Genomic DNA, 144,179 nt, shown 5'->3' with positions numbered 1-144,179 from the left:
TTGTAAAGCTGCTTACTGACTGATAAACTGCTACCGTCAAACCACATTTATTACAGTCTTAAAGGGCCGATCATAAATCTGACTTGGCTAAAACTGACTTTAGCCATATGTGAAAGTGGAGTGAGCTGTCAGAGTCGTGATAAATCTGGCCCATAGACTCCAGACATTGCAATCGGGATTGCCATTGATAGGCATATTCTCTCAGAATTGTTAAAGCACTAAAAGCACACTTTTATGGAAATTCCATGTAAAGAACTATCTCCTCCAGAAAGAGAAGCATCCGCAGACAGCTGCTTTACAGTACTGCCAATAGGTCTCCATACACAGCTGGTCTTCTTAAAGGGGTTTTCTTCTGGATGGGTCATCTGAATAGCAGGGGTCCGACACCCGGGACCCCTGCCGATCAGCTGTTTGAGATGGCACCAGTGCTCCTGTAAGTGCCACAGTCTTCTCACCGTTTTCCCTGGTGACATCACATTCAAGTGAATGGGACTGAGCTGCGATACCAAGCACAGCCGCTGTACAGTGTATGGCGCTATGCTTGGTAAGCTGCTGATCGTTGGGGGTCCCGGATGTCGGACCCCTACCGATCACATACTGATGACCTAACCAGAGGATAGGTCATAGGTTAAAAAGTCTCGGAAAACCTTTTTAAGGAGAGCCAGTGCCTCCCCTAAGCTATGGAAATTCCAGAAATGAAATAGACTATGTAGTCAGAGACCGAAAAGAAGCACAATTCTTCTCAGACAATAGCGAGGAGCTCTCCTTGGGTTTTCAGTAGTATAAAAAATATAGGGATTGAGTGAAAGATAAAATGAGTACAAAACTTGGAGCTGAGGTGTTTCATATCGCTCTACTGCATTAGGCTACAATACATATAACTTGATTGATATACTTTCTTTCTATTTCCCTGTTGGTTCCTCTGCTCGGCTCATACTATACATATTATATATTAAAACAGCTGAAACAAATGGAAAAAACTATTTCGCACTTTACAGAACTGTATGCTGGGCAGGTTTTGTGAAATTAAAATGTTAAAAAAAAGTTTGAAAATAAGAAAAAGAACAGAAAATATGCTTGTGCTTTCTGCACATGTTGCTCCTTCTAGTTCTGCATATAGGATCAATTCACAGGTCTGCGACTAAAAAGCTGTTTGATTATTTTATCTAATTTCCATGTATTTTGGTGTGATGAAAACAATTAAAATATTGAAAAAACTAGACATCCTGATTTGCCACAAAATGCAAAATTGTCTTCAAATTAATAATAATAAAAAAAGTTGGTATTTTTTTATATTATGTTTTTTTAACCAAATTTAAAGTCCAAATTACTACTAATTAATTCACATAAGTGCATTTAAGATATAAAATGCCCAAAAAATAGCCCTGTAAATCTAATGGTCAGCAATATATACAGGTGAAACTCGAAAATTAGAATATTGTGCAAAAATCCATTTATTTCACTAATGCAAATGTGAAGGGATTGCATTAATGCAGCTTAAAATCCGAATTTTGTGAAAAGGTTCAATATTTAAGGCTCAAAGTGTCACACTCTAGTCAGCTAATTAATCCATACCCCTGAGTAAAGGGTACCTCAAAATGGTGACTTTGGGGTTTCATAAGCTGTAAACCATAATCATCCAAATTATAACAAATAAAGGCTTGAAATATCTCGCTTTGCCTGTAATGAGTCTCTCATATGTTAGTTTCACCTACACGATATTCTAATTTTTCGAGTTTCACCTGTACATAAGCTAAGCAAGTTTTAGGGAAAAAAATAAATATTACTCATTTCCCTAGTTCTCTTCTTGGACCTTGTTGTTATTTGCAGGTAAACAATCTCTGCCCCCCCCCCCCACAAAGGGGGTGAATACAAGTGCTGCTCTGAGTGACATGTCTGACTACTGGGATACTCAGCAGCATGCTGTATGTGTAAGCCTCAACCCTGAGTCTGTGCTTCTAATGGTAGAAGGGGTAATCTTTCCTGAAGAATCCAGTGGGAGGAGACACAGGGCAGATAGTAGCAGCTCCGGTCAGTGCAGGGGGCGTGGCAGCACTGTGACGTCTCGTGTACAGACACAGAGCTGCTCTCTCCTGTAGTCCACACTTGTGCACGGATCATCATCAGGTTTCTGGTTCTAGGCTGTTCACACTTTTTCATCTCAGTTCGTGTTAGCTCATCATTCTTCAACTGTTATGTTATGGCTCCGCGAAAGTGTATTAATTCGCCAGACAGTTTGTGTTTCCTTTGTGGTGAATATACAGTGTTGAAGCAACAGCAGAATATTACAGACTTTGTTACAAAAGTATACTTCGCATACTTTGGACTAAAAATTGGAGATCAAGATAAAGTTTATGCGCCTCATAAAGTGTGCAAATGGTGTGTTGAGGGCCTCCGAAACTGGTTCAAGGGCAAGAAAAAATCTTTCCGTTATGGAACCATAGCATATAGGTATATTGTAAATGATTTCCAGACATGTTTCAGGGCACTAGCTCCTTCTTCAGTCGTTTACAATATACATATATGCATTTATATATGGTCCGGACCAAAGGTATATACAGTAGTGCTCATCTTAGAGCGAACTCGTCACTGCTGGAGGAGGTAGCGCGCTACAATCCAATACGAGCTAACTACCTGGGGATCCGCAACATACAAGCCTGCTGCTACGGAGATCTCCATAAGGATTATATCACAACCAGCGCTGATATAAGAGGAGGAGAAGGGTAAGTGCTTGAACCCCGTATACCCTCAGGAGTGACGAGCTGCGCTCCAAGTAAGTGACTGACGTTGCAAACAATAATAGTGATATGAATTAACAATGTTGGCGATATAACTTTACGGCGACTGAAGCAGGACATTTATAATCAGTGTGCTGGCAGTGATGAACTTACCTCTCGCTTCTTATTGAATATTGTGGAGCAGCATAAACCACGTGTGCCTGGCTTGTCTACTCTGCTTGGTCAGCGCTTTTATGGAATAATGTGGAGTGATAAGTTCAAACATTAGGACCATGAAATGAAGATCATGAATTAGGTGTCAGCAAACACTGTTTGGATCATGGACTAAGATTTTTTGTGGTTTATAATACAAGCGGTATTTATCTATAATACAAACCGGATTACAAAAAATTTGGGACACTATACAAATCGCGAATAAAAACTGAATGCAATGATGTGGAGGTGCCAACTTCTAATATTTTATTCAGAATAGAACATAAATCACGGAACAAAAGTTTAAACTGAGAAAATGTACCATTTTAAGGGAAAAATATGTTGAATCAGAATTTCATGGTGTCAACAAATCCCCCAAAAGTTGGAACAAGGCCATTTTCACCGCTGTGTGGCATCTCACCTTCTTCTTACAACACTCAACAGACGTCTGGGGACCGAGGAGACCAGTTTCTCAAGTTTAGAAATAGGAATGCTCTCCCATTCTTGTCTAATACAGGCCTCTAACTGTTCAATCGTCTTGGGCCTTCTTTGTTGCACCTTCCTCTTTATGATGCGCCAAATGTTCTCTATAGGTGAAAGATCTGGACTGCAGACTGGCCATTTCAGTACCCGGATCCTTCTCCTACGCAGCCATGATGTTGTGATTGATGCAGAATGTGGTCTGGCATTATCTTGTTGAAAAATGCAGGGTCTTCCCTGAAAGAGATGACGTCTGGATGGGAGCATATGTTGTTCTAGAACCTGAATATATTTTTCTGCATTGATGGTGCCTTTCCATACATGCAAGCTGCCCATGCCACACGCACTCATGCAACCCCATACCATCAGAGATGCAGGCTTCTGAACTGAGCGTTGATAACAACTTGGGTTGTCCTTGTCCTATTTGGTCCGGATGACATGGCATCCCAAATTTCCAAAAAGAACTTCGAATCGTGACTCGTCTGACCACAGAACAGTCTTCCATTTTGCTACACTCCATTTTAAATGATCCCTGGCCCAGTGAAAACGCCTGAGCTTGTGGATCTTGCTTAGAAATGGCTTGTTCTTTGCACTGTAGAGTTTGAGCTGGCAACGGCGGATGGCACGGTGGATTGTGTTCACTGACAATGGTTTCTGGAAGTATTCCTGAGCCCATTCTGTGATTTCCTTTTCAGTAGCATTCCTGTTTGTGGTGCAGTGTCGTTTAAGGGCCCGGAGATCACGGGCATCCAGTATGGTTTTACGGCCTTGACCCTTACGCACAGAGATTGTTCCAGATTCTCTGAATCTTCGGATGATGTTATGCACAGTTGATGATGATAGATGCAAAGTCTTTGCAATTTTTCGCTGGGTAACACCTTTCTGATATTGCTCCACTATCTTTCTGCGCAACATTGTGGGAATTGGTGATCCTCTACCCATCTTGGCTTCTGAGAGACACTGCCACTCTGAGAAGCTCTTTTTATACCCAATCATGTTGCCAATTGACCTAATTAGTGTTAATTGGTCTTCCAGCTCTTCGTTATGCTCAAATTTACTTTTTCCAGCCTCTTATTGCTACTTGTCCTAACTTTTTGGGGATTTGTTGACACCGTGAAAATTTGAATCAACGTATTTTTCCTTTAAAATGATACATTTACTCGGATTAAACGTTTGATCTGTCATCTATGTTCTATTACAAATAAAATATTGACATTTGCCATCTCCACATCATTGCATTCAGTTTTTATTCACAATTTGTTTAGTGTCCCAACTTTTTTGGAATCCGGTTTGTATATATGCTCCTCACAGCTGTGTATTGGCCATCTATATGGTATACTGTTGTTGCTATGAACATATGTCAAATACTGTGAGTTATTAAGGGGTAATATGTACTAAAGCTCCATACACTATCTATCGCAGCTTTTTGTGGGAATTGAGTGTGAACATAGGCCCTCATTCACATATACAACTATATTTGATCTTTCCTTATGTTCATATAATCATGTATTGAAATTAGCATATATTCATCCATATACTCAAATAATCATGTACTGTGATTGGGAGTGAATTGTTTATTTGCATGGTTTCTTATTTTTTTATTCTTATTTTATTGGCGAATGTATTATTCTGTTTTTAATATACATATTTATATTAAATAATTGATCCTATATGCAAAACTAGAAGGAGTGCACACCTTGTTTTTTCTATTTGTATCCACTATTTTCTACTGGGACTGGGTGGCCCAGTAAGGTGGTGAACCCTCAATATCCATTACGTCTGGGGGCCCCTTTCTTATTCCTTATTTTTGTTTTAAAAAAAAACAAAAATATTAGTATAAAATGGTACAGAAAGAGCCCTAAGTGTTAGAAAAAATGGTTAAAGGGGTTGGCCATTTTCTGGCCACTTGTCACCAATATGCATGTAACATGACTATATAGCATTTACTAATTTAGTGTTTGTTTATATTCTATGCAATTTGCTATATTTCATTGGCCAGCCCCCCTTTTTGTGCTGTCCACATAGAGATCCTGACCATAAGATGGCTGCTGATGGAGGGTCATGTGACCAGGCAAATCACCTCCATGTGATGTCGCCATTATTCAAACACACTGCACCTTCACTAAACTCCCAACAGTAGTAGTGCAGAGTATTTGAATGGAGGAGACATCACATGGAGGTGATTTGCCTGGTTACGTGACCCTCCATCAGCAGCCATTTTATAGACAGGACCTGTGTGTGGACCGCACAAAAGACTTGGCACACAAGGGGGCATACCTTATGAAATATAGAAAATGGGGCAGAAGAAGTTACATACAATCATCTAACGTACATATTAGTGAATGGTAACCAGAAAATGGGTAACCTAACAGTGAAAATAAATGTTTTTGCTTTTTAACCCCTTGGATGCACAAATACCACAAAACATTTAGGGGATCATTTATCAAACTGGTGTAACATAAAACTGGCTTAGTTGCCCATAGCTACCAATCAGATACCTCCTTTCATTTTGGACAGCTCCTTTGAAAAATGAAAGGAGGAATGTTATTGGTTGCCAAGGGCAACTTAGCCGGTTCTACTTTACACCAGTTTGATAAATGTGCCCCTTTCTGAGTGATGCTCTGGTAGTTTGGGTACATCAGTGTATCATTTATTTTGCTGACTCCAGGTAATACTGCATGTAGTGACTTGTGCAGAGAAAGTAAGCAGCCAAAAATAACTTTGAAAATCAACAGTTTCCTTGGAGTCTGAGGAACCAGACCTATATCATTTAACATCACTTTACGCATTAGATGAAACTCACCCAACCCTGACAATTTTGTAGGAATTGGCCAGTGGTCTAATGTGTATGGGGGCACCCAACTCTTCCTCAAGGCAGATGTTGTGAAAATAGGGAATCATTTGTATTTTTATGTTGAATACCATGGTACCTTTAGGTTTGAAGTTGAACCTTTGCATACACAACACCCACCACTACTGGTACCTCTACTAAAAAAACACTATGGATACAGATTGCTAAAATCAAAGGTTCTTTACCTTGTTGCAGACTTCAAATCCACAGCGTTTTTCTTTCCTTGTATGCAGCTATCAACTCCAGTATATAATGGGTCAGTATCTGTACTTAGGAGTGTGCCCCGGCTGGTGGCTTAACTTAATTCCCTATCCAAAGCTTGCACTCCTCTTGAGCACCTAGTGACGTCACAGTGAGCTACGGGTGGCTGGATGTGCCAAACTTCCCAACGCATTTCGGATAAAGTGCTATCCTTCATCAGGGATTCTGTTTGGCACTACTAGATACCTTCTATATATACTATTATTGTCTGCATTGATTTAACTCTTCCTTTCCTTTCACTGAACGCCTGATCGCCTCCCCCGTTCCCTTCTTCCTCCCCCACCTGAATTCCTATTCAAAACCAAATAACCTATTACACTATAGGTTCCAGGTAATAGACATAATTTTGACATTGTGAAAAAATGTGGCGCACAGGAATGACACACAATCGAGGTAGAGGTGCTCACAGTAAAGAGGAATCACCCTTCCTCTGAACAAATAATGGGATTGAATAAAAAATACTGGGCACTCTTGATATATTCGGACCATACAATTTATTAATAACTAATAAACACTTGTGAGTAAGAATAGATAAAAAGCTTAATTACCAAATAAAAGGTTTGATTAAAAAGTTAATAGCCTAAAAGTCAAAATGCATACATTATCCTAAACCTCAAATAAAATCCACCTCGGTCCAGATTAGTAATGTAATGTGGGATGGTACAGTATTCTAACTCCACTGTAGATTAATAGATTGCACAGCAGTAGTCTTTAGAAATAAAACTTCGTCTCTATTAGTGTCTTATAGAGGCTCTCTGTTCAGTTACGATATTTACATATCCTCCAAATGCGATAGTGACACAAACGCGATAGTGAACCAAACGCGTTTGGGGGTTTTAAATCACCCCTTCCTCCACTGAGGAAGGGGTGATTTAAAACCCCGGGAATTGACTCACATTCCCGACATCAGTCACTCTTACTGCTGTACCACCAGACATCAGTCACTCTCTTACTGCTGTGCCACCAGAAAGCAGTTACTTTTTTTTACCATTTTACTACTAAAATCAGATTCTGTCTAGTCCCCTGTATCACCAGAAATCCGTCCCTCTTTTACCACTGTACCACCACAAATCAGTGTTTTCCTTTTTGTCGCAACGTAACAGTCACTCTTTTAGCACTTTATCACAAGAATCAGACACTGTTTTCCACTATTCCCAGTCATAGGTAACTGTTCAACAATACGTGGATGTCACTGCCGTCCCTGTGAGAGATCAGATAGACTTACTGCACGTAAGTCTATCTGACAGGTTCTAGGTGTTTCCTTTCAGTTTGTTGTTGTTGTGGGTGGGATCCCACCTTTCCACAGGTTCGGCTCGTTTGCTGATTAGAGGCTCTATTTTAGTCTGCCTCTGACTTCTCACCATGTGGTTGATATTTCCTTCTGAAATTCCTGCTGGTTGTTTGTGGATCCCTTGTTCCTCACTCTTCCCAAGCTAAGATCTGCTTTTGCTCTGTGTTGTTTGTGTCAGTCTGGGTCTCAGGGAGACGCTGGCCGCTTCACTGTAGAAGGTACCGGCAGTATAATTCCCCGTTCCCTAATCTAGGGTTTGCTACGGTATTAGAAGGGTCTAGGTACGAGTGTATGTGTTCATCCACCATCAGGGCTTGCACATACTGTCAGGAGTCAGGGAGAGACTCAGGGATTGCTAGGAGGTAACCATCTCTCCTTCACTAGCTTCTAGGCCTAGACTGTTATCCTATGCTGTTTATCTGGTAAACCTATTATCCATATTACCCAGTGACAGTGGATCACTTGCCACTGCACCACCAGAAATCAATCACCTACTCTTTTACCACTCTACTCAAAGACATCAGTCACTCTTTTCTCACTGTATCACCAGATATCAGTCACTCTTTTGCCACCGAACCACCAGAAATCAGATGCTTTCTTTTTGCTGGACTACCAGACATCAGTCCCTCTTTTGCCGCTGTACCACCAGATATCAACTATTTTAGCACTGTACCACCAAGAATCAGGCACTGTTCTGCTACTGAACCTCTAGCCTCAGGCAAAGTTTTACCACCATATCAGAAAGGCTTTTGTCTTACTGAATCCCGGCATATTTGCTGTGTAGCAGCTGGATCTCCACCAGATCCCAATATAGTCAATGGGGCCGGTGGACATTGTGGTAACATGTGGCTTTGCCAGAGCCAGAGAGTTCCGGCAGGCTGTTCCAACAGAGAATCGGTAATGCAAATGTGAAAGAAACCTAAAATAGGGTTTTAATGAAGTCCAATTCTTATACAGGCTCACATCTGACTCCACAGATGTTCACATAAATTTAAGTAGATTTGGAACCTGTGGCTGAAATTGTCTACATCACAATCATAATTCACTGCATTGTCCAGTGTGTCATAGGATGACTAATTAATTGTGATTACACAGTCTGCTCACATTTCTGAGATTTTTTCCTTTTCATCTTTTTTTCTTACTGTTAAAATTGGTAGCCTCTTTGATTTTCTGTCATATAGTATTTAATTAAAATACTTTTTAGTGGTGTATATATTTTAGTTCCTGTGACATACATAAATTATGTCATTGTCCCACTTGTCACAAACCATCTCTCTTATTGACACGTATATGATTTTACATGCCATTCTGAGCTGAGACACAGGTTCCTGACAGCACCTTATTCATAATACACTTAGGAGAATACAAATTATGTCTGACTTTGATTACAAACCTATATAGCGTCCTATCAAGAGAATGCACACAAAAAGGGCTTCATCAAGGAAAGCATTGATTACTCAAATAAGAGGTCGACTGTGATGAATAATTCTTAGAGGCTTTTCACATCACATTTTCACTCTACGCTGAGCTATTTTTTAATACCTGTAAATGGTATTCAAACATATTCCTCTGCGGATCCATTAACTTAGTAAGTGGAGTCCAAGCGATTAAACTTTGGGCTCGTTTCACCCTTTTTCCAACTGTTCACATTTTTTGGAGGACACAATAATGTAATAATCTACCACTGCTCAAGGTTTTTAAAATGTCTGTATATTATTTAAAGATCACCTGTTAGCAGGATTAGCTATATTAAACCAGACATACTGCCTAGTAGGTTTGATCCTGTAAGTATCCTGGCCCTGTGGCACATCCATAGACTGCCACTCATAATGTACTCAAAGAGGATACCCTATAAAGGCTCTTTCACATAAGCAAGTTACACACATTGGACTCGCAGCATGTGTCAGCGAGAGCACCCGTCCTGACCTCTCAGCACTGGCGGGGGTCGCATAATATTGTATTGATTTATGATGCTATGTAACCCTTAGAGGTCTCGAATGTATTGTATAACACTGACATGAATGAGTCCAATGCATGGAACTCATTCATGTGAAAGGGGATTGTCTAATTTAAAAAAAATAAGCACATTGGGGGGAAAAAAGATACTTTGGATCCACCTGACCCTGGTCTAAGGACAGGTAGTATAATTATACATTTACTGTATCACTGCCACCTAGGCAAATAATATCCTACTTGCCACATACAAAGGAGTGTTTTAATACGTAACTTTTATTTTTAGGAGTCTAAAAAAAATCAATGTGCTGTATTAAAAACTGCTACTTGTCGTTGTACACCATATATATATATATATATATATATATATATGCAACGTTTCAGCTCTCTCATTGGAGCCAGCTAGACAAAGGCTCCAATGAGAGAGCTGAAACGTTGCTGCTAGATGGGTGAATAAACCATCCACTTTTTTTCACTAATTTGGAGTGCTGCCTTTTTTCTTCTATACAGGGAGTGCAGAATTATTAGGCAAGTTGTATTTTTGAGGATTAATTTTATTATTGAACAACAACCATGTTCTCAATGAACCCAAAAAACTCATTATTATCAAAGCTGAATATTTTTGGAAGTAGTTTTTAGTTTGTTTTTAGTTTTAGCTATTTTAGGGGGATATCTGTGTGTGCAGGTGACTATTACTGTACATAATTATTAGGCAACTTAATAAAAAACAAATATATACCCATTTCAATTATTTATTTTTACCAGTGAAACCAATATAACATCTCAACATTCACAAATATACATTTCTGACATTCAAAAACAAAACAAAAACAAATCAGTGACCAATATAGCCACCTTTCTTTGCAAGGACACTCAAAAGCCTGCCATCCATGGATTCTGTCAGTGTTTTGATCTGTTCACCATCAACATTGCGTGCAGCAGCAACCACAGCCTCCCAGACACTGTTCAGAGAGGTGTACTGTTTTCCCTCCTTGTAAATCTCACATTTGATGATGGACCACAGGTTCTCAATGGGGTTCAGATCAGGTGAACAAGGAGGCCATGTCATTAGATTTTCTTCTTTTATACCCTTTCTTGCCAGCCACGTTGTGGAGTACTTGGACGCGTGTGATGGAGCATTGTCCTGCATGAAAATCATGTTTTTCTTACCTTGCAGACTTCTTCCTGTACCACTGCTTGAAGAAGGTGTCTTCCAGAAACTGGCAGTAGGACTGGGAGTTGAGCTTGACTCCATCCTCAACCCAAAAAGGCCCCACAAGCTCATCTTTGATGATACCAGCCCAAACCAGTACTCCACCTCCACCTTGCTGGCGTCTGAGTCGGACTGGAGCTCTCTGCCCTTTACCAATCCAGCCATCTGGCCCATCAAGACTCACTCTCATTTCATCAGTCCATAAAACCTTAGAAAAATCAGTCTTGAGATATTTCTTGGCCCAGTATTGACTTTTTAGCTTGTGTGTCTTGTTCAGTGGTGGTCGTCTTTCAGCCTTTCTTACCTTGGCCATGTCTCTGAGTATTGCACACCTTGTGCTTTTGGGCACTCCAGTGATGTTGCAGCTCTGAAATATAGCCAAACTGGTGGCAAGTGGCATCTTGGCAGCTGCACGCTTGACTTTTCTCAGTTCATGGGCAGTTATTTTGCGCCTTGGTTTTTCCACACGCTTCTTGCGACCCTGTTGACTATTTTGAATGAAACGCTTGATTGTTCGATGATCACGCTTCAGAAGCTTTGCAATTTTAAGAGTGCTGCATCCCTCTGCAAGATATCTCACTATTTTTGACTTTTCTGAGCCTGTCAAGTCCTTCTTTTGACCCATTTTGCCAAAGGAAAGGAAGTTGCCTAATAATTATGCACACCTGATATAGGGTGTTGATGTCATTAGACCACACCCCTTCTCATTACAGAGATGCACATCACCTAATATGCTTAATTGGTAGTAGGCTTTCGAGCCTATACAGCTTGGAGTAAGACAACATGCATAAAGAGGATGATGTGGTCAAAATACTCATTTGCCTAATAATTCTGCACGTAGTGTATGTACTTGGGACCTTGGTCACATGCCCCCATAAGGACTTGCACCTGCGTTTAATGTGTGCTGCTTTTTTTCTTTTCTTCTCTCTCTCTCTCTCTCTCTCTCTCTATATATCTATATCTATATCTATATATATACACAGTACAGACCAAAAGTTTGGACACACCTTCTCATTCAAAGAGTTTTCTTTATTTTCATGACTATGAAAATTGTAGATTCACACTGAAGGCATCAAAACTATGAATTAACACATGTGGAATTATATACATAACAAAAAAGTGTGAAACAACTGAAAATATGTCATATTCTAGGTTCTTTAAAGTAGCCACCTTTTGCTTTGATTACTGCTTTGCACACTCTTGGCATTCTCTTGATGAGCTTCAAGAGGTAGTCACCTGAAATGGTTTTACAACAGTCTTGAAGGAGTTCCCAGAGATGCTTAGCACTTGTTGGCCCTTTTGCCTTCACTCTGCGGTCCGGCTCACCACAAACCATCTCGATTGGGTTCGGGTCCGGTGACTGTGGATGCCAAGTCATCTGGCGCAGCACCCCATCACTCTCCTTCATGGTCAAATAGCCCTTACACAGCCTGGAGGTGTGTTTGGGGTAATTGTCCTGTTGAAAAATAAATGATGGTCCAACTAAACGCAAACCGGATGGAATAGCATGCCGCTCCAAGATGCTGTGGTAGCCATGCTGGTTCAGTATGCCTTCAATTTAGAAAAATCCCCAACAGTGTCACCAGCAAAGCACCCCCACACCATCACACCTCCTCCTCCATGCTTCACAGGTGGGAACCAGGCATGTAGAGTCCATCCGTTCACCTTTTCTGCGTCGCACAAAGACAAGGTGGTTGGAACCAAAGATCTCAAATTTGAACTCATCAGACCAAAGCACAGATTTTCACTGGTCTAATGTCCATTCCTTGTGTTCTTTAGCCCAAACAAGTCTCTTCTGCTTGTTGCCTGTCCTTAGCAGTGGTTTCCTAGCAGATATTCTACCATGAAGGCCTGATTCACACAGTCTCCTCTTAACAGTTGTTCTAGAGATGTGTCTGCTGCTAGAACTCTGTGTGGCATTGACCTGGTCTCTAATCTGAGCTGCTGTTAACCTGCGATTTCTGAGGCTGGTGACTCGGATGAACTTATCCTCCGCAGCAGAGGTGACTCTTGGTCTTCCTTTCCTGGGGCGCTCCGCATGTGAGCCAGTTTCTTTGTAGCGCTTGATGGTTTTTGTGACTGCACTTGGGGACACTTTCAAAGTTTTCCCAATTTTTCGGACTGACTGACCTTCATTTCTTAAAGTAATGATGGCCACTCGTTTTTCTTTACTTTACTAATGATGGCCACTCGTTTTTTCTTGCCATAATACAAATTCTAACAGTCTATTCAGTAGGACTATCAGCTGTGTATCCACCTGACTTCTCCACAACACAACTGATGGTCCCAACCCCATTTATAAGGCAAGAAATCCCACTTATTAAACCTGACAGGGCACACCTGTGGAGTGAAAACTATTTCAGGTGACTACCTCTTGAAGCTCATCAAGAGAATGCTAAGAGTGTGCAAAGCAGTAATCAAAGCAAAAGGTGGCTACTTTGAAGAACCTAGAATATGACATATTTTCAGTTGTTTCACACTTTTTTGTTATGTATATAATTCCACATGTGTTAATTCATAGTTTTGATGCCTTCAGTGTGAATCTACAATTTTCATAGTCATGAAAATAAAGAAAACTCTTTGAATGAGAAGGTGTGTCCAAACTTTTGGTCTGTACTGTGTATATATATATAATGAAGAAGATCCGCAGCACTCCTTAAAGAATAAAATGTGCTCTTTATTCACACATATCAAATATTGACAACGTTTCGGTTCTCTCGCAGAACCTTTCTCAAGTCAGGTGAGCACCTGACGTGAGAAAGGTTCTGCAAGAGAACCGAAACGTTGTCAATATTTGATATGTGTGAATAAAGAGCACATTTTATTCTTTAAGGAGTGCTGCGGATCTTCTTCGTTGTTTTCTGTCCTGAATTGAGGGACCACCGCGGGCACCCAGAGCCATTGTTGAAGGGAGTGCTGCCAGATTTTTCTCATGTATATGTGTGTATAGATATACATATATATATATATATATATATATACACACTCACCTAAAGAATTATTAGGAACACCATACTAATACGGTGTTGGACCCCCTTTTGCTTTTAGAACTGCCTTAATTCTATGTGGCATTGATTCAACAAGGTGCTGATAGCATTCTTTAGAAATGTTGGCCCATATTGATAGGATAGCATCTTGCAGTTGATGGAGATTTGAGGGCACGATTTGAGAGACTTGAGGGCACGAAGCTCTCGTTCCACCACATCCCAAAGATGCTCTATTGGGTTGAGATCTGGTGACTGTGGGGGCCATTTTAGTACAGTGAACTCATTGCCATGTTCAAGAAACCAATTTGAAATGATTCGAGCTACATGGTGGTCATGAAGGGATGGACATGGTCAGAAACAATGCTCAGGTAGCCCATGGCATTTAAACCATGGCCAATTGGCACTAAGGGGCCTAAAGTGTGCCCAGAAAACATCCCCCACACCATTACACCACCACCACCAGCCTGCACAGTGGTAACAAGGCTTGATGGATACATGTTCTCAATCTGTTTACGCCAAATTCGAACTCTATCATTTGAATGTCTCAACAGAAATCGAGACTCATCAGACCAGGCAACATTTTTCCATTCTTCAACAGTCCAATTTTGGTGAGCTCGTGCAAATTGTAGCCTCTTTTTTCCTATTTGTTGTGGAGATGAGTGGTGCCCGGTGGGGTCTTCTGCTGTTGTAGCCCATCCGCCTCAAGGTTGTGCTTGTTGTGGCTTCACAAATGCTTTGCTGCATACCTCGGTTGTAACGAGTGGTTATTTCAGTCAACGTTGCTCTTCTATCAGCTTGAATCAGTCGGCCCATTCTCCTCTGACATCTAGCATCAACAAGGCATTTTCACCCACAGGACTGCTGCATACTGGATGTTTTTCCCTTTTCACACCATTCTTTGTAAAAATGGTTGTGTGTGAAAATCCCAGTAACTGAGCAGATTGTGAAATACTCAGACCGGCCCGTCTGGCACCAACAACCATGCCACGCTCAAAATTGCTTAAATCACCTTTCTTTCCCATTCTGACATTCAGTTTGGAGTACAGGAGATTGTCTTGACCAGGACCACAACCCTACATGCATTGAAGCAACTGCCATGTGATTGGTTGACTAGATAATCGCATTAATGAGAAATAGAACAGGTGTTCCTAATAATTCTTTAAGTGAGTGTAAATACATACAATATCCCCGAGATTTGGGTATCACTCAGATCCCCATGATTCCCTTTCTCTCTGGCTATTGTGTACTGTCAGTTTGATCCACACTGATTCAGGTGGTTTTAGTTACAGCAGCAGTAGCGATTTAAAAACGCAAATCACTTCCCCTCAAAACAGCTACTTGGTGCACACTGATCCAAAGTCACAAAATGTAAAGCCAAAGAAGGAGGTGGAAGCATCACTTATTTTTAATGGTTTATTTATTCACCTCTTGAAATGTTGTAATCGGGGTGCACCTAGCCTTTCTGCTGCCTGAGGCAAAAGTTGAAATGGTACCCCTCCTTGCCAAATTCACAACCTAACCCCTTCCTTCCAGCCATGCTGTTGAAGACATACTTGGAAAACATTATACACAGCGCTACAAAACATACAAGATAATACAGAGTCACATACGGTACCTCTTACATCCAGTGATGTCTCCTCTGATGTAGATGTTCTCTTTCCTCATCTTTTCCATTCAGACTAGACCGCCATGATTAGGGATGAGCGAATCGACTTCGGATGAAACATCCTAATACAATTCGCATAAAACTTCGTTAGAATACTGTATTAGAATGTATTCTAATATTACTATTATATTACTATAATATTATGTTATTACTTTGCAGTCTCGCAAGACTTTGGGTAATAACTTCAGAAATTAATTTCTACTGTAAAAAAACATTTTACCGAACTCGGTTTTGGTTCGAAGTTGTACCTTGGAATTGACCCCGAGTCTGAGAAATGTTTTTTTTTTGTTCAGTAGAAATCAATTTCTAAAATAAAATATATATATATAGGCACACCACCTTCTGGAAGAATATGTTGACACACCTTAAGTGTAAAACAACTTGACAAATTTATTTACATAAAATTAAAATACAGAAAGTGAAATATATTATAAAACTAGAAAAGCTACAATTTCTGGGTAAATTGTGTGAAGTGTTCTTGCTTCCACCAGTAGTTCTACAACTGGAGTGGGCGGAGTAACTGGGTGGAGTGGCTTGAGTAACTGTTGTGTGGTTAGAGTGGCTGGAGTAACTGTGGAAAGGTTGGACTGGGCAGAGTAACTTTATGGGGTGGGCAGAGTAACTTTATGGGGTGGGCAGAGTAACTGTGTGGAGGGTTTGGAGTGAGTAAAGATAGTAAACATTAGACTAACCAATTGATTGATCAAATTTAAAATGTGCACATGGCAAGCTTGATAGAGTGAGAAATGCATTTCAACTTTTATTTATTTATATTGCACATTTAATTGCAATGTTGTTGCCCAAAGTGCTTTACAGTTACATTAAAACATACATTTATAAAAACATTAGCAGCCGATTTGTGTAGGTGGGCTTGCAAATGAGGGAGTGGTGGCAGTTTAGAAATCATGTCCTGATTTTTCAGCTCACACTCTAGCTTTAATCACTCTGCTGGCTGCTTGCACACCTGGGTTCCTATGGCAACTCACTCCACAGCAAGGGCAGAGAAGAGCGGTTAAAAACAAACTGCTCCAACTTGCTCACTTCACAGGCGGTTGCCATCTTCAAACGGTTATAGTTTAAAAAGTATAAATCCTACAGTGAGAATCACAAGGCCCAGACCTACATTTTGATGCATACTATGTCTCTGAAATATTAAAAATGAAGGCACAGTCGCAGTTTAGAAATTGCCCTTCAAATTTGAGGTGGCTAGAGTGGAGTTCAATAAATGTCAATGGGCGGCGTGAGTTGCAAACAAATGGACAAAACTATCAGGACTATGGCTTAGCCATGGACATTTTTAGTGGCAGCATGGATAGCTGAACGTTTTGATATGAGATTTGTGTAGGTGAGCTTTAAAATAAGCGAGTGGTGGCAGTTTAGAAATGATGTCCTGATTTTTCAGCTCCCACTCTAGCTTTTGTCAGCTCCCACTTTAGTTTTGAACATTCTTCCATTCATTCATATGGGACCAATTTCGCTAAAAAAACGCCAATATTTTGTGAACCATTCCGTGAAACGTTCCACAAAGTAATAGCACACCAATCGGGAACTATCTGCATGTTTCAGTATATTATTGTCTATGTAGTGTAAAGACTGTGGGAGGAGTTAGGGTGGTAAATTTGGCTATAATAATAATAATATATATGTGAAATAACAGTAAGTGATCTTGCCATGCAAGAACACTTAATAAAATTAAAATAATAATAATACACTACTGATGATTAAATGAACAATAATTGGCTCACATAACGTATTGATTATTCATTCTTATCATGCCCGGTATACTTTGCTCAATAATTAATAATCCTGATATACAATAAATGAATGAATCTTGGCAGGTCCGCAATTCATGTATCTACTGATGTCAATCGCAGTTCATGATTGAAGTGCATCTGCAAGAATAGAGTATATGATCATAAAGTGTTATCATCAAAAAATGTGACGATCAGAGTCCATGATTAGGGTGCATACAGCACAGTTGTAGAGGTTATATCCAATCCATACACTTCTATTATCAATACTTTGTAGATTATATCCCACATGTGAATATTCCACTTTTTGTGCTAAATGTGGTGGTAAGTCTCTACAAATAGCGCATTATGCTGGTATTTATATGCCAGTAGCATTAGTATTAATAGGCGTCTGTAGGTACCACTCTTAGTGCTGAGTGTCTCATATGTAGCACTCACCCTAAAAAAGCGCTTAGGTAATGAGTGTTGTTCGTGTGTTAGTAAGTAGTTGCAGGTAGCGTTGCTATTGAAAGTCTGTATACATCAGCGCTTACCTGTTAGTTGGTAGCTGAAGCGCTGGTGACTCTGAGGCTTAGTGGTGGAGCGCAAGCAAGGATTTACAGTAAGTTGGAGCCGGATGGGCTGTGGGGCTGTGCACTTACCCCTGCCTTATCAGTATATCGCTACCGCTCTTGCAGCCCCCCACTATTACTGATAATGCTGTTCAAACTTCCAGCGTGCCTCCCAGCATACACATGTTCGTTTGTCCTGCTGCGCACCAAACGCACTCTATTGTCCAATATACTGCTTACATTGTTGATAATTGCACCGGCTGTTGGCTTGGCATACAATTCTTTAAATAGATGTCGACATCAAACATACAGTGACATATGTACCACTAGACGCGTTTCAGAGCCACTGCTCCTTCCTCAATAGCCATATGTCACATAACATTGTGTGGTTCTTTTATACCGATCGGTCTTCATTACAGACTGGATCTATTGTATCAGGAACACTACCACAAAAATACTACAAAAACCCGTACATGGATTATAGTCTCCATTTCCATTTATTCTGATTGTTCCTCCTTCCCTTCTTACATTATTTTTTTCATCTTATCCCTATACATCGATCTATATATCATTAATCTGTATATAGTGAGTTGAGAGCTCATTTCAGTAACTGCGATAATCATGCGTTTTTATTGCGTTTTCATTGCCAACCAGTGCGCTATTTGTAGAGAATTACCACCACATTTAGAACAAAAAGTGGAATATTCACGTGTGGGATATAATCTACAAAGTATTGTCACGGATGGTGTTGCAGATAGCTGGAACTTATAAATAAACATCCGACTGGCTTGATCCCAAACTAAGGAGCATATGGGTGAGCCCTATAAAACCACTAGATCTCTCCCTGACTGCTATGCCCATGCAAAGGTCTTTATGGTAGACGATTGCATGTCCACGTACTTCATACTATGTGACACCTGAAAACCCTATAATAGTGAGGGGACATGACCACCGTCTCCCTGCACTTAATGCGGACGGAGTCAGGGTCACCTAGAATCAAGCCAGCAAAGAAACACAAATAAAGGAAACAGACTTATCCGAGGAATCAGCAGAAGCAGCATCCAGCAGTGAACACAATCCAAGAAGAAGTATAAACCGCAAAGTGAGGCAGTATGGGAGGGAATATAAATAGTGTAAATAGGTGACAGCTGGGAGAAGGAAAGGAGATGACAAAGTGAAACCAAAACAAAGAACTTCATGCAGGTAGAGAAGAACATCTAACAGACCTTCTCACAGAAGTGGCGGTGACAAGTATTGATAATAGAAGTGTATGGATTGGATAGAACCTCTACAACTGTGCTCTATGCACCCTAATTATGGACTCCATGGATCATATACTCTATTCTTGTAGATGCACGTTAATCACGAACTGTGATTGACATCAGTAGATTCATGAATTGAGGACCTGCCAAGATGTATTCATTTATTGTATATCAGGATTATAAATTATTGAGCAAAGTATCCCGGGCATGATGAGAATGAATAATCAATACGTTATGTGAGCATGTGAGCCAATTATTGTTAATTTATTCATCAGTAGTGTATTATTATTATTTTTATTTTATTTTATCATATATTTCACTTTCTATATTTTTATTGTATGTAAATAAATTTGTCAAGTTGTTTTCCACTTAAGATGTGCCGACATATTCTTCCAGAAGGTGGTGTGCCTATATATATTTTCTTTTATTATTGTTATTAATTACGGTTTGGGTTTTGGATTCCCAACCTAATAGTGCACCCATCGACTACTATTGTGTGCAGTGTGAGCCCTGCCTCTTTGTATACGTCTTGTATACTTCTGCTCATCGAAGCCAATACATTCTAATACTGAACGGAAAACACTCCGTACAGTATTCTAACAAGGTTTTATGCAAATCGACTTTGGATGTTTTATCCAAAGTCGATTTGCTCATCCCTAGCCATGATGATTTCTTTCAGTCATGTCTCATCTCTGCAGAGTTTTACATACAGACATGTTAGTTTCCTACTTTTCCATCATTCTCTAACCTTCTAAACGCCCCTTTCTGCCACCCCCAATAATATGCCCACTGTGCTCCCCAGTACTATTCTACAGAAATAGATAATCCCTCTGAAAATATTGCATAACACGCAGATTGTGCCCCCTTCAATAATTATTGGCACACAGTGCACTAAAAATATCTGCGCCCAGGAAATAGTTCCCCTAATACTAGTAGTTCTGTAAATATAGTGCTCCACAAAAATAATTGTGCTAAGTGTTCCAATACAAAAAATACCCCCTTACAATGTTTGCCAGTACATAAAATACCTTTGTATAATGTGCGCCAGTACAAAAATTACCCCATATAATCTGCACCAGTAAAAATATACCCCTATATAATGAGTGCCACTACAAAAATACCCATTATAATGTGTACCAGTACAAAAATGACCCGCTTATAAAGTGTGCCAGTACAGAAAATACCTTTGTGTAATGTGCGCCAGTCAAAAAATTACCCCCTAATGTGCCCCTAGTAGAGCTAATGTCCCTATAAAGCTAATATACCCCCTTATGTGTTTCAGAACAAAATGCACCTATTAAGTGCCCCATTAGAAACAATGCCCTCCATGAAGCTGTCAGCGATGTGCTGCAGGCCTTTTCCGGCCTGTGTCCCGAGTTCTATACTGCCCGGCTCAGGAGGCACGATGACATCATCATGCCGCCTGCATCGGCCTCTGATACTCTAAGGGCACTAGGCTGCAGCATTCAACTCGCAAGTGCCCAGGGGGGACGTTCACTGTGTTGGAGCCCAGGCTGCTCTGCCTTTTTTCATTGTTTCCCCGCCCCATCCTCTGCCTCTGCCCGCCCTCCTATTCCCTTGCGTCATCCTTCAATCCGGCCGAGATCCCGCGCCTGCGCACTGCCTCGCCAGGCTGGGACATGCGCACTGCGATGCCCATTGTGGGCACAGCATGGCTTTAACTACTGCGCATGCGCAGTAGTTAAAGCGATGCAGACAAAGACAAAGGTACTATTACATTCATGTATAGGTGTGCTATAGGACAATGTGAGGACTGTTTATGGCCATATGGAGGTGACAGACTCCCTTTAATATAGAGAGATGAGTGCATCCACAATAGAAGCGCTCACTGCCCACAGCCCTACCGCCACCCCCACTTGTCTCCAGATGTCCCAACATTTATCTATTGAATAAAGTGATATTTTTATGGTAAAGGGTGTCATCAGTGGGATATCCAAGGGTGGGTCAGCAGTCATGGAAGAAAAGATTCACAGCAAATATGCTAGGTCATCAGTTGTCACATTTCTATAGTTTTGTGTATACAGCTCTTATACAGGCATACATGACTACAGACAAATCCTATGTAGTCTAATCCTGTAGTAACCATTACTTCCATCTCCCCCTTATTCATACAAACTTATATGTACTGTAGTAGATTGAAAAGAAGTACAGGTCAGATGGAATTATGCAGAACTATAGGATCAGACTACTCAATGTTTGAGTCTGTCATGGAAACATGCATTGGCACTGGAGGAATATAGGGGCTCACCCTCTTGTTACTATGCATATGGTGCTCTTGTCAATTTCACTCACCCCATTAAAGCAATTGGTTATTTGTATATGTATATGAGACAGGCCCTCTTGGTGACGTTACCTTTGCTCGTGGCTGAGTTTGCCGCGATTTCTGCGGTTGCTGCTTGGCGTCCCATGTGCCGGTCTCAAACCGCCTCGGTCTTTTGGTGAGGTAGGGGGATTGCAAGAGGAGAGTTATATTATCCGTGAATCGCTCCACATTACTTGTAGTGAAGAGATTATTTTCTCATATTTCCATTGATTTTTAGCAAGTGAGTCTCGGAGCTTGCAAGTGTATCTGTAGGCACCAATAGTGTGAGAACATCACCCGCACCACTCACAGGGAGGAGGCCAATGTGCTGATTACCACGTGGGACGCCACTGTTGGTAAATACCATTGGCTAAACAGTGAGTACTCAACACTGATCACTGTAGGGATATTATCTCTCCTAAAGACTAATGGTAATACAGCTGAATGACACAATAACCAAATGAAGATATAATTTTACAGTGGACACAGAGAAAAGAAGAGACTTTCAAATGTATCACTTTTGTATTTCATCACAGTAAACAAACTGATAGACTTATAAGTCCTATTAATGGTGGATTACCCGTAGACAGAACTCTTTGTGCGCCCAACTAGATACTGATTGTGTTATTATTTATAACCTGAAATTAGCATATGCAAATGTATTACTAATAATAACTTAATACTAACAGATGCAGATGTGTTGCCATTTATAACCCACCATCATCACGTGCAAATGTGCCATCTATCGTGGCAATCCTCTGTAGCTGTATGAATGTTAGGTACTAATATTATAACCATCCAAGAGCTACTATAATGATATTTGTAGGCCTATCATACATACAGCAATATTGCCACTATACGTCACATATTTTTATTTTTTACTTTTATTCAGTTTTAATGTACATTATTTTCTTTTTGTTTAGTATAAGGCTGACTTTGTTTTTAATTAGGTTCTAGGACAGGTTTTTCTTTATTGCGAATGTAGATGTGCAATATTAAATACTCATTTAAGGCAATACTCTCTCCGGGTTGTTTCAAGTGTAGAGTGCCTGTCTCATATATATATACAAATGCATTGGCACTGGAAACACACAAAAAACACTCCAAATTTATTTTTATTTAAGATGGAGACTATAAAAAGAAAGACTAGTTGCAAAAGTGGACATAGGTCTTCAGTGTCTTCTTTGCCAAGTATTTACAGAGGTTATACACCTAAGACAACAGGATAAATCTCCCCATTGCATAGTTAACTGTATAACATTGGGTAAGGATGACAAAGGATGTTGAGGAACCATGTATGAGAAAAAATAGTAAACCTAGAGCTGGGCCAGAGATGGCAGCTAAACTAATGATGGGAACGTAAGGCTTGGAGTAACAAGGAAAACCCCAAAAGTTTACCATGAACATTATTTTGCAGCAATATACTTAGAATTAATCTATGTTGAGTCACTTGGTGAATAAAGTTTATAACTTACACATCGTGTACTGAACCTGAATTACAGTCTACTGTATATTATAATCCAGGACTCCATTCACAAATCTGTTGGCTTTAGAGGTAAAATCCCCCATATTTTTAGATTTACATTCTAGGAAGTGAATGTTATGTAGGAAGGGAAGAGTGCAGCCCTAATTTCCACCCGAACCTCTGTCCTGTGTGACTCGCGTTACATAGTCCAATACAGCTGAGCGCCGACTCACCATTATCGGCGCTCAGCTCCCCTGCAGCTCGTTGTCTAAGGGATGGAGGACTCCTCAGCGCGGCCGGATCCTCCCTGCCCCCTGGTTACTGTGGAGACGAGGCCGCGTCCCCGCTCCCCTACATGCACGGGATGCCGACGGCGCTGCGAAGGGGAAGCGCGTCGCCAGATCCCTGTTACTGTTACAGTGAAGTCTTTATTTCAGATACTAGAGTAATTTGATGAAGGAAAAACTAATTATCCCACTGAATTATAGGAGTTACACTGGTTGTTGTTTCCAATAACAACCAAAAGGACTGTGAATACAGCTGTGGACTACAACTGAGACTAAAATTCAGGAACAGTTAAAGAAAATGCAGTGGAGCAGATTTACTAATCCTGTCTAATATATAGACAATGTAACTTTGGTACATCTTTATACCAGACAGTCTAAAGATGTACCAAAGTTATCACAGTGCTGTATGAGGCTTGTTACATCTTGCTAGACATGTTGCACAATTTGTGAGTATGGACCCACTGTGCCAGCCAACTGGTCTGACTTTGGGCTAACCCTAAGGGAGTTATTCTGGCGGTCCCCTGGTATTCACCCTTTAACACCTGTACAGGTATCTGTACTTTGCTGCTGGGGAGCAATCAGACTGCACCTACTGGGATAGTCCCGGTATGGTTGCATCTGACCAACTGGGGTCAGGGACTCTGGGGCAAGCACCATGAGCTCTGGATACCAAAAACGTATCAAAACAGCAGAAAAACTGCAGGAGCAGTCAGAGATCTGAACTTCGCGCAGATAGTGTCAATAGATTGAGACACGATAAACCAGCAGGCAGGGTGTTGGTGAAGACAGTCAAGACAGGCAAGCTGAGTACTTGACAGGAACTTGGACAAGGCAGACAAACTGGGTTAACTTAAAGACGAACAGAATTGAAACTGGAAGTGCAGGAGCACACAGGCAGGTTGGTTACAGGCAAGAGCATAGACAGAAATATAAGCAGGAATAATGCAGGATGAACAGAAGCACTAGACGTCAAACACCTTTGCTGGTCACCAGGGAACCTAAAAGCTCAGGCACCCTTTGCCTCGAGAGAGTGCCTAAAATTCCCAGGGAACTCCAGCCATTTTTGGGGGGAAGGATTGACAAGAACGTGCACTGGCCTTTTAAGAGGCTAGAGGTGAGCACACGCGCCCTAAGTTGACAGGGACTGTGGCACTAGGCAGCAGCTTGCAAAGGAATCTGGCAACCAGAATGCCGGCTGTTATGGCAAGTGGCGTGGAGTTTGCGTCTGCAAGGGACAGCAGTGGGCTTACTTTGTGCCAAACATTTTGTGCAGTTTTGGCACATGCATCTTAAGCCAGACCCCTACCAGTAAGCCATACTCTTTCCTATAAGCCACACTCATTGACTAGTGATCCACAAAAAATGTTTAAAACACAGATATTTATAAACGGTAAAATTTTGCTGCAAAGTAAACTTACCCTTTAATTGTTATGTCAGAGAAATATTCAAAATTCTTTAACCCAGCAGCTGGATCTGAATACTTTTGTAATTGCATGTAATAAAAAAAAGGTAGTCTAGCTCCTGAGTTATTCAATAAAATGTATCTGTATAGCGCCACCTGCTGTTGGTTCTTTTCTTAATTTCAACATCCAACACACTACTCAGTTTAAATGTTCAACTGCCACCAGCTCTATCTTCTGTTAGAAGCTGTGTCAGTTACAGGGAGAGAGCTACAGCAGAAAAGACACACCCTCCGAGAAAGGACACACCCCCTGAAAAGGGACACACTTACTGAGAAAGGACATGCTCCTTGAGCTGCCAGTTGGATATAAACCTTTCAGAACAATTGGAGCAATGTATAGGGAGATCTCTGGATCCATGTGAGGTACAGGTCTGGTTCTAGCTTTGTTAGAAAGAGATTGTCATGTACTGTGTGATTTGTATTTTTTTACATCATTATTGGCATAACCCCTTTAAAGTCTTTCTCTTTCTAATTCTACACAGGTGAATCCAGAACTTATTCCACAGTTTGAAGAAAAAGGTCTAAAGTTTGTTGGACATGACACTGAGGGACAGAGGATGGAGATCATTGAGCTTGAAGGTTATGAGCTAGTTTTTTTCATTTAAAGTGAAGTTGTTTGAAATAACAGAATATGACTTCTATATATGCCATTTGTCACTTAGGTGCTTGGCTTGTTAAAGGATAACTGTCATATTTCTTTGTTTTTTTTGCTAAAGTGTAGGGCAAGTGATAGGTAACAATTTTGCAATAGACCTTATTTAGCCAAAACATTTATTTTTGGTGGAAAACTGGGGCTGAAATGGCCCTTAGCAGCACTCTTCAAATGAGCGTTGCTAAGGGCCATCCGTCTATTAGAAAAGGGAAGATGAGCTGTGCAGACGCTGTGCTTCTGCCTCCCGTGCTTCCGTGGGCACAGGAGTCTTAGGAGTTAAAATTACCTTTATATTCCCCCTTTCTATGCAGTCTAATGCTCCGTTACATTCAGGGACCTGCGATCGCTGTGATAATAATTCATGAACCAGCCGCTGGAAGTAGAAGCACTGTGCGCAGTGAGCCGGCGGCTGCTTCATGAATTATTATCACAGCGATCGCAGGTCAGTGAATGTAACGGAGCATTAGATTGCATAGAAAGGGGGAATATAAATGTAATTTTAACTCCTAAGACTCCTGTGCCCAGCCTTCTGGCTCCCAGGGAAGCATGGGAGGCAGAAGCACAGCGTCTGCACAGCCCGTCTCCCCTTTTCTAATAGGAGACGGATGGCCCTTAGCAATGCTCTTTTGAAGAGTGCTGCTAAGGGCCATTTCAGCCCCAGTTTTCTACCAAAAATAAACGTTTTGGCTAAAGAAAGTCTATTGCAAAATTGTTACCTATCACTTGCCCTACACTTTAGCAAAAAAAAAAATTATAATAATATGACAGTTATCCTTTAAATAGACCCTATTGAAACATATGAATGTCATGGATTAGGGGCTCTGCCATGGCGGATTGTGCTACTTCTACAGTTACTTCGGTGCAAGCAGTGTAATTCTGGCTTTACTCTTCAAAATACATTAGGGTTTACCCACAATTGGCATTCATCACATATCCACTAGATCTCCAGAATGAACTATTCCTCATCACTGCACGACCAAAGTGAGGACGAGTTTTAAAGGAGCAGTGTTCGAGTATGGACACAGCCTCTTCTGTATGTTCAATGTCTGTAGGGCTAATGTCTGTAGAGCGCTGTTATCATTCGTCATTCACAATCTTGTGCTATACAGTGTATTCTATTTCTTCTGTTTGCAGATCATCCATACTTTGTTGGCGTGCAGTTTCATCCAGAATTCTCATCCAGACCTATGAAACCTTCTCCTCCTTATCTTGGGCTAATGTTGGCTGCCTCTGGAAAGCTATCTACATACATACAGAATGGCGGCAAGCTATCTCCCAGGTAAGCTATACATATGTGTATTGACCATATTAGACATTGACTCCAGATAGCCAACTTGTAGAATAACCCATTACTATATATATCTGCTGCATAATCCATGTATCTTCTCTTACTTTTCTTGTGTTCACCCTATTCTTTATTCCGCATTAAACAGTATCTCCCCCTAAATCCTAACAGAGTTGGCCCATCTCAGTGATTGGTGGCATATCTCTAGCCTATGCCACCAATGTGGTTACCACCTCTGGGACCCTGCAAGTATCTCTAGAACAAAGCCCTCAAAGTGAAGGAGAGAGCACTGCATATACACAGCGTGCTCTCCATTCACTTCCGAACAGAGCTGAGCGAGCATGGTTTGAATTATGGTGCAGATTTCGTTGCAGATTTCCTGTATATGAATCTCTCCATTCATTTTAATAGAAAATTGATTCTGCAGTGGAAAACGCTGCAGAATTTTTTTTTTTTGCGGACCGCACATGGCCGGCACTATGATAGAAATGCCTATTCTTGTCCATGGCTGTGGACGATAGGACATGCTCTATTTTATTGTGCGGAACGGAAGTACGGATCCGGACACTGAAATGAATGGGTCCGCACCCGTTCTGCAAAATTGCGGAACGGCTGCGGACCCGTTATGCGGACGCGTGAATGGACTCTCTAAAGGGGTTTTCCAGGAATTATGAAGTGTTTACTTTTGGCCCCTAGTGTTTTTCATCTCGCATTGGACCGCAATAAGCCATATACTCCAGACAGTGGGGCCTTACGGAAGACCACCTAATGAAAGATTTGTACTTTGTACTTACCTGCTTTTCGCTGCTCCAGACCTCCTCCAGCTTCTGGTCCCTGGTTAGTTTACTTTCAGCCAGTGACGTGTGTCTTGGGGAAATGTCAGTGCTGATGCCAGTCATTGGCTTCTGTTGCATATGTGACCATGTCCATGGTAAACAAGTTGGGGTCCAGAAGATGGCGAAACTATATATCACATGTGATTAATGCCCTCCTTGCCCGATGCACTTTCTGGATACTGTTGACCAATGTGTATATAAGATGACTATATGGCACTTACTGATATAGCCTTTGTTCATATTCTGTGTGATATGTTATATTTCATAAACCATGCCTCTCTTGTTAGACAAATCTTCTGTGCTGTCCGCATAGAGGTCATGTCGATAAGATGCTGCTGATGGAGGGTCCTTTGACCAGATACATCACTCAGCTTCCTCCATTCAAACACGCTGAACCTGCACTAAACTCCCAACAGTGCAAGTACAGTTGACAGGTGCAGTGTATTTCAAAGGAGTAGGCATCACATGGAGGTGATTTGCCTGGTCATATGACCCTTCATTTTATGGACAGGATCTTTGTGTGGACAGCACAAATGATTTTGCAAACAAGTGGCATACCTTATGAAATATAGAAAATGGTGCAGAATTTCAACAAACGCTATGGTATATTAGTAAATGTCATATAGTCAGTGGACAACAGTAACCAGAAAGTGGCCAAACTCTTAAACTCAGGGCCTTGTAGCAAAGGAGGTGAATACATATACACCAACGGTGGGCAGACATGGAGCCCACTTGTGGCAGCAGGCGCCATGGCCGGCGGGTCTCCGCTGTTTTAAACAGAGACCTGCCGCTAATGACCGCAACCAGCAATAATGCCGATTGCGATCATTAAAGCCTTTAGATGCCGTGATCAAGTGTAATCACGGCATCTAAAGGGTGAAAAACCTGGAAGCGCTTCTTGCAGGCATCGTCTGCGGCCAATTTATTTCAATACGCTGGGTCTCTCTGAAGAGAACCAGGGTATTGAAGCTGCAATTCTTATTTTGTCCAGCATGTGGCAGGCCAACATATGAAATGAGCAATTCTGTACCAATATGGATATACAATAAACCTAATGATACAGAATTTTCAAAAAAATACAGAGTTTTGTAGCCTCAAACACGATCTAAACCCCCCCCCAAAAAGTAAAAAAAAACAGTTAAAAAATGTATAATTTTTTAAAAAAAATATAAAAGTTAAAATCACCCCCTTTCCGTAGAATAAAAAAAATAAATACCTAAAAAACAAAAGATATAAACATCATGTGCATCACCACGTCTGAAAACAACTGTACATTTTAAAATATAAAAATAATTTTCCAATACAGCTAATGGTGTAACGGAAAAAAGGGTCAAAATGGCCAATTCGCCATTTTTTCATTACTTCTTACCCCAAAAAGTAATAAAATGTGATCAAAAAGTCACACACACTCCAAAATGGTATCAATAAAAACTATGGATCGTCCTGCAAAAAATGAGCCCCCACACTTCTCAGTAGATATAACTAAAAAAAGTTATGGGTGTCAGAATATGGTGATGTAAAAAAAGTTTTTATTTATTTGTACACTTGTTTAGACATAAAACCCCTACACATATCTGGTTTCTTTGTAATCTTACTGACCCAGAGAATGAAGGGCATAGGTCCGTTTTTTCAGAAAGGGAATGCCATAAGAACAAAACCCGTAAAATGGTGGAGGAATTGCATTTTTTTTCCCAATTACCACTACATTGTATGCCATATTAAATGGTGGCATTGGAAAGTACAACTAGTCCCACAAAAATTAAGCCCATATATGGATATGTGAATGGAAAAATAAAAAAGTTATGGCTCAAGGAAGATAGGGAAGAAAAATTAAAACGGAAAAACCTCTGGTATCCTAAGGGTTAAACAAGGTATTATTTCATTCCACTGTAACAATTTGGACTACCGTATTTTGTTAGGTCTATTACATAAAAACAAAATTAAAAACCATTGTAAATCCAGGTTGTAATGTAACAGATTTTGCAAAAAAAGGGGGTGAATACTTTCACTTTCATCCAGGCCAATATTGTTGTGAGAAGATTCAAGTAGGATCCAAGGAAGGAAGCTGTCTAGTTTCTTTGCTGTCTATTTAAACACTGATATTTAATGTCAGGAATAGATGGAAGCATTTTCTTTTGGTCTGAAACTTGGGTAACATCAAACTTTATAGTTTCCCCAAAACTATGATATAATCTCTTTACTTATAAATGAGGGCTCTCCCTGAGTTTTTATTTTTATTTTAACACAAAATAGAAAAAAACATCCACTGCTCTTGATAGATCTCACATACTAATCTATGTTCCAGTACAAAAGTAAGATTTTTGCAAGCTTTGTATTATTAGCAGCTGAATACTGTTTGTTTCATGAGATAATCAGAAATGTGTAATATCAATTCTTTTAGACTTACGGAAAGTCAGAGTGCCCAGGGCTCAAAATTAATAGCATTGCTGGGATGCTTTCCTATGCAGTTTTCTGCAGTCTGTACTCTAGTGTGCAGAATCTGAGTAGCTTATACTAAAAGATCTTCAATGCACATTATTTTTTAAGAAAGATATCTCAATGTATCATGGAAACATAATGTTAGGTATGATCCCTTTATTGGTTATATGGCTGTCAGATACATTAGAATATCATGGAGAAGAAGGCAGAAATGACAAAATAAGTACTACTCACTTCTTAAGTGGTTATCCCACAAATTTAAAAATGGTATCAGTCATCTGGAGGACTTTCTTCTAACATGAGACAATCAAGCACCTGCATCTCCAGGAAGTATTGCAATTAACTCTTCTTAACCCTTTCTTCCCCTGCATAGAAAATAGTCCTTCTCTGCTGTTCCACAAACTTCCCCATGATTGATACTGCAAATATCTTGCCTGGCACTGTCAATCTTGCACCTGCACCATTTTTCCGTTATACTTCTGTGATTTTAGAAGTAAAGATGAATGAATGAAAGGTGTCTGGACCGTTTCACCTGCTTCTCTATGAGATCTTTACACCAGCACTGACGGTAGGGGAAGGGAGCAGGAAAGTTTGTGAGTGTGTTAGACCAACTCTGAATGCAGGAGAACGTGGACCAGAAGAATAAACAGAAGATTCCCTACTAAAGAAGAAAATGTACATAAAAATAAAAAAATTTAATACATGTATATTGCAATAATAGTTCAATTGAAATGTCCTATTCATTACATAATAATAGTTTTCATGGGATAACCCTTTAAAATGCCCAGCCACTCCAGCACCGCAATTTTAGTCGTCCGGCCGGTCTGTGTTACCCTCTCCTGCCGTGATACTGCATGTAAACTATTGTACACAAAGGGGCACATTTATTAAGACCGGCATTTTAGATGCCCTAAACTGGCGGTGTATCAGCCGAAGTTATGAAGAGACGCAATAACTTTGGCGCATCCAGTGCCAGTTCTATGTGTAAGACAGCTTCCTAGCTGTCTTACATTTAGACCTTTTTCGACGCCTAAAACAGGCATATACAGTGGTGAATGAGACAGGCCTCCTGGCCCATTTCACGCCACACCCATAATTTTAGACCTGGCGTCAGTGGGGCAAAGTCGCAGATAGCAGCGCAGATAACCGTTGTGCTGCTATCTGCAGCATAGTAAATGACCCCCAGCATAGTAAATGACCCCCAATGTTTACAGTTTTAAAGTGAGTATTGATCTTTTTTTGGAACCATGGCATTTTTCATTCCCACACTGTGTGCGCATACGTTTTTTAATATACTTTATGGTATTTGGGGCTCCATGTTTGTTATACAGAGCTCAAAATCCCCTCCTTAGAGATTTATTTCATAAAATGTTGGCTGCCTGCAAACACCACTAAAGGTAGCTTAGGTGCTGATGGCATACTGTATTATGCCACAGGCAGACAAAAGTTTGCCTATACAGGGGATTTGCAGCTCTGTATCACAAAAATTAGACTTAAATCAATATAACGATATATAATAGGAATTATATATCTTACAGTGGTGCTTGAAAGTTTGCAAACTCTTTAAAATGTATTATATTTCTGCCTACATGTGATCTAAAACTGCATCAGATTTTCACACAAGGCAAACAAATCAAACAAATGAATCAAAAATATTAGACTTGGTCATTAATTTTTGAGGAAAATTATCCAGTGTCACATGTCAGTAGGTGGCAAATGTGTGTGAACCTTTAGGATCAGCAGATAATTTGACAGTGAAATTACAGTCAGGTGTTTTCAATCAGTAGGATGACAATCAGGTGTGAGTGGGTGACCTGTTTTATTAAAATAACAGAGAACAATCAAAGCCGATCTTAACAACATAGATTTGTGGAAGTGTATCATGAAATGAACAAAGAAGATTTCTGAGGACCTCAGAAGAAGAGTTACTGATGCTCATCCTGCTGGAAAAGCTTATGAAACCATATCTGACAAGTTTGGACTCAGCCAGGTCTGTCACAGTCAGACAGATTGTGTACAAATGGAGGAAATTCAAGACCATTATTACCCTCACTGGGAGTGGTCAACCAACAAGGATCACGCCAAGAACAAGGCGTGTAATCATCCGTTAGGTCACAAAGGAACCCAAAGTAACCTTTAAGCAACTAAACGCCTTTTTTACATTAGCTAATGTAAATGTTCATGAGTCCAATGTGTATGGCAGGATTTCAAAAAGAAAGCCACTTCTCTCCAAAAAGAACATTGCTGCCCATCTGCAGTTTGCTAAAGATCTCCTGGAGAAGCCAGAAGACTATTGGGACAATGTTTTATGGATGGATGAGACCAAAATATAACTTTTTGGTTTAAATGAGAAGCATTATGTTTGGAGAAAGGAAAACACTGCATTCCAGCATAAAAACAGCATCCCATCTGTGAAACACAGTGGTGGTAGTATCATGGTTGGTGCCCATTTTGCTGCATCTGGGCCAGGCTGGCTTGCCTTTATTGATGGAAAAATGGATTCTGAATTATACCAGCAAATTTTAAAGGAAAATGGCAGAACATCTGTCTGTGAGCTGAATCTCAAGGCCATGTGGATCATGCAGCAAGACAGCAACTTTAAGCACAAAAGTCCTTCTACCAAAGACTGGTTAAGGAAGGATAACGTTTTGAAAAAGCCAAGTCAAAGCTCTGACTTTAATCCACTAGGAATGTTGTGAAAGGACCTGAAGTGTGTAGTTCATGGGAGAAAACCCACCAACATAGTGTAGCAGAGCTTAAAGAAGTGTTCCAGTTGTTTCAAGTTATCCACTATTCACAGGATAGGGGATAACTATTTGATCAGTGTGGGTCCTACTGCTGGGATCACGAGAACATGGGCCCTGTACTCCCTGCTGCCCCCCAGGAATGAAGAGAGCAGCCGGTCACACATTCATTTCTATAAGAGTTCTGGAAAATGCTAAGTACAGCCCTCGCCATCTCCGGAATTCCCATAGAAATGAATGGAGTGGCCGCAAGCCATTCTTTTGATGGGGGCTGTAGAAGGTACAGGGATACCCATTCTGGTTAACTGTGGGGGTACCAGTGGTACGACCTTCACCAGTTCAATAGTTATCCCTTATCCTCTGGATAGGGGAAAACTTAAAAAAACTGGAATACCCATTTAAGCTTTTTTGTAAAGAGGAATGGGCTAAAATTCCTCCAAGCTGATGTGCAGGACTAGTCAACAATTTGTTGCAGTTATTGCTGCACAATGGAGTCACACCAGATACTGAAAGCAAAGGTTCACATACCACAGAAATGTGGTATTGGATCCATTTCCTTTTTAAAAAATAACCAGGTCTAGTATTTTTTTTAACTTATTTGTTTGATTTGGTTATCTTTATCTACTTCTAGGACTTGTGAAACAGACAAACACCAGTGTATAACTGTCACGGTGGGGAGTGGGGGAAACCCCCCACCGTACAATGTGGGGTATGCGGGATATGCCACTAGGCCTGGATACCGGAAGCAGGTCACCTCCTAACGCCACCCTCATCCTATCCCTGACCTCCTAACTGTATGAGCCGGCCTCAATTGTAGGGGGGCTCATACTCCGTAACTTGGGACCTTCTGACCCTAACAATCCCTGGTAGTAAGGTCAGGGCCAGAGATGACCTGTCTTTCTAAAACACGGAAGAGCAGGAGTCTCTGCAGGCCTAACATCAAGGAGAGGAGCAGAGGACAAACTCGAGTAAGTGTCCTGTGGCAGAATGACAACAGACCACAGGACCACAACGTCACTTACCTGCCCACAACAACTAAAAGGAACGAGTTGTCCGCACCACAACCACTGGATCTTGTGAAAAGCACTGAAGCCCAAACACACAACTTTGGACTCAGTACCAACACCAAACACAGGAGTAGTAGTAACTGCCTGGACCACCATGCGGCAAGATGCATGACGGACCCAGACAGCACTGCTTAACTGAGTTGTAGTTCCCCCTCTGGGGAACCCCAGGGACCCCCTTCCGGAGGTACAGACAAACAGTGGAAATGTCAAACAAACATGCTGGACTACAAACACCAAATAGACCAGACATCACACACCATACTCAAAATAACAAGTGAGGATAGGTAAAGAAATAGAAACAAAGGGAAGACATGGTAATGACATTGCAGATGACATCAATGTCAAACTAGGATGGCCCACCGATAGCATCCAAGAAAGGAGCAAGCTCCTTCTCATACAAAGGCAGACATAACAATGATCTCTGTCTCACAGCAACAGTATATGAAGAGTCCTGAGACCACACCCAGCTCCACCTTGCTCACACCTTAACCCCGTGCACACCAGAAAGGAAGGGTAACAGGCTTAAAGGGAAAGCACACACGCATGCGATGCGGCAACCAGCGTGCGCGGCGAAAGTGTCACGACAATCTACCTCCAAGCCGTGACACTCCCTCACCTCAAAGCCCCCCCCCCCCCCCCCAAAAAAACATAAAGGGGGAAAAAAATGTATGAATCAGTGTCAGCACGTCCCTCCAAAACTGCCACCAGCCACCAGTCAGGATAAATCGTACTGTACACAGCGTCCAACTCAGAAACAGTTCCCACTCCAGATCTCTGCCAGAAAGCATTCCCCAACCAGCACACAGCCAGTACACGAAAGGAATGCTGCCAGCAACACCACCAGATATAGGAACCACTGAAAACTGGATGAGGGGACGCATCAACACAAGCAACAGTTCATAACCATGGCAACCACCAGTTAATACCCCTTTCGCCCTCCCTCCGGAGGACAAGCATGTACGCCTGAACGGATGGCGATACATGCTGCACCCTCTTCTGAAGGCAAAAAAACCGAGGACCTTAAAAAAAAACGACCTTAGTTTGACATACTGTCACAGGGGGGAGTGGGGGAAACTCCCCACCGTACAATGACGGGTAGGTGGGATATGCCACTAGGCCTGTATACCGGGATAAGGGAAGCAGGTCACCTCCTAATGCCACCCTCATCCTATGCCTGACCTCCTAACTGTATGAGCCGGGCTCAATGGTAGGGGGGCTCATACTCCGTAACCTGGGACCTTCTGACCCTAATGATCCCTGGTAGTTAGGTCAGGGCCAGAGATGACCTGTCCTTCTAAAACACGGAAGAGCAGGAGTCTCTGTAGGCCTAACATCAAGGAGAGGAGCAGACAGTAAGCAGAGGACAAACTCGACAGGTAAGTGTCCTGTGGCAGAATGACAGCAGACCACAGGACCACAACGTCACTAAGGCTACTTTCACACTTGCGTTCGGAGCGGATCCGTCTGGTGTCTGCACAGACGGATCCGCTCCTATAATGCAAACAATGGTATCCGTTCAGAACGGATCCGTCTGTATAACTGTTTTTTTCAGATCTGATTTTATACTTCGTAAAAAAAACTCAGATCCGACAGTATATTCTAACACAGAGGCGTTCCCATAGTGATGGGGACGCTTCAAGTTAGAATATACTAAGAAATGTGTACATGACTGCCCCCTGCTGCCTGGCAGCACCCGATCACTTACAGGGGGCTGTGATCCGCACAATTAACCCCTCAGGTGCTGCCAGGCAGCAGGGGCCAGACCCCCCTCCCTCCCATGTATTAAATACATTGGTGGCCAGTGCGGCCCCCCTCCCTCCCCAGTATTATATTCATTGGTGTCCAGTGTGGCCCCCCTCCCTCCCTTACCAGTATTATATTCATTGGTGGCCAGTGCGGCCCCCCTCCCTCCCCAGTATTATATTCATTGGTGTCTAGTGTGGCCCCCTTCCCTCCCCAGTATTATATTCATTGGTGGCCAGTGCGGCCCCCCCCTCCCTCCCCAGTAATATATTCATTGGTAGCCAGTGCGGCCCCCCCCTCCCTCCCCAGTATTATATTCATTGGTGGCCAGTGCGGCCCCCCCTCCCTCCCCTGTATTATATTCATTGGTGGCAAGTGCGGCGTCCCCTCTTCCCCCCCCCCCTAATTAAAATCACCCCCCCCCCCCTCATCATTGGTGGCAGCGGAGAGTTCCGATCGGATTCCCAGTTTAATCGCTGGGGCTCCGATCGGTTACCATGGCAGCCAAGATGCTACTGCAGTTCTGGCTGCCATGGTTACTTAGCAATTTTATTAGAAGCATTATACTTACCTGCGATGTCTGTGACCGACCGGGCGCTCCTCCTACTGGTAAGTGAAAGGTCTGTGCTATAAGCAATGCACCGCACAGACCTTTCACTTACCAGTAGGAGGAGCGCCCGGCCGGTCACAGACATCGCAGGTAAGTATAATGCTTCTAAAATTGATAAGTAACCATGGCTGCCATGGTAACCGATCGGAGCCCCAGCGATTAAACTGGGACTCCGATCGTAACTCTCCGCTGTCACCAATGGGGGGGGGGGGGGTGATTTTTTTTAGGGGGGGGAGAGGGGAGGCCGCACTGGCCACCAATGAATATAATACTGGGGAAGGAGGGAGGGGGGCCGCACTGGCCACCAATGAATATAATACTGGGGAGGGAGGGAGTGGGGCCGCACTGGCCACCAATAAATATAAAACTGGGGAGGGAGGGGGGCCGCACTGGCCACCAATGAATATAATACTGGGGAGGGAGGGGGCCGCACTGGCCACCAATGAATATAATACTAGGGAGGGGGGGCTGCACTGGCCACCAATGAATTTAAAACTGGGGAGGGAGGGGGGTCTGGCCCCTGCTGCCTGGCAGCACCTGATCTCTTACAGGGGGCTATGATACGCACAATTAACCCCTCAGGTGCGGCACCTGAGGGGTTAATTGTGCTGCTCACAGCCCCCTGTAAGAGATCAGGTGCTGCCAGGCAGCAGGGGGGCAGTTATTACACAGTTCTCAGTAAATTCTAACTTGACGCTTCAAGTTAAAATATACCATCGGATTGGAGAAAACTCCGATCTGATGGTATATTAATAGGGACTCCTGACTTTACATTGAAAGTCAATGGGGGACGGATCCGTTTGCAATTGCACCATATTGTGTCAACGTCAAACGGATCCGTCCCCATTGACTTGCATTGTAAGTCTGGACGGATCCGTTTGGCTCCGCACGGCCAGGCGGACACCCGAACGCTGCAAGCTGCGTTCGGGTGTCTGCCTGCTGAGCGCAACGGAGGCCAAACGGTGCCAAACTGAGGCATTCTGAGCGGATCCGCATCCACTCAGAATGCATTGGTTCTGTACGGATCCGTTCGGGGCCACTTGTGAGAGCCTTCAAACGGAACTCACAAGCGGAACCCCGAACGCAAGTGTGAAAGTAGCCTTACCTGCCCACAACAACTAAAAGGAAAGAGTCGTCCACACCACAACCACTGGATCCTGTGAAAAGCACTGAAGCCCAAACACAAATCTGGATTCAGTACCAACACCAACCACAGGAGTAGTAGTAACTGCCTGGACCACCATGCGGCAAGATGCATGGCGGACCCAGACTGCGCTGCTTAACTGAGTTGTAGTTCCCCCTCCGGGGAACCCCAGGGACCCCCTTCCGGAGGTACAGACAAACAGTGGAAATGTCAAACAACCATGCTGGACTACAAACACCAAATAGACCAGACATGGAACACCAAATGACATACAACAAACACCCTGTACATCACACACCATACTCAAAACAACAAAATGAGGATAGGTAAAGGAATAGAAACAAAGGGAAGACAAGGTGATGACATCGCAGATGACATTGATGTCAAACTAGGATGGCCCACAGATAGCATCCAAGAAAGGAGCAAGCTCCTTCTCATACAAAGGCAGACATAACAATGATCTCATTCTCACAGCAACAGTATATGAAGAGACCTGAGACCACACCCAGCTCCACTTTGCTCACACCTTAACCCTCTGCACATCAAAAAGGATGGGCAACAGCCTTAAAGGAAAAGCACACACGCATGCAATACGACAACCAGCATGCACGGCGAAAGTGTCACAGCAAACTACCTCAAAGCCATGACAATAACATAGGGCATGTGTCAGTAGAAAATGGCATGTCATTATTGGTTAAATATTATTTTTATTTTACTGTGGACATAAAAATTGTTTGTAATATTCCAAAATTTTCATGCCACTAGAGGAGTCACAACAGACAGACGCTTCTTGTTTTCTGTACCTAATTTGCCATGAGAGAATAAGGGCAAAAGGCAGGTCTTATTGACAGTTCTGTTGTACTGCAGGAGGCCTAAATAAGGCAGGATATTAACACTCTAAGGGCTCATTCACACGACCGTGGTTTAGTTCCGCATCCGAGACTCCGTGTCCTATCCGCATCGATTGCTCTGTTCCGTGGCCCCGCAAAAATTATAAGTCATGTCCCATTCTTGTCTGTTTTGCGGACAAGAATAGGCATTTCTATAATGGGCCGCCCCTTCCATTGCGTAAATTATGGAAGGCACACGGGTAACACCCGTGTTTTGCGGATCCGCAATTTGCAGGCCGCAAAACACGGCACGGTCGTGTGAACAAGCCCTGTCCCTTTTACAGGGGTAGATGCCCGGCCAAAGAAACGTTCATAAGTGTAAACAGGGCAGTAATCATCTGGTTGTAGGCCAAATTAATATTTTATATGGGCATTAAAGTGCTTGCTGTTTGGCAGCACATCTCTCTATGTAAACAGGATGTGCTGCTGACAATGCAAACTGAATGGGTATGAATGATCTGCAACGGCAGATCTGGCGGTCTGTTCTGCACTCAACGCCCCCTGGTCTGTTTCCAGTCTGAGCCGCACTTCATGACCTGACATCGCACAATGTGCACTATGTCCTGACTCTGTAGGCAGTCAGAATATGTGCAGTGTGGCACCCAGAAAATAATTAGTGAGTGCAGCCAGCGCTAGCAGGGCAACACCCACCGCTCCCCACGGCTCCTGCGTACTAATAACCGCTTTTATATTGAAAACGCACATTAGTATTTGCACCGTAAGATGCTCTGCCATTTATCCCCCACTTTTCGGGGGGGGGGGGGGGGGGGGGGGAATCCGGTAACTATCCCCTGCAGCTGACAACTTCTTTAAAGCACATGCAATATGTTCAACAGCAAAAAAGATATTTGTTTTGTTGAAAAAGGGGGCATTTTTAATTGGCCTTTATTAAAAATATTGAGCTGTTCCGTCACAAAGGGTTAAATGTTTTTCTAACTGTGTGAATGGTACTTTCACTTTGTGCTGGTCATCTAATTACCCTTATTTCTAAACTACTGAGAAGTCATAAATACTTATTTAAGCCACATTCTTATCTATCAGTAAGATAAGGATTGAGCTTTAATGAGTGTTTATAATGTCAGAGAGCAGAGATAAGGAGTCAGTCTGCTCCTCAGATGACGGAAAGGACAAAAAATCCACAGGCAGCTAGTAGAGCATGTCAGCTCTGTTCAGAAAAAAGCATTCCATATTATTAATAAAGACCAATTTAAAAAAAATATTTTGCTCAAAATAAGTATAATGCAATAATAAATTGCCCCCAAAGGTGTACATAGACTTTAAATATTTTGGAATGCAAAAAAATATAAAAATGGTTTGCTCAAAGACACATTTTTTTGGGGGGTTATTTGTTTGGGTCATGTCCAAGCACTGCATTACTTGCTTTGCCCTCTCATGACTTAAAGGGCATCTGTCAGCAGGATCAACCATAGCATTTTTGCCCATTCTGTTGTGGCATTTAGGAAAAATTAGATTAAAAATATGAAAATTAGGGTTAAATGTATGGAGGGCAGGTCCTAGCCACTTGGTGGAGGAGCTAAGGTACACCCTTGGTGAACTTAAACCTTAATATCCCTCACAGCGGATCAGCTGGGGCAGCCCAGTCAGGCATTAACACATAGATTTCTTCATCCAGCAGGAGGGGGTCATTTATTAAGATCTGCATTTTAGACACCTTTCCTAATATCCCTTACAGCTGGTGGTGGATCCGCCACAGTCATGAAGAGGCATTGGCCTCTACATAACTTTGGCGCATCCAGCGCAGTCTAAATATAAGCCAGTTTCCTAGCTGGCTTACATTAGGACCATTTTCTATACTCCTAAAACAGGCATAGAAAATGATAAATGAAATGAGCCTGCCGGCTCGTCCTCTTCCCCACCCACGCCCACTTTTTTAGACCTGACGTGAGCGGAGAAAAGTTGCTGATTGCAGCGCATCTAACCGTTGCACCGCAATCTGCACCTGAAATATGCCTGATATAGGCGAATTTCCGAATAATAAAAGACCCCCCTAGTATCCACCAGGAAACACCGTACAGCTTAACACTTAGGCGTTTCTACTGCACGGCAGCAGTCTGATCACACTGTGTTTTAAAGACAATCCCTCAGGATGAAGCCTTCTGTTTCAAGATTATATAGTGTTTAACATCAAGTGAATCCGTGCTGGGAAGCCGACTATCATGTCTGGTTTCATAGGGTTAATCCTGCTGACAGATGCAGTTTAAAGAGATGTCAGTCAAAGCAAATGCAACATTATCAATATTCATGGCTTCTAAATCCAGAACATGGGTTTAAAACTGTATTGGTTAGGATTATGTGCTTGTGGTTAGAGAATCTGTACATATAACTGGCACTGGCATTGAAACTGGAAGAATAGCCTGTATTCCAACACCAAGACAAAAATCAGCTGTTGTGTAAATTGATTGCAAGCACTCAGCCACAGAAAGCAACCTATTTGTTGTACATAGGGTGGAAAAACCAATATATTCCATTAAGGATTTGAAAAGGACAAGGTGGACGACTAATACAGTAACATTGTAAATAAATATCCATCAGTTCTGCGCACAGGATCTGAAGGTTTTTTTTTCTTCCCTTTCATCCTGCATTGTACTTACAAATGCCTTTACCGCGTACAGTTATTGATTTTGTTATTAGATTTTCAGTTTCTGCAAATGTTTTACTATTGTTACATTTATTATTTATTGGAGCAATTGCCATTAGAAGGAGGAAAGTGTCTGAAATGTTCAATTCACTTTGTGTTATTTACAAACAATGTCAGATTTCTTGGATAATCACGTCTAGGGAGGCAAATTCTGCCATTCACATTCATAATGGTTGTTGTGTTATAATGGGCTGTATTTTCCAAAGCGACTAATCTCCTGTTACTTCTATTTTAATGCTTCTGTTGATTTCTTCTGAAGAAAGTAAGTATTACACTGCACGTGTGTGTTTGTACTGCATGTTTGACTCACCGGATATGGCAGTGGTATTAACATCAGGGCACCCTTCACAATAAGTTGGGTTTTATTTTCAGATTAGCAATAGGCAGAGACACAATCCATTTAAACTGGACTCCACTCAGGATGTAAAAAATGTCGGAAAACGAGTAAATCAGAAGTTAGTAAGATTACGTTTTGTGTATACTATGCAGACAGAGATATGGTCAGTTTGACAACAGTACAGGAAATGCAGCCATATTGGTTGGTATCTTTGAATATGCTTCTTGGAAAATATCAGCTGCCCTTTTCTCTGGAAAGAAGCAAATTACCAGCAGATGGAAAGAAGTTAAAGGGCATCTGTCAGCAGATTTGTACCTATGACACTGGCTGACCTGTTACATGTGCGCTTGGCAGCTGAAGACATCTGTGTTGGTACCATGTTCATTGTCATCACACCTAGAGGCTCTGCTTTCTCTGCAACTGCTGCGCCCCCTGCATTTTTATTAACAGGGCCAGGTATGATGACATTTTCACTGCCTGGTCCTGTTTGTCAAAGTGCAAAGGGCACAGCAGTTGCAGAGAGAGAGAGTAGTGCCTATAGGTGTAACGGCAACGCCCCCATTGCTCCTAGAGGCTCATTTGCATATATTAAAACATCATTTATCTCAGCAATGCGGGCACATATGAACATGGGACCAACACAGTTGTTTGCAGCTATCAAGCGCACATGTAACAGCCATATCTGGTTTCATAGGTACAAATCTGCTGACATATGCCCTTTAAGTTACATTCAATATTGCTACACTGTTATCGCTTTTGCAAATATATGGCCACCACAACAAAGCAAAAAATTGCTAATGTCGCTGTAGGTGAAAAAAATAATATAATTACTAAACTGTAGTTTTCAGGATAACTTCGGATTCACGGATAAATGGTAATTTTTTAGATTTTGGGGGAAAGTAGTGTTCATTATTACTGTCGGTTCTAGCTACCCTCCTCAAAGGGGGTTGTCTCATTCGTCTCAGACAATAGTGGCATATCGCTAGGATATGTCCCCATTGTGTGATAGGTGCAGGTCCCCGAAAGTGGTGCTGGAGCCTCGAAAGTGGTGGAGGGCGCATGCGCATTCGTTTTCTATGGGGCCGCCGAAAAAAGCTGAGCGGGAGAGAGCGATTGGTGGTGGCCGGACCGGAGTCCTCAAGCCACCACGTTGCGGGGCTCTGTTCCCAATATAGGTGTGGGTCCCAGCGGTGGGAACCGCACCTATAAGACAAGGGGGGCATATCCTAGCAATATGCCCAGATTGTCTGAGATGAGACAACCCCTTTAACTAAAGATTAGGATAAATGAGGAACTCTTCCACACTGTTGGTATTTTCTTATGACATTATGTACACAAAATGCAGACCATGGACCGATTGAAAACAATGGGTCCGCAAATAAAATGCATCACAAAACGGATACGGTCATATGCATGAGGCCTTAAACTGGCCATAGAATGTTAATCATTTCACAGTAAAAGGTGACTGTTTATAACAACGTAACACCTATGGTACTTAATCCAATTAGTTTCCGTCAGTTTGGATACATATAGCATTTGTTTCAGTTTTTGTGTTCACTACTGAATAAATCATTGTGTTTAAATTAGGCAACGAGCACCAATGTGTTACATCCCAGTGAGAATTGCAGAAAACAGGAATGATTTTCTGCATGTAGATGTTTTGTAATGTTGTACTGCATGTCCCTCTAACATCCAGCAAATCCATAGTGAAACATTTTGGAACAGTGGTCAGAGCGGAGGAAAATCTTCCTGTCGGTTTCCAGGACTTTTTTCTGCCTATAGTGCATCTTTTAAGATTGTCCCCCTTCTTTGTCAGAAAAAAATAGCACAGTGAAATACAGTAACCGGGTAGTACTTCTGTTTTGACTGTAATACCAAAGGAAACCAACACAAAAAGCACTATATATATATATATATATATATGTATGCACATTTATTAAGACCGGCAATTTAGATGCTGGTCTTAGTCTCTCTGCGCTGCCAGTGGATGTGCCAAAGTTATGTGGAGGAACAGGCCTCTACATAACTTTGGCGCTTCCTCTAGCAAGCTGAGCGGCATACTAAAATCTACTCCAGCAAGGGATTTAAGTCATTTTCCACACCAAGAACTTTTGTGGACAATGATAAATGAGTTGGCCCTGATGGCCCACGCCCTTTTTCACGGGAACGTCAGCGGCAAAAATTCACAGATTTTGCCGCAATGGTGCTCATTTATCATTTTCCATGAAAGTTTTTGGCTTAAATCATAAAGTGGCATATAACTTATAATAAATGTCCCTATAGTGTGTGTGTGATATAGATTAAATTGAATAGCTTCTGTATTTACTATACTATACTAAATTAGAGTTTCGTGCTGCACGTTTTGATCAAAATGTGTGAGCTTTTCTGCTCGGACAAGGCAATCTCATTCTGATGGGTTCCTACTACAGATGAACAAAGTTTTGAAAAATTAGATTTGGCAGCATCGCTGAAGTTTGCCAAGAAATTTGATTTATTACAAATTAATTTGTCACGAATCGCTATAAACCAGGTATACCCAGACCACTCTGCCTAAGTATATTTTTCCCACTTTTGCCATATTCTAACCCCTGTAACTTTTATATTTGTCTAAATCATGAAACCACGCTGCCCTCAATCAACTAGAACGGAGCATCACGAGATGGGACTTATAAACTGCTCCAGATATTCCACAGGTGTAGTAAATCACTGCTCCACCCGGTAAAGCTTTCAATAAAATCTCCGCTCCTGCTTTCCCTGTATTTAGCCAGAGATAGGGGGCAGAAAATAGTGAAGCACTGCAGCCACCATTAATTATCCAGCAGATTTAATATACTCACAAGGTCAATACAATAACAGGCATATCAATGTTAAAAAGGTCGATTTCCTGTTGCTCCCGAGCAGAGATTTTATTGAACACTTTACCGGGTGTAACATTGATTATATCTGTGGAATATCTGGAGCTCTTCATAAGTCCTATCTTGGGATGGTCCATTCCAGTTGATTCGGAGCAGCGCAGTTTCATGATTTTGACAAATATAAAAAAAGTTACAGGTTTAGAATATGTCAATAAAAACACAGGAAAAACTATATAAATATGGTATCAATGTAATTGTAGTGACCCAGAGAATGAAGTTAACAGGTCAGTTTTACCGCATAAAACCGTGGCGGAATTGTTTTGTGTTTTCTTTCCAATTCCACTCCATTTGGATTTTTTTTTCCAGCTTACCACTATATCATATGCAGTATTAAAAGGTGACATTAGAAAGTACAGCTTGTCCCGTGAATAACAAGCCTTCATTCTCTATGTGAACAGAAAAATAAAAAGTTATGGCTCTGGGAAGGCAGGTAGAAAAAAAACATGCAAAAATGGAAAATCGCCAGGTCCCCTATGGGCTAAAAGGATATGTCTGCCGGTTTGTAGTGCTTCAGATTTAACATAAAAAATGGGTCAGCTTTGCAAATAGTCTTCATTAAAAAAATAGTCTTCATTAAAAAAATCTTTAACCATAGTGTGTCTACAGTTCCAGTGCAGACCCTTTTTCTTGATAACTTACATATAATAAGTCAGAAATACACAGTATACACAGATGGAATAGGGCATGCGGTTTTGTTTGTAGTCGGTTACCATGGAGACACCTAGATCTACATATGAGCTGTAGACATAAAATTGTAAGATTTTTAATCAAGCTTATCTGGCCAGCTTTGTATACTGTAAGGCACCATCTTCATGGGGCATTCTAAGGAAACTGTGGGTTTTAAGGGACAATAGGCTGGAGTTCCTAGTGCATGCAAAGAATGTAAATGATATTACCACAACCTGCCACTTATTAGCTATCTAAGGAAATATGTATTTTAAGGAGATCAGGAGCAGAGGAGTGACAGTATTAATCCATAAAGGGATCGATTTTGTCTGCCGGGCATCCTCTATTGATAAGCAGGGGAGATTTGTTTTTCTTTATGGGAAACTGGTTGGAAGATTATGTATTTTGGCCTTTATTTATACCCCCCGCCCCCTTGTCTCTTTATATACTTAATTGTTTATTAACGTTTATGGATCAGTGGCCTGAATATCCTTCCATAGTAACTGGGGACTTTAACTGTGTTATTAATCCAGAGATGGACAGGATCTCCACGGGGGGAGATTTCTATATTTTGGCTCAAGGGTCCCCTTCGGCATGTTTTTGCCAGGAATCGGGGTTTGTGGATGTATGGGGATATTTAGGGAAGGGGAAAAGGAAAAGAGCATATTCCTGTGTAAGCAAATCCGGAAATTCTATGTCCAGGATAGATTTGGCCCTGATAAATAAAAACTATTTGAAATACATAAAACGGATTAAATTTGAGGCTAGGTCTTTATCAGACCATGTACCATGGGCTTAATCTTCCCTGTTTCAAGGGCTAATTTATAGCTTCACAGTTATGGCTATATTGTCAATGGGAGAAAAGCCTACTCTGCAGAAACTTGGTAAGGAGATCTCCATATGACAACATGTTTACTCTATTGGAATCCGGCCAATGAATTAATCTCTAACAGGACTATAGAGTGGCTGGGAAGTTATTCACTAAGTCCTGGACTACTATTAGAGATTAGTTGGGAATAAAGGGATCCCTTTGTTGTACGCCCCTTTGGCATAATTATTATTTACAAGCCTTAGATGAACTGGCTGGGGATCAGTACTGCCAAAAAAATAATATTTTGTATATTGCACAGGTGGTTAGGAATGGGGATATACTTTAGTTTTTGGAGTTAGCACAAAGAGAAAATATATTTAATTTATCTTGGTTTAGGTATTTTCAGCTACGTTCGGCACTCTTTAGTATAAAGGAAAAATCATTGTTTGAGATTTTTACACCTTAGAATGATTTGATAGGGAATGCAGGACAGATGGTTAAGATTTCTCAACTTTAGAAATGTTTACTTAAAGCATGATTTAATAATATACGATCTCCCGGACAAAGGACCTGGGGAATTGATTGTCTAATAATTCAACTGGATGATAGGGATAATATATTGGTGAATTTAAGTTTTGTGTCACATAATTTTAATTACGTTTTGGTTCAATTTAACATTTTGCATAGAATTTATATTACACCTGTATGGCTCAATAAATGTGGTTTAAGAAATACTCCTAATTGTCCACGTTGTGAATCACCCGGGGCTGATCATCTACATATGTTCTGGTCTTATATAGAATTAAAAGAATACTGGGGGGCAATTAATATCTTTATTACCCAAAAATTGAAAGTGGTGATCCCATTTATGGTAGAATGTTGGATATTGAGCCACCTTTCCAAGGTAGCTTGCAATAAATAGAAAAGGATTCTTTTGATTAAAATAATGTTTTTGGCGAGACTTTTGATTGCACGGGCTTGGTTTTTACGTAATATTCCAAGTATAAACACATGGTTAAACCTTGTTAATAAGATCAAAAGATATGAAAATATTTTATATAAACAAAGAAATACTGAGGAAAAATGGATTTGGGTATGGGGAGATTGGAAGTTTCAAGTTTTCTTGCCTCTACCTCCTCATTATCCCCTTTCTGTCTTGATGATGGAGGGGATGGGAGACCCATCACAAGGGGAGAGAGGTTGGGGGGGAACTAGGGGGGTTAGGGTTAAAATTGGGAAAATAGAAATAATAATGTATTCTGTATGGAAAATTGTTTGGTTTTCTAATAAAAAAAAAAAAAGATCAGGAGCAGATGTATCTAACATAACAAAAGATCAATGATATTCTAGACAGTCCAATGAAAAGTCAAGGCATCAGAATGGGATAATGGCAAGGTAATCAATACAGGAAAGAATAGGGACAAGCATTAGTATATATTGGATGCTTTACTAAGAAAGTGATTAGAGATGAATGAATCGATTTGGAATTCATCCTGAATTTCTTGTGATGCATTTCAATAGAGATTTTGAGAGGCAGAGAAACCGCTTTTGAGAGGAAGGAGTGGCTTTGGGGATACTCTTGGGGGGAAAGGGGGGGGGTTCTTTTTCATTAGAGAGACCAACAAATATGCATGAGGAATATTGTAGTACAGCCAAAGCCGCTTTGCCATATTTGCTTATTTTTCTTTTCGGTAGGAAAGCTAGTTTGAACATCTTTAGATTTTTCGGGAAAATATTCAAATTAACTTTTCTTCCAAGATTTAAGGAACACTAAGCCTATCTGATACTTGTAGATGTATAATACTAACATTTGCATATTGTTTCTCAGAAACGCGGAGCAGCGGTGGCTGGACTACAATACGTATCACGCATACTTGTTGATCCCCCTAATGAGACAGAGCACCACTAAGAGTTACCCCATTTCTACATTATATATAATAAAAAAATGTAATTATCTAGTGATTTTTCAGTCTAAAGTCTAATGTTATTTATCATAAATGTGCCGTCAGTTTCTACTCCACCAGGGTTGAGTACAGCAGGCTGGAGTACACTTGCAACTTTTTTTAAAGTCGCGAGTGATAAAACTAGCTGGCTAAAAATGGCTAAAAATGTAGCTCTGCCCACAAAACATCCGTGCTTCACTTTGTAAATACAAAATGCCAGGCATGACACAGGACACGCAAACACTTCTTAAATTTGTCACAAAAGATACTCCACTGGCAAAACAGACAAAAACCCTTCCCTTTTCTAGCACTAATACATTAACCCCTTTAGTCTAAAGTTATTTGAAGTGACATTCCCTAAATTTATGAAGAGTCTAAGGCCTTTTAATAAACTTGGTGCAATGTTGGCCGTCCCTGCATCAGAAAATCTAGGTCACCTCATTTCAGTTATAATTTACACCAGTTTCTGCCATGAAATATAGTAAATAGTTAACCCCTGCCCATATTTCTCATCACTTTTGAAAGCAGTGATCTCAGAGTGACCCAGAGCAGCTTTGCCTTGTAATGGATTTCCTGTTGCTGCCCCAGATACATTGAAAAGCTGCAAATTAAAATAAAACTGACAGTGTAAATTGTACTCCAGAGCTGTTTTATGACCTCTTGGGGGACATATTTTTTACATAATTTAAAAAATATAAAATAAAATACACATAAAGCTGGCTTTGTCAGCATTGAATGGAGAGTGTCAAATTGGTTTCACACATAAGGGCAGATTTATGAAAGGATTAACACCACTTTTACGACAGTAAAAAGTTAAAAATTATGATACAACATATTTGCACTATAATTTACAACTTTTAACAACTTTTCAAAAGTTGCTAAAATTGTTGGCGGGATTTAGCAGGAGGGGCAGGGCCAGTAATGGCGTGACCGATTTAGTAGAATTTATTTTAAAAACTGGCGTAAATTATTGCTCAAATTTATGCTAGATCATAGACAGTATAGGTTTGATTTTCTGGTGCATGGACTGGCAGAAGATGAACCAAATACCCCCATTGACAAAAAATATAGAAGAAATGATATATAGATAGAAATGTCAAATTGCTGCAAAATTCAACATGCATTTATGTCTCAGGCAGATATGCATGGATGTTAGCACACAAAATCTTAACTCAAATTTCTTAACTCATCGTGATATCCTGAAACAAAAGCCATTGGGTAGATGATTACAGGTGTGGCCTGCTGCTATAAAAAAAAGTCTCTCAAAGGTTACTTTTGGGCAGTGTACTTCTTGGTGACAGATTGTTGACTGCTACGACACATTCAAAGATGTTTTGCTCAGTTGACAGACTTTGGGAGGGGGCACATCATTGATCTGAGAGAAGGTAATGTTTTTTATTGACAAATTGCTCGCCATCTAGGCTGACCTAGCTGTTAGGAGTTGTTGGGAGCTGTGGTTACATGAGGGCTTACACACAGTGAACAGGCTCTGAACTATTCAGACAGTCCACCTGTAAAGAGGATCATTTAATCTGTTGCCAAGAATGAGCAGCTCCAACTGTTTAATTGTCCATCATCCAGACAGAGGTTGCACCTTCATTACCCACCCCTGTCTCTGCCCGGACCCTTTCCAGGTAATCACCAAAAGAAAATTGGGTGACATGGCACCCATTATGTGTCCTGCCATTGATAGACATCCACTGTCGCCTTCGTTTGTAGTGGTATCATGAACAAGAAACTTGTACTGCTATGGACAGAAACTGTATCATCTTTAATGATGAATCCAGGTTCTGCTTGGGATCGGGTCTGGTTCGAGTATGGTGAGCCTTATGGTGAGCGCTTCATTCCTGCTTTTAATGTAGAGCAACACACTGCCCCAACTCGTGTGATGATTGATACGAGGGACATTAGCAGTTCAGAGAAAGGTGCAGGATATCCTGTGGCCACATGTGTTCCTCTAATGGCAGAGCTTCCAGCTGGACTTTTTCAGCAGGATAATGCTCAACCCCACACAGCAACAGTTTTCCAGAAGTGTCTCTACCAGACTGGAACACTTCCTTTGCCTTCTCAATTGCCATATTAATTGCCAATTGATAATTTAGGGGACCAACTGGGACTTGGAAAGTACAACTTGGCCTACAAAAAACATTAATAGGAAAAATAAAAAGTTATGATTTATAGAAGGCAGGGAGTAAAGATGTAAATTCCAAAACTAAAAATGGCAGCGGTGGGAAGGGGTTATTGTGTGACTTCATATATTGTTATTTCTGTAATATTAATCTTGAAGAAAAAAGCAGGTATTTAACCCGTAGGATACCAGCGCCGTACATGTACGGTGCTGGAAACAGGGACATCTGGCAGTCACTGATAGCCGTACCCCTGCTGTATGCGCGGCACGTGCGGTATCCTACCGGATGCAGGGTGGCCATCGGATCCCCACGCTGCTGTGACGGGGACCCGATGGCAGGGAAGGCAGCGGATGCCTTCCTTAGGCATCATGGCTGCCTTCCATGACAGCCTGTAAGATCCAGCCCACTGGATCTCAGAGGCAGGAAGCTGTAAGTGTATTACACTGTGTAATACACTTACAGCCAATGCATTACAATACAGAAGTATTGTAATGCATTGTAAAGGGGATCAGACCACCAAACTTTGAAGTCCCAGAGTGGGACAAAAAATAAAGTGAAAAAAGAAGTTAAAAAAATTATGTTTTACAAAAAAATTAAAAGTTTCAAGTAAAGAAAAAAAAGTGTCCTTTTCCCCTCAAAAAAAAATATATAAAAATTGTCAAAAATAGGGACGAAAAGAAAAGTAGACATATTAGGTATCGCCACGTCCGTATCGACCGGCTCTATAAAAATATCACATGACCTAACCCCTCAGATGAACACCGTCAAAAAAATAAAAACTGTTGTAAAAAAAATATTTTTTTGTCACCTTACATCACTAAAAGTGCAACGCCAAGCAAACAAAAAGGTGTATTCCCCCCAAAATAGTACCAATATAACAGTCACCTCATCCCACAAAAAATGAGCCTCTAACTAAGACAATCGCCCAAAAAAATACAAAAAACTATGGCTCTCAGGCTATGGAGACACTAAAACATGATTTTTTTTTTCTAAAAATGCTTTTATTGCGTTAAATGTAAAAAAAATAAAAAAGTAGACATTTTAGGTATCACCACATCCGTAACAACCTGCTGTATAAAAATATCCCATGACCTAACCCCTCAGATGAACACCATAAAAAAAAAAAAAACTGTGTCAAAAAAGCAATTATTTGTCACCTTACATCACAAAAAGTGTAATACCAAGCGATCAAAAAGTCATACTCACCCCAAAATCATACCAATCAAACTGTCATCTCATCCCGCATTAAATGAGACCCTACCTAAGACAATCGCCCAAAAAAATAAAAAAAATAGGGCTCAGAAAATGGCAAGATTTTATTCTGTTCAAAAATGATTTCACTGTGTAAAAAATTATAGACATATTAGGTATCGCTGGGTATCGCTGGGTCCGTAACAACCTGCTCTATAAAAATATCACATTATATGCCCCCTCAGGTGAATGCTGTAAAAAATATGCCAAAACTTGCCTCACAAAAAGTTTAATACCAAGCGATCAAAAAGTCTTATGTACCCCAAAATAGTACCAATCAAACCGTCACCTCATCCTGCAAAAAATGACCCCCTACATAAGACATTCACTTAAAAAAAAAATAATCATGGCACCCATAAACCTATCCATAAAAATCTGCCCCCACAGCAGTTCACCATATGGGGTGTTGCCGTATTCAGGAGAAAATTGGTAACAGATTATGGGGTGCTTTTTCTCCTGTTACCCCTTGTGAAAGAATTTGGGGCTAAAGCAACATTTTATTGGAAGAAACAAAACCTTTCATTTTTACAGCCAAGTGTTTTCAAATTCCATAAACGCTTAGGGGGTCAAAGTGCTCAGTACCCCCCCTTAATATATTATTTAAGGGGTGTAGTTTCTAAAATGGGGTCATTTTTTGGAGGGTTTTCACTGTAGGGTACGTCAGAGTCTCTTCAAATGCAAAATGGTTCCTAAAAAACATTCTAGCGAAATCTGCCTCCAAAATCCATGTGGCGCTCCTTTCCCTCTGACCACTGCCACGTGCCCATAGAGCAATTTACCTTCACATACTGTATGGGGTATTTCTGTAAACTCCAAAATCAGAGTAATATATATTGAGGTTTATTTTGCTGTTAACCCTTGCTGTGTTGCAAGAAAAAATTGATTAACATAAAAAATCTACCAAAAAAGTGAAATTTTGAAATTTCACCTCCATTTTCCTTAAATTCTTGTGGAACAGCTCAAAGGTTAACAAAGTTTGTAACATCAGTTTTGAATAATTTGAGGGGTGTTGTTTCTAAAATGGGTCATTTATGGGTGGTTTACATTACATAAGCCCCTCAAAATCACTTTATAACTGAATTGGTGCTTACAAAAATGGTTTTGGAAATTTTGTTGAAAATGTGAAAAATAGCTTCTAAACTTCTAAGCCTTCCTAAAAAAAAAAAATTACATTTACAAAATTATGCCAACATAAAGCAGACATATGGGGAATGTTGATTGATAATCATTTTATGAGGTATTACTATCTGTCTTAAAAGTAGAGAAATTGTGAATTTTTTCAAATTTTGTGTAAATTTGGGATTATTTTATAAAAAAAAGGTGAAATATATATCGACTCAAATTTGCCACTGTCATGAAGTACAATGTGTCACGAGAAAACCGTCTCAGAATAGCCTGGATAAGTAAAAGCGTTCCAAAGTTATTACCACATAAAGTGACACATGTCAGATTTGCACAAATTGACCTGGGATTTAAGGTGAAAAGTGGCCCGGTACTGAACGAGTTAAATGTTATTCATATTATTTTTCCTGTTTTCTTTTTAGGGATAGCTACAGCGATGCCAGTGAGGGAAGCTCTTCAGATAATTAACTGCATCCAGTAAATCATGTTAAATATCAGGTAACTGAATTTGTTATCATTCTCATTACTGTTAATGCGCTAATAGCATTCATTGGAATATGTTATTTCTAGAACAATTATCATAATTGTCTGTTACTAGGTGCTGTATTCGACACAGTTAAAATAAACAAACCTATGAATCATGCGTGTGAATATTCGCCACAAATTCTAAGAAAAATTGGTAAATTCTGCAATAAAACATGCTTTGCAGGGAGTGCGTAGTTCAGTTATTACAAAGATATATGTTAAACTGCAATGCACTACAGTATATCCAAAAAAAGCATTACTATACCATTAAAAAAAACTGAGAAGTAGGTTCACCTTTGATGGCCTCTTCAGTGTAACTGTGCTACATGTGGATTAGTCACAGAATCTGGTACGCTTTTCAGGGGATATCATCATATACATTGCAAAGAGTGAAATATGTGGATATCCGAAGCCAGGGGCGTTGCTAGGGTCTCAAAGGAACCGGGGCCCAAGCCCCAATGAATATGGCCTAATTCTCTAAGGCTCCTTTCACACTTGGGGTAGCTACCACTAGTGCACCGTGCCGCCGGAAGTCTGCTCCGGCCCCACTCACTATAATGGGGCGGGCCGGAGGTCCAGCCGCAGCACGGCAAACATGCAGAGAGGTGGCTGGAATAAAACTGCAGCATGCTGTAGTCTTTTTCAGCCCACCTCTCGACATGTTTGCCGTACTCCCCGGGAAGTTTCCCCTCCCCGCACACACCGCATTTTGCTGTACTTGCTATACAGCAACTCATACCTCTCACATCCAGGGCCTCCAGGTGATGTCTTCTCTGATGTAGATCTTTTCTGTCATCATCTTCTCCACTCGGTCCAGACAATTTCTCTCAGCTGCACCTCGTCTCTGCAGAGTGTGACACACAGACATCTTAGGTTCCTCACATTTCTATTATCATCCCCCAACCTGGAGTCCCCACAGTGTTATCCTGCTGCTCGCTGTGCTCCCCAATACCCCCAAATACTAGTATAATAATAGTAATTCCCTTCTAGAATGCCCTCCTTAGTAATACTGCCCCCTACAGTGCCCCCAACAGTGATAATGCTCCCCAAGAGTGCCCCTATTAGTAGAAGAGTAGAAGAGCGTTCCAGTATTAAAGCATAACTGTCACATTTAGACCCTAATTTCAATTTTCATATATGTAGTTACTAATAACATGATATTCCAGAATCAGTTACTATTAGACTGACTTACCTCATATTTAATAAGATTCAGCCCTTAGCAACCAGTCTGCATAAAACTGCAATTTCACTATTCAGTTAAGATGGCCACCACTGCCCTCCCCCTGAGGCTAATCCCGCCTGCCCTCACTAGCCAGTAACAATAGCCCCCCAAAAGTGTCAGTAACCAGAGCCCTCCCCCCTAAAGGGTTAATCTCCTGCAGCACAAAGGGGTCGTCTTACCACATGTTGCTTTCATTTATACACTGAGCAGACGGCAGATCTCCCCTCCCTGGTCTGCGCTGCTTCAACTCTGAATTGTCCAGCTCTGCTGAGTGAGGGAGCGTCTGCCAAGCGCAGGGACAGGGAGAAGTGCACACAGCCCAGGCACTGTTATCAGCTGCTGGGGAGGACCTGGCTGTAATCATTTACTTACAGTCCCTGGCTGTCAGTAATCTGACCTTGCACGCAGCCTGCTTCTGCGTCCTCCGTCCTTCAACACATAGACGGACCATGCCTAGCAACACTATTTTAAGCACAGGTAAAAGTAGGCAGTAGAGGGAACAAAACTGTGGAATTAAGGGGTAATTGAATACACAGTGAAAAGTTGAAATAGGGCCACCAAGGAGATATTAATCACCACAATCCAATACTCCCCAAAAAAAAAAAAATATGACAGTTATACTTTAATAATGCCCTCACAGACCCCTCAGTAGTAATACGGCCCCCATAGTGCTCTTAGTAGAAATAAGGCGGATCTAGAAGACCCTCCTTTAGAGCCCCCAGTAGTAATAAGAACGTTTATAATGTCCGCTAGATTTAAAATGACCCTACAGTGCTCCCAGTCTTTATACTGCCCCCTCCTGTCATAATGCTCTCCCCTGAATTGCCCCCTGTAGTTATATTCCTCCTCTTAGTGTCCTCACAAATAATTCCTCAGCCCCTCCACCATACAGTCCCATGTAAATAACACTATTTCCCTCCCTCCGCCATACAGTCCCATGTAAATAACATCACACCATCTCTCAAGCCCCCTACAATATACAGTCCCATATAATTAACATCACCTCTCCCCAGTCTCCTCCAACATACAGTCCTATGTAAATAACATCACTCCCTCCCATAGCCACCATCAACATACAGTCCCATGTAAATAACATCACTCCCTCCCACAGCCACCTCCAATATACAGTCCCATGTAAATAACATCACCCCCTCCCACAGCCGCATTCAACATACAGTCCCATGTAAATAACATCATTCCCCCCCAGTCACCATGAATATTCAGTCCCATGTAAATAACATCACTCCCTCCCACAGCTGCCTTCAACATACAGCCTCATGTAAATAACATCGCCCCTCCCCAGCCTCCTCCAACATACAGTCCCATGTAAATAACATCACTCCCTCCCACAACCACCATCAACATACAGTCCCATGTAAACATCACTTCCTACCACACCCGTCATCAACATACAGTCCCATGTAAATAACATCACTCCCTCCCCAACCACCATCAATATACAGTCCCATGTAAATAACATCCCTCTCTGTCTACAGCCCCCTCCAATATACAGTCCCATGTAATTAACATCACCCCCTCCCCAGTCTCCTCCAACATACAGTCCCATGTAAATAACATCACTCCCTCCCACAGCCGCCATCAACATACAGTCCCATGTAAATAACATTACTCCCTCCTACAGCCGCCATCAACATTCAGTCCCATGTAAATAACATCACTCCCTCCCCCAGCCACCATCAGTATACAGTCCCATGTAAATAACATCACCCCTCCCCCAGCCACCATTAATATACAGTCCCATGTAAATAGCATTACTCCCTCACAACCACCATCAACATACAGTCCCATGTAAACATCACTCCCTCCCACAGCCGCCATCAGCATACAGTCCCAAGCAAATAACATCACTCCCTCCCCAGCCACCATCAACATACAGTCCCATGTAAATAACATCACCCCCTCCCACAGCCACCTTAAACATACAGTCCCATGTAAATATCACTCCCTCCCACAGCCACCTCCAAAATACAGTCCCATGTAGATAACATCACCCCCTCCCCCAGTCACCATCAATATTCAGTCCCATGTAAATAACATCACTCCCTCCCACAGCTGCCTTCAACATACAGCCTCATGTAAATAACATCGCCCCCTCCCCAGCCTCCTCCAACATACAGTCCCATGTAAATAACATCACTCCCTCCCACAACCACCATCAACATACATAGTCCCATGTAAACATCACTTCCTCCCACACCCGTCATCAACCTACAGTCCCATGTAAATAACATCACTCCCTCCCCAACCACCATCAATATACAGTCCTATGTAAATAACATCACTCCCTCCCAGAGCCACCATCAAAATGCAGGCCCATGTAAATAACATCACTCCCACCCCCCAGCCACCATCAATATACAGCTCCATGTAAATAACATCACTACTGAACATTTAGTCCCATGATAACATCTCTCCCTTCAGCCCTAACATACAGTCCCAGTTAAATAACCACAACTCCCAGCATTGCTCTGCCTCTCCCTTCACTTACCTCTCCTCATATACAGACATCACCACAGCTTCTTCACCTCTTCACTACCGTCCTCCCCTGCACTGGTCACATAACACATGATGATAGTGACATCATCGCAGGTCCTTCCCAACCCCTGCCTTCTGCACTGATCACATGACCTGTGATGTCATCACAGGTCCTTCAGATCTTGCAGTGCATTCGATTCAATTGTATTGCCGTCCTGAGGATGGCAATACAGTTGTATCTCCCTGGCAGGAAGTATATTTGGGGCCTGGGACAATACATCAGGGGCCCAGGCCCCGAATGTTTTAGCCTAGCAACGCCCCTGTCCGAAGCCTAAATTGACACACCGTGGATTTAAAATCATTTCACGCTGCAGATTTATTTTTCAGCATGTGGTTTAGATTTCTTAAAACCTCTTCTACCTTGTTGCTACGATAAAATCATTGCTGAAAATCTTCAAAGTATCTCCTACCATGAATGTTTGATGGCTGGTGATACAATCCACAGGATGTCCAACAATCATCATAGTAAAAGATCCAGGGAGGCCGCAGCCACTTCATTATTTACACAGGCACTATGGGGGAGATTTATCAAGACTGGTGTTACCATACGCCAATCCTGATCCCCTGTGCGCTGTTAGTCAGACGCATCTCTGCTCTGCCGTGCACCAGAAACTCAAATCTACACCAGCTAGGGGCTGACATAGTCCTTTATCTATAAGGAGATATGATACCGCACATGGGCTGAATGAGGTGAGGATATCCAGGGAGACAACACCCTGTTAAGATGTTTAATCTTATCGAGTCTAGTAGCAGATTATTTTTTATATCACATAATGCGATTAATACATAAAATTAATCTGATCTTTGTAGGAGTAGGGACGTAACTATGGTTTGAAAGAGCCCCATAGCAAAATAAGATTGGGCCTCCACCACCTTGTGCAAGAAAATTAAAACAGCAGCATAAGTACTGTAGCAATATTTAAAGGTTTGTATACGAGCACCATATAGCTCCTTATAGCAAAAAGCCACTATATGTTTATTCCCCACGAAAAGGTACAATGTTCTTGCACCTGACTGGGCAACCCAACCTCTGGGCCCCATAGCAGCTGCTATAGTTACGGCATTCATAGGAGAGGTGTTTTCCATTGAGCAGCAACGTAAATGTGAGCAGCTAATAGAACATGCTGTGTTAATTTAAAGATAGGGTTGTTCATATTTGTGGGTTTGTCGTCTGAAAGACGGTGGATCTAGAAGGATATGACTGTAACCTCCACCATCAAACTCGTTACACAAGACCAAAGATGAGCCACAATGAGGCACGACCATCAAATATGGCTTATCATACTTCTAACTATAATGGTGAGACTGAAGGATATATAGCATGCAGTCTTGCTGGAATGTAGTGTGCCCTAACATTGTTCACCATGTGTGTTAAATAATGATAACTTTGTAGAACGGGTTGTTACAGATGTGGATATTTTTTATTTATTTTTTTAATTTATGTACTTGACCGACCTTGAAGGCCACTGTTGCTCTATAGCAGTCGTAGGGGCACCATGAAGTGGCAGACTAATAAACGTATCAGATATGTTGCAGGCATTACAGCTGCCATAACTGTACGGCAAGGTGAGGGAAGGAGTGTTATGTAGTATATTTTTATAGTCCGCAATAGGGTTGCAGCTATCGACTATTTTTGTAATCAAGTATTCTATTGATTAATCCAATGATTAATCGAGTACTCTAATAACAAAAAACTAATTAAAAGAACATTTTTCTTTATAAAAACTCATCAGCCCCGCCGTGCCATCAGCTGCTCCCCCCATACCATCAGGTTCCCCCATGCCGTCAGGCCCCCCCTCAGTGCCATCAGCTGCCCCTCAGTGCCAACAGCTGCCCCCCAGTGCCATCAGCTTCCCCCCAGTGCCATCAGCTTCCCCTCCAGTGCCATCAGCCCCCCCAGTTCCATCAGCTTCCCCCCCCAGTGCTATTAGCTGTCTCCCAGTGCCATCAGCTTGCCCCCCAGTGCCACCATCTCCCCCTCCTAGCCATGTCCCCAGTGCCAGTGAAATAAAATTCTTACCTCTCCTGTAGGGGCGCCGCTTCACAGCTCCTTCATCTTCTCCTCCCGCTTACGTGCACTATGTATTGACCATCTGTCAGAAGGAAAGTGCAGCGTGGTGCGGGCCAGCGGGTGACCACGGAGAGCTGGGTAATAGCAAGCACTTCACTCCCGCTCCGTGGTTACATGACACAAACGTATCTGCATCAAGGATTTTTTTGTGTCAAATTACTCGATTCAAATTGAGTAATCATTTCAGCCCTAGTCCGCAATTATACCCTTCTGCATTTTTATATCTTCATTATTTCATCTTATTACCATAATATTTCAATTTCTTCACATACACTACTCACAAAAAGTTAGGGATATTTGGCTTGTGGGTAAAATTTCAGGATGAACCTAAAATGCACTCTAACCTTTACAGATGAACTTAATGTGACCTTCTCTAAACTTTTGAATGCACATGTCCAACTGTTCAATGTTTCAGTACTTTTTCACAACTCTAACAAGGAGACTAACGGCAAAAATCACAACAGGTGTTTGATCCATGAATTACCCAATAAATTTCCTGGATCAATTAGAATTTGCATTTAAACAGTCCTCCTTATCATGCTGTTCACATTTTGACATCATGAGACCAAGACAACACCTAACAATTGATCAACAGTACCTCGTCTTTGTGAGGTTTCAAGCAGGATGTTCTCAGACGGAAGTGGCTACTGAGCTTAGAGTATCACAGAGTTTTATCAGCAGGTTGCAACAGAGATATGGAGAGACTGGAAGAGTCACAGAAAGGCATAGAAGTGGACATCCAGTGGCCACACTGATGACCGCTTCATTGTGAACAATGCCCTGCGGAACCAGATAATGCATGCCACACAACTCCAGGCAAATTTAAGGGAGGTGAGAGGCATCCAAGTGTCACATCAGACCATTAAAAACCATTTAACTTGGCCTGGTCTGTGCGCTGGATGACCTGCAAAGGTACCTCACCACACCACAAGGCACAGGCGTCATCGTCTTGCATGGGCCAGGAAGCATCTATGCTGGATGAGGGACCAGGGTGCCTCAGTACTGTTAACTGATGAAAGTCGATTTACGCAGAGCAGAAATGATGGCTGTCAACGATGTTGGAGACGTCAAGGAGAGCGCTATGCATCAGCCACTTTTGTCACCAGAAGAGCCTTTGCTGGTGGTGGTGTTACAGTGTGGGCAGGTGTGCCTAGTTAATACAGAGCTGCCCTACACTTTGTGAATGGTACAATGACAAGCCCATACTACTTGAATAATATCATGAATCCAGTCATTGTGCATCTGCATGAACAACACAGGCCTAATTTGATCTTCATGGAGGACAATGCGCCAGCTTATCGAGGTCGCATCATTAGGAAACGGCTGCTGTAGACTAGGGTACCTCAAATGGAGTGACCTGCATTTTCTCCAGACCTGAATCCCATAGAAAACCTGTGGGATCAGCTGAGTCACCTTGTAAAGACTCGTAACTCTGTACCCCAGAACCTCAATGACCTGAGGGCCACCCTTCAAGAAGAGTAAGATGCCATGCCTAAGCAGACAATAAGTCGACTTGTGAATAGCTGTAATTGATGCTCAATGCCACATGACAAGTTATTGAGACATTGACATTTTTGTGGGGGTATACCCACCACTGTTGTTGGCTTTTGTTTCAATAAATAGTTTGAGATGAGGAAATCACTATTGCATGCTTCTACTTAAATGCCCTACTTTCATGATATAATATAACTGTAGGGTGAACTTTTTACGTTTTCTTTAAATTTCACCTGGAAGCCAAATATCCCTAACTTTTTAAGTGTATGTCACTTTTTGAATCATTCCCTCATTTATTTTCAAGCTTTAGAGGCAACAGAGTATTATCTATAGGCGTCCTACTGACTTTGGTGTGAATACTGTACTGTCTTTATGCCTACAGCATTTATCTATTCTTTGTTTAGTAGGTTGGTCAGTACCAGGCACTGAATGAGCGTCGATCAATAATATAAAAGTTGATTAGCACTCATTTAAAGAGAACCTTTCATCGGTCCAAACATTGTGAACTAAGTGTAATGATCTGTACAGCGGCGCCCAGGGATCTCACTGCACTTACTATTATCCCTGGGCGCCGCTCCGTTCTCCCGCTATGCCCTCCGGTATGTTCGGTCACTTGGTTATAGTAGGAGGAGACTGCCCTTGTTCTCCTGGGCGTCTCCTTCTCCTAGGCTGTAGCGCTGGCCAATTGCAGAGCACAGCTCACAGCCTGGGAGAAAAAAAACTCCCAGGCTGTGAGCTCTGTGCTGCAATTGGCCAGCGCTACAGCCTAGGAGAAGGAGACGCCCACCAGGAGAACAAGGGCAGTCTCCTCCTACTATAACCAAGTCCCCTAAGTCTCCGCCTACTATAACCAAGTGACCGAAGATACCAGAGGGCATAGCAGGAGAACGGAGCGGCGCCCAGGGATAATAGTAAGTGCAGTGAGATCCCTGGGCGCCACTGTACAGATCATGATACTTAGTTCACAATGTTTGGACCAATGAAAGGTCCTCTTTAAAGTACTCTTCATACTGCCTGATGTAAAGGGGAAAGAGGGCAAACAATCGTATCAGTCCCCCATTCACTTTGCATATTGTCGGCAACACATCTCTGTTCACACTGGTTGATGTGATGCCAACAAAATGAGTTTGGCTGCTGCATCAAAGATGTGATCACCTGACAAACAAGCATTTTGCTTGTTTATTAGATAATCTCCTAATCCTTTACAAGGGCGAGTTATCGGGAATGAGCTTTCATTGGAACACACATTTGATAACTGGCCTGATCCTCGACTGGTGTAAATGGGTCCTTAGGCCCCTTTCACACAAGCGAGTTTTCCGTGCGGGTGCAATGCGTGACGTGAACGCATAGCACCCGCACTGAATCCTGACCCATTCATTTCAATGGGTCTGTGTACATGAGCGTTGTTTTTCACTGATGGTTGATAGAAGATGTTGTTTGTAAACCTTCAGTTTTTTATCACACGTGTGAAAAACGCATCAAAACGCATTGCACCCACGCGGAAAAAACTGAACAACTGAACGCAATCGCAGATAAAACTGACTGAACTTGCTTGCAAAATGGTGCAAGTTTCACTGAACGCATCCGGACCTAATCCGTCACGCTCGTCTGAAAGGGGCCTTAAACTTACAGATTTTTTTTTTTCAATAACTGTTTGTGGTATAACTTTTACAAATTTTTAGACCATTTATTTATCATTTTCAGAAGTAGATTCCTTTTTATTTGCTGATTATTACTTCTGAGAGTTTTTTTTGTTAGTTTGCTTGTGAACATGTTTCTCCAGGGCAGTATACTTGGTCAAAGACATTTTTCATATCATTTCACAGATTGGCTATGTCTTCCTTGATGGTTTGTGTACATTTTTCAAAGAGGTTCTTTAGGAAGTCTTTTGTTGGTAGTGCTTTTATATATTCTTTGATATCTGTCATCTCTTGCTAATCTTCACCTGCCTTGCTGCCCTACCTGCTTGCTGGAGGGGAATTTTTAGTTGGTTTATAATTATATATTGTAAATCTCCCTTTAACTTGGCTTCTTGTGACTAATCAAAAGATGGCTTATTTAGGGTTATGTCCATCTTCACTTTTTTTGGCAGTTTTGTTGTTTTTACATGTTACTGTACATGGATATTTTTTATTTAATGATTTCCTTATTACAGTTTTTGTTACAGTATAACAACACTACAAGGTGGAATAGGGGTATTGGCACATTTCAGAGGATTTTCTTTTCATGTAGCAATTCCTTTTGCACTAAGGAGCTACCATTGCTCCTTCCTTGGTCAGACCACATACCTATATGGTATCTTTTTTGTACAGTAAAATCAATGGGCAAATGGATCCAGACCTACAATGTATTTGTATGATACAGTACATGTCTAAACATCCTACCTTTTTTTTATATATATATATAAATATATATATATACAGTCATGTGAAAAAATTAGGACACCCTTTGAAAGCATGTGGTTTTTTGTAACATTTTTAATAAAAGGTTATTTCATCTCCGTTTCAACAATACAGAGAGATTAAAGTAATCCGACTAACCAAAGAAAACTGAAGAAAAGTCTTTTCAAGATCTTCTGTAAATGTCATTCTACAAAAATGCCTATTCTAACTGAGGAAAAAGATAGGACACCCTCACATGTATTCCCTCTTAAATTGGCTCAGATCTCACACAGGTATATCACACCAGGTGCACATAATTAGTAGATCGTTACTCTGCTTGTTGAATGAGGCTTGCCCTATTTAAACCTCAGACATTTAGTTTGGTGTGCTCCTGACCGTTGAAGTGAGAGTGAGCACCATGGTGAGAGCAAAAGAGCTGTCAGAGGACTTCAGAAAAAAGATTGTAGCAGCCTATGAGTCTGGGAAGGGATTTAAAAAGATCTCAAAAGATTTTGAAATCAGCCATTCCACTGTCCGGAAGATAGTCTACAAGTGGAGGGCTTTCAAAACAACTGCCAACATGCCCAGGACTGGTCGCCCCAGCAAGTTCACCCCAAGAGCAGACCGCAAGATGCTAAAAGAGGTCTCCAAAAACCCTAAAGTGTCATCTCGAGAACTACAGCAGGCTCTGGCTACTGTTGATGTAGAAGTACATGCCTCTACAATCAGAAAGAGACTGTACAAGTTTAACTTGCATGGGAGGTGTGCAAGGAGGAAACCTTTGCTTTCCAAGAGAAACATCGAGGCCAGACTGACATATGCCAGAGATAAAGTTGACAAAGACCAGGACTTCTGGAATAATGTTCTTTGGACAGATGAGTCCAAAATTGAATTATTTGGACACAACAGCAGAGGACATGTTTGGCGTAAACCAAACACAGCATTCCAAGAAAAGAACCTCATACCAACTGTGAAGCATGGAGGTGGAAGTGTCATGGTTTGGGGCTGCTTTGCTGCAGCAGGACCTGGTCAGCTCACCATCATAGAATCCACGATGAATTCTACTGTGTATCAGAAGGTGCTTGAAGAACATGTGAGACCATCAGTTAAAAAATTAAAGCTGAAGCGGAACTGGACCATGCAACATGACAATGACCCAAAACATACTAGTAAATCAACCAAAGATTGGCTGAAAAAGAAGAAATGGAGAGTCCTGGAATGGCCAAGTCAAAGTCCAGATTTGAATCCCATTGAGATGCTGTGGGGTGACTTGAAAAGGGCTGTACGTGCAAGAAACACCTCAAACATCTCACAGCTGAAAAAGTTCTGCATTGAGGAGTGGGGTAAAATTTCCTCAGACCGATGTCGAAGACTGGTAGATGGCTACAAGAACCGTCTCACTGCAGTTATTTCAGCCAAAGGAGGTAACACTCGCTATTAGGGGCAAGGGTGTCCTATCTTTTTCCTCAGTTAGAATAGGCATTTTTGTAGAATGACATTTACAGAAGATCTTGAAAAGACTTTTCTTCAGTTTTCTTTGTTTAGTCGGATTACTTTAATCTCTCTGTATTGTTGAAACGGAGATGAAATAACCTTTTATTAAAAATGTTACAAAAAACCACATGCTTTCAAAGGGTGTCCTAATTTTTTCACATGACTGTATATATATATTTTTTTTAATAGTATATCATGTTGTTGTGTTGTTCATTGTATGTCCCAATTTTCTCAGTTTATTTTACCTTGAATTTTGCTTGGATAAGCATTGCAGTTTTATATTCATAATTCCTTGCACATGTTATAACTGATCACATATGGTAAATCTAAGCACTGTGTTGAAGCCTTGGAGAATTAATCATCTGCTATGTAACAAATTACACTTAAAGGGGTTATTAAACCTCTATAATGACCCCTAATATAGGTTATACTTACCCTGTTCCCTGGCACCCATGTTGCTTCTGATCCCCGCATGGCCACCGATGCATCTCCAGCAAAGTGTCACCCGCGATGCTAGAAAGGGTCGACCCCGTCACGGCCTGCTATTGGCCGCTCCCCCCTATCTCCGGGAGATTCAGCGGCAGCCATGCGGGCATCAGAAGTGATGCGGATGCCGGGGAGTGGGGTAAGTATAACCTATAGGAGGGGCTTGGGCATTGAGGGTGTCATTATAGGGTTTGGATAACCCCTTTAATAATTATAAAGTACACTTAATTATTCAACACTAAATGATTTTACCATCTTGACTGTAAAAAAAAAAATACTCAATGAGCTTCATGAAGCCACATTTCGTTTTTTATAAATAAAGTATAGTATATTATATACTCAGTGATGTCCTGACCATCCTGGTCCCACATCACTAATACCAACAACGTTGGAATAGATCAGTGAAATAAAGAACCCCTTATGACACATTAACTTCATTCTAAAATTTCCAATTGTTTGGTGTAGCTGGCTTCAGTTTCCCAGAATTTTTCAGATCCCATTCACACGACCATAATTTTGTTCCACATCCGTTCCGCATTTTTGCGGATTGGATGCCGACCAATTCATTACAATGGGGTCGCAAAAAAATGCAGACAGCATCCCCGTGTGATGTCCGCATCCGTAAGCCTTTTCTGCAGTCCAACAAAAAAGATAGGATAAGAATAGGACATGTTCTGTGTTATTCTTACACAGATGTCATCTATATTTTTGTGGATCCACGTTTTGCAGATTGTAAAATAAATGCGATCATGTGAATGCACCCTAAGGCCCCATTTACACGACCGTATTTTTAGTCCGTATCAGATCCACATTGTTTTGTGGATCGGATGTGGACCCATTAATTTCAGTGGGCCTGCAAAAAAATGCGGACAGCACAAAGTGTCCTGTCTGCATTCGTTTGTTCATTCCGCAGTCCCGCAAAAAAGATAGAGCATGTCCTATTCTCGTTCGTTTTGCGGACAAGAATAGGCATTGTTACAATGTGTCATTTTACCTCCCATGTCAGAGATTAGAAAATCTGGGAGACTGCACGTGGGGTTAACTGACTGTCTCTTGATTCTCAGTGTTGTTGTTTGGTAATGACCACACCTCTTGTCAGGTGCAGCTTGTAGTCATTACTGCATTCCCTATTTAGTTTGATCTCACACTTTATTCCATGTGGTTGATATTCTCTGCTTGGATTTGGAGGAGTTGGTGTGTGGACCTTTCCTGTGTTCCTGCTCATCCATTTTCTATAAGATAAGTTGTACTGCTCTTTGTATTTGGTTGTCCCTTGTTCTTGTTTTTTACTGGGCCTCAGGAAGATGCTGGTTCATTCACCAGGGAAGGAACCAGTTGTCTCATTCCCTGTAACTAGCTTCAGAGCTCCTAGGGTTTAGGTTCCGGCGTATGTATTTCCTCACCTTCAGGGTCTATACATACTGACAGGAGTCAGGGCCAGGTTTAGGGGTTTCCTAGGAGGTGATCGTACACCTCTCCCTAGCCTTGAGGCCTAGTTCTTTGTCTTTCCCCTTTTGTTATTCTGGTGTCCCTCCCCTTCCCATTATTGGTACACAATGGGTCTTCAAGAAAAATTGATGTACCCTGAGACAGAGCATTTTTGCCAGATATCCTGGGATTTCCCTCTCCCATGCACCTAGCCTTTCTGCCCCATTAGCATATTTGCCAACTATGTGTTTGGGAGTCTCAAGTTAAAAGGGTTGATCTCCTAGACTACTGGAAGAGCATGCAAATCTCCTAATTATACCTACCTCTCCCTGTTCCTGCACTGCTCTCCACTTCCAAGTGCTGCCACAGACAACGTCCTGATGCTGGCCCCTGTCAGTGGGAAGTCGTCTGCAGCAAGACCTGGGGGTAAAGAAGTGTGCAGGAACAAGGAGTTCTGAATATCTGTGCATCTAATCCAGGATCTGCATTATAAGTTGGGCTGCTCTGGGGTTCGTATAAATAAAGGTTTGGCCTGGTTGTAGAGACGGAAGACTTAAGGGTCTGTGCAAACGGAAGGTCTATATTGATGGTCTGGTCTGGGGTCTGTATAAATGGGAGTGCTTTTTCTGGTGTCTGTATGATATAGAATCTGTATGAATGGGTGTTCTGGTCTATAGTGTTTATTAAGGGGATCTGTTGTGGATTCTCTATTGTTAGGGACCTGATGTGGGGTCTGTTTCAAGGTCTGCATTTCCCTAGATGGTCTGGTGTCTCTACTGTATTTTGGGGCCTTATAAGGGGGTCTGGTGGGTGGCCTCTATTAGTTTAGGTGGTCTGTATTCACTTTGGCGTGTGATTAAGAAGCCATATGTACCATTTGTGATTTTAATTTTTTTAAGTTCAGACATGTCCTATATAAATAAGCAGGACAGAAGGACTAATACAGTCCTGATCAAAAGTTTAAGACCACTTTAAAAAAGGCAAAAAAATCATATTTTTAGCTTCAACATGCAACAAGAAGAAATGGGAGTGAGACAAAACATTTTTTGAGCATTCATTTTTTTGTTGTAAAACTCTTTTTATTGTTTCTAGTATGACACATAGAAGTCCATAATACGATTCATGTCATGAGACTTACAATGAAAGTACAGTATTGTGAGTACAAAAGTAATCGCATATGAACATAATCATAATATGTATCCAATTCACATTCAGTAAACAAATGAGAACAAGGGGAATAACATAAGGAAGGGGTACAATGAGGGAAGGAACACATAAGGCACATGGTGAATGAGAAAAGGCTAACCCTTTTTGGGTAGAATAGTAGAAATAGTCCATTGAGGTATGCACAATGTTGTGTATCTAAAATGAGACTGCGTTGGTCGTCCCAAATAATGCCTTCAAATATGTCTGAAGAAAAAGGGGGAGAAGACAAGTTCCAACATAGACATATAGATTATCATATCAATAACCATAGACAATCCTCCTATTATCCCTCAAGTTGATCTAGGATCTCTTCATCTCTTACCGCTTGCGCTTTTTTCCAAGGGGACCATACCTCCAAGTATTTATATCTATTGCCGTGGATCCAGCCTAACAACTCCTCCAATCTATGAAGTTGATGCATTTTGTTAAACCACATAGTTAGGTCTGGGGGGGTAGAGTCCCTCCATTTGGTGGGGATTAGTAGTTTCGCCGTGGCGATCATATGTGTGGGAAGGTTATTCTTTGAAGGGCGGAAGTTGGAGGCAGGGATCCAAAGCAATACTAACTCAGGGGTGAGTGTTATAGAGGTATCACAAATTAAGTTGATAGATTTCTTAACATCCTTCCAGAATTGTGTTAATAGGGGGCATGACCACCAAATATGGATCATAGATCCCACTTCTGCATGGCACCTCCAACATTTATTATTGGGGGAGAGACCTATGAGAAATAAGTACTCTGGGGTCCTATACCACCTTGTGATAGTTTTATAAGAGTTTTCCTGAAAGCGAATACATGTGGAGAACCCAGCTGCATGAGATAAAATATAAGAAGATTCAGTATCAGAGAAGCATCTCCCTAACTCTTTTTCCCATTGTCGTAGGAAGTAAAGTTTGGGTCTACTGGACCTATTCAGAAGGATGTTGTATGAAAAAGAGTGATTTTTTTCAAGGGTTTTGGTAGTATAGAAAGATTTTCTAGCCACGTGGGCTCAGAAAACTTACATTCCCGGTCTTTCTCGAGTTTCTTACAGGTGTTTCTGAAGTCCCACACTTGAATTGGGGTAGGAGGTTTTTTACCTAATTTGGCATGGATTTCTTCCAGAGGTAGAAAGTGGTTAGACTCCAACACCTCACCTATTCTGATACCTCTTAAAGAGTGCCACCAACTCTCGTCCCTCCCTCCAATCCTATTAAAGAGATAAGGGAGAACATCCAGTGGGGCCAATTTAGATATATTAAACCCCTTGGGTGGAGCTACTGGAGAATTGCGATGGCTAACAAACATGCTTTTGGTCAGCAAACTCATCTCCGGACAGAGAGAGAGAGGGACTTCCTGGGACCACAAAATAGCATTCCTATGGATCCCCAACATAGTCCGTTCTATATCCAAATAAGGAGCATTTATTTTGTCATTTGTTAGGAGTGCCCATTTAGCTAGTTGAATGGCTCTATTATATAATGCCATATCCGGTAAGGATATACCACCTTATGCTTTTTCTGAGAAAGGAGTGAGTAAGCTAATCTAGGCCTTTTAGTATTCCATAGGAAGGATGTGAATATGCTTCTGACCTGAGTATAGAAGGTAGTAGGAATATGTATCGGGAGGGCCTGGAATAAATATAGCAGTTGGGGTAGTACAAATGTGGAGAGAAGATTCTTCCTCCCAAACCAGGACATGTAGGGTACTTTTAAAGAGGAGATGAAGGATCTAATTTTAGATAGTAGGGGTATATAATTAAGTCTAAACAAGCGATTTAGGTTAGCAGGGGCATTAACCCCTAAAAACTTAATTGAGGTAGCGGGCCATTTAAACGCAGAGGATCTTTTGAGTTTGGCTAGGACATTGTTGGGGACATTGATTGGGAGTGCTTCTGATTTGGAGAAATTGATCTTGAAATTGGACACTACACCATACTTGTAGAATAAGGACATGATGGCGGGCAATGCTTCTTCAGGATTGGAGATAACTATTAAAAGATCATCAGCAAATGCTGAAGATCTATGATGATACCTACCTAGGGAAACACCCTGTATCTTGTCTGATTGTCTAATTTTGAGTAGGAACATTTCTAGGCACAGAATAAAGAGGGAGGGGGAAAGGGGGCACCCCTGTCTGGTCCCATTCTTGATGGGGAAGGCATCCGACAGGGCTCCATTCACCAAGACTTGTGCTGTAGGGCAAGAGTACAGCGAGAAGATGGCTGAAACGAATACTGAGGGAAAACCAAATTTCAATAAAGTAGCCTTCATGAAATCCCAGTTGACCCTGTCGAATGCCTTCTCCGCATCAGTTCTCAATAATAACATGGGTGTATTTGTAACTTGGGCATTATGAATTAAGTGTATTAACCTCCAGATATTATGTTTCCCTTCTCTTCCCGGGACAAACCCTACTTGCTCAGGGTCAATCAATTTATTAAGCAATGGGGATATCCTGTATGCTAATAATTTAGACCACCATTTCAAGTCGCAATTGAGTAGTGAGATGGGCCTGTAGCTCCCACATTCCTCAGGATCCTTACCCTCTTTATGCAAGATAGTAATATGTGCTCTCAAGGCCTGGGGAGCTAAAGGCGAACCCCCCCAATAATGAATTGCATAGGTTAGTGAAATGTGGGAGTAATTGCTTTTTGAATTTCTTGTAATAAATGATAGGGAGACCATCAGGTCCTGGGCTTTTCCCTATAGGGATAGTGCTGAGAACTTTGTCAACCTCTGAAATGGAAAAAGGCTTAAGGAGCAGCTGTCGGTCCTCATCTGAAAGAGAGGGGGAGTTATTGAGGACAGGAATTCCTCTATGAGGTCCAGATCTTCCCACGGGAATCTAAATCTGCATCTGGTAAAGGGAGGTTATAGAGATTAGAATAGAATGACTGGAAGGCTTTGGCAATGAGGGGAGTGGAGGTTACTCTCAAGGAATGTTCAGGTTTGATAGAAGAGATAAAGGTTTTTAACCTCCTCTTTTTAATTAAGTGTGCCATCATTTTGTTTCCCTTATCCCCATGCTCATATATTTTACTCGTCAAACGTAAAATGGATTTGGCCTCTTTAAGATTGAGGAGATCCTTAACCCTGCGTCTCAGAATCACCAGAGCTTCTTTATGAACTTCAGAGTGTGTTAGTTTATGCAATTTTTCTTGTGTTTGTATTTGAGAGAGTAACGACATCAGCTCTTTAGTAGATTTATTTTTAACATACGAACCCAGGGCTATCAGCTCTCCCCTGATATAGGCCTTATGGGCCTCCCAGAGTGTTGGAGTAGTAGTTTCAGGATTGACATTAAATCTAAAGTAATTTTCTAGTTTTTCTCCGATTGAATCCATATGGCACTGTGATTCCAGAAGTGTAGTGTTCAGTCTCCACGACCAGGCCTTATGCGGAAGGCACTGGAGGGAGAGAGTCATCATAATGGGAGCATGATCCGACACCACCAAATTCCCTATCTCTGCACTTTTTACACATTGTATATGGGAATCTGGTAAGAATAGGTAATCTATCCTGCTGTATGAATTATTGACCTGGGAAAAGAATGTGAAGTCCTTCTCTGAGTGATGTATAGTCCTTCAAACGTCAATCAGGTGTAACTCCGCCATAGCCAGCATCAGTCTCACCATCTGTTTTCTAGCTAGTTTGGTAGATTTATTGGTGGAGACGTCAAGTGAGATGTTAAAATCACCGCCTACTATCAGCATACCCTCAGAGAAGTCCTTAATCCTTTTGAGAGTTTTAATCAACCATGGGACTTGGCGAGAATTGGGGGCATAAACATTTGCTATGGTGATCTTAAAATAAAAAATGGTGCCCTGAATTATAAGCAGGCGGCCATCCGGGTCAATATAGGATTTAACCAGGCGGAAGGGAATCGAGGGGCTAATGGCTATGGATACACCCCTAGAGGCTGAAGAGTGTGTAGCGTGGAACCATTGTGAATATTTGTGCGTGGGTAAAGATGGGATGCGGCTATGACGAAAATGTGTCTCCTGCCACAAGCCAATATCCGCCTTTTGTTTGTATAACATGTTAAGAATCTGTCTTCTTTTCTGGGGGGCATTCAGGTCATTCACATTATGGTACAGTACATTTAAGTTAGCCATACCACATCAGGACCAGTGAGAACATATGCTTACCATAGGCCTTATAGAACTTAAGAACAAGGGAATAACAGTTTTTACAAAGAACTATTACAAAGAACCAGGAGTGTGCAAAATCGAGAGAAATTATTAGTAATTGAGGTGTTGGCGTTTCGTCGAGTCCGACCATGCCACCCCCAATATGGTAGGGGGGAGAGCATGTCTGTCCCGCGGAAACACCCCACCTCCTCTGGGAGGGAAGGAGAACCTTTGGCATCAAGACTGGCTGCATATTGTATAAATCAAATATTACACCTCATTGCATAACGGGCGGGAAATACAAGGAGACAAATACAGGTAGATCCAACAAGGAGATAAAGCATTATGTGTACTTATAGGCTCTGACAGTTAGATTTGAACATCTAAAAGGGAAGACGCATATGTGGTCCCGGGTTCACCCACCATCATATACTGATGGCCAGTGATCCAGGAAGCAACTGCGTGTTGGCAGGAGAATCCTGAAAAGAGAACATATAAATGGCATGGAGTATGTATATATAACTGTTAGGCTGGAACGAATAGAACAGTTACATAAAGAGGGTCGTCAAATGACCCTTTGTGGTCTGCATTACCAAACGACCTATAGAACTTCCTATGAAGGAATCAGAGAAGTCCCCCAGCTTCATCAAGTAGTCTTCCGATTCTTCGGGGACTTTGGCTTCTTGACCACCTGCCACGTTGGTATTTCAGGCAAGTTAGGGATACCTAGGTCCTCAGGCACTGGCATCCATGATTGGACCTCCACAGGAGCAATACCCAGTTTGTCCCAAGCATCCGCCAAGTCCTGTGGTGATCTGATGACAATCTGCTGGCCAGCTTTGGAAGTGGCCAGGCCAAAAGGAAACAGCCACCTAACTGGAAGCTTGTGCGATCTAAGTGCTTCAGTAACGGGTTTCAGTGCCCTTCTCTTTGCCAGGGTGCTAGATGCTAAATCCTGGTAAAATTGCAGGCGGGCACCGTTGTATGTGACATCCTTGGTCTCCCTCGCAGCTTTTAAAATGGCGGCTGTGTCCAAGTAATTCAAAAGTCCACAAATTATATCCCTAGGGGGACCATTTTCAGACGGTTTTGGCCTCAGGGCTCTATGGGCCCTCTCAATTATTATCTGGGAGGCTTTGTCCTCTCCTACTAACGAGGCAAAAATGCCGGTGACCGCGTTGGTAATCTCCCCAGGTGGAACGTCCTCAGGCACTCCTCTTATGCGGACATTCTTCCGCCTGCTTCTATTCTCCTGATCTTCTAAGTGGAGAAGAGCAGAAGTAATGGACGAGTTATGGCCTTGCAGGACCTTTACGAACGGCCTCCCTGTGTGTTACTATAGCCGCCTGTGTTTCTTCTAGCGCCATGACGCGTCCCCCAATTTGCTTTACCTCTGTTTTTATGTCCGAGATATCCTTGTGCAGGGGTTGCAGTGCCTTATACAGCGTTTTCTTAAAGAAGGCCCTAGACAGTGGAAGATCCAAGGACTCCGCTCCCTCCGACATAGCACAGGAACTCTCTCCATCCGAATCTTCGGTCTGCGCGGCAGCTCTGGCACCTTCCGGCGCCATCTTAGCTCTGTGTGCCGGAGAGAAACTCCTCTTCTTAAGGAAACGATCCATCTCCGACTGGGTATGACACGTCTTATGTGTGCCCGAAGCTGTGTCACTTCTATCCTTGTTAGGCTTCACCATGTTAGGGGGTAAAGTTGCCCGTTATGCCGAAAAAGCAGCTGCGTCTGTGAGGAGCTCTGAGATCAGGCGTCCATCTCGGCTCGCGGCTAGCTCCGCCCCCCTTTGAGCATTCAATTTAATGAAAACAACAAATAAACTGAAACAGGCTATTTTTCAGCTGATCGAAAGTTTAGGACCACACCTCCAAAAAAACACAAAAAAAACCCCCCAAAACAAAAATCCAACTTCCAAACATGAACTCAGTAATGAGTCGCTCCGCAGTTATTGTTGATCACTTCAAAAATTCGTTTTGGCATGCTTGATGCAAGCGTTTCCATGAGGTGAGTGGGAACATTTCCCCAAGTAGTGAAGACGGCCGCGCGAAGGCCATCTACTGTCTGTAACTGTTGTCCATTTTTGTAAACTTCCCTTGCCATCCATCCCCAAAGGTTCTCAATTGGATTTAGATCAGGGGAACACGCAGGATGGGCCAAAAGAGCGATGTTATTCTCCTGGAAGAAGTCCCTTGTCCTGCGGGCATTGTGTACTGTAGCGTTGTCCTGTTGAAAAACCCAGTCGTTACCACACAGACGAGGGCCCTCAGTCATGAGGAATGCTCTCTGCAACATCTGGACATAGCCAGCGGCCGTTTGACGCCCCTGCACTTCCTGAAGCTCCATTGTTCCACTAAAGGAAAAAGCACCCCAGACCATTATGGCGCCCCCTCCACTGTGGGGCGTAGAAAACATCTCAGGTGGGATCTGCTTGTCATGCCAGTAACGTTGGAAACCATCAGGACCATCAAGGTTAAATTTTTTCTCATCAGAGAATAAAACTTTCTTCCACATTTGAATGTCCCATGTTTGGTGCTCTCTTGCAAAGTCCAAACGAGCAGTTCTGTGGTGTTCAAGGAGACGAGGTCTTTGAAGACGTTTTTTGAAGCCCTTCAGTCTCAGATCCCGTCTGATGGTTATGGGGCTGCAGTCAGCACCAGTGAGGCCTTAATTTGGGTCGAGAATCGTCCAGTGTCTTGACGGACAGCCAATTGTATCCTCCGGCTCAGTGCTGATGAAATTTTTTTGGGTCTTCCACTTGACTTTTGTTCCATAACCCTCAGGATCATTTGAGAAATTCCAAATGACTGTCTTACTGCGTCCCATCTCTTCAGCGATGGCGCGCTGTGAGAGACCCTGCTTATGCAGTTCAACAACCCGACCACGTTCAAAAAGGGAGAGTTTTTTTGCCTTTGCCATCACAACGTGTGACTACCTGACAGAAAATGACAATGAATCCACATCTTTGCACAAATTTGGCCTTTTAAAGGCATGTGGTCCTAAAATTTTGATCAGCTGAAAAACAGCTTGTTTCAGTTTATTCGTTATTTTCATTAAATTGAATGCTCAAAAAATGTTTTGTCTCACTCCCATTTCTTCTTGTTGCATGTTGAAGCTCTACTTGGAACCTTGTTAAGATCCAGCCATGCTAAATATGATTTTTTGCCACTTTTCAAGTGGTCTTAAACTTTTGATCAGGACTGTATTTTGCATGTTGCACATACTGTAGTGCTCTGCTTTGTATGCCAGTTTACTGAATCTCCTGGTTGTCCAATCTCATAAGTTGGCATGTATGACTATTTTTGTCCCATCTGGACAACACCCTTCTATATGGTATAAATTATTCATATCCAGAGCTGCTTGGTGACAACCATTGAGACCCAGAGGTGCACTTGGACAGCATATAGAAGAACCTGTGCCCAAACTGAGGGTTCACATACAAGTGCTCTCCTCTCTTTTAGCATGGGCTGCCATCTAAACTGCTAGGAAACTATCGCTGAATGCAAAATGGGAGGGTATACAAAATTAAAGGAGTTGTCCAGGTTAAGAGCAGCCCCCCTAATTTGAGCAATGGAGCAGTTCATGCTCCGATGCTCTCCTTTGCCCTGCGCTAAATCATGCAGGGCAAAGGCATTTATTGGAGATTCGGTGATGTACTGGGCTCTCCATGAGGCTGCCAGGAAGCCCGGTGATGTCAACGGTACTGATGGGCAGGCTTTAGCGCTGCCCTAGCCAGTAAAACGGCTAGGGCAGCGCTAAAGCACGCCCATCAGAGCCGGTGACGTCACCGAACACACTGCCCCGGCAGTGTGTGATTGTAAACAAAAGAGCCCTTGCCCTGCACAGGACAAAGGAGAGCATCGGGGCATGAACTTCTCCGATGCTCAAGTCCGGGGGGCTGCTGGGGTGAAATTATGGGTATGTCCGGGTTCAGCTCTGAACCCGGACAACCCCTTTAATACCATTGAATAAAATGTAAACCTGTTAACCAATTGTGGGAGCATTATTATTTCATGTTAACAGGCAGAAGTTCTGGCTCATATGTAGACTGTGCCTGATTATAACAATTGTATATAACTAATGTTTAGTGTACTGACTTATGGCTCTTCAGTTTTGGGGGGCAGCCGGCCTCATGACTTGATACCCTGACCATCCCATGGGGGTTACTCCTTGTCAAGTAAAGAGCTAATTCACTTCTGGCCATAACTAAATGTTCGGAGCAGTGCCTGGTAAAAAATAAAGAGAATGAGGCACTTGCTAAAGCACTGCAGCCACTTCAATCAGCTGATTGGCAGAGGTGCGGGGTTTCAGATGCCCGCCAATCTGATATTGATCACCTATGCTAAGTATAAGCAATCAGTTTTGTAATCCAAAAAGAATAAAAATACGGGAGATCAGCAGTTCTATTACCTTCTTCGTTTATTGTAGCATCTTAAAATCAGGACATCAATATATCCTGGACAGTGTAGAAAAAGTATCCCTTTTGCATGTTTTTGGTATCTAGATCTTATTCGAAGTCAATTTTGTAGAGCAGTGGAACTTTTCTGACGTTCCACATGGCACATACAAAGTTTTCATTTTTAGACTTTAAAGGCACCAGTGACCAGCAAAGATAGCTACTCTATATATAATGTAAAGGTACTATTACACTAGCAGATGTCATACAGATCACGATAAATGATCGAAGATTTAGCGACTCGTTAGCGATGAAAATTTTACTTATTATACACATCGATAATTGTTCGTAGATGCGGTCCTTACTCGTTTGCTGTTATTTCATGTAAAGATGGTGAACAGATGCTTGGTCAAGATGTTATTCTTCAGGTGAAATGGTAGGTGTGACAATGGAAAAGAGCATGTCAATTTCGAAGACACACCTATTGCCACTCCCAAAGCCATGGATTAGATTGTTAGCAACTAGACGACTACATATTTTACGAACGGATCTATTAATATTAACAAGGAACTTTTTTTCATGCTGAAAGATCACGGTGGACGAGAAACTAACAATTTATCGTTCATCCTTCAATTGTTCATACTTATTACATCACACAATTCTTGTCCATTTTTGCTCGCATGCATAAGAATCTGTACGATATTCGCTCCGGGTAATAGGGCCTTAAGAGATTATTAAGTATTGATGGCCACTGCTGACCAAGGACATATATAGATGTAACCCATGTAGCTGATATGAGATCCTTAAAACTGGTGGCCTAACTGACTAGCCCAGTTTCTATGTCTCTCCTCTAAATCATGTCATCATTGAAGTGTAGGCTACACAACCAGAAAGAAATGGGGTAGAAATACTAATTAAGTGCCTGTGTCTGGCTTACTTGGTTGTATATAGCTGCTTGCTTACAGTAAAAAGTAGATTGTGTCAGAGGGTGGATATTTACTTTCAAGGTGAATGTTTTAGCCAAGAATATTTAACACTCTTTATATGGTAATTTATATGGAATTATTAAACAGATCTGGTCCATGATTCCCCATGTATCGTTAGACTGTAGAAAAACATATAAACTATTTATGTGACTAAGGGATGTGTCTATCTTTGCTTGTAAATGGCCAGAAGCGATATTTTAGATGACATTTTCCAGATTAACTAATTAAAGTCCTCTCCTTGGTAAACTGAGAATGAATTCATTGGGCAGATTTATGAAACTGTCTAGAAGAAAACCTGTATGCCGATATACACTCATTGACACAAAGTAGTAGTGCACTCAGATAAAAATGTTGGATCGCTGCAAAACTCGGCACGCAGTTATGTCTCAAGACATGTAAATGTTCACAGGTGTGGGCTGATTAGACAATGGGTCTTGCCACAAGAGGGCATAAAATCGTTCCCTCGCTGACCTATAAAAAGCCTCTCAGAGGCTCCTTTTGGGTGGGGTACCTCAGTGAGAAGTCGTTGACTGCTAGACATACCGCTACAGCGCACTCCAACACATTTTGCCGATTTAACAGACTTTGACAGGGGCCACATTAGTGAACTGTGGGAGGGTGGTCATTTTGATGAACTGTGTGCCACGTAGGCTATTCTAATCTAGCTGTTAAGGGGGTGATGGAAACAGTAGTTATGTGAGGACACACATGGAGAACAGAATCTGGATGGCCCAGTCAGACAACCAGTAGAAAAGATTAATACTCTGACAAGAACGAGAAGCTACCACAGTTTTATTGTCCACCATCCAGACACAGGTAGCACCTTCATTACACACCCCTGTCTCCCTGGACCATTTCCTGGCTCCTAGCTTAAAGAAAATTTGGTGTCATGCGGCCATTGTGTCCTGCTATTGACAGCCAGCCCCTGTCACCTCTGTTTGCAGTGGTGTCATGAATGAGAAACCTGGACTTCCACGGACTGGAGCTGTATTGTCTTAAAGAGGACCTTTCATGTGTCCAGATATTATAAACTAAGTATCAGGATACGTAGGGGATAGTGCAGGGATCTAACTGCACTCACAATTTTTTCTGGGCGCCGCTCCATTCGCCCGCTGTGGCCCCCGTTGTATTCTCCCGCCTGGTATGCTAATTAATAGCATCGGAGCAATGAGGGGGAGACTGAGTCTTTCTCCGTGGACGTCTCCTTCTCCCCGGGCTGTAGCGATGTCCAATCGCAGCGGAGCACATCACAGCCAGGGAGCACGCCCCACAGAACATCTCCACGTGACTGGGAATGTACTGAGCCCGGTTGATCCCCACGCCAAGCAATGTGACCTCACCGCAGCCAATGCAAAAGAGGGACATGCCCATCTCCATGGTAACATCTATACTTTACGTAAATACAATATATACAGGCTGGTCAGCGATCTAGTGTTAACTTATCAACACATTTCCCATAAGTAGCGCTGCCATACCGTTTTGGAGTGCTGCGTCATTGTTTGGAGATATCTATCTATCGATCTATCTAATGTAACAATTTATCTATCTAACTATCTAGCAATTTACCAATTTATCTATCTAACAATCTATCTAAACAGACAAGATTCCACGGCACGTCCAAAAATAGTGTAAGTTGATTTCACCAGAACAAACAGCAACGTTTCAATCCATTCAGTGGGATCTTTCTCAAGCAGTGATGATTAACAATCTATCTTGCTATCTAACTTCTATCTATCTATCTATCTATCTATCTATCAATCTCTCGAGCTAGCTATCTAATCTAACAATTTATCTATTAGCTCATAGATATCTATCTAACTAACTATCTATCTAACATTTTATCTATTAGCTCATAGATACAGTTGCAAGAAAAAGTATGTGAACCCTTTGGAATGATATGGATTTCTGCACAAATTGGTCATAAAAATGATTTGATCACAACAATAGACAATCACAGTCTGCTTACACTAATAACACACAAAGAATTAAATGTTACCATGTTTTTATTGAACACACCATGTAAACATTCACAGTGCAGGTGGGAAAAGTATGTGAACCCCTAGACTAATGACATCTCCAAGAGCTAATTGGAGTGCGGTGTCAGCCAACTGGAGTCCAATCAATGAGATGAGATTGGAGGTGTTGGTTACAGCTGCTCTGCCCCATAAAAAACACACACCAGTTCTGGGTTTGCCTTTCACAAGAAGCATTGCCTGATGTGAATGATGCGTCGCACAAAAGAGCTCTCAGAAAACCTACGATTAAGAATTTTTGACCTGCATAAAGCCTTGCTGTTCATCAGTCCACGGTAAGACAAGTTGTCTATAAATGGAGAAAGTTCAGCACTGCTGCTACTCTCCCTAGGAGTGGCCGTCCTGTAAAGATGACTGCAAGAGCACAGCCCAGACTGCTCAATGCGGTGAAGAAGAATCTATCTATCTATCTATCTATCTAACAATTTATCTATCTAGCTATCTATCTAACTATCTATTTATCTTGCTAACAATTTACTAATTTATCTATCTAACTATCAATCTATCTATCTATCTAACAATTTATCTATTTATTTATCTAACTATCTAGCAATCTATTTATCTATCTAACAATTTATCTATAACAACAAAATGAAAGCGGCACCGCAGAGCAAAACTAAGTGGTGTGCCAGCGGCTATAGAGACAATCCTTTATCCAAAATAGATATATTGTAAAAATTCCACGGCACTAAAGGTTGTGGTTAAAAAATTTGTTTAAAGAACACATTTTTGGTGATTAAAGAACACATTTTTAAACCACAACCTATGGGAGTGCCGTAGAATTTTTACCATATAACAATTTATCTATCTATCTATATATCCTATCTAACAATCTATCTTTCTATCTAATTATTAATTTATCTATCTATATAGCTAACAATTTACCAATTTATCTAACTAGCTATCTATCAATCTATCTATCAATTTATCTATTAGCTCATAGATATCTAACTATCTTTCTATCTAACTATCTATCTTTCTATTTATCTATCTAGCTAGCTATCTATCAATGTATCTATTTAACTATCTATCAGTGTATATATTTATCTATTAGCTCATAAATATCTAACTATCTATCTTTCTATCTATCAATTTATCTATTAGATTAGCGGCGGACTGGCAATAGACACTAGAGGGAAATTTCCTGGTGAGCCAGGTAAATAAAGAACTGATGCTCTCAGCATTTATTAATTTAAGAGCACCAGGCACGTATGCACCTGGTAGTGGCCACATGTGCCCTTCTGAATACTCAGGACAATGTTACATTTTTATATTGTGGCACAGGTGGAAGCTTTTTGTGCTGCACTGTGGTATTTGGTTCTGCTGGGTGGTATTTAGTTCTACAATATGGTATTGCTGTCGCCGCCTACTTGTATTTTGTACCTGCCTACTTGTGTTCCCCCACCTACAACATGGGGTCACTTGTAGTGTTTTTCCAGGCCACTTTAAGTTCTCAGTCCTCCCTACCCTAGATAGTGGAAAAGAAAGAGACAGGTAGCGGTCTCTGGGTTTTCTTCAATAAAGCTTAAAGGGAGTCTGTCACCACTTTTTTGCATGTTAGACCATTAAAATAGGGTTATGTGATCCAGCCAGAACATAAAAACGGTACCTTTGTGGTAGAAAATGGACTTTTCAATTTGCAGAAAACGAACTTATAAGATTATTTTCGGAGCCCTCTCAAGTGCCCAGGGCGGTCTCTCAATCCTCGGAGCCCCAGGCTGGCACCTCCTAAACGGCTGATAACTCCGCCCTCCGTGCGCATCTGCCCGCCCGTTTACTCCCCTCCCCTGTCCCTTTCCACTGCGGCAGTGCGGTACAAATCGTAGCGGGCGCATGCGCAATGCGATGCCCGCTCCTGGCAGGGCATCGCAATACCTATTGCGCATGCGCCCGCTACGATTTGGACCGCACAGCCGCAGTGGAAAGGGACAGGGGAGGGGAGTAAACGGGCGGGCAGAGGCGCACGGAGGGCGGAGTTATCAGCCGTTTAGGAGGTGCCAGCCTGGGGCTCCGAGGATTGAGTGACCGCCCTGGGCACTTGAGAGGGCTCCGAAAATAATCTTATAAGTTCGTTTTCTGCAAATTGAAAAGTCCGTTTTCTACCACAAAGGTACCGTTTTTATGTTCTGGCTGGATCAAATAACCCTATTTTAATGGTCTAACATGCAAAAAAGTGGTGACAGACTCCCTTTAAACTTTGTTACATGCATACTTTATACCGTTTAGCCCAGTGGCCTCTCCTAAAAGGTCTCCAGTGTGTAGTGTACAAGAACAGTGCCCTTAGCCATTAGGAATGCAGCCTAGTACCAGTTACCAATCCTGTTAACTGTAGAATAATAGAGCCTTGTATCTGCTTACTACACAAGTAATAATTAGAGGGAAAGAACCACTAAAATGGAACCTTAAGACACAGACCATCTGCGCCCCCAGAAAAAGGCATAAGTGTCTTCTATACAAGTGATGCCGGAATCAGGGATGGGGTCCTCCAAGTTCCTGACCTTCTGAGAGGTGGAGTGTTTTTATTCACATAACCTTATAGACATCTATCTATCTATCTAGTAATTTATTTAACTAGCTATCTATTTAACAATTTATCTATTATCTATCTATCTATCTATCTATCTATCTATCTAACAATTTAGCTATTTATCTAGATATCAATCTATTTATTTAACTATCTATTTATCTATCTATCTATCTACCTATTTAGCTATTATCTATCTATTTGTTTATCTATCTAGCTATCAATCGTGTATCTATCAAGCAGCAATCTATCAATCTGTCTATTTATTTATATAGCTATCTATCAAGCCAATATCTATCTATCTATCTTTCTCATAGCAATAAATCATCTATCTATATATTTATCTATCTGTTATTTATCTAGCTATCTGTAAATACACATACCTAAATGCAGAATAAAAGACCAAAATTCCATAATAAAATGTATTGATTCATTACAATAACAAGGCTAGGTCCTTTTTTTTTCCTTATCACCCTATAGTGTTCCTCTGTTATTCCTCCAAGGAATTAAGCTTTAAATGAATAACAGCAGCCTGAATATTTATGTTATAACAGGCGCTAGAATTGGGCGGCGCGCAGGTGTGGGCGATGTGGGGGCGGCGGCGATTGACCGTCGCACCGATGTGGGCTGTGCAGGCGGCGTGTGGGACAGTGGTGAGTGACAGGCACGCCGGTGTGGGCGGTGTGCTGCTTGCGATCCGCCCAATTCTAGCGCCCGTTATGACATAAATAATCAGGCTGCCGTTATTCATTTATATCTTAATTTCTAGGAATAATAACAGAGGAACAATATAGAGTTCTAAGGAAAAAAAAGATAGATATGTTGAATATCTATGATAGATGCGGCTATGAAATAGGACAAAATGGGAAGACAGAAGGGGCACCAGGGAAAGTTGGGTGTCGCAATTAGCTATTGTTAATATTTATAAATGATACATATATGCGTTAGATGCGGTGCTCAAATATTTTGCCTAAATCACGGACTCCTTCGATTTTATTAAACACGATAGTATATAATTAAAGCAAATTCCAAAGATCGCAGATCCACTAACAAAAGGTAATGCAACAGTTATCCTTTAAGGACCTGCGAAGACATCAGATTTGGGCGGGGCTATGTGGGTTTGTGGGAGGGGAAAGGGGCTCATCAAAGGTCCTTTAGCTACTAGATAGATAGATTAGCTAGGTAGATAGATGCCAGATAAATAGATATGTGATAGATAGATTTATAGATAATAGATAAAATATTTATCTATTGAAGGTTAGATTTGGGCTAGATAGAAATGTACCTAGGATCTGTGATGACATCATCGAAGGTCATTTAGCCTTTAGCAAGCTAGACGGATCAATTAGCTATTGCCAATATTTATAATAACTTAATAAGCGGTTAATACACACTTAATACAAGCTTAATATCATTTTATTTTAAAGTTATTAAAACTTAATTAAATTACTGATGCGTTATAAGATCTAAAAGAATAAAAGGGGCATTGAATGGGCGGTATTTGAGCGTGGTTTGGGGTGGGATTGTGGGCGGGAAAGGGGCGTGCCCACCTGTCACTTTTGATTTGACAAGAACAGTAGCCCTTTACTACTTATAAAGTTTAATTTGATTCCCTCTTGGTACGTTATTTTTATTATTTCGTTGTCAATGAGTGTATATTCAATTAGCCTTCGATTACACCGCGCAGCAATTATTTTGCTACTGAGAGAAAAACATGTGATTTATACTAAAATGAGCTCACTGATTCCAAATATGAACTCGGAATTTGCCTGACACATCTAGATTTTAACCCCTTAAGGACCCTGGGATTTTGCATTTTTGCGTTTTCGTTTTTCACTCCCCGCATTCCCATAGTCCTGACTTTTTTATTTTTCCATTCACATAGCCTTATGAGAGCTTATTTTTTGCGGGACAACTTGTACTTTCTAATGGGACCATTTAACAAAAAAAAAAAAAACTTTGAGGATTTTTTTTTTTTTATAACCATTTTCTGACCCCTATAACTTTTTTGTAGTTATATGTACGCGGCTGTGTGAGGGCTCATTTTTTGCGGGACGATCTGTTCTTATTAGTGATACCAATTTGAAGTGTGTGCAACTTTTTGATCACTTTTTATAAAAAAATTATTGGGTAGTTGAAGTGACAAAACATATTTTTTTTACGTTACGCTATTTGCCGTATACCATTAATATTGTTATATTTTAAAAGTATGGGCATTTTCGCACGCGGTGATGCCCATGATGTTTAGTTTTATTTATTGTTTAGGTATTTTTAAGGAAAGGGAGGTGATCAGAAATTTTTGTTGTTTTTTTATAGTTGCGAAAACTTTTTTTAAACTTTTTTTTACTTTTTTTAAGTCACCTTGGGTGACAATAACTGGCAATCATTAGATTGCCTATTGTGTTCATTGATGTCTACATAGACACCATTGAACACTTAATTTGCACTATACCAATGCAATGCTGCCACCTAGTGTCCTGTATTGGTATAATCATCTAATAGGCACCGAACCCTGCTTGAGGCTTCAGCCTAATAGATCAATGTAACAGGTTCCCCGATCTCAGCCGGGGAACGCTGTTACCGGAGCGGAAATGCGCTCCGGTAACCACGGAAGACCACGGCATCTAAAAGGGAAAATGTATGCCATCATCCTTATGGCTGATTGCATACATGTGCCGTGGGTCTCTGCTATTTAAAATAGCAGAAACCCGACAGCTATGGAGCCCGCTGCACGTGCGTGATGTGTTACAATAATTCTGACTTTGGATTTGTAATCCGCACTCTCGATTTAGTATAGGAGAAATGGTTTTTGCCCAGTAGCAGACGAAAAGGTTTTTTTTTGTTGCGTGGTGGGCGCCGGCCAGCAAGGAGGTTCCAGAGAATTGAGTGCAGGTTAAGTGTTTCTGTATCTTATGCTGCATGTTTTTTTTTCACTGCTTAGTAAACTTCTTATTTCCTCTGCTATTGTTTAAGCCTATTTATTCCCGTACAGTAGAATCCACGATAAAACAGTTACCACTTATCAAATGATCATAGTAAAATACAGCAGCTCAATCCGTTTCAGGAAGTATTTCAAATCCTTTCTTCAAGAGCATTAGGTAAAATAGACAGCATATTTAATAGTCCACCCAGGGGCATACTAATCTTCTCATAGTCGGTGAAGGTGGATGTTTTAGCCTCTAGTGAAGACAACAATTTGGAAAAGTTAAAGATGCTTCAATACATGACTTCGTCATTGCATTGAATCAGGGTTATACAAGACCACCAAAGCACCAGAATTTTTTCTGGTGGGCCTGAGTTCTGACACATTAATGGGTCTACATGAGGGAAACTCTATTTGGAGCTAATTTTGGTTCCAATCACTTACCATTCTATGAGGTTATTCACAAATAATTTATCATGCCTTATTAATTATAACACCTATATATAGCTAACACAGGATCCACCATTGACAGTACCTGCACAGGTCAGAGAGCATGTCTAGAAAACTCTCCCATAGAAGTCAGCGAGGTCCCCTCATGTTCATTGTGTCTAATGTGTTTATGGCCCATAGTGGTTCTTCTAAAGCATACGTCTAAGTGCTGTTAACAACATGTCAGGCAAGATGGCTGCCCTGAAAAAATACCTGCAGTCAGAAAGTAAAACAGAGAAAAGGATATACTTTACTATCTTGTTTTAACTGAAAAAAAAAAAATGTTTTTGTGACCTATTCCCTTTAAATTATGTGCAGTATACAGCAGCTATTTTTGTTGGTCAATGCTGTCCCTAAAGTCTAAAGGTCAAATTTTTGTACAAGCCATGTGGAGCAATGGATGAATTAAAGAACTCCCCAGCTCAATAAAATTGGCTATAAATTCTATGAATAAGGGCTAGATGCCAGAATTGTGAAGTGGGTTTCTTTTTCTACACTGTCCATGATATATTGATGTCCTGATTTTTAGATGCTACAATAAACTTAGACGTTTTACGGATTAACAGCTGATCTCCTGTTTTTGTTTGGACTCCAAAATTGATTTATACTGGCAACGCTCCCAGGTCCTCCATTGTAATATTGTTATCTTTGTGTGCTAGGGCTTAATACAAAGAAGTCACAATTACTATAGACTGCAATACTAAAGTATTGTAGTGTGTGGTAAAAACAATACCCTAGAGGACTTGATATATAAAAGTATTAAAATGTAAACTCATTTTCCTAGCTATTAAAACATAAAAGTATTTATGCAGCACAGGCAACATTGTAATAGGAAAAAATCAAAATGCTCAAATAGTTGTTTCTTTGTCATCTCTCCCCCTCCAAACAATGTAATAAAATGTAGTCAAAAAGTCATATGTACTGTAAGGGATCGCTGTACTTGGGGGGTTATTCTCACAAGAATAGTCGTCCACCGCAGCTTTCGAGGCCAAACATTGCATTTTTTGGGACATTTTTCATACATGGAACAGTCCAGTTAATAATCACTGGGGTGGTGAGGTTCCCACATACATTAAAACAAAACAAATACCTGCCCGGCTGGGCTCTCACTACACCTGTTAACATGGCCCTGACTCGGCTACAGAACCCTGTTCACACATGGAACCCATATGCAGGTTTTTCTCAGCCCGTAGTTCCCCAGTCTCTCTGTCTGTAATCAGTCCCGTACCTGTATGGGGAAGTGTGGCCCAACAGTCCTCCCGACTCCGGCCTTGTGACCCTTGAATCCCGGCGTCACGGCGTTCCCCAAACTCCGGGCTGTAACAGTGAACCAGGGTCTCTCAGCCTGGCGAGCTGAGACCACGCACAGAGCCTCTGCTCTGGGTCTCTGTATCTGACAGCGTATCTCTCCTCAGACTGACCTACTCTGAGGCGCTTTATGCCAGCCTGATTACAGCAGGCCTCACCTGCGATCACCTCAGGTGGAAAGGATAACCCGTACTGGAAGGGTGTGGACTGGCAACTCCCTCTACCAAGCCTAGCCACCAGTCCAAGTAAAATCCAGCCCAGAAAATGTATACAAAATTGTCTCAGCAAACTATGCTTTGCTGAGACTACCGCCACTCTCTGGATTTTATCTGTCTAACCCATCTGAGGTACCTGAAGTGGGACAACACACCTTCCAGCACTGTTCACATTACCACAGTACCTAAAAATAGTACCAATAAAAACTATAGCGGAACCTGCAAGAACTAGCCCCAACATAGCTTTTTACATAGAAATATAATAAAAAGTTATGAGTGACAGAATATGGCAGCAACACAACACATTTTTTTTGGAAAGTAGAAAAACTTAAAAGAGTTTATATACATGGCATGGTATATTAAATGGAGCCAATAAAAAATACAACTTGTCCTGCAAAAAACAAGCCCTCATACGGCTATGTAAATGGTAGAATAAACAGCAAAAAAAAGCAATAAAAACTGCCAGATGTATATGTTGATCCCCACGGTGATGGTGTTTCATGTAGCAATTATAAAATAGCTACTAACTGCCAAAGTCACAACTATAATTATACTATTAATAAAGGCGCCATTAGCTTCTCTTGTATTCCACTACTTGTAATGTGCTAGTGTTTTATGCTGTATTTTCATTCGTCCAATAAACCTAATGTGTATTTTTTATATTTATTACTAGATGAAAAGGTCTCTGGAGATGGAAAAGAAACAGAATCATTCGCCAGAACTGAACCTCAGCAGAAAATACCTTTCCCCAATTTAAAGGAAAAAGTCTAAGGAAGGCATCAAAGTATTGAAAATCCAAATATCTTTTACCCTGGGTTCACACCTGAGCGTTTTACAGCGCGTTCAAACGCGCTGTAAAACGCTTAAGACATGAAAACCAATGCTTCCCTATGGGAAGGGTTCACACCTGGGCGTTTTACAGCGCGTATGAATGCGCTGTAAAACGCCCGACGCTCAAACAAGTACTTGAGCTTCTTTGGGGCGTTTTGACGCGCGTTTGTGGCCATAGGACACTGCAGTCAATGACACAAACGCGCGTCAAACGCGCGTTTACTATTACAAAAAACGCGCATAAAAACGCGCGACAAAAACGCGCTTGAGGAACGCTCAGGTCTGAACCCAGGGTTATTCTTTGTTGTGTTTGTGGTGCCTTATAGCACCACACAAATCAGTTTCCATGGAGCTGTGATATGGCTGTGAACATGAAGTCACTGCTCAGATTCTTCAATGTGCATTTAACTTTCTAGACTTCAATTGACATTTTATCACATACTGCAAATTTTATAGGACCATGTGAAAAGCTCACCAGCTATTCCAGCTTTTTAAAATTGATGACCTTTCCTCCAGATAGATAATGTCGGACACTTGTTCAGCTGTTTTCGGCCGGCGCTGAAAACTAAACAGTGGACGGAGTCAGAAGCAGAAGGGTGTCAGGCTCCCCCAATATTAAATCCAGGTCATAGGTCATCAATATGAAGAAACTAGAATGCCCCTTTAAGCAATCTCCAGTGCTTTATTGTAAGAAGCTGGGTTCAGTGCTCACAGTACCCCAGAGTTACTACGTGGCACAGTGGCTCACAGCTACAATGCCCTGTAATCTATGAAAAGAGGAAGGAGATTTAGGCTGCGGCTATTTCGTGTATTCTTAGTCATATCTGTTTCTGGGGGGGAAAAAGGCGACAAGCCAGTGTGCTTGTCATTTCAGCTCAAATAGGGGTTGTCAGTGCACATAACTAAGGAGATTAGCTGTTACGAGTTCTGGAGCTGGGTGACAACTAGAGATGAGCAAATTTCATGTTATGAAATACGTTCACGCTTCGTTTGGCGGTAAAAGCAGAATTGCGTTATTTGGATTCCTTTACCACGGACCATAACGGACTTCTATTATGACGGAATGAATAACGGAATGCCTCTAAAGGTATTCCATTATGCATTCCGTCATAAAATTGCGTTATGGTCCCTGGTAACGGAATCCATAACGCAATTCTGCTTTTACCACCAATCGAAGCGTGAACGAATTTCAAAATATGATAGCAAGGTAAGGATAGCCATAACGAGTATTCCCAGGACCAGATATGTTTAAAGAGTGGCTACACAGCCTTTTTAACAACTTGGCAGTAGACGACACATCACTTCATTTTACAGTGGGTGCTGTTAAAGGGGTTATCCAAAGTGTAACACATAACCCCCCAGTGCCCTCATATAGATTATACTTAACCTGCTCCCCAGCACCCATGTTGCTCCTGATCCCCGCACACACGCCGCTGCATCTCTCCGTCACGCGGTCAAAACATCCTGGGACGGGGAAGCAATAGCAGGCCGTGACGGGGGTGAGCCTATCTCGCCCACACAGAAAATGACACAGTAAACAATTCAATTACAATATCTATATGACAAAATACATCTGTGCCTTTCCTTAAAGCTTATTTTTTTCCCTGTAAAATATACACTATTCACACTGTAGGTAATGGCTGCTTTACTGTGTCCAGGACCTAGAGTTTACAATGCTTGGTCACACAGTGATTTTTTTTCTTACAGTTGAAATTCTAATACATCAGGGTCTTGGAGACACAAATATTTCACCAAAGTTTCCAGCTATTCAGTCTAATAGGCCCATTAATATCAGATCAGCATGGGACTGACACTCTGCACCACCATTGTTTACCTTTTCTTTGTATCTCCAGAGCCGGAAGTCAGCACCGAAACTGCATAGCTCCGTCCTATAAAGTGAATGGGGGCAGCACTGCTGTAACCAGCTCCGTCCACTACAAATGGAGTTCTGGTGCTGGAACTATTCAGGAACAGCTGATCGGTAGGGTGTACAGGTGTAGGATCCCTGCCGATCTGGTATTGATAACTGTATTCTGAGGATAGCCCTTCAGTATCCCGGACAACCCCTTTAATTGAGCCCTCTAAATGAGTGTATTGTGTCACCTGAACTAATCGTTGTCTCCCTCACCCCCGCAGAGGGGAGCTCCCACGTAGGCTGATTATAGTGTGTGTGTGCTGCGTACATCTGATCAGCATTAGTTTAGATAGTGCAGGCAAAATGCACTGGGCCAGGTAACCTGGTGACAGGTATAGTGTGTCTGATTATTGAAAAATAATGGGGGTCATTTATTAAGACTGGCGTTTTAGATTTCGTGTTTGTAATCCCTATAGCTATCAGAGGATCCGCTGACGTAATGAAGAGGCAGCGGCGTATCCAGCGCCAGTGTAAATGTAAGACAGCTTCCTTTCTGGCTTAAATTTAAGCCATTTTCTACTCCTTAACCAGGCGTAGAAAATGATGAATGAAATAGGCACTACTTTTCCGCCCACACCACACCCACTTTTTAGACGTAGCGTGAGCGGGAAAGAAGTCGCAGGTTGCGGCGCAACTAATCTTGTGCTGCCATCTGCGCCTGAAATACACCTGATATAGGAATATTTCTGGATAGTAAATGGCCCCCAATGTCTAATGTCATGTCCAGTCATGTAGATTCTCATGGTTTTGATTTTGCTATATGTGAATGTGATCTTTTAAAGGGAACCTGTGATCAGTCTTTGGATTAGTAAGAAACACATGGTAATATACAGGCGCAAAAATTAATAATTGGACAATATTTTAATGTTGTTTATAAATAATACTAAGTTTTGCAGCTAAAGGCATCATTGGGATTGCTATAGGTGGTGCATGGAACACCCAAAAGTCTGCCACTTTATCACACATACTGCACATGGAAGCTGGGAGCCCTGTTGCAGATTAATCAGTAGTCAGGATTAATGTTCTCTACGTTACTGGGAGCTCTGAGAGGCCTGCAACGAAAGTGAAGACACAGCAGTAAGACCATTATCATTCTTGTATGGCACCAAATTCATAGCTACTTGTTTCGCTCCTGTCTGCAGTACTTAAAGGTCAACCTTAGGGTCTTTTGAAACCATAGTTACTCTATACAGTTTGAATATGCATATGGGTTTTTGACCTATGTTTGTTTTTTGTTTGTTTTTTTCCATTTGCCTTTTAAAAGATTTATTTTGTTCCATATTTATATTGTTGCATATACATTTTTCTTGTTTTGCTATTCCAAATAGCGTAGCAGGCTCATCAGCATCCTGGCGCACTTTGAAACCTAATAACCTAATGGTATGTTACACTATGCAAGTGTGTCCGTTTTATGGACTATGTCAGTATAGGCCAAGCATGAAGGAAGCAGAGTCTGGATATAAATATTACTGGAGCTGGAAATATGTGATCTAAAGCATGATGATGTGGTAGGACCTTTTTCCTGACTTACTTTACGCCTCTAGCTAGAAATAGAAAATACTAAATTACTTTCAACTTCATAGAATAGAAACGCTTAGTGTCCCATTTAAGGAGCATTCCGGCTGCCAGAATACTATCAAGCTCCCATACCTGTCTAGGAGGTCTGCTGCCCCCTCATGACTTTGGCCATGATATAGAGGTGTTTGTATGTAGCAGCAGTTCAGCATGCGTGTTACCAATCCTTGGAACTATATAGAACTTGCGGAAATAGCCTAGTGGGAGTGTTTTGCTATTTATGGGACAGGGTCCCCATTCTAGCATTCAATGAGGGTCCCAACCATTAGAACCCAACAAATCTAATGCCTATTACCAATCCATTGAATAAGTGACTCATTTGTCAGATGGAATAACCCTTCATGGAGTCTCATAGTCCGAGCACTCATGGTCCTAAGCTAAACAGATGAAAGACTGAGACAACTGATCACCGTGACAGGTCCTTTGTATAGTACTGTGCCGGATCTCAGGTGAGAATCCCTCATGTTTTACCTCAATGTTCACACTGGTAATTTTAATTGAATATTTCATTTCACGGAGCGCTTGAACTCATTCACGTTATTCATGTTTGTTTGCTGTGACAGCGATGAAGAAATACAGTTATATTATTTATTCTCAGTGTAAAGTCAAGTGGGCAGAAGCCTCAACAGATTTCACTGCATCGTTCCTCACATTTCATTGTCAAAGAATATTTGTGTGATTTTCTAAGCCGTTTGCTTTTCTGTGTCATAAACCGTACAATTGTGTGAATTCTAAAGAATGTAAGACTTCATACTAGATGATTTATACCTCTGTGTTCCCTTTATCACAGCCTGTCAATGAATAAACGACTCTATAAAATGAATGGCGATAGTACGGATATAAATATTGACTCCTCTTTATATATATATATATATATATATATGTGTGTGTTTTTAAAGGGGGTTGGTTCATCATATACATTACGACCTCTTTCATATAGGTTCAGCTGATCATCATGGATCTGTCTCCCAGAATCCCAGCAAACTGCATGGATGGCACAAATCGCCACAGAGGGGAACTGCTTGTTAGCGGCTCTAGAATCTGAGAGGGTAACCACTCTGATATCCAAATGACCTAATAGATGAATGACCAAAATCGGTGATTATGATTTTCATGATTTTTTTTAGATTACAATGTGAACAGGAAGCCAGTACATACTCCTTTATAATATGTATCTTTAGGTGCACTAATTCTTTGAAACTAGTTGGAGGTCCAAAACATTGTTTGCTTGGTATGGGCCTTAAATTACAGCAGGTGATGTAATAACAGTGATAATGGGTAGTATATGCCTAATGAACTGAATATGTATCGTTGATCAACAACCAAATAGTAATAACAGAGGAACTAACAAAGAAGAACCTGTACAAAAATCCAAGTGACAGTGATATTGTGCTGATGCAAAGTCCACTTTTTGGAAGCCAGTTGTATGGTCAGTTGACACAGGTGCCAAGTGCCACACGTAAAAGAGAAGGGATCCCTTAGCAAATATCAAAATGGGCCACCGATAACGGTGCCATCCATGAACAAAGGGCCCGGTGTTACCCTTTCCTTGACTCTTGAGCCAAGTTATCACCTTCCTGCTTGCTAACAGTGCACTTCCTTTGGAGATTCTACAGGTTGCTACTAACCAGTAGGGACCAAACAGGCCTGAACCCTATATCAACTACTTGGTCTGCCTTTACACTGTGTACACTCTTGCTAGTGATAATAGTCTTAGCTTATAGTAATATTTTTGTAAAGTAAACTACGGAGGTCACTGCCTGAAACACTGGCAGCAAACTAAAAAAACGGCTACCAATCATCGTACACTACAGAATCTAAGGCTACCCCTAGGTGTTCACTAGAACTCGGTGCTAGGCTGTATGGAGTGCTGCTGCTAGGGGCCCAGGTTACATCTGTGGTGTAAGTTGACATTAAAAGGGTGTAAACTCACAGGTAGTAGACCAAAAGAGAACAATAGAACAGTCAGCTAGCAATGGTTAAAGCCAGGAGAGTAAGTATAAACCTAATCAGGAGACAAGAATTTAATCAGGAGCCAAGCCAAAGTCGGTAATGGAGGATATCTAAGCAAAAATATAAGGAACAGATTAAGGAACAGGAGCCAGGGTGCATAAAAAAGTAATGTCACTGATCTGTCAGTGCCTGATTTAAATCCCCCACTTAGCCCTCTGACTGGATGCTGAGCCAGAGCCCTGCTTGGCTTGGCACCCCATCGCTCTGTTAGACTGACCGTCGGGGCTTACTTGGTTGGCATGACAACCTTTCAGGATCTGCCTTGCGTCTGACGAACATGCCACTTCTGATCTCTCCCAGCACCGAAGTGGCAGCTGCTGGATGGTAAGATCGTGGTTAGGTGACAATTATGATATGTTCATCTGCCAACCACTAGGACATATTTCTCAGTGATCTCATATGGATCCTAGACCAATGGCTAGAGAACACTATTTCATATGGGCAAAATGTTAGAAGAACCTGATTTGGATTCATAAAGTCCAAACTGAATCTGGAACAAGCAATGTTAATTGTACATCAGTTTTCTTTAATATATGACTGGACAAAGTACTGGCTCTTTGTAAAGGAACAGAATGACAATACCTACTCATTGGGGTTTGTTAGAAATACTTTCTGAGGCTAAACAAAGGACAGGCAGCCAGTCTTTCAGGTCTAACTGACCTCTGCTCGGTAACTGCACGAGCACTTAACTGAACTTTATTGAACAACTGACAAACAGGAAGTTACACAAACTGCCATCTAGTGACCATACAATATACTAGGCATATAGCAATGACATACAGGGGTTGTTGCTTATACAATACAAACCTTGTATGCTAACACCCCCACTCAACAACTACTATCTATGTCAGTCCCATTTCTGATCTAAGATCCTCAAATCTGTTTCTAGCGAGTGGCTTTGTCAGAGCATCAGCAATCATTTTTTCAGACTCACAATACACAAGTACAATCACTTTCTGATCAACTAAGTCATGAATGTAATGATGTCTGACGTCGATGTGCTTAGTTCTTGCACTAATCTTTTCATTTGTTGTAAGCTTAATGCAAGCTTGATTGTCCTCAAATAAGACGGTAGGTTCTGATGTTGCTTCCCCAAGATCCTTGAGTAATTGCTGTAACCACACAATTTCTTGACTGGCATAAGCTGAAGATATGTATTCAGCTTCTGTAGAAGACAATGCCACTGATATCTGTTTCTTGCTGGACCAAGATATAGGACTGTTTCCTAATTTTAATAAGTAACCACCTGTGGATTTGCGTGTGCTGTGGTCACCTGCCCAATCGGAGTCCACATATCCCATAAGGTTTAAGTCACCACTTGCTGACAGTTTCAAACTTAAGTCTTTTGTCTGTTTCAGATATCTCATAATTCTTTTAATTGCATTCGAATCTCTTTGACGTGGTTTATCAACTCGCCTGCATAGAAGAGACATGGCAGCTGCAATATCTGGACGTGTAGTGGTTGCAATGTAAAGAAGTGCCCCCACTGCTTATCTGTACTGTTCATTAGATGTGAGAAGATCATCTTCTCCTTCTAACTTTGGATAGGCTGTATCCATAGGTGTGCTTGTTCTTTTGGCCTCTGTCATGTTGAATTGCTGAAGAATAGATTCAATTTTTGCACTCTGGTTTAACAGGAAACTTCCATCTTTCTCACGCTAGATGTCAATTCCAAGATAATATGTCACTTCACCTAAGTGCTTATTGAGTATTCCTGTTAACTTTGCAATTTCATCGCTGTTTTTGTGAGCAATGATCAGGTCATCCACATAAATTAGCAGGTACATCCATTCAGCGTCTACTTGTTTAGCGTATAGGCATGGATCAGCTTTGCTTCTTGTAAATCCTTCATTTAGTAAAACTTGAATAATCTTCAAGTTCCATGCTCGAGCTGATTGTTTAAGGCCGTAAAGGGATTTTTTCAACTTGCAGACAAGGTGCTCTTGTCCCTTTTTCACATATCCTTCTGGCTGAGACATGTAAATTTCTTCGTCAATATCACCATTAAGAAAAGCTGTCTTAATATCGTGATGTTTCACAATCATTGTACGCATGGCAGCCACTGTCATACGTGTTCTGAAAGTACTTTGTTTAGCAACTGGAGCAAAAGTAGCATCATAGTCCTCACCGAACTTCTGTGAGTAACCTTTAGCAACCAGCCTTTCCTTGTATCGACAGACTTTCCCTTCAGAGTTACATTTGGTTTTAAAGACCCATTTACATCCTATGGCATGTTTACCGTGAGGGAGCTCTAAAAGTGTCCATGTCTGGAGATCATTGAGTGATGTCATTTCTTCATCAGCGGCTTTATTCCACATTTGTTTCTCATGCACTGGCAGTTTCTGCATCTCTTTCCATGAACCTGGTTCAGTTTGAACGGCTCTGCAAGCTATGTAAGATAACGTTCAGCTGGAACACCTTTATTGGTTCTGGTTGATCTTCTGACTGAAGGTATCTCTGGTTCAGTTTCAGCTTTTGATTTTTCTTCAGTAATTTCTATTTCTGTGTCACTTTCCTTATCCTCTTGAGTGACTGATGTTGATTCTTTTTCAGTTTGAATAGTTTGTGTCAGTTGTTCAAACTTTAAACACATAGAACTTTCATCAATAATCACACTTCTGCTGACTGTTACCTTGTTTGTGTCTTGATGTAAAATCCTGTATCCTTTTTGAGATTCACTGTAACCCACAAGTACCCCTTCTTTTGCACATGCATCCCATTTTGTACGTTTTTCTTTTGGAATGTGTACATAGGCTTTACTTCCAAAAATTCTGATGTGTCTTAAATCTGGTTTCTTTTTGTTCCACAGTTCATATGGAGTTTTTGTTGTTGTTTTTCCTGGCAAACGATTTTGAAGATAACATGCAGTCATGATGGCTTCTCCCCAGTATGTAGATGGCATATCAGCATCAAATAGCATGCTCCTCTCACCTTCACACAGTGTGCGCTTCATTCTCTCTGCAACTCCATTTTGCTCTGGGTTATATGGAACAGTTGTTTGGAACATTATTCCATGTTTCCTGAGGATGACTTGTGTTTTACCACTTGTATATTCTGAGCCATTATCTGTTCGTAGTACTCTGGGCATCCTGCCAAATTTATTACTTACTTGGGCGAGATACTCTTCTAATTTCTCTGGCACTTCATCCTTATTGTGAAGTAGAAACACTGTGGTATATATGGAGTAATCATCAATAAAGGTCAGAAAGTACTTTTTCTTTCCTGGAGTTTTAGTTTTCATTGGACCACAAAGATCTGAATGTATTAAGTCCAGAGGTTTTTGAGTTTTGCTGCTGGTCTGCTTGGGAAAAGATGTCCTAGTCATTTTTCCTTTAATACAGCTGGTGCAGATCATTACTTGATCACATGGATTAATCTTAATACCACTTGCATAGTTATTCTCAACTATTTTCTTTATTGTATTAGAATTTCTGTGCCCGAATCGTCTGTGCCAAGTGTGGATGCAGTTTGAATGTTTATCCTCTTTGGCTGTTTTAACCATTTCACTGCAGTTCAGCTGATATAGTTCATCTCTGATTTTAGCCTTTGCAAGCAAGCAATCCCCTTTTGTGATGATGCAACTGTCACCCTGAAATGTGACTACATTGCCTTGGTTAGTAAGTTTCTTTACTGACAAAAGGTTGCTGTCAAGATCTGGCACATACAAAACATTCCTCATATGGATCTTTCTAGTGATATCTGGAGAGATAGGACAGTATAGAAAACCATCTCCTACTCCCACTGATTTCGTGAGTTGTCCATTAGCTGTAGTTATCCTTTCTGTTCTGCTTTCGTCAAGCTGAGTGAAGAAATGTCGGTAATTTGTCATGTGGCTTGTAGCACCTGAGTCCACACACCACGCTTGCACAGAGGTGACACCATTCTTGGATCCGAATGCATACTCCTTTGTTTCTATGACATTCTTAGCTTGTTGCAATCCACTTTGTTTTTGCATTCTAGCTTTCCAGATTCTACAATCTGCCTTTAGGTGTCCTGGTCTTTTGCACACAAAGCTTTCCCGCTTTTCTAGCTGCACATTACTGCTTTTATTTTTGTATTTCATCTTTAAAGCAGTCTCTGAACACACACTTGCATTACTCATGCTTTCTGTTTTGCGCGTATATTCATCCACAAGCTTGCCTTTAACATATTCCAGTGTCAGTTCATCATCTGGACGTGCATCCAGTGCTGTGACAAGTGTCTCATAACTTTCAGGAAGTCCACTTAACAATAACGCTGCAACATGGAAGTCTTTTATATCTTCTCCAATCCCTCTCAGTCTCTCCACCATTTCTAAGGTCTGTCTTATATAGTCCTGCATGTCCTGGTCTTTCTGCAGCTTAGTCTGATACAGCTTTCTGATTAAATACAGTTTATTGCTGAGATTAACTCTTTCATGCACTTTTTGTAATCCTTCCCACATGTCTTTAGCAGTTTGACAGTTACATATATGTATGATTTGATCATCGTCTATGCACAGAGAGATTGTGCTCTGGGCTTTCTGATCTCTGTCTAACCACTCCTCTGTGGGCTGTGCAGGTCTGGGTTCATCTATACATTTCCATGTACCTTCTCTTATAAGCAGCATTTTCATCTTAAATTTCCAGGATTGGTAGTTCTGATTTGTCAGATTTGCAATGGAGAACTTTGCTGAGGGGATGGTGGCAGCCATTTCTGCTGTTTGCCTTTCTGTTGATGTCTCCTGCACTCAATTGCTTTAGCTCACTGTATCTGGTTCTATCCAGAGGTAATCTGTGTTATATACAGGGCTTCTGTAGCATGTCCTGGGCCCATAACCTGTTAGAAATACTTTCTGAGGCTAAACAAAGGACAGGCAGACAGTATTTCAGGTCTAACTGACCTCTGCTCGGTAACTGCACGAGCACTTAACTGAACTTTATTTAACAACTGACAAACAGGAAGTTACACAAACTGCCATCTAGTGACCATACAATATACTAGGCATATAGCAATGACATACAGTGGTTGTTGCTTATACAATACAAACCTTGTATGCTAACAGGGTTGTATGATTTCAGCCCATTAATATATTATAAAAAATGTTTGGCTCTGCTCACAACAAGCGCATCCTGGTTTCCATCATAATGTAAACACTAGTGATGCATGCAGGCCCCATTGACTTATAATGGGGGTCTTCTGGTTCTGCTTAGGGGTCTCGTATTTTGACAGTAGCACTGAATGCAGTGCTGTGATTCTATTTTTTGCAATTCTTTGCCTCCCCCATGGAGGCTCATAGTAAATTCCAACACTACCTACATTATATGATTAGTTTTATGACTTTAGTCACTTCTTCTCGATCCATTGATCTGCTACATGATCCCTTTGCTGTCCTGCTGTAGAACACTTATTTTCCTTCATCCAGAATGCATCATGCTGTTGTGTGACAATGTGATGGTTCCTTTCCTGTACCTGGCCACAGCCTCCTACTCACCGCACGTTCTGACCTCAGCTGCCAACATCACACTGTGCCTCTGGCCTCTCTTGATAAAGTCTTGGTCCTGTTTTTGTAAATCGGGTTACATCTCCATTGTTTGTCTGATTGTCCCTGGTCCTGGTATGCCAACCTCTGGCATCATTCCTGGCTTCTGCTCCTATGTAAATCACTGTACTGCCTTTCATCTCTTGTCTAGATCCTCTGGATCCATCCACCATTTGGATTTTTGGTTTAACCCCCTTCATCTACTAACTCTGACATGTGCTTGATGGGATGCTTATCTGAGCACCACAAGCTAAAGTTTCTATGTACTGGAATCAAAGGTGAAACCCAGAGAATCTTTTGTAATAAGCCTGTATTCTATATGTTACCTATATTTTATATGATAAATTGTTATATGTATTCATGTTTTACATCCCTCACTTTCAAAAAAAAGTCTAGATTTCTCCTGCTGGGTAGCACCCCTCATATTTCAGGCTCCCAGGAGGAAATACAATGTGCAGCAGTTATGCTGCATTATAGAAGAGTGATCTGGAAACATAGGATATCCATCATTAAAATATATTATTCATAACGACAAACACTTCAGCATTAAGCACCGTAGGGGTTTTTAGAAATCATGCAACGTTGCATTTCCATGAACATAGACCGCAGTTTCTAAGCAATTACGTTTGTCTGCTCGCCTGTCACTCTCACTGGAAATATACAGTTTACTTTGCCTTAGATTACTTTTTGTGGATGCAGATTGTTAAATTGAGTCTTGTTTATATGGAACGTCTCAGCAAGTGGTCAATTTACAACAAACAGAATAAAAGGACTAAAGTAAAGAACATTAACTGTAAGCAGCAGCCACAGGCAAAACTAAACCTAGTTGGAATAGATTACGGCTTATGCAATGATTGATGTAAAAATGATAAATCAGACATCATATAGCGCAGGACAGTCTCTTTCTTACAAAGCTAGAACCAGCCCTGTACCTCATATGGATCCTGGAGATCTCCCCATTCGTTGCTCCAATTGCTTTGCTAGATTGATTTCAGGTGTGCAGCTCGGGGTGCGAGCCCTTTGTGCTGTACCTCTTTCCCTGTAACTGCCGTAGCTTCTAAAAGAAAAAAAAGCTGATTACAGTTGGAAATTTAAAATGAGTGCATGCGATCACCTTGGTGAGGTGGACAGAGAAATAATGAAAAGAACAAACAGCAGGTGGTTCTACACAGATACATTTTATTGAGAAGCTCAGTGGCCATACTACATTTTTAATTACATGCAATTACAAAAGAATTCAGATCCAGGTGCTGATTTGGAAAATGTAGAATATTTTTTGTAGTACAACCCCTTTAATGATCAAGCGCCATCCACGAAGAACACTAAACATCGCCTCCTGGGAAGTGCTGAAAATGTGCAATCAATATTTTTCTTTAAAAGGTATTAAGGATATTTCATTTTCAAAGAGCTAATGGGTTTCCTTATAAGAATGAGAAAATCTTAAGAAAATCAAAAGGGCGGAACTTTTTGTAACTCTTCCAAACCAAAAGGAGTAAATTATGCACCCAGGGGGAAGCAGGGCAAGCGGATGCTTTGGGGCCCAAACTCAGAAAAAGACCACCCAGGAGGAGGGCTAAAAGATTTTATTGTCAGGTCCCCCTCAACAGTATTATACAATGACATTTTATCCAGAGACACTATATATGTAGGAAACAGAGCTGCTGCCAGGCCTCGTCTGAGAGAGTGATCTTGATCTTGACTAACCACAGAAGTGAGGGTTGAACTGGCGGAGGGGTTTGCAAAGAAGTGGGGGTAATTCAAAAATGTGGTGCCCATTCATTCCTATTTAAGCCAAGACTAATAACATTAGGTACTTTTGCACCTGGCTGGCAGCCACAGGTGCCCTACTGAATTCAATTGTATTGCTGTCCTCAGGATGGTCGTACAATTAAATACTGCATTGAGGTAGAGGGACACAGACGCAGGCGTCCTAGGCTGCAGGCTGGAGTAGGCCTGTGTCCTCCACTGGAAATGGCAACTTGGAATGGGACTCATGTATTTAATTTTTTCTTCTTTCCTTGGCCACTTGGGCAGCATACAACTGGGGGCACAATAGGAGTCATTTCTAGCGGCAGTCCAGTTAGCATGCTGCAGATAAGGCTGGCTTGTTGCTGTTGCCCACATCTCACCTCCTGAGCCCACTGCTCCATATATTAATTAGAGACAATTGGAGTCTACTTCTGTTGCCCCACCTTCTATCAATTTAGACAAGCTGACAACATGAGAGACACTTTTTGTTCCAGGTAAATGTTAAATTCCCTGTTCACTCCTGATTATGTGCCTACACCCAGAGAAAGGCCTGAGCAGCAGTGATCACTTCTGTGTCAATTGCCTATCCAGTTGTACTTCAACAACAAGGGACCACCTCGCTGTTCTACTCTTGCTTTCCTCAAAATGACCAGACCACGTGCTGCAAATAGCAAGAACTTGTTATGTACCAAGAACACCACACTACATTGCAAGTTCTTACTACTGTATTTTCAGAATGCACAATGGTCATTTCATTTCAACTAACTATGCTGAGGTTGCCCGAAGTTGAGCGAAACGTCAATATTTATTTGGTCTGGAATATTTGATGACGTACTAAATATATGAACTCATAATCTGAAGAAGTCCATGCTAAAGCTTTGTTGCTATTCCACGGTGTGAATTGGAGATCCTACATTTTGCACTACAGTTAAGCTAAGTCACTCGTAAGGCCAGCCAAGTTTGAGAAGCACCTCTTTAGGACTGTAGCCATGCACCTTGCAAATGTAGTAGCAACGTTTCTCACATAATTAACATCTTAGGCTACTTTCACACTGGCGTTTTGGCTTTCCGTTTGTGAAATCCGTTCAGGGCTCTCACAAGCGGTCCAAAACGGATCAGTTTTGCCCTAATGCATTCTGAATGGAAAAGGATCCGCTCAGAATGCATCATTTTGCCTCCGTTCCGTCTCCATTCCGCTTTGGAGGCGGACACCAAAACGCTGCTTGCAGCGTTTTGGTGTCCGGCTGACAAAACTGAGCCAAACGGATCCATTATGACACACAATGTAAGTCAATTGGGACGGATCCTTAGGTGCTTAAAGAGCATCTGTCAGCATGATCAACTCTATTAAACCGGGCATTTTGCCTGGTAGGGTTGATCATGCTGAGTAGAGTGATATATTTATTTTGTCTCTAGGGTTAATAGTTACTAAGAAATATAACTTTTTATATTTATGCTAATAGATATCCCTATCAATTAATTAGGGAAGGGGGAGTGAACAGAGCACAAAGCTATAGTCCTTACAGTGCTCCAAACCCTACAGCCAGCACCTTAGCATAAATATAAAAAGTTATATTTCTCAGCAACTGTTAAATAGGTAGGACACTTTGTTATATTTATAGATTGCTTACAGGTTCTCTGTACTTGAGGCAAATTTTCTTGTACATTTCCACCATAGTGTTTCTGTCTTGCTGTTTGATGGGGCTGCTGCTCCTGTAGATGATGTCAATCAAAATGGTTCCAGTGCCAAATACTGTCCTCCCAGTTTTGCACGCTCCCCTTATGTATTCTACTGCACAGACTACTCATCCATCATCCTCAAAATTATTTCATCTTGTGGTTCCTGGTACGACACAGAATCTCAAAGTACAGTCTTCTTAAAAAAAATACAGAATGAATATACTTGTGTCCAGACATCAACTATTTTCCGCCAACCATCAATATTGTCGAGGACATCTTGTCTACTGTAAGTGCTCAGCATCTTAATAATATCTCATGCTTCATTTCTTTCAAGATACAGTATAACCATATAAGTGTGCACAATGTCAGGTGCAAATAGAGAAAGAAATCTCCAGAAGCTCTGAGCGGCAATAGATTTTTCTCTGGTGGTGTTGCCTGACCATGCCTCGTCCATCAGTGCAGGAGATTTCAAAAACCGGCGTAAAATGCTGGTCTTTGATAAATCTCCCCATTTGTCTTCTATTAATGTGCAAGGGAAAAAAAAGCCTGCTTGAAAAAAATGCAAATATAAGTAACTGATGTTTCTGGCTTTTCCGATATTTTCTGTGGTATAAGCAGTATTTAATGAGAATACAAGTGTCATTGACAAATTCCACATTAAGTAACCAGTAATGCAGGGTTAGCATGATTTGTCTCCGTAGATTTACTGTATACTATTAATAGGTTTGTACATGAGTTATAAACAACTGTATGACAAATATTCTACAATAAAAAGTATATGATAAATTATATACTAGAGATTCACTATGAAATCACGCCCTATTATTAGTTTTCAACTTCCAGATGAGAGCATGCTTAAGAAGTAAAGCGATGCAGTAAGAATCTTCTGCTTTTTCTATGCAGATCTATGTGCCTCCATGGGTTTACACTTCAGTTATTATAAGCCAAAATCAGGTGTGGGTCAGAAACAAACACAGGTGCAGATCTTTCCATTACGCCTTATCTCTGAGTAGGCTTCTCTACTGGTTTTGGCTCACAATAAGGCCTCATGCACACGACCGTTTTTTTTAAGGTCCGCAAAAACGGGGTCCGTAGGTCCGTGATCCATGACCGTTTTTTCGTCCGTGGGTCTTCCTTGATTTTTGGAGGATCCACGGACATGAAAAATGAAAAAAAAATCTAAGTCAATTTTGCCATTGAAATGATAGGAAAAAACGGACATGGATCACGGACGCGGATGACAATCTTGTGTGCATCTGTGATTTTTCACGGACCCATTGACTTGAATGGGTCCGTGAACCGTTGGCCGTGAAAAAAATAGGACAGGTCCTATTTTTTTCACGGCCAGGAAACACGGATCACGGATGCGGCTGCCAAACGGTGCATTTTCCGATTTTTTCACGGACCCATTGAAAGTCAATGGGTCAGCGAAAAAAAAAGGCAAACGGCACAACGGCCACGGATGCACACAACGGTCGTGTGCATGAGGCCTTACTGATGGAAATAACTGACGTGTGAAGTGCGCCTTACACAAAAGTTTTGACTATTTTTATTTGACACCCCTCAAGTTCTCTCAAGCAGGTGACATAAAAACCAGAGTTGCATCTCTAGATATATTTAAAGATGCATCAAACTTGAAACAGCTTGTGATGTTAGTTAACTTTGGTGCAAGTAATGGCAGTCCAGACTTATGCTAGTTTCGGACCTGTGGCCAGATGTTCCAGTGGGGTGTTCCAGCAGACAATGCTGGGAATCGGCCAGACAGAGGCAACGATCTCTGTCAGACCCAATTATAGTCAACGGGCTCGGGCAGAAAGGCAGTAGTATCCAGCAATTCAGACAATTCCGGAACAGCCTGCTGGAGTTATCTGCTGCATGTGTGAAACAAGCCTTAATAAATTCCCCTCTGTTTTCCACCGAATAGCTTTACTGTAAAGACTGAGGCAGGATGAGCAAAGTCATCTTATTATGAGTAACAGGATGAGTGAATTAATGACAGCTCTATTATACTGCTGCCAACCTAGGTGAGACAGCATAGTCACAATATGCACAATTTATCCATTAATGCCTTTCAACTGCCATTCTCCAGAATTAGAGCTGCACTCAATTACTTTGAGGACACTATAATAGTCTCTTTGTCAACTATAGTTAACCATACAAATTCAATAGCTGTTGGCCGTTTTTCTCCCTCCTAACTCACCCATACACATGCAGGTTCGGTTAAGCATTTATGTGTTGTCAGTTTGGAGAGAGGAGAAAGCTGCTGCCAGACACTTCTGGCAGCGACTTATTTCCTGGAATAAACAACGATCAGGCGAAAATATTTAGTTCGCCCGATTCTCCCCTGACATCATTTGTTAGTGGAGAGTCAGGAGTTCCCCATACACAGTTCTCTTTTACAGACCCACCTCTAATTATTAAAGCCAAAATTAAATTAACCTCAAATGATAGGTAGATTTCTTTATATATTTTTTTGTTGATTAGAATATAAAACAAAATAGTTTCTAAATGGAGGAGGGATATTAAAAGTATAGTGACTGTGCTGTATTACTGCAGCTCAGCTCCCCTGAGGACATCAATGTTAGGAGCCAAGAAAACCCCTTTATCTCCTTTACTACCAGCGCTATACATATACAGGGCTGGTGCGGTCTTTAAACATGGTGCCCACTACACGTTTCACAGAGCAGCAGCCCGCGGCTAATGTCCATGACCAGCAATAATGCCGATTGCGCACATTACAGCCTTTAGGTGCTGTGATCAAGTGTGATCATGGCACCTAAAGGGTGGAAAACCTGGAAGCGCTTGCTTCTGGGTTAATATCGGCCTCCCCGTGCAGGGATCGTGCGGCAATTGGGGATGCCGGTAATTAATTGTAATAAACTGGGCCTCTCTGAAGAGCCCCAGCAGGTGGCAGGCCAACATAGGAAGTCAATCAATGTATTTCTATATTCCCTATGTGAGAATAGAAATAATCTATAAAAAACAAAGTAGTAGACATTGTAGCCTCCTAAGGAGGGTTTTTTTTTTTTTTTTAAGTAAAATAATATAAAAAAATATAAAAATTTAAATCACCTCCTTTTTCCTTAGAATAAAAAAAACATAAATAATTTAAACATCATAGGCATCACTGCATCTAAAAACTCCCGTACTATTACCTCCGTACTATTATTTTTTTCCCATACAGCGCATGGTGTAATGGAAAAAAGTATCAAATTGGCCTATTCGCCATTTTTTTCATCGCTTCTCTTACCCCCCAAAAATTGAATAAAATGTGATCAAAAAGACACACACTCCAAAATGGTATCAATAAAAACAAAAAAAATGAACCCCCACACAGCTCAGTGGACATCATTTTACAAAAGTTATGGGGGTCAGAATATGGTGATGTAAAAAAAAAAAAGGTTTTATTTTTAAAGTTTTCATGTATTTTTTCAGTATTTAGATATATAAAACCTATACATGTTTGTTATCCTTGTAATTGTACTGACCCAGAGAATGAAGTGCACAGGTCATATTTGCTGTAGTAGGGACAAAACCCTGTAAAACTATGAAGGAATTGTGTTTTTTTCCCCAATTCCACCCCATTTGGAATTTTTTCCCTGCTTCCATAGTATGACCACACCCCCTTTTTCAGCCCTCCACCATCATGTGAACTGTCTCCTTACATCAGACTGTTAAGTCTTTGATTTTATGGACTTTGTACCTTGTACTTTTGCACTTTATGAATTCTATGCTAGATTTAATGCATGAATTCAAATGGGATTGTTTGTACTTTATTCAAGAAGCAAGATATAACATTTACAATTGCAAGATTCTGTCAGAATCATGTGCAAAATGATGAGGAAAAACTGGATTTTTTTTTTTTTTTTTTCATTTTAACACAAGGCCGCCAGTGCATTTTCTAGGTAAAATTTCTGTCAGGGCGAGTGTCAAAAAAACTCCCCCCCATCAAAACTGCTTGATGAAATCATATCAGAAGAGTACTTGCAACCGTCTCACCATATATATTTTTTTATGCTTAACACAAGATTTATTGAGAGCAAAAGAAAATCATAAATCACTGCTTAAACTGCTAAAAGTCGCAGGCAGAGTGGTAGAGGAGAACTGCAGTATGAAGGAAGGCAATACTCTAAGAATAGTCATGAAATACACTCATCAATAATGTGCAAAACAAAAAAACTGTCATGTTAGCATTTAATAACTAACTAAAACCCAATCACAGCCTGTGTCAACTAGCACACGCAAGTAAATGTACAAAAACCAAGTAACATATAAAACCAGATTCAAACATAGATGGCAAGGCGGATTACTGTATACTGTACATAAAATGTATGGAGGTTACACCATGCTGGACAATATAACCTCTGTGCCATGCTGTACAATAAACAGTAAAACCCCTACACAGTGTAGAGTATACTGTATATTGTGTGGCACAGTGTATGCTATATGTGTATAACAAACATACTCCACATGAAAACTTACAATTATTTGGCTTGGCCCTTTGGGATCTCGGACGCCACTTCCACACTTTGGCCGGGGGCTCGGTGGAGCTGATGTTGTGCTTTATCCTAATGAGAAAGATTTCATAATAAGGATTTGGAGAAGGGGCAGAGGGATAGCAGAGCAGGGAGAGGCCGGTGCTGCTACTAGGGGGGTCATACCATGGGGGAGTAATAAAGCCCGCCATAATGCCCCCCCAGTAGAATTAATCCTCCTTATAATGTTCAAAACATACCCCCTTGTAATGCCCCCAGTTGAGCTAATGTTCCCATAATGTGCCAAAATAAAATACCCCTTCTCAGTGCCCCCGTAGATGACCCCATAGTGCTCCTCTCCCCCCTTCCCCATAGTACCCACCATAATGTGTCCTAGTATATAGTGCCCCTATACAGAGCCCCCATATACAATACCCCTTCTTTTTAGCCTCTGTAGATGCCCCTATAGAGCCACTCAATAATGTGCCAGTAATAAGTGCCCCGAAAGATGCCCCCCAATCATGTGCCAGTAAGATGTGCCCCCATAGATGCCCCCAATCATGTGCCAGTAATAAGAGCCCCCATAGATGCCCCCCAATCATGTTCCAGTAATAGGAGCCCCCCCCACCATCATATACCAGTAGCCAGAGTGCTCCCCCTATCATGTGCCAGTAGCCCCCTTATGTGCCAGTTGCCCCCCATCATGTGCCAGTAGCCCTCCTTATGTGCCAGTAGCCTCCTATCATGTGCTAGTAACCCCCCTTATGTGCTAGTAGCCCCCTTATGTGCCAGTAGCCTCCTATCATGTGCCAGTAGCCTCCCTTATGTGCCAGTAGCCCGCCTTATGTGCCAGTAGCCCCCCTTATGTGTCAGTAGCCCCCATTATGTGCCAGTAGCTCCCCTTATGTGCCAGTAGCTCCCCTTATGTGCCAGTAGCCCCCCTTATGTTACAGTAGTCCCTCTTATGTGCCAGTAGTCTCCCTTATGTGCCAGTAGTCCCCCTTATGTCTGTGCCAGCAGCCCCCTTACGTGGCAGTATTGTACATATATATAAAAAAAAAAAAACTCATACTTACCTCCTCCAGCGATGCGATGCAGGCCCCTTCCGGACTGTGTCCCTCGCTGGCTCAGACGGCGCGATGATGTCATCGCGCCGCCTGCACCGGCCTCTGATAGGCTGTCAGCACTAGGCCGGCAGCCTATCAGAGGAACAGGGAGGGAACACACCTTTCCCTCCCCTGCCGCAGCTCAGACATTTGTATCTCCGTCCTGAGGATGGCGATACAGATGACTATGAGATGAGTGAGCGCTTCCACAATGGAAGCGCAGCGCTCATCTCCTGCTGGGCCCTGCCGGCGCCCCCCTTCTGACAGCGCCCCGGGCGGCCACCCGGCCGCCCGGTCCAAGAGATGGCCTTGAAAGCCGCAACATAAAATGTTAAAAAAAGTGGATCAATCTGAAGACTTTCTGAATGCATTGTTTATTTCCTAAATAAAAACAAATTATTATTATTAATAATAATATGGCTAAACTATTTTTAATTTTAAAACATCAATACAAAAGTAGCAAATAATTTAAAATAATAATAAAAAAGGAAAACAAATCTCACAAAAGTTGTGAGAAAAATGTTAAAAATTCTTCTCTACAGTAGTATGTGTCCTAGGAGAACAGACATTTCCTCTCTCCTTTCTCATACTCTTGTGTCTTGATGCTGAAGAAGCATGCCATCCCTCTGCTAAACCCTGCACAGAATCCACACTGGCCATGTTGGCAGAATATTTTACTAATGATTACTTTTATTGTTCATTTACACCCCAGGAGCTTTATGTTATGTTTTGGTGACTACTGTACATTAAATAAATAAAAATTATTTCAGTCTGTGAGTGCAAATGATTCTTTTTAATTTGCTATGATGACATTCTTCCCATCCTATTTTAGATTATTGTAAAGCTGATTTATATACTCAATAAATAAACAACCAATTCCCAAAAAATGTATAATACTCCGAACTATAAGTACAAGTTAAAGAGTCACTGAGTTATCATACATTTTTTGTGCTGAGACCCAGAAAAAAATGACCAGTAAAATTCCAGGCTCATTGATGGGAACCTGATGGGACCCATTATAGCCTTGATGGACTTATGTCTTTTTTCAACCATATTAACTATGCAACTATATAGTCAATGGTATCTGTTGGTGTCTGTGTTGTCCCTGATTATTGTTCTGCTTCTGTGATGGAGCAGCGAAAATCACTAGCCCTGATGAGAACATATCTTTAGTAGGGAATTTATTAACTGCTTTCAGTTTTTTGGCTTAACAAAAATCTCAATTTGTGGAAAAATTAACAAGTCACAAATTGTACTGAAAAAGTCAAACTCTCTAGGCTCTTTCACATCTGCGTTATTGTCTTCCGGCATAGAGTTCCGTCGTCGGGGCTCTATGCCGGAAGAATACTGATCAGGATTATCCTAATGCATTCTGAATGGACAGTCCGTCCTTCAGGATGCATCAGGATGTCTTCCGTTCCGGAACGGAACATTTTTTGGCCGCAGCAAATAGCGCAGCATGCTGCGCTTTTTGCTCCGGCCAAAAATCCGGAACACTTGCCGCAAGGCCGGATCCGGAATGAATGCCCATTGAAAGGCATTGATCCGGATCCGGCCTTAAGCTAAACGTCGTTTCGGCGCATTGCCGGATGCGACGTTTAGCTTTTTCTCAATGGTTACCATGGCTGCCGGGACGCTAAAGTCCTGGCAGCCATGGTAAAGGGTAGTGGGGAGCGGGGAGCAGCATACTTACCATCCGTGCGGCTCCCGGGGCGCTCCAGAGTGATGTCAGGGCGCCCCAAGCGCATGGATCACGTGATCGCATGGATTACATGATCCATGCGCATGGGGCGCTCTGACGTCACTCTGGAGTGCCCCGGGAGCCGCACGGATGGTAAGTATACCGCTCGCCCGCTCCCCACTACTACTATGGCAACCAGGACTTTAATAGCGTCCTGGCTGCCATAGTAACACTGAAAGCATTTTGAAGACGGATCCGTCTTCAAATGCTTTCAGTACACTTGCGTTTTTCCGGATCCGGCGTGTAATTCCGGCAAGTGGAGTACACGCCGGATACGGAAAAACCAAAGTGTGAAAGAGGCCTAAAACAGTTAAAAGAATTGCCATAGTTTACCAGGAGGGAGAATAGTCTATAATTATGAGACATTTATAAATACAAAGACAAAATATTGGCACAGATTTTAGCTCAGATCTATGAGCAGGTGTTGATTTTATTATCTGATTTTAGGACAGTCAAAAAAGTGGCAGATTTATTAAGAGGGCTGTGCCATTTAATAAATTTTTAGCAAATCAATCTAATTTAAATTCTGTAGAGGATAGGATATATTGGACATTTCCCATGGAAGGCAGGATAGAGTAAATCCAGCTATACCACAAGAGCCTGGTTTGGAATATTCTCATTATCCAGGCTGTTTGACGCTCATCTATTTATAGGGAGATGCGCTATTGAAGCGAGAAATAGAGCTATATGTGTCTTCAAGAACACTTGACAGATTTAATATAATCTTAGGAGATGATGGCAAGCTTCCTCAGTAGAATCTGAAGCTGTTCATTTTCTGTTTGTAAAAATCCCAACCTGGGCAGTGGATGGTACAATAAATGAAGAGGACCTGGGGAATATACAGTTCTATATGCACTGGAACACTCAGAAAAACTCTACTCAATGCAACCATAGCTGTCAATAATTGTTAAAAATGTGGAAAGCTTACTGCTGCTTAAAATGAGCATAAAGGCTATGTACACCTTTAGGGGCAATTGTTTTTTTAGTATTGCATTGTACGTATTTTGAGCACAAAACCATTGTTTCAGTTGTTTTTTTATTAAAAATGTTGAGCGATTTTCTTTGTATAGCACTGAGATGCTCTAGTAGTCTGCTGTCTGTTTTCACTGTGTTCCATCAGGCAGCTCAACTGACGGCTCCTTATCTCTGATCTGTGACCTCTTAAACAATCATTATAGCTCAATTCTTATCTTACTGATAAGAATGTAGCTTAAATAAATGATTGACTTGTTAATGGTTTAGAAATAAGGTTTATTGGCTGACCGTCACAAAGTCAAAGCACCATTCACAGAACTAGACAGTTAACCCTTTGTGACAGAACAGCTCACAATTTTTTTAAAGACCAATTGAAAAAGTGATTTTTAGCCCACAAAATTGCCCCCGAAGGGTTGTCCAACTTTATAGCCTCTTTTATATTTGGTCAGTACTGCACTATAACAAAACAAAAAACATACTCCCTGCTGATCTGCTCCTGCGTTGAGGGCCCGATCTGCATTCTCTCTATTCTTCAGAAATACTAATCACTGGCCTCAGCGTAGCATGTCAAGGTTGGGTCACATACTGCTTTGGGACAGATCACCACTGAGGCTAGTAATTGGCTGCAGCAGCACACTTTGTGGGAGAAATTGTATTTTTACCAGCCCTTGTTGGAGGGAACATATGTTACATCTATTTTTTTTATAATGTGCATGTTTCCCCCAGGAAGGGCACTGTAAAAGGTTAATTATTGCTGCAGCACTTAACTTACTATTATTTAGTGCAATGTTGTGGTTAAATGCTTGTTTTTCCCAAGTTATGTCAGTGTACTGGCAACAACATAGTTAAAATATGTTTATCATTCAGGTTGTCAGTGTGATCGACCCAGGACTACCCCCTGTTTACTTATTTAGAGGAGTCTAAATTTTTTTAGAAGAAGACAGACTTGCTTGAGGGAAGCCCAGCAGACAAGGTCTCAAGTTGCAGAGAATTGCCATCTCTGATCCCTAAAAGAACAGTTCCATCAATAAAGTCTCGAGATGGTCTAGAACCTTCAAGACTGTGTAAGATAGAGCCGGTAAGGTACACACTGTTATTGACCAGAGAACTTACTGCTGTCAGAGGCATAGAATGCTCAAGCACCTGCCAGAATTTAATACAGACTGGCCATTCGTGTCTTAATCTGTACCCCTCAGTTTGGGAACTGCAGTAAGACTTAAAAACCTAACTGCATGCCTATGGTTACTTGAAAAGACTGTAAGGAGAATATATATATATATATATATATATATATAGCGAGTCTGAAAGTACTACTACCTCCATCATTGTGTCACTTTGCTGCTACTTGTACTAAAACTCTCATTATCTACTCAGTAAGGAGACTTTATTTATTACAACCCACAGGCCTGATCATTGTCTCCATACTCCGCCATTGCTGCATCCACCCTCCTTCCTTGCACCCTGACCAAACATCTACCATCAAGGGCACCCCAACTACTACCACTAGGCACGACCCCTATTATTAGGAAAGAAATGGTGCGTCCTTTCACTGCACAGCCCCAGGAGGTTCCAGAAGGAGGACTGCCAATATGAACTGTGAGCATTACTACCCCTGTGAGACACAACTAACACTCCCATCCTCTGCTTTCTATCCTAGGCTTGTTGCCTGCAAATGTAAATAAAGTCTTCAGAATATTATAGGAATATGGATGCCTAATAAATGTAGGTGATTTGCTTTTGGGTAATGTTTGTGCAATTAATAGTATTTTATGCAAAACTATTTCTGGTTTTATTTTTTAGATGTTTTTTAAATCTCATCAAGGGATTACTGTTTTGCCCGTTTTACTCTTATAATGTCTTGGCATACTTAGCATAATATATTATGATCTGATTTAGGACTCGTTCACACGAACGTATTTTGCGTTCCATATACGGACTGTTTAATGCGTTCCGCATATGGTCCGTATACGGAACCATTCATTTCAATGGGTTGCTATGTTCCGTGGCCCTGCAAAAATGATGTGTCCTGTCCTTTTCATGTCCGTTTTGCCAGTGTAGCACTTTTTGTGGTGTGATGTAAAAACGTGGCACTCTAGAATTAGGCCCCTTAAAGGCTGCAGTAAAAAATTCATGTTTGCTGTCGTAAAGGGGTTAATAAATAGAGAGGAGGAAACTTTCCTTTAAATTCTTGTTTCTAAGCAACAGGAAATGGACTCATTGCAGCTTTGATTTAAATGGAAAACAAGTTCAATGAATCATACTTTTACATTGTAGTTACAGTATCCAAGCGGTTATTCTTTAGTCACATCATTATCCTTAAGATAATCGCAGAAGCCCACATGTGTTCCAGAAGAGAGGGCACAACCTATTAGTGGCTTGAGATAATCTCCATATTCTCATTCTCCGTTCAAATAGAGGTTATCTACGAGGTGCAGCAATCATTGCTTGTTTGCTGATTTAATCCACCTCTTAGTAAAATCACCATGGCAAATTCGGGTTCAAGGATTTGTGAATGAACACTCGATAGCCATAAGAATATAGATAAATGTGCTTATTGGATAATCAGTGATGGGACAGAGAACAGATGATTGCCTGGATCAAAAGAATTCAATGAAAATAAATTAACAAACGCTAAATAACCCCAGAGCGCATTTTTTTTTTTTAGGGCGTGTCCTATTCAATTTGGAAGACCGTGCCTTAGAAGTAAGCAACATGTTCCTATGTTATTTCCATGGGAAGCAGCTGCCCCTTCCTCTGCAGAAGACTCTAAAGGAGAAATGAAGGATTACATGGAGATGGATGGGAAAGCTTATAAAACAAAGTCATAACAAGTCGGCAAGAGTGGCCAAAGAGAGCATACTGGATGGGAAAATATCTTTATAGGGGTTGACTAAATGCATATTTTGACCTCTAATGGAGTTGTCTGAATTATTTCAAAAACTCGGGCAAGGCAGCATTTGCGATAAAATAATAAAAGAACATATACTCACCTATTTTATCCCTTGCTCTGATCCTCCCTACCCCTGCAGCAATGACATTAGCGGTGATGTGCTTGTACTTCAGACACTGAATATGGCATATGACAACTGAAGGGAGGATCGGAAAACATCAGGGGAATAAAATAAGTATTTTTTATTTTGCTATTTTATCACAAATGCTGCCTTGCCAGAGTTGTTTAAATAATATGGACAACTCCTATAAGGACAAAGCAAATTTTGGCTGCAACTTTTTTAGTTTTTTCACCTCCGACCCTCCATCTTTCTGCCGATATAGCCGTACATGGGTTTGTTTTTTAATACAATGTTAATGTTCCATATAATATATTGAGAAGTGGTTAAAAATACCCCAAAAATATTTTAATTTTTTTACAGCATACACTGCAGAAGCAAGGAATGTTAAGTTTATTTTGTGGGTCAGACCGACCGATAGCATATTTGCAAAACAAATTCCATACTGGCTTTGGGATATATTTATAGTAAAGATTATTGGATATGGCAATACCACACTTTTTTTATTTTATTTTTTATATGATACAGAGGGGAGTTTTTATTTATTTTTAATATTGGTATTTTTTATATTTAAAATTGTATTAAACTTTTTTTAGTCCCCCAAGAAACTGTCATTGAAACTGCTCAGCACTCCATGATTGTGTAACGGGGTGATGAGGAGACAGGAAGCCCTCTCTCTCATTCTAACTGCTCTGATGGTGCTTTTGACCACGGAATCTAATGTGTTAAATGGCTTGGATTGATTGAAAACACCTTTATTACAATCAAATCGTCAAAAACATACATACTTAGTACTGCGACGCAGCCCAGGCCACAAGGCAGCTCTTTCATAGCATGGTATTATTATGTAAAAGCACAGGCTAACCTAGACTACACATCACAATGCATGCTACATTAGCTTTCCTATTCAATCCCAAATGAACATTAACCTTTCAACAAAAACATTTAGACAGTGGTGGGGGGCGGCAAGGAGCGGGTAGGGAGGGGAAATCACATGCCCGAAGCTTTATTGAAAGGACAGACACAAATGGGGGGAGAGGGGGAAGGAGAGGGGTTTAGTCCTCTTCTTCATCATTGACATCCAAGATGTAGTTCTGCAACAGGCTGTGGATAAGCCTGCGGCAGTCCAGGATGGACATGCTCTCCCTCCTGAGAATAAGCCGATTCCTGGCAAGCCATATGGCGTCTTTAAAACAGTTCATAAGGCGCCAGGCCTCCTGGATGCAGGGCTGGCCTTAGGTGTTCAGGCGCCCTGTGCGAGATAATCTTGTGGCGCCCCCCACCGTTTCACCTAAACATACACAAAGAGGAAAACAATCTTTGTAACAAACAGTTTCCCAGACAGTGACAGTGCCACTTTAATAGTATAATCCACAAAGTCAGTTTATGTATTGTAGAAACAAGAGCAATGTTGTCAGTACACTATATTTAACTATTTTTCAACACTAAGCATGTATAGCCTCTCCCTCATTTCTTCAACCCAAGTCTTTGTTTGGCCCCCTCTAGACAATTTCAGGCACACCATATGCCGCCTTCACCCCCTTCACCAAAACCCTTGGCCACTCCTTCAATAAAAACCCTGCCCCCTTCATCAGACACTGGCCCCCCTTCAACAGATACTGCCTCTATTCATCAGACCCTGTCCCCTTCATCAATCCCCAGGCTGCACCCCTTCATAAACCATTTGCACCCCTTAATCAGACCCCTGCTCCCCTTAATCATACCCTGTCACCCATACCCAGTCCCCTGCCCCCATTAATCGTACCCAGTGTCAACCAGAGCCAGTCCCCTGCCCCCTTAATCATACCTTGTCACCCTTACTCAGTCCGCTGCCTTTCGTAATCATACCCAGTGTCACCTATAGCCAGTCTCCTGCCCCCTTAATCATACCCTGTCACCTTTGCCCAGTCCCCTGCCCCCCTTAATCATACCCAGTGTCTGTCACCCACCTTATCCAGTCCCCTGCCCCCTCAATTAGACCCTTCACCCCCTAATCATACTCAGTGTCACCCATATAGCCAGTCCCCTGCCGCAGGGTCTAATTAAGGGGGGCAGCCGGGCAGGGGACTACTGGATAAGGGTGACAGACACTGCAGTATGATTAAGGGGGCAGGGGACTGGAAAAAGCCTAAGGGTGACACTGGGTATGATTAAGCTGCAGGGGACTGGCTATATGGGTGACACTGGGTATGATTAGGGGGTGAAGGGTCTAATTGAGGGGGCAGGGGACTGGATAAGGGGGGTGACATACACTGGGTATGATTAAGGGGCAGGGGACTGGCTTTGGTTGACACTGGGTATGATTAAGAATGGCAGGGGACTGGGTAAAGGTGACAAGGTATGATTAAGGGGGGCAGGGGACTGGCTCTGGGTGACACTGGGTATGATACCCTGTCACCTTTACCAAGTCCCCTACCCCCCTTAATCATACCCAGTGTCAACCAAAGCCACTCCCCTGCCCCTTAATCATACCCAGTGTCACCCTTAGGCCTTATCCAGTCCCCTGCCCCCTTAATCATGCCCAGTGACTGTCACCCACCTTATCCAGATCCAGTCTCCTGCCCCCTTAATCATACCGCAGTGTCTGTCACCCTTATCCAGTAGTCCCCTGCCCGGCTGCCCTCCTTAATTAGACCCTGCACCCAGGCCCTATTTAATGAAAGTCTTAAAGATATTTGTTAAAAAAAAAAAACAATAAGAACAGCCAGGTAGGTACTCACTGACACTGTCTGTCTTCTGCGACTGCTCCCTGCCCCCTGTCTTCAGAATCGCACCGCTGGTCCGGCCGCAGTCACACATTGAGCGGCCGATCCTTCTCGGCTAGTCTCTGTGAAGGCGCAGGCCGAAGCACTTGGACGCTGCACCTGCGCCCCTAAGCTCCTCCTCCACGTTCCAGAACCAGCGGCTCAGCCTCAGCTCGCCACTCACCAGGCCCAGGCTCACCTAGTCGCCTTACCGCTAACACAATCTCGGGTCGGGCCGGCTGGCTGCTGTAGCCTGTGTAAGAGAGAGTAGAGAGTGACCGACTGCGAGCTGTGTCGGCCGCCAGGCGCCCCTGTTGCCTTGGCACCCTGTGCGGCCGCACAGCTCGCACACCCCAAAGGCCGGACCTGCCTGGATGGCCCCAACAGTATGAACCCCAGGAAAAACAACACTGATGTGTGTTGCAGGCTGTTCCTGAGCACAGAGTCTTTAAGTTCATGTTCCAGGGAATCCAAAAGGCCCTGTGCAAAGGGGAACTCCCAAAACAGGTGGTAAGATGTTTCCTCCTTGAAATGGCACCTGGGGCAGTACCGGGTTTTGCACAGGTTGCCGGCGTGCATGAATGACCAGATGGGTAATCCTCCCTGAATGGCCATCCATGACAAGTCCTTGTGCCCTTTGGTTAACCTGACGACACACCTGTCTGACGACTCCACCGCGTCCTTTGCTCTTATTAGCTTGTGGATTGTCTTAGGCTTCCACAAGTTGGGCTTGAGGCCCTCCAGTTGATGTTCCCTCACAAACTTGACATCTCCGTAAGACCAGGGAGCGTCCCACTTGTCTCAGCCCAGACCCCACCAGAGGGACAGGAGGAAGAAGTGAGATATGGCCTTGCCCGCAGAGCCATTTGCAGTTCTTAGAGTCTAGGGAACGCTGTCACAAACAAAGGCGATCTGCAATAAGGTGGGCAGGTCAGGAATACCCTTTCCATCCTTGCGGGGCTCTTTGTACATGATGGCTCACTTTACTCTGTCCATTTTGGATCCCCAAACAAAGAGACTCTGGGGCTACCCTGACCCTCAATAGTGAGCTGTCTGAGACTCCACAGTCCAATCCTTTGGTTAACCTTGGCCAAGCGTTCTTCCCAAGACTTGAGGGCTGCACGTTCCTTCCCAAACCAGACTCCCAGGATCTTGATGAAGTCTGATTTGATGGAAAATAGGAGGGGGCAGAAGAAGCCAGTTGCCAGTCCCCGAAGAGCATGGCTTCCGACTTCCCGCAGTTGACTTTGGCCCCTGGAGCTTGTCCGAACTCCTTGCAGGTCTGGACGAGTGCAGTCACCAAACACTGGTCATCTCAGAGGACGGTCACGTCATCTATGTTAAATGGCTTGGATTGGTGTCACCTCAAAATAGGGCCATTATAGGCTTGTAAAGGCTGTATAACGCAGATGGCACACGCTGTATGTGCAGGGCTTGGCTCATGCACTCTCTCCATACTGTCCCTTGCAGCCTATGATGTACTCATTGGCTGAGACTGTGTTACAGGGCAGGAAATTAAAGGCATTGTCTCACTTCAGCAAATGGCATTTATTATGTAGACAAAGTTAATACAATACACTTACTAATGTATTGTGATTGTCCATATTGCCTCCTTTGCTGGCTTGATTAAATTTTTCCATCAGATTATACTCAATTCCCGCAGCGGTCTAGCAGCAGGGGCCATGCTTGCACAATGTAGGAATAGAAAAAAAATTAATCAAGTCAGCAAATGGGGCAATATGGACAATCACAATACATTAGTAAAGTGCCTTATATTAACTTTGTCTACATGATAACTGCCATTTGCCGAGTGAGACAACGCCTCTAAGCACTACAGCCTAGCATTTTGTAATTATGGTCTTGCTTTTATCTGTTTCTGCCTCTCGGACACTACTATTTCAGCAGTATTGCATTTGAGGGCACTAGTCACCACTGTAAGTACAGTAAGTACAGTAATGACGGTGTTTTGGGCAGCAGCGTGCACAGTATCACAGCATCAGGGAGTTTGCTACAGAGTATTGTGATGGGCTGCAGAAATGAAGGGCCAAAAATATCTGGGCAAAAAAAATCTGCAGTGGTCAGGAGGGGTTGTCATGGCAGTCTAGGTTGGATGGAGAAGAAAGGGAAAGTGGATGACTCCAATAAGAGAGGGCATCTGTGAGTCACTAGGTGTAACTGTTGTGTTTTCTGCATTTGGCTTAGTCTGTTCAGTAGTGTTCTCTTATATAGTATGCAATGTGATAAATATTCTGTCGGCCACTTGTGTAGACTAAATGGTTACTATAAGGTTGTATAATTAGCCTTTTTACAGTGGTAGCATACACTTTTTCCTGATTGAATTAGTGATATCAGTTTTTTATTTATTTATTATGTTAGTGTTAAAGGGATTTCCAAGACTATTAAATGCCCCCCATATGCCCAGGCCCCTCACGGGTGACGCTAGGGAGGCTCCCCACCGTCACCACCTGCCATTGGCTGCTCCCCTCGACACCGTATGTTTTCATCCGTGCATGGGGAGAAGCAGCAGCAGTGCGGGATCAGGAGCGGTGCAGGGAACTAGGAGCCAGGTAAGTATATTCATTATGAGGGTCCCGGGTATATGGGGGGCATTTAATAGTCTTGGATAACCCCTTTAAATAAAATGTGTTTAGGTTATTTGCCTTTTAGAAAATATAAGTTGTTCATGAATTGATTTTACAAAATCACCTCTTTGATAAGACCACCGAGATGTTTTTCTAGAATGGGGCCCCTCCCCTCTTATCTGGTCTTACTGGCTGCCATGTCTTATATACATTTATGGCATATCTTGTGAATACATGGAGTTTGGATCTGATTTGCAATTACTTCCTTAATTAACATTATAATGTCAATAGTTCCAATCCAGTATCAAACGATCACTGCTTTGACTGGTTTGGAAAACCAAAGGAAAGGCAAAACATATGTAGATCTTCTGTCCTGGATCCAGATAACAGAAAAATAAAAGGCAGCACTACCAGTTAGTAGATCCCATGATGAGGTCCATTCAGTGACGGTGCAGGCATTGTTAGACCTTAGCCATAAGCCCCAACAAGTACTGTATCTTGAGTCCATATTTATAAAGATTTATTCACCAAAGTACGTGCAATGTTTCGACTACAACCAGTCTCCATCAAGCTTGAGAAAGACTGGTTGTAGTCGCAACGCTGCACATGTTTTGGTGAATAAATCGTTATTAACATAGATTCAAGACTTGGAGTGCTGTATTATTCTGTCACGGAGGCATGTTGCTTATATTGTATATGACTGACATCATGATACACCATATTTGCAGATACAGTATCTATAAATGACTGTAGTAAAGACGATTGCGAGCCTGTGACTATATCGTTATTACACAAATCGTCAGAGCCCATGAAGGATGTCTCAGAGGAAATTAGTTTAACAGGGATCTGGAAGCATTATCTCTTCATGATAGACATGTTTTCTTATCAGATCAGAGTAGACCTGATATTAAACTCATAGATTTTCCATGTTGTCATTGGCAGCTTGTAATATATCATGACATATCAAGGATTTTTATATTGAGTAGTTTTTATCACTAACCTTTCAAGCCCTTACAAGTATAGACTGAACTTCCATTAAGGATTTCTTGTCATTCTTATCGCTGTCTGCAGTATTTTTTTTCTAATCTTATTATGTAGTTGTATAAGACGTACATTGCAAGCAGTGGTGTCTTGGTAAGCAGGACTCAAAAAGTTATTCCACTTTAAAAATGATGTGTTCAGATTGGAATATGTGCCATCTGCAAAATCTAATGCACCAGCTCCAAATGAAAACAAAGAGGGTCTTATGTACATGATGTGTCCGCTCTTAAAGGGGTTGTCCTACCACAAATACTTATCTCCTATCCACAGGATAGAGGATGCATTCTTATCAGCAGGGGTCCAACTGCTGGGGCCTCTGTTGAGAGTTTAGGCCTCTCACCCAGTTAAGCCAGTACTCTCTGCTCTGCACTGATGAGGGGCAATCACCCCGAAACAGCTGTCTGCAGATGAGGTGCTGTCCTATTTATTATCCAAGTAATGTCTCATGGCCTAGTTAAAGGTTTGACCATTGACTTATAGGATAGCTGCCTTACATCTGGTGGCATTAGAGGCAGAGCTTGTAAAGTTCATTTGCATTTATTTCGGGGGCCTCTATTGATTGCGAGAATAGGGCTGCGTTCCCAGTTTGAATGAAGAAGTGAGCTCGAAGACACCCTGCAGCTCTATGGGACTTCTGGAGATAGTTGAGAACAAGTGGAGGACGAATGTGCATGCTTGAAAGCTGCTCCATTAAAGAGTGGAACACATAGCTGTCATCTTCGTGATTGATGTAGGGTCAACTGTTGGACCCTTGTTCATCATACACTTATCCCCTATCCTGTGGATTGAGGATAAGTATTTGTTTTGGGAAAACCCTTTTAACTTTCTGCAAATTTTACTAAGAAATCCAATTTCTCACAGTACACATTTAATACATTATCCGTACGTGCTAGCAATTCACATCAAAATCATTGGATGGCTTTACATAGTCAAATATAGCATATACTTCTCCCGACAGAGTATCATGATGGTAAGGAAGGACAAAATAGTATAATATTAAGTGCAGACAGGAAAGAAAGGAGTGGCATATGGCAACCAACAACAGATCTGTATCCCTTCTATGGAAGCCCAAACCAGGCCACAAATTGGGCAGATATTGATTGGACATATTGTTCATCCATGAGTAGCAAGTTGTTTGGATTGGAGTCAGATTCCCCTCGCCAATTTTCCACGATACAAAATATGACTTGGATAATATTAATTTAAAAGCTAGTTCTTTCGGATCTCATATTTTGTTTTTAGGCAGATTACACTTATACTGTTATACAGGATATACTTAAGCAACCTGTGAAGGTATTCACTTACTTGTGTTACTTGTCTTTTATGGTCCATTTATGATTTCATTTTCTGATTAGTCTGACTGCGGAAAGCATCTTCTGTAAAACAAAATATAATATTATAAAAGATCATATTCTTCAGTAAAACAGAACAAAAGTATAATGTGAAAAACTGTATGAATTTATGCATTTAAAAAAAGTTTTCTGCAAAGAATACACTTAGAGGAAAGAGAGGTCCTTTAGGAAGGTAGAAGCAGGCTAACTGAAAAGAAAAAGTATTGCTCATTGGTATATCAATTTTTGGCAGCTTTCAAATGGCCTTAAATTTATTATGCATTGACATTTTTTTGTTTGGCTTGAAAGTGGACTGAGTTTGAACTTGCATCAAATTTATTTTTGCCATGCTCCAACTAAGAATTGGAGTATGAAAGCATTAGTAAGTGTAATCCTTTCTTTCACTCAGGCTTTATTTTGTAACTATTTCATTACTTACTTGAGGTGGTCAAACAGTACATATGATTCCACCGACTCTGCCAAGTTAGGGTACTTTCACACTAGCGTTGTTTGAATCCGGCGGGCAATTCCGTCGCCGGAACTGGCCGCCGGATCCGGAAAAACGTGTGAAAACTGATTACATTTAAATCCTGATCAGGATTCTGATCACAATAAAAAAATGCATTGGAAAAAACGGATCTGCCATTTATGGACTTTAACTTTTTTTGCACATTTTTCGGGTTTAACATGCAAAAGCAGGATCCGGTTTGACGGAACACACAGCGTCGGATCTGGCATTAATGCAAGTCAATGGGAAAAATGCCATATCCGGCGTTCAGTCAAAGTGTTCCGGATTTTTGGCCGGAGGTAAAAATACAACATGCTACGGTTTTCAAAAAAAAAGCCTGATCAGTAAAAAAGACTGAACTGAAGACATCCTGATGCATCCTGAACGGATTACTCTCCATTCAGAATGCATGAGGATAAAACTGATCAGTTATTTTTCGGATTTGAGCCCCTTAGACGGAACTCAACGCTGGAAAAGAAAAATGCTAGTGTGAAAGTGCCCTTAGACAGGAATAGCCAAAAATCTCACGTGTTATGAAAACCTCCAAACTCACCCCTGATAGCATAAGCATGCAGATAAAGTAGCCAAGGAAGCATGTTTATGGTAGAGTCAGAAAACATTAGCTGAAACAATGTCCGATGGATATTCAATGTGAAAAGGCGATATTAGTTTATCCCATTAATTTCAGTGAAAAATTTGTACAAATAGTTTATATATTTGTGAAAAAAGGACATGTTGCTTACTGAAATTGATTATGCATTGAAATCATAGCGTTAACTATTTGCATGCAAATTCGTTTTTTTTGTTATAAAATCAGCTTTGGATTGTTCAGCATGAAAAATCTGTAATCTAAACATAGCCCAAGGCATTCATTTGGTGGATTTTTCCAGAAACATAAATCACTGAAGAAAGTGCACCAAACGGATATGTCACTGACTATACTAACTGGTCATACAAGCAGATATTAAAAGCTGAGACTTTTGCCAATATATTCCTGTCAGGAAGATATCAGAGCCCATCATGCACCACGTCACGGTCACTCAGCATGGCAAGGGGTCCTACCACTGCGCTAACTATGGTGTGAACACGGTCTGAAGGTGATGAAATCCAGCTCACAGCCAAGCTTCCACACAACCGCATAGCAGGACAACTAATGCAATGTGAACAAAGCAAGACTGTAAGCCACACGCATATCAGGCCATGTGATGGAGGTTTCCAGGTGCAAAAGAATGTTCAATTGCCATATGAAGGCACATTTAATACATATAAAACAAAATCACAGACATATAGTGGCCAATATGGGGGAACTGCCCAAGCTCCAAACACTGTAGCGTGTTTCTCATTGGGCGAGCAGTCCCACCGCATGTGGACCACAGAAATACCGTGGCAAGTATGGGGGAGCTGCTCAAACCCCAAACACTGTAGCGTGTTTCTCATTGGGGAAGCAGTCCCACCGCATGTGGACCGGAGCAAACGACCATCCCGAGCAATAATGGGTACAAAGGAGGACGCCAGCGCGGTCCACATGCACCACAAAAGCATCCTACACAGACCGGAGCATTGTGCGGATGACAATACAATTATATAAATCAATGAAGAAAGTGCACCAAACGGATATGCCACTGACTATACTAGCTGGTCATACAAGCAGATATTAAAAGCTGAGACTTTTGCCAATATATTCCTGTCAGGAAGATATCGGAGCCCATCATACACCACGTCACGGTCCTCAGCATGGCAAGGGGTCCTACCACTGTGCTAACTATAGTTCACATGCGGTGGGACTGCTCGCCCAATGAGAAACACGCTACAGTGTTTGGAGCTTGGGCAGTTCCCCCATATTGGCTACTATATGTCTGGGATTTTTCCAGAACTCAGAGAATGACTCGTATTTGTAGTTCGTCATACCACGGACCCATACGTAGATAAGTCCCATTGAATGGGACCAAACCTTTTGTGGCTAATCTCCGTGGTTTTACATGGAATTTGCACAGAATACATGTCAAGAAGTGGTATGTCACTTCTATTTTTTCAGGGTGGTTCCCACAGAAAACAGTGAAAGGTGTTATAAAAATGGATTTCACATAGATTTTGACATGTAATACATGGTGGAATCTGCATGAAATTGCCATTGTGTGAACATTTCCTTTTCATCTTTTCAATGAGTATAAATGCAGCAAGCCCATGAGAGAGGGAGAGGATATGATTGGTTGTAGCAATAATGGGGCAGTAATAACTCATGGCAGCAGTCCTCTCACTATGTCACTCTCCTGGGCTGTGCAGTGATGGGAAGAGCACACCTTTTTTTTCCCTTTGGGACACACCCTGGTTCTGGAGACTCTCCAGCCTGATGGTGGTTTTGGTCCTCTTCTTGTTGATGAATTGTGAGGCGCAAGGCTGGGTTCCCTGCAGCGGTGGGGGCAATGATGAAACAGTTTTGCAGTAGAACAGTTCTTTACTAAAGAATCATATACAAGCACATCAGTTAGGGTTCATGCATGGATCAGCAGTTCGTACACAATGTGTAGTTTCCACAGTTCTTTCAGGTTACAAATCAGTAACAGTTAGTAGGCCAAGATATTTCTTTAAAGCAATTCTTCTGGCACTGCTCTTCTCTAGCTGATTATTGCATAAGCATGAAGAAATAGGGGTTCAACTTTCTCATGTAACCACAGGGAAGACCCCCAACGTCAGACTAAGTTCTGTACCTTTTTTTTGTCAGCTTGCCATTCTCACAGTTAATGTTACTATAGATGTCCTCTGAGGAATGTGGTGTAGTGACATATCTGGATTCTGTCTTTTTTTTTTCTACAACTTTATTTTTGTACAATCAGTGTACAGAAAACAATTGTATAGAAATTAAACTATTCCTTCAGTCAAAAATTAAGCAACTAGTTGTGACATGTGTTGTCCAAATAAAGCGTCATAATTGAGTATTGTGGTATATTGCATATACAGTGTTCCTGTCATGGATGTAGTAGGGGAGAACACCAAAAGACAACAAGAAGGAAGGGGAAAGATACTAGTCCTCACCGCTAGGGAAGGAAAAGGGTCACCACCTATAAAACCCTGCTCCTGGCCCTAACTCCTATCCATATGGGCACCTCTCAATGGTAGAGATGCCCATGCACCGGAACCTAGAAAACCCTGGTGACCCTCGGATGCCCCAAAGGTAATGACAGGACAGAGACAAATTGTTTCTTCCCTGGTAAAGGAACCACCGTCTCGCTGAGGCCTAGTAAACAACCGGGATGGGGGGGAGATACAAAACACAACAAGTGGAACACTTAACTTTTGAGCATAATGGATGAACAGGGCTTCAACAAGAACCACACTCCAGCTCTCCCAAAACCAAATGAAGCTATCCAAAGCAAGGAGTGATGGGTAAAGTCAGACTAAATAGGGAGAGGTAAAGGTCACATGATCCACACCTGAACAGGAGGTGTAGACATACCAGCAACACACAGACAAATTGAAACCAAAAGAGGCGTGACAGTTCCACTCTGTAGCAGTAGTGGGGCCCTGTATACATAAGGGTATTTGCAGTCTCTGTGTATAGAGATGTTTATAATCAGGAGGATACTCATGCGTATTGAGGAGGTTTTAAATCTTGGAAATAAGACCTTTAGCCGAGGGGCCCTGCATATAGATCTTTTCAAAAAGATTGAGAGAGGGTAAGGACAGGTTCTACAATAGCAACTGATTTGGTGATATGTGAAGGCTGCCGTCAAAGGGATGGGGCATGTAGTGAAGAAGAATTCTCCCCCATTGGATGGTCTAGTAAGTCAATGAAGTGAAATAAGCTTGTGTTCAACCAAGGTCTGACCATGGCCGAAGTCATAGGTGGTTGAAGGGAGTACATGAAAGGTGTAAGAGGAGACTTAAGAGTGGCCAACTGGTACCTGCACCTATAGCAAATATCTCTCATAAAGACCAAAGGACCCAATTAAACGATAATAAGTGTATGATAGCACATTGACCCCAATTCATGGAGTCAAGGTGTGTGGGGCAAGACAAAGTTGTTCAACGTCAGTCCATCTGCTAAAAGAGAACAAAGATATTAACAAGGGTAGTCTGAATGGATTTAAGTAAAGACGCAGGTACTCGTATTGGCAATGTCTCAAATAAGTATAGATATCTAGGAAGGATAGACATCTCAATAGCCGCTATTCAGTGAATGAATGTCCCTGAGTAATGTAGGTCAATTAGCATGAAATAAACTAGAGTAAAGGTGCATTTAGACGCACCATTAATCATCCAGATTAAAGAGACTGACCGTTCCTGATCATCTGACCATCTAAATGTGCTACGATCACCCGATGAACAAGTGAAATACTCGTTCATTTGGTGATCCTGTCGCTTGTACAGGCACCCCCGATCCTGGCTTCTAAGCAGCAGCTCATGTGGTCTAAACAGCAATCTGCTGCTCAGAAGCCATGATTCTGTATGAGGACAAGGGATCGCTATAGCGATCCCCGTCCTCACACAGTGAAGGAGATAGCTGCATGTAAATGCGCTGTTGCCTTCACTGAACGAGCAGCTGACTGTCGGGAAGGAGCGACTCCTTCATGACAATCGGCCGCTCAGTCGGCTCGTCTAAATCCACCTAAAGAGGAGGTAATATGGATCCCTAAGTTTTTTATGGGATATTTCCTGTCGTGCATAAGGAAAAACACCTTTCAAACTGTTTAACTTGGCCTCTGGGAAATTAAGTGGGAGGCCCTCTGCCTTGGAATTATTCAGTTTATAACCTGAGAGCTTACTACAGTATAGTGGTCCAATGTGTGATGTAAATTGGGCAGAGAAACAGTGGGCTATGTTTCAGCCAGCTGTATGTTATCAGCAAACAGAGAGATGTTTAAGGATTTATCCTGGACTAGTATTCCTTGTATGGTTGGGTTCAGCCTAATTTGCTTGGCTGCAAAAAGCTCAGTACTGAGGACATATAGAAGCAGGGACATGGGGCAGCCCTGGCGGGTGGATTCTGCCTTTTTTAAGTTTGTCCATGTCCAGAAGCCTTTTACTTTCTGGACAATGTCTGCTATAGAATCTATAAGCTTCTTTTTAAGCAGTTTATCTTCACAGGAATACTACATTACTACATGCACCTACTGGTGTATCTTGGTTTTGTGCTGCCCTAGGCGAGACTAAACTCGGGCACCCCCCTAATATAAATTTGACCCACCCATTCCTGTCAATGCCAAACCCCTTTCTCTCTAAACCCCCACCCCTTCCTATGTGCCATCCACAGATCCCCCTCCCCTAAACAGTGCCATCCACAGATCCCCCTCCCCTAAACAGTGCCATCCACAGATCCCCCTCCCCTAAACAGTGCCATCCACAGATCCCCCTCCCCTAAACAGTGCCATCCACAGATCCCCCTCCCTTAAACAGTGCCATCCAAAGATCTCCCCTAAACAGTGCCATCCACAGATCTTCCCCCATAAACAGTGCCATCCACAGATCTCCCCCCTAAACAGTGCCATCCACAGATCCCCCTCCCCTAAACAGTGCCATCCACAGATCCCCCTCCCCTAAACAGTGCCATACACAGATCCCCCTCCCCTAAACAGTGCCATCCGAAGATCCCCCTCCCCTAAATAGTGCCATCAACAGATCCCCCTCCCCTAAACAGTGCCATCCACAGATTCCCCTCCCCTAAACAGTGCCATCCACAGATCTCCCCCCTAAACAGTTACATCCACAGATCCCCCTCCCCTAAACAGTGCCATCCACAGATCCCCCTCCCCGACGCTCACAGGAGTATATTTATAAACTAAATGACTTTAACTTTAATCATTGCTGATCTCTTTACTGGATACCTTACTCTGTCTTAGCTCCGGTAACAGCAGGCAGTGCGGGCGGGCAGCGCTCACTCACTGACGTCACGCGCCTGCGCCATCTAGTGGTTACTGATTAGTTTTTAAATGTTCTCCTGTGAGAGGCGTGGCCCTGTATATTCTAACCCCCAGGCAAGCGTCCCTGTCACCATGGGAATGCCTGGGGGTTAGAATATACCATCGGATATGAGTTTTCACGATCTCACCATCGGATCTTCTGAGTATACCGGCATATAAGACGGATGGGACAAGGGGCAAACAAGGCATTTTGCCGCCCCATTGGCAAGTGCCGCCCTAGGCAAATGCCTTGTTTGCCTTGTGATAGATACGCCACTGCATGCACCTCCTATTTACACTGGTATACTCCTCAAATAGATCTTTTGCTCTTTTCTCTTTCTCTCTAAATCTTTTCTGGCTGTTCTCTCTAGAGATGGTTCTCTGCTTCTGCACTTATCAATGTCGAGGCATCCACTGTCTTTACAATGACTGTACTGTCTCATCCAAACTCTTCCTTATGGGGAGAGTGACCATATCCCCACCTGGTGACTGGTTGTTGTGACCTGTTAACTCCGTACTGTGTTTTAAATACATTTTTGAGCCTTTTGGTAATATACTTATAGGAAATGCACATAACTTCTCTTTTTGCAGTGAAGTACTGGTGTATCAGTTAGACACTGCCTAAACAATGAATTGGGTTCAATGAATAGGTCTGGTCTGAGAGATAATGGGACAGGGATTTTTTTTCATCCTTACAAAATAATAGAATCAATTTAATAGATTTAAGATTGAGACTTTGCTGGCCTAGTTCACCCTCTGGAGCAACATTGCAGAGGTGAGATGCAGTGGAACAGCTTAATTTTTGAAGTGAATAATGTCCTCCATAGAGACTTTATGTGTAAATGTGCTGTGTGTATGTACATTTCGTGGCCAATTTATTCTAACCACATACAGCACTTTATTTTGAGCCACCTTCTCCTGTTCCCTAATGCTATAATGTACAGCATTGTACTTTACTCTGACAGCCTGTCATCTGTCTGACCCACATTTGGATTTGTATAGATATCTGATTCTGTGTTATCAAATAACAGAAAATTTGACAACCGTCCACTCGGGTCCTCCCTCCATATACTGTCCTCATACATGTTAGCATGGTGTGTAATCTGACATGTAGCTAAACCCCCTGTCTTTATAAGAAAAAGGCTGTGCAGCTGTAACGTTCTCTTTTATTGTTAGTATATTGACAGGAAAGGTGAAACTACAGAACAAAAACAGTAGTATTTAAGAACATATATATCAATAGTACATTGTATAGGATACAAAATAATCTGCTATATATACAGTACATGAGATAATAATGCAATGACAATTGAACTATCAAATTCAACAACATAATAATCTGCAGTATAATGACACATAGATAGTGCCCTTACCGACTATGCTTAAAAACAGACTGAATAACAGATCATGGGGCAGGAAAAACCAATGAGAGTGTGGCTCCTGAGACATAAGATGGTTGCTGTTTCTAAACAAGAACAAGACCACAAAGAACCAGGAACCACCCACAATGCCCTGGGACTCCCACAATGCATAGTAACACAGGCTAGATGAAATACACTAAACTCACCAGTAGATGGTGCTGTTACCATACAATATAATGCAGATGGAATACAGACATAGTTAATAGCAATGTCTAAACTGTTAAACCCACAGAAATAACTAGATTTGCATCTGAGGACAGAACACTCCAATCATATTTATGGTATGGTATGTTTATGGGCTTATGGTATTACAATCAGTCCCTATTATTTGTCTTCCATGAAGAAGCCTTTGGTTTTAATTAAATCTGCTGCCCTCGTACCATCTGTTAGTATTACAGGACTGATCCTACAGTATCATACATTATAAAGGTAGCACAATGAGGCACACTTTCATTTACTGGTAATGTCATGTTAGTTGATAAGTTTATAAAAAAAAATTAAGAATTATTTTGACAGCACCAAAATTATGACAGACTGATAAAAGTAATTTTTTGTCACGCAGCATTTTTTAAATAATAAAAAAAAAAGTATTGTGTTCAACCAAAATTAAAGACAGGATTTCATGTAAGATTAGCCAATCAGGTGTAGGATTATGTTTAATCATATAGATTATGTTATATTACTTTAATTACATATAGAATGCTGACATATTCAGGCATTATCATCACTTGCTGTCCCCAGTGGGAACTTTGGAATGAAGCCCACGCAAACATCTGGAGAACATACTGTTGTGATTGGTGAAATTTGAACATAGGACTGTAGTGCTAGCAATGCACCAGGGCCAACCACTGAGCCACCCTGCTGCCTACGCAAGTTGATAAATGCTTGCCTCAAATGTAGGTGTTGTTCCATCCATCACAGATAAATCATTGCTCATGGTTTAACAACATATTTTTAGAAAAGTTATGGAAGGAGACTAGAGGGGAGTTTGATTGTGGTATGGTAGAACTGTACATACTGAAAGACTGATTTATAAAAGAGATACGTAGCTCATCTAAATTTGTGATCCAAAAATCATATAAATTCATGAGGCAAATATAATTGAAATATCCTTGACAAACCCATTGACAAAATAGTGATGTTAGGCTGGCAAACAGACTATAAATTGGCACATGTATCCAGATGAAGGAGCTGCCCTTCCATTTCATAATTGTGCCCTGGCTGATTTCTTTATGGTTTTTTTAGCAGTCGGAACTTTGTTTTTCTGATACAGCGCTCCATCTTCCTAATTGTCTGCAGCCACCACCAGCACTGAATACTGTTTATACAAAAAATTAAATAATGCCACAGTAAACAGCAAGCTCCAACACTCCACCTCATGGTGATTATGGACACCCAGAATGTTACAATATGTCTTAAATACATGTTCTGTTTGGAGTTCTAACATTTATAAATAGTGATGGACGAACATCTGCCGGGACGGTTCTCGAACGCCATCAAATGTTCGCGAACCGCAAGTTTGCAGCGGGTCCCATTCATTTTAATGGCAGGCGAACTTGAAAAACCTTCAGCTCATATTTGCAGCCAAGAAATAATTACTAGAATTGCACAAATAGTCCCACAACATGGACAGTGACATACCAGATGTATTATTCGAATTTGAAATCTCCATTCATAATTTGTTTCGATGCAAAATATCGGCAATATAATTTTCGCGTACGCGCATGCGCAAATGCACTATACAGTACCCAAATACACTATAAAGAAAGTATATTGGTATATAACACCCCGCTTCAATCAGTTTTTCTGGGGGGCGACTGGTATATCACACCAGTAGAAATTATTTGTTCCAATAATGCTAGTCCCTCTATATACCTGTAGTATCGCAGCAGAACCGCAAACAACTGCCGCACAATATAAATGCACTATAATATACTTTCTAACATAGAAAGTATATCATAACATTGTACAAGGAAGGCAATCAATTAGAATATACATAAAGATAAAACTTAACCTTTAATAATGTTACTGTGAGGGTCCTTTCACACGTCCGTAAGTGTTTTGCGGATGCACAAAACACGGACACCGGCAATGTGCATTCCGCAATTTGCAGACCGCACATCGCCGGCACTATAATAGAAAATGCCTAATCTTGTCTGCAATTGCGGACAAGAATAGGACATGTTCTATTTTTTTGCGGAAACGGAAGCACGGATGCCGGAAGTGCAGATCCGCAAATGCGGATGCGCCAATGCGGTTGCAGACAGCATATTCCGGCCCCATTAAAAATGAATGGGGCTGCACCCAGTCCGCAAAATTGCGGAACGGATGCGGACCCATTTTGCGGACGTGTGAATGGAAAAGATATCCCTCAAAATGAAAATAAATTAAATTATTAAAGTTAAGCAAAAAGCATAGATGTGGTAGGCAATAACAAGTGCTCGGCGGCACCAAATCAGAAACTACATGTCCTACCACAATCCGGGGGGTTCCAGTGCACATCCATGAATCCCAGAGGGAAAGCAAAAAACATCCATCCCTGGGCTAGATGATGATGTGGTATTGAAGGACAGGGTGGGCAAAGAACTGTCCCTGATATTGCGCTACAGGGGGGGTGCTATTCTGGCCCTGATAGCCTAACCACAGACCACCCGCCCTGATAAAAGCGACCCTGTCTGGAACCTTACCCTATATAAAAATGGCCTTGTAAGCCCCTAGCCCCCTTACTTCCAGGTGATCACTATAGATCTATGTGTTTTTGACTCATTATAAAAGTATATTATAAGTATATCGCACCCCTCTGTGTATCACACTTATCGATAGCACACCTATACTAGTCCATAAAAGGACTTTTGTGGCCCTATTAGCTAGCGTTTGGTGTCCCTAACAGTCTGTCCCTGCTTCACACAGCAACCTCTCCCTACACTGGAAAAACACTGAATGTAAAATGGCGGCCAGATCAGGTTTATTTATAAGGTAGGGGGTATGTCCATGTGCTAAAACATCTCAATTGGCTGTCCTGTACCATCTGATGGATGTGTCATGGGTCAAAGTTCTTCACAATGTAAAAGAATATGGCGTGTGCGAATATCTCCATATGTTCACATGTTCCGCGAATCGCAAACACGCAAAGTTCGCCACAAAACGACCGCTGGCCGAACTGCAAGGCCATCTCTATTTATAAAGATTGTAGGGATCTGTACTCGCAGTGAGGTCAGCAATGACAGATTTCCATGGAGATAGCGGGTTTTCAAGCTCAACCGTTGCTTTATTTGGTCCCTTCGGCAATACAGATTAGCGTCCAAGTTATCAAGTCACTTGTTAAGGTGAAGCTATAGCACCAGCATAACATAACAGACAACAAAAATAAATATCTACCCATCTGGGCTCTACCTAATACACAGGACATTCCTGTCTCACCTATAGAGTTCTGTTCACACCAGGGGAGATCCTGCTTCACTCAGCCATTCAGCAGCCTTCTGGCTATGACCAACATGACACATTGGGGGGATCAAGTCCTCCTGACTGTGACCACACGATACCTTTCTCCAGGCTTCACTCCCCTTTCAGTCTAACAGCTCTCCTGGCTGTGACCACACAAAGCATCTCAGGCTTCCTTCTCCCCCAGACTGACATTCTGAGGTCTGCTTTATTCCCCAGTGATGATCCCAGCAGGCGTCACCTAGTATCACCTCGTTAGGGGAAAAATCTCTGATGGAGGGGTGTGGACTGGGAACTCCCTCTACCAATCCTATCTCCCAGTCCAAAGAAATCCAGCCCATACAAACTTAAACAAAGGGCTTCAGCAGACTATGCTCTGCCGAAGCAAATGCATCTTTCTGGATTTCAGCTATCTCACCCAGCTGAGGAACCTAGGTGAGATATGCACTCCCTCCAGCACTTTGCCGTACACATCACAACAAGATATATAAAAAAATCATTAGCACTGCTAAATCGTTTAGAGTTTCTTAAAAAAATATATAACTTCTCTAAATAATTTCTTCTTTCTTAGAACATGCAGTACAAGTAAAATCTCCATGGTTGCACATTAACCCAAAATTTTGAATTGATGAAAGGAAATGTGTCACCATTTTTTTTCCAGCCAGTTAAAACCAGATAGCACACATCCCTTTGATCAAATCTTTTTTTATTTTCTGATTGTACTTTTTTTTTTAATTCTTTTTCCTGAACATGATTATGGGATCTGCCATCTTGCCTGAGCTGTTTGACTTTGGTTTAGTCCTAAGGCCTCTTTCACACGGGCGTCATGTTTTTTGCCCGGATAAGAGGCGGGTGCGTAGCGGGAAAATGCACGATTTTTCCGCGCGAGTGCAAAACATTGTCATGCGTTTTGCACTCGCGTGAGAAAAATCGCGCATGTTTGGTACCCAGACCCGAACTTCTTCACAGAAGTTCGGGTCTGGGATTGATGTTCTGAAGATTGTATTATTTTCCCTTATAACATGGTAATAAGGGAAAATAATAGCATTCTGAATACAGAATGCATAGTATAATAGTGCTGGAAGGGTTAAAAATAATAAAAAAAAGTTAACTCACCTTCTCCTCTTGTTAGCGTAGATCCCGGTCTGTTCTTTAGCTGTGGACTGAATGACCTGTGGTGACGTCAGATCACATGCTCCAATCACATGGTCCATCACCGTGGTGATGGAGCATGTGATCTGACGTCATCAAAGGTCCTTTAGCCCACAGATAAAGAACAGACCGGCATCTACGCTAACAAGAGGAGAAGGTGAGTTAACTTTTTTTTATTATTTTTAACCCTTCCAGCACTATTATACTATGCATTCTGTATTCAGAATGCTATTATTTTCCCTTATAACCATGTTATAAGGGAAAATAATACAGTGAATAGACTGTCACCTAGCAACCATGCGTGAAAATCGCACCGCATCCGCACTTGCTTGTGGATGCATGCGATTTTCACGCAACCCCATTCATTTCTATAGGGCCTGCGTTACGTGAAAAACGCACAAAGAGGAGCATGCTGCGATTTTCACGCAACGCACAAGTGATGCGTGAAAATCACCGCTCGTGTGCACAGCCCCATAGAAATGAATGGGTCAGGATTCAGTGCGGGTGCAGTGCGTTCACCGCACGCATCGCACCCGCACGGAAAACTCGCCCGTGTGAAAGGGGCCTAAGGGGTTTATCCTGGCAATCCCCAGGTTTTCACCTTTCAATTCCTATACAGGGATCTGGCCTTTACTGCAGGGGACCCTACCAGGCCGCTTCCTCTTGGAATGGTCCCAAAGTAATTGGCAACTGAAGCATGCGGGTCAGAAACACTGATGCAAAACACCAAGGGGTCATGGAATACTCATAGTTGATACACAGGCAGAGTTCTGGGAAGCCAGCAAATGGGCAGTGCAGTAGACAGGCTAAGGTCAGGAAAGGCAGTAGAGTAACAGAGTTGATAATTAGGCAGAAGTTTAGTACACGGGAAGACAGAACACACCTTCACTGGTAAACTAGGAACCTAAACTCAGGCAAGGAGTGAGAGGCACGCAAGGAAGAAAAAATGTTTTTCACCCCTTTAGACGGCGCCACCGTCCCTTAGATGAGAGATATGTATTGAAATATCCGCTTAATAATAAGTTATTAGGATTTAAGTTTGCTATGTTATTAAAATTCCTATATTCAAAGGCTCAAATAATTATGTCTTCAAATGGCAGAATAATAAGACACAAAATCGGAAGTTGATTTTATTTTATTCTAAATCGCAAGATATATGGAGAGAGGACTGAGTAAAATTCAATCTTCTTTTACCCCTCATCCTATAAAATCAGAAAAAATCCAGAAGCAGCTCCATCTGTCTGGACGATAACGGGGAGAGCGTCACTTCCGGTGCGTTCCACGTTGGAACGCAAACCGGAAGTGACGCCCCGATGCCGGCCGAGAATTATTTTACAACCAAGAACTCGGTAATCAGCTAATCACTAAATACTGGCCGCTGAGATGGGAGCATTTCAGCCCCAAACCTACCCAAATAGAGAGGCACCACCCCCGGTTTGTTCCTGGAGGGAACGCAAACCGGAAGTGACGACCAGGCACTAACTACAAGCCAGGCGAAACTCTAACAATATATACCCTGACAATTGGGCCCTATTCTACAACCGAATTTTATCTAATTTTATCTCATTTTGTGACTTGTATTATCTGCATGCAGTGGGAGACGTCATTTCCGGTGCGTTCCACGCTGGAACGCAAACCGGAAGTGACGTTCCTCATCGTTTTTTGGCGCCTTTCTGCACACATCTTATGTATATATACTCCTCAAAGGATGGTTGATGTCATATGCTCCTGATGAAGGGGTCTCTTATACCCCGAAACGCGTAGAGCAAGATTTCCTTCACCCCACCCTGTGGTTCAAATAAAGACGTTTGACAAGAAGCTCGACTGGACTGCTGTCATTTCGTGAGATTCTACAGGCGACCCAGGCGCAGGAGGTGATCCGGTGGGTGTTTTGAGTTTATCCCATCCGGGACCTCCTGGGTGAAGTGAGTTAAAATTGTTTTTATTTATTTTTTATCAATTATTTATAATATGACATCATAGCCGCTATTTGAGCCTTTGAATATAGGAATTTTAATAACATAGCAAACTTAAATCCTAATAACTTATTATTAAGCGGATATTTCAATACATATCTCTCATCTAAGGGACGGTGGCGCCGTCTACTTCATCCATTAGGGGGATGAAGTAGTGCCTATACTTGCGTGCCTATACTTCATCCATTAGGGGGTTCCCCTGTTGGTTCTTTCCCCCTGGCAGCCTAATATCCCTACAACAGCATCAATACTAAAGTACATCACTTTTTTGCCTTGGCCAAATACATTTGCAGGTCCATCCCTTGGCGCCCTGCTGGATACTCTTGAACTTCCTTAGGGAAGACTAGAGATTAACCCCCCCTTCTTTTTTTTTTATCTCCTTTATCTCACGTTTGTACGGCCGATGGGTGACCAGGGGTGCGGTGGCTGACTTAGGACGGATCTGCTTTGAAAAAGATATACCGGATCTCTTCGTAAGAATAGTGAAAGAAATTAGAAGATTACCAATACAGGATAAAATATCGCTACCGGACACTATTCCGATGAACACCTGGCAAACTATATCCGAAGGCGAGAAAGATACCACTGGAGAAAATTACCATGGAAACCAACGCAAGACTACAAATATGTCAATTCTGGAAAACATCAAGGACCTTTTGAGAAACGAAATAGACTGGTTCTTTTTATTTATATACGAGCATCTAAAGATTATTCCACGAGGCTTGAGAATTCCTCTCAAACCAACCTTTGAAAAAGACCCAGCATTCACCAAAACCTGGTTATCAATTAATGACACTTGCTCACTAAATCTAATAAGATTACTAATAATAAAAAGAAAAACAATCTGTCAAGAACTAGGCTTATCACTAAAAATCCTTTTTAAAAATCAAGCTCATAATCTAGATATAAATTCTATTACAAATGTAGCAAGAATCTTCGAATATAACGAAGTAACAAAAAAATGTAGAAAACTCTTGAGAGATATAAATGATTATAAACTGGAAAAGATCAGATCATGGGAGCGTCAAAACCAATATCAAAGAAAATCGCACCAAACTCCGGCTAAGACCCCAGTTCCCACCCATTCTTCCTGGCTAGGAACAACATTACAGAATCAACCATTCAAACACACTGGTCCAGGAAGATTCTTCTATAATAGCAAATATCAAAAACAATCGAAACCTTCACTAGGAACACCATCAAATACACATAAACCCACTAACCCTAACACCAGTTTATCCACTACCGGTAACTCTATACAACCAACCAATCTATCCATCACAAATGGTAAAATACAGAAAAACATAGCAGTAAATCGAGAAACAGAGCAACATTCCGCGTACAACATCATCCCAAAAAGACATGCAGCACAAAACCGTACTCAGTTGGATTCCATTCCAACTCAGACCTATACAGTAACAATCCCTCCCCTAGAAGAAAAAGATAAAAAAGATGAAAATGACAAAAATGATAAAAACAAGAACAGTAGTATTTCAGAATCCATTCTTAATGCATCGATACACTCTCATTCCAGCGACCAATCCGAGACGTTTTTAACACTACCTTCCAACCTATCTGAGGGTCCTTTTTTAGGGAAGCTTTCACCTGTACGGCCCATAACACCTTCGAATACCCCATTGAGAAACAACACATTCAGCATTCAGATCCTCAGTCCATTCTTCACTCCGACAGGTCCAACACCAGTCCCAAACCACCGTCCCCAAAAAATCACACAATTTTTCAGTCCCATACCACTAACAAGAAAAAGACCCAAAAAAGAAGAAGAGGGTGCAGAGGAGGAAAATCTAAGAACACCAAAAAAGAAAAAACCCAATCACACTCCTCCCCTCCAGACCACACCGAATCTGTAGGACTTACCACTTCCTCTTTAGAGATATCAACACAAACCGAAGAGCCCAATATAATAGCTAAAAAGAAAGGCATCTTTAACCTTTCCAAATATAACCTAACATCCGATGAAATATCAGTTTTGAGCAAAGGCCTATCGTTTTGCCCCACTCAATATCCTGATCCTTTCGAGTTGTTCGTGGACCTCAACCAATACATACGCAAACTAACTTTAAAAAGACACTTCACCATAAAAAATCTGAACAAAGAAAACGGTATAAGCCCCATTCCTAACATCAACACTTTACCATCAACAAACTCCCTCTCTATAGAAACATCTGAACCAGCACCGATCCCATCCAACCTAAAATTGAAATCATCCTTTTATCCCTTAGAAAGTAGGGGTCCACATCTAGAGAGCTTTTTTAATATAGTGCTCGAGGACCTAAAAACCATTACAGATACACAAACAGACAAACCAACACTTAATCTCACTAGACGTGAAAATAAAGCCCTCAAAAATCTCAAACAAAATAAAGAAGTGGTAATAAAAAGTGCTGATAAGGGAGGAGGTATAGTCATCATGGACCAAAATTACTATCTAGAAGAATCGATGAGAATCCTATCGAATAGTGAATACTATAGTATAATCAAAGAAGATCCCACCCCACTTTTTAAAAAGGAATTGCAAACCCTGATTGATTCAGGACACAGCACAGGAATCCTTAACAAAAATGAAAAATCCTTTGTTTCCAACCCCCATCCCACAATAGCCCGGTTTTATTTTCTTCCAAAAATCCATAAATCCATCACCTGTCCACCTGGTAGGCCAATCATTTCAGGAATTGACTCTCTCACCTCCAACCTTTCAGCATACATAGACAAATTTCTCCAAAAATATGTTTTGAAACTCCCGTCCTACCTCAGAGACTCCTCCCACCTGATTAATATATTGGACGAGGTTGTATGGAAGCCCCACTACATTTGGGTTACACTCGATATAGCTTCACTGTATAGCAATATTCAACACACCCTAGGCTTGGAGGCAACACGACACTTTTTAGATAACGACGTAGAGATGTCCTCAATACAAAAAGAGTTTATCTTAGAATCAATTTCTTTTATCTTGAAACATAATTATTTTATTTTTAACGAACAATTTTATACTCAAAAGAAGGGAACAGCTATGGGGACAAAATTTGCCCCATCATACGCCAATCTGTTTGTGGGACACTTTGAACAAAAAATAGGACTAATGTCAAATAAAAATATTGTAATATTTAAAAGATACATAGATGACATCATATTTATATGGGACAACAGCACAGAAGATCTAATAAAATTCATCGAAGATATTAATCAGAATAATTGGGGCCTAAAATTCACATCAGAATACCATTCAAAAGAGGCAACTTTCCTTGATATCAGCATTAAAATTATAGCAAATAAAATCACTACCAGAACCCATTTTAAAAAAGTAGATTCAAACAGTTATTTAGATTATTCAAGCTGTCACTATTCAAAATGGAGAAACAATATACCATATGGACAAATGAAACGGGTTAGGAGAAACTGCTCAGATACAAAAATAATGGAAAAGCAAATAAATACCCTGAAAGAGAGATTTAGGGATAAGGGTTATCCAAAAGGATTGATCAACAGCTCCGCCAGACGAGCTGTTTCTATAAGCCAAGATACAGCGCTACAACCTGCCCCAGTGAAAATCATCAAAGACGATAGATATCAATACAACCTCATCACTCGATATAATATCCATCACAGTAAGATCCGACAAACCCTCAATAAACATTGGGGCATCCTCCTCAAAGACCCTATCCTGAAAAACATCCTACCAAAACAACCCTCCATTACATTTAGGAAAGCCAAAACCCTAAAAAATCTAATTGCACCTTCGTGTCCTAAACTCACCATGAATCCAAAGACCACTCATACCGACCCTACAGACAAAACGGGAATACGGAAATGTGCCTCAAAAAAATGTCTCTGTTGCCCTATGATTACACATGGAGTTAAAACAGTCAGTATTCCTAATCCCAAAACCAAAGATGAGTCCCTTTGGATCATCAAAAAGGAACTAAATTGTGGGTCAAAAAACATAGTCTACCTTCTCCACTGTCCGTGTGGTCTAAAGTACATTGGAAGGACCACACAGACAGCTAGAGAAAGGATGAATGAGCATCGCTCAAACATTAGACGTAGCATCCTCACCCACAGTGTCTCGCGACACTACACAGAGACACACAACAGTGACCCATCGAGCCTAAGAGTATCAATTTTAGAACAGACATATACCTATCAGCAACTTTGTCGCAAAGAAATGCACTGGATATACAAACTTAATACCCTTGTCCCCTTTGGACTTAATGAGACCCTTGAATACTCGAACTATTAAAACACCATAGAAAATTATTTTATATTGCCATCTAAAAATATCTACTGGTATCCAAGATATTTTTAGCACATTTTAGGAAAATAGGTTTTATAGAAATAATCATAGCACTTTTCGAATGTGTATATATACATATATGCAATTTTTTTTTTTATCTACTTTTTTTTAATCTATTTTTTAATCAATTTTTTATCTATTTATTTAACAATTTATCTATTTATCTAAAAAAAATTTTTTTTTTTTGTGCTTTTACATATTTATATATTTACATTTTTATATACATGTATATAATCTACATATATATGTTCTCTGTATATTTTATATTTTATATAAGTGCATTTCCTGTTGCTGATGTATCTCTGTATATGTGCGGTGCGCATGTATATAGATATGGGCCAGACGTGCGTGTTTGCATATACATATATACATGGTTTCTCTGTAACACCTAACCATTGTTTCTGGCCTATACTGTTCTTGATAGATAACCCCCAATTTATTCCTGTGCCTGGAAAATGCAAATAGAAATATGGAAACATAGATCCTAATATATAAATAATTATGTCTTCAAATGGCAGAATAATAAGACACAAAATCGGAAGTTGATTTTATTTTATTCTAAATCGCAAGATATATGGAGAGAGGACTGAGTAAAATTCAATCTTCTTTTACCCCTCATCCTATAAAATCAGAAAAAATCCAGAAACAGCTCCATCTGTCTGGACGATAACGGGGAGAGCGTCACTTCCGGTGCGTTCCACGTTGGAACGCAAACCGGAAGTGACGCCCCGATGCCGGCCGAGAATTATTTTACAACCAAGAACTCGGTAATCAGCTAATCACTAAATACTGGCCGCTGAGATGGGAGCATTTCAGCCCCAAACCTACCCAAATAGAGAGGCACCACCCCCGGTTCGTTCCTGGAGGGAACGCAAACCGGAAGTGACGACCAGGCACTAACTACAAGCCAGGCGAAACTCTAACAATATATACCCTGACAATTGGGCCCTATTCTACAACCGAATTTTATCTAATTTTATCTCATTTTGTGACTTGTATTATCTGCATGCAGTGGGAGACGTCATTTCCGGTGCGTTCCACGCTGGAACGCAAACCGGAAGTGACGTTCCTCATCGTTTTTTGGCGCCTTTCTGCACACATCTTATGTATATATACTCCTCAAAGGATGGTTGATGTCATATGCTCCTGATGAAGGGGTCTCTTATACCCCGAAACGCGTAGAGCAAGATTTCCTTCACCCCACCCTGTGGTTCAAATAAAGACGTTTGACAAGAAGCTCGACTGGACTGCTGTCATTTCGTGAGATTCTACAGGCGACCTAGGCGCAGGAGGTGATCCGGTGGGTGTTTTGAGTTTATCCCATCCGGGACCTCCTGGGTGAAGTGAGTTAAAATTGTTTTTATTTATTTTTTATCAATTATTTATAATATGACATCATAGCCGCTATTTGAGCCTTTGAATATAGGAATTTTAATAACATAGCAAACTTAAATCCTAATAACTTATTATTAAGCGGATATTTCAATACATATCTCTCATCTAAGGGACGGTGGCGCCGTCTAAAGGGGTGAAAAACATTTTTTCTTCCTTGCGTGCCTATACTTCATCCATTAGGGGGTTCCCCTGTTGGTTCTTTCCCCCTGGCAGCCTAATATCCCTACAACAGCATCAATACTAAAGTACATCACTTTTTTGCCTTGGCCAAATACATTTGCAGGTCCATCCCTTGGCGCCCTGCTGGATACTCTTGAACTTCCTTAGGGAAGACTAGAGATTAACCCCCCCTTCTTTTTTTATTTTTATCTCCTTTATCTCAAGGAGTGAGAGGGCAGACCAGCAATGAGTAATGTTCTTAATAGAAGTAACAGGGCAGTATATCTGTAAAACAGCTGTTACAGATATGCTTTACAGCAACCACCATGGGCCATAGAAAGAATGGACTGGAGAAGACCTTACTGACTTCTATGGGAGAGTTTTCTAGGCATGCTCTGTGACCTGTGCAGAGGTCAGGAGAAGCAGATAAGTTGTGATATGACCTATTGTTAATTGCGGACCCCGTGTTATCTATACATCGCTGATATCTGTCAGTGTAATTCTGCCTATAATGATAAGCAGATAACTACAATAAAGTGATCTGCACAGACCAAGAAATCACACCTATTATTAAGCTTAGTGGGCAGTGCAAAAACGGCAGGATTTTTTTAATAGAGATAGTGACATGGAAAATTTAAAACAACCAACAAATATTCAAAACATTTTGTTTTAACAAAAAACGTGATTTAAACAATAGGTCATTTGCTGATGACACATTCCATTTAAACCTTTCACTTAACCTTTTGGAAGAGTGGAGAACATAGGTCTGAAAATGATTTTTGAGTCAAAAAGCTGAAAAAAACTATACAATACAATAATATAGTTAGGGATTAGATAGGGTTTTTCTCGGAATATTAATATTAATGACCTAACCTCAGGATAGGTCCTTAATATCCGACTGGTGGGGGTCCGATTAACAATAAATGGCGCTGTGCTTGGTATGCTGTAAGTCGCTCCATCAGACAGCTGGTCAGCACCCCACCAATTAAACATTGATGACCTATTCTGAGGAATATAGAAGTCCCGGAGAACCTCTTTAATGTAAAATAGACACATTTAAAATGGTTGTTATCTCTTTTCGTTATTTTTTTTATTAATTTTTTCACCCTTTCAACTCCCCCCTTACCAAGCTCTGGAACATAATGACAACAACAACATATTTTAACATATAGCGTGTTTGAAAACACACTGCGCTGGGACATCTCATGCTTTTTCATAGAGCAGAGCAGTTTCTCCCTGGTGTGACTGCGTTCGCCCATGCAGTCGTGCTCTGCATAGGTGATATGTTGGAGGACCACTCTGAACTGTGCCTAGAGTGAGGCTCAGAATGAGGAGGACATTGGCGCCTCGATTACAGCATGAGAACGTGGAGGCGGCATTGCCATTACCTGGCCAAGTTGCTAGTGTGCCTGGGCAGGAACCAAATTTACCCAGTGGGCCGTAAAGGAGATATATTGTCCTTGACCATAGTTACAGCTCCACACATCAGTGCTGCCATAAACTGTACAAGACACTGACAGGCCTCAAGGACTGGCCCACCTCCTGCTCATCATATGTGTGCAGGGATGTTACAGCTTTTTTAGAGAAGTAATGACCGCTTGGGACTCTCCACCTTGGCTCGGCACAAGCTATCAGTTCTCTGAAATGGGCAGAGTCAACCACATGGAAAGCTAGGGACTGTAGTACCATCAACTTGGCCAGGAGCACATTCAGCTTCCGTACCATTGGATGATTGCACGCATACTGCTGTCTTTTTTAAGTTGCGTCGGTGATCGATTGCTGGCAAAATGCGTGATGAGGAGGGGCAACATCAGAACTAGTAGATGATGGGAAGAAAACACACCTCCCTTCTGCTGAGGTGGTGTAGTGGTGTAGCCTTGACTGCTGGAGAAGGGGTGCGAGCTACTGGGAGATGCAGCGGTTGCTGCGTCAGGCTGTACCACTAAGTTAGCTCCATGGTTTTCCCAGGCCACTTTATAGTGACACTCCATCTGTTGACATAGGGCCGTGGTGTCACGTTTCACCTTCTGCCCATAGATCCTTCATACAGCCACGCTGAGGTCTTCTGGCGACTTGATGAAAAATTCCCACAAAGGCGAGTATGGTATTTTACCCCCACCACTGTGTGCGGTCAGCCACTGCCTCTATTAACCTGTGTACTGCTAGTTGTTTTTGGATAGGTAGGCTCCTGAATAACAGATAGTCTACCCCAGGCACGTTTGGCTCCATATCTCTCCCTGCTGCCACCCTGATGACTTATGAGCTTATCTGCAAGCTCCCAACCTGCAACTGTCTCTCACACAAGCTGCTACCCTCACCCTTTGATGATGATGAAGCCTCCTGGCTCCCACGTGCAATCAGTTATATCATAATCCACTACTGTCTGCTCCTCACTTATTTCACCCTCACCAGTCTCATGACTGTGTCCTTGACAGTTCATAACACCTGCTCCCATGCGACTCTCATCGTCGCTACTTGCGCACCTACAGGTGGAAGCAGTGGACCAAATCTGGGCTGGGCAGTAGCTGCTGACTGTCCTCAAAAGGCTCATCCTCTCTGAAAAGCGGAGCAGAGCCGGCAGCATACAATTAGTGTTGAGCAAATTGAAGCATCCAAAGTGGAATTCGATCCAAAGTTTAGTAAGTATACGATTCACAAATAATCCAAATTTCCTGGCACTTCGTGGTAATGAATTGATTTTTTCCTAAAATGATGGCAACATGTGTTACAAAGTGAAAGTAAGAAGCCCCGGAACAAGAGATCACCCATAATGCAGTACAGCCAGCCAATCAGCAGCTAGCCAGCCTCTATGATTTCACAGCCCTATAAAAATGCTAATCCCGCCCGGTCTCAACTATTTTACAATGAACTGAGCATAGGGATTGACGTGACAAGTGCTAGGGACAGTGTTTAACAGGAGATTAGTCTAGAGACCACGTGGGTCTTAATAATATAATATATACCTTCATAAGAGAACATCACACTGGTTATACTCTTGGGATTATTGTGTGGGCTGCATTATGTATGGTATCCAGACCTCTCTAGTCTTCACTTCAGGTATACTAAAAGCTCATCATTATATTGATTTGGTCTTAAAACTAATGGTACCGCCACTTCTCCAAAGTGTCTTGTCACGGATGTTCCCGCGACGGCTGAGTTCCTGGTGCTTCCATAGCCACTTGAAGTTAAGTGTTTTCTTTCCCTTTTGTATTTTGTTTGGGTTATTCTGTGTATTGCATCTCCCTGTCATTTGTATTAAGGCCTGAGAGAGACTCCTGTTCATCCTTCCTTTTGGAGGAACAGGTTGTCTCAGTCCTGACATTAGTACCACGGTCCTATAGGATTAATCAGGATATTAGGTATTCCTGTGTATGAACACCTACCTCTGAGGTCTGTTTATACTGGTAGTTAGTCAGGACTTTGATTAGGGTTTTACTAGGAGGTGTCCATCTCCTTTCCCTAGTTTTCAGGCCTTATTCCCTCAACACTTTTCCTCCTATGTTCGGTGTGGTGTTCCCCTCCCACACCCGAATGTAACATTATAAACCGCCAAAACCGTATTTTTTTTTTTGCTTGTTTCAGTACAGCCATGTATCCTATTGCTGCACTGGCCGGACAGCTGCAGGGGCTGAGGGAGCTGACCTCCGCAGATCCAGAGACCGCAGGCTGCTGGTCCTAGTGGTGGTTACCAGGCCTGTCTCGAACCTAAAGTTGCCCTCCCAGACAGATTCTCTCAGGAAAGTGATAATTTCATTTTGTTTAGGGAAGCGTGCAAATTGTATTTTAGGCTACGTCCACACTTATCTGGGGATGAGATT

At 41.7% G+C, this 144,179-nt stretch overlaps 1 long non-coding RNA gene across 1 annotated transcript; it reads left to right on the top strand.

Moving 5' to 3' along the window:
* The first annotated feature begins 25,213 nt into the window (after nucleotides 1-25,213).
* LOC122932809 lies at nucleotides 25,214-86,634 on the top strand. Its single transcript, XR_006388345.1, has 5 exons — nucleotides 25,214-25,312; nucleotides 26,520-26,664; nucleotides 28,154-28,156; nucleotides 52,399-52,474; nucleotides 86,505-86,634. It is a non-coding gene; the product is annotated as an uncharacterized LOC122932809 (long non-coding RNA).
* The last annotated feature ends 57,545 nt before the right edge of the window (nucleotides 86,635-144,179 follow it).

This window comes from Bufo gargarizans, chromosome 3, assembly GCF_014858855.1.
Source record: "Bufo gargarizans isolate SCDJY-AF-19 chromosome 3, ASM1485885v1, whole genome shotgun sequence".
Taxonomy (NCBI): Eukaryota; Metazoa; Chordata; class Amphibia; order Anura; family Bufonidae; genus Bufo; species Bufo gargarizans.
The sequence above is the reverse complement of the archived record's forward strand: the minus strand, read 5'-3'. Positions and strand labels throughout refer to the sequence as shown.